General features: G+C 39.6%; 5 protein-coding genes and 4 non-coding genes across 10 annotated transcripts; 5 read left to right on the top strand and 4 right to left on the bottom strand.

Moving 5' to 3' along the window:
* The first annotated feature begins 27,176 nt into the window (after positions 1-27,176).
* Positions 27,177-32,978, top strand: si:dkey-72l14.3 (Glyco_hydro_56 domain-containing protein). The gene is made up of 6 exons (XM_053317923.1): positions 27,177-27,871; positions 29,060-29,308; positions 29,866-30,012; positions 31,022-31,108; positions 31,234-31,428; positions 32,568-32,978. The coding sequence occupies exons 1-6, from the start codon at positions 27,254-27,256 to the stop codon at positions 32,976-32,978; spliced, it is 1,707 nt and encodes a 568-aa protein (XP_053173898.1). The 5' UTR covers positions 27,177-27,253.
* Positions 32,979-34,285: 1,307 nt separating this feature from the next.
* On the bottom strand, positions 34,286-43,665 carry borcs6 (BLOC-1 related complex subunit 6). 2 transcript variants are annotated; one of them, XM_053318231.1, is made up of 7 exons: positions 43,616-43,665; positions 41,654-42,276; positions 41,188-41,371; positions 40,792-40,974; positions 38,205-38,368; positions 37,935-38,018; positions 34,286-36,943 (listed from the first exon to the last, which is right to left on the bottom strand). In XM_053318231.1, exons 2-7 carry the CDS (start codon positions 42,263-42,265, stop codon positions 36,818-36,820), a joined length of 1,353 nt encoding a protein of 450 aa, XP_053174206.1. In that variant the 5' UTR covers positions 42,266-42,276; positions 43,616-43,665; the 3' UTR covers positions 34,286-36,817. The 2 variants fall into 2 exon arrangements, with proteins under 2 accessions (XP_053174206.1, XP_053174207.1); XM_053318232.1 differs by having other exon boundaries at positions 41,654-42,279; positions 43,616-43,639.
* An 11,777-nt stretch (positions 43,666-55,442) lies between these two features.
* Positions 55,443-106,264, bottom strand: sema3h (sema domain, immunoglobulin domain (Ig), short basic domain, secreted, (semaphorin) 3H). Its single transcript, XM_053317922.1, has 18 exons — positions 106,165-106,264; positions 85,755-85,909; positions 81,263-81,325; positions 80,469-80,588; positions 78,847-78,940; positions 78,142-78,261; positions 77,294-77,439; positions 76,517-76,631; positions 62,292-62,361; positions 59,458-59,602; positions 59,209-59,298; positions 58,580-58,709; positions 58,382-58,470; positions 58,105-58,146; positions 57,202-57,359; positions 56,507-56,568; positions 56,086-56,228; positions 55,443-55,901 (listed from the first exon to the last, which is right to left on the bottom strand). The coding sequence occupies exons 1-18, from the start codon at positions 106,262-106,264 to the stop codon at positions 55,443-55,445; spliced, it is 2,301 nt and encodes a 766-aa protein (XP_053173897.1).
* trnar-ccu (transfer RNA arginine (anticodon CCU)) lies at positions 73,524-73,596 on the top strand. The gene has a single exon. It is a non-coding gene; the product is annotated as a tRNA-Arg (tRNA).
* trnar-ccu (transfer RNA arginine (anticodon CCU)) lies at positions 74,655-74,727 on the top strand. The gene has a single exon. It is a non-coding gene; the product is annotated as a tRNA-Arg (tRNA).
* On the top strand, positions 75,039-75,111 carry trnar-ccu (transfer RNA arginine (anticodon CCU)). Its single transcript has one exon. It is a non-coding gene; the product is annotated as a tRNA-Arg (tRNA).
* On the top strand, positions 75,411-75,483 carry trnar-ccu (transfer RNA arginine (anticodon CCU)). The gene has a single exon. It is a non-coding gene; the product is annotated as a tRNA-Arg (tRNA).
* Positions 106,265-117,688: 11,424 nt separating the features above from the next.
* Positions 117,689-129,708, bottom strand: rhoab (ras homolog gene family, member Ab). The gene is made up of 5 exons (XM_053318234.1): positions 129,590-129,708; positions 123,866-124,023; positions 122,078-122,198; positions 121,108-121,238; positions 117,689-120,671 (listed from the first exon to the last, which is right to left on the bottom strand). Exons 2-5 carry the CDS (start codon positions 124,019-124,021, stop codon positions 120,498-120,500), a joined length of 582 nt encoding a protein of 193 aa, XP_053174209.1. The 5' UTR covers positions 124,022-124,023; positions 129,590-129,708; the 3' UTR covers positions 117,689-120,497.
* A 5,937-nt stretch (positions 129,709-135,645) lies between these two features.
* On the bottom strand, positions 135,646-140,774 carry tmem115 (transmembrane protein 115). The gene is made up of 3 exons (XM_053318233.1): positions 139,946-140,774; positions 138,622-138,986; positions 135,646-136,801 (listed from the first exon to the last, which is right to left on the bottom strand). Exons 1-3 carry the CDS (start codon positions 140,435-140,437, stop codon positions 136,501-136,503), a joined length of 1,158 nt encoding a protein of 385 aa, XP_053174208.1. The 5' UTR covers positions 140,438-140,774; the 3' UTR covers positions 135,646-136,500.
* Between the last annotated feature and the right edge of the window lie 3,405 nt (positions 140,775-144,179).

Genomic DNA, 144,179 nt, shown 5'->3' with positions numbered 1-144,179 from the left:
TAAATTCTATATATTGGACTTTAAGATAATATTGCCAGCCCATAAAAGCTTGCTAGCTAAGATAGCCGCAGATAAACTAATCCAGCATTAGATGTGCAACAACTGTCATAAAAATGGCATCATGTCATTTGTTGTCAGCATGGGACATTTTAATTTTAATTTCATCAATTGAAATGTATTTATATATTATAAATTCATACAACAGTGTCAGATAATAGATGTTTTCAACATGACCATGGGGCATTTGGGTGCAATCTGAGGTTAGAGTGTTTATCTGCTATTAAGGAATGTTTGGGCATAATGTATACAATTATGGAAGACATTTATTCAATTCAGTCTGACCACAAACAGTGATGAAATGGCAGTCACCTAATTGTAGTTATTTGTTGTGTAATTCAATTCCTTCCTTCAGGATGGCACAGGAGGCAGGGAGAGTGCAGTTGAAGTGAGTGAAGCAATTAACAGAATTGTCTCTGTCTCTCTTATTTAATGTGTGCATGGGTTACATTAAACTACTCAGGGATAAAATTAATAATGTCAGTTCAAATCTTGCTAAAATGTGAACTTTGTGCAGGAAGTACCAGTTATTAGAGAGAAGGAGAGAGAGAAAGGTTGAGGCAGACAAACAATACATATACATATACATATACACATACTGTACTGAGGATTCCCATGGTCATGGGAGCAGCTTGATGTTTTAAAATGTTTTCCAGGTTAGGGTATGAATGGAAAAGGGCATATATGCCCATAATGGATCAATAAATAAAAAATTGATTTTCTTTGAATTATCTGCATGGATTATATTTGTAGTTTAGATACTATAAAGTTTTAAGACATTTTTTGTGTTTCTGATATTTTGTCCACCCTCTTTAGGTACATTTTATAGATATTTTCCATATTTGTCTTGTTGGTTTGAGAAGACTGAGTGCACTGACAAGGAAAGAACCTTGAGTGAAGGTCCAACAGAGCCTTACCAGCCAAATCCAAGGGTGATAGACACAAGTCTTAAAATTTCAGGAGAAATGGTTTAAGGACTTTGGTTACATTATGCTCCAGTGTTTAGAGTGTTTTTGTGTTTCCAATATATGAAGACCTTTGTAAAAAAACCCCCCAAAAAACAGCCTTTAATGTAAAGGTAGACTACACATTTGTTAGTGTAGGATTTCCTAAATAGAAGAAGGTGATAGAAAAGTTCAAATCTCATGTGTGCCTATTGCCACTCTGTCTCAGTGAGTGTCCATAAAGGGAAGTCCATAGAGATGAAGTTGTCAAATGTATTGCAAAAGCAAAAGGAGGAAGATGGCCTTTGGTACAGCAGATACATCAACCAAGACTAATGGGTTGTTGGACAGGTTTCAGGCAGGAGCAACTGCTTGGTCCTCTACTAGGGTCAGAGGTAACAGGAAAGCTGGAATGCCTTAACAGGTCTCTCCAGATGAGGACACAAAGAGCTAGGGAATCAGAGCAGCAGTATATATATACTCCAAATAAAAACAGGATGAGAGACCTTTCCAAAAGCTATTTGCAAAGGCAGAGGAAATGGTAACTTCCCTTGATATTAGGGCAATTCGGAGGCCTTGTTCCCAGAAACCACCAAGTGATTCTGTGGTGGAGCAGACATTCATGTCCCAGACATAGCAATTGAGTTTTACAGAGCAGAGAGCTTCAGCATGTTGGACACTGTTGATTTACAGTTGAAGGATTGGCTTGATTAATAAAGTATGGAAGCAATTCAGAAGCTTAAGGAGGGTCTCCTTGCAGGTCAAATTGATGCCTCTACCCTGAGCTGATAGGCATGCCTTTAAAGTTGAGTTGCCAATGTTTTAGGCCAAACACACATACAGCTCCTCTGAGGACAGTGCCAACATTCTATGGCTAGTCCCTGTTAAGATTCGTAGTTTGTTTCGAGAAGTGGAAGCTCTTGTCAGGTTCCTTCAAGTAATGCATGTGTCATCTGCAGAAGCTGAAGGAAGCTTCAGTACCCTGAGGAGGCTCAAGACATGCCTTCAGTCCACAATGGGACAGGGTTGACTGAACCATGTGGCTTTATGTCAAAATGCCAAGCTCAACCTTGTGGGTTGCAAAAAATCACTTCTTTGAACACACCTGTAATATGTTTTGAATGAGCAGAAAGTATTGAACATGAGCCAAAATCTTCCTGAAACACATATGAGCTATTAAAATCCAAGGGCCTGATTTATTAAGATCCCAAATAGTGGGTACTAAATTGCATGCACAGTTTAATAGATTTGCAGGTGATCTACTAAGAATAACTGTGTAAATGAAAACAGGTGCAACAGGGTGGAGACAGCAGTATTTACATGAGGGTTTTGCGTGTCTTTATGGAGAGTTTGGATGAGCAGAAAGCTGCAAGCGCAAAATGAAATGTGATCAGGTTCTAGTGGAAGAGGTTAAAAAATATATTGAGTTATAACAAAAACAAATATTACCAGAAAAAACGAAATATGGGAGAGTATTTGTGACAGTCAATTCTGTTAGTAAAACCAAAAATATTCCACTCCAAAATTATTAATACAGGTGGAAAAACTCCGTCCTGTAAGTATTCTTTCATTGTGCCTCCTTCTCCTCCTCTCCACAGTAACAGAAGTCATCTGTACGCAGTGTGCAGTTGGTTAATACCTGCCCTGCAAAGGTTTTATTTATAGACGCAGTTTCTGTCAGTAAAATTACCTTCAAGTTTGGTAAATCCCAATGCGTGTGCTAAATAAAATAAGGCCCCATATTACATATTCATTATGGCAAACGTGCTAAATGGACAGCGTGTATTATCTCACACAGTTGAAAGACGCAAACCTCAGTGCGCTGCGTTATAGTAAATCAGCTTGCACATTTTTTGCTGGTGATGTCAAGTTTGCACACATTTATACACACACAGACCTTTAGTAAATCAGGCCCCAAGTGTTTATAAATGAATTAAAATGAATTATTAATTGACTGAATAGGTGCCACATGCACATTAAAAGAGGTTCTTTCCCCAAACAAAACACACAAAAGAGGAGAGAATAGTAAAATTACTGAGGGACTAGAGTAAATTGATGCAGAAAAATTTACCAGAATGCAGGAAATGGCGATCATTCTACCAATGTGTCAACCCATATCTATTGCCCCCCTCCTTAATGCCCCCCCACCCCCACCCCCAAGTGTTTTACACAAAACCAAGGCCAGTGGTTGTTAACATACAGTGCCTTCAGGTAAAAAGCTACATTTTGAGTACCACATAAACAGCTGAAGTGAAGCAAACGATGAACCTGACTATGAAGGATAGTCTCTCCGTGGACAGATTGTAAAGGGAGAGAGGAGAATGTCCTTGTTAATAAATGATCGTGCTATGTTATTTCTGTACCATGAAAAATCAGTTCATCTACTCTAACAGGTTTCATGACCTGGGGGTGTTGCAGACCTATTGAAAAGGCTTTGGGAAAGATCATAAATTCATGGACCTCAAGAGGGGGAGCTAAGCAGGTTCCCCCATTCCTGGATAGGGTTATGTAGGTCTGAGGTGTATTGAAGGTCACTGACAATACACAGCATGCCTGGCTAAACCAGCCAGAGTACCAATATTCTACCTGCTGCCCTTTACAGCTCTGACAGAACATTCAGGTGGGATTTCTACTCCAGTAAGTTATTACACTTCACTTTATTTTCACACATCAGACTCAGGGAGTTATTTGTGGAGATAAATATTTTCTGTCCCAATTCCTAAATGAAAAAATATTTTTAGGGTAGAAATCATTATAGCTTCGAATTGCCTTTATCTTACAGCCACACTGTTCAATGGAATAAGAGAGATATAATGTTTTTTGCAATTTGTATTGAAGACTTAATTGTTTTAAGTTGTCATCTAACTTTGTTGGATTTACTGTACATTATTCAGAGCAACAGTCATTTTGCAGGTAATAAGGGTTTTGTGCATCAGCTGTTTCTCATCTGTAGATAGTTAGGACTAACTAACTAAACTGACTAAACGTTCACAATAAAAACTGCATGGATTGTCTCTCTCTTTTTCTTTTTCTGTTTGTGATTCTCATATGTGTGCTTGTGATCTTATAAATGAGTAACTTATCATGTAACGTGTATTTGAACACAGAGTTGACTGTTTTACTGATGCTTACAACACCTGCACTGAAACCTCTGGAGTCCACAGCTCTAACTTTAATGTGTTGTACAATTTAATGATATCTGGATTTTTCTGGGTTTTGATGACAATACATAAAGAACATTAACTTAACTTGGTCTTGTTACTGCAACAGTGTTTGCATGGCGGACTTGGTTAGTAGATATAATGAAAGAAAATAGTTGGCATCTTTTCGTATTACTCTGCTACAGCTGTGAGCTGACAGTGATGTAAGAAACACAAATATCCATGATCTGATCACTAAACTGTACAAGTTTATGATTTAAACTCTCTTTTTGTACTATATAAACCTTTGACAACAAAGTCAAATTTAAACTTGATCTCTTGATCTTGACCCCGCTCTGACACGTGTCTCTGTGGCCCTACAAATGACCTTTGACCTTGTGGCACCATTCATCATCAAACTCAAACCCTTGTGCGTGTTGTGAAAGGCCTTTGAAAGGACATGAATGGACCTCCCACTTCACCTTTATTGTCATTCCATTCAGTCTTGATCTGAACTCTCAATGGTACGTCGGGCCCCATCTGTGAATACGTTGGGCAACACTGCATGATAGACATTGAAAGGCATTAAATACATCAACACAGACATCAACAGTCTTTCTGAAAATTCCACTTGAGGCTCCTTCAATTAAATTTTGGACAAGGAACTCAAATCTAATGTGTCTTGTGGCGCCTTGATGGCCCCTCTGCCAGCTTCTTTGTTTTTGTGGGGTTACACTGCTTGTCTTCAGCGACAGATATTGTGAAGAATTAAACACGTCAAGAAAGATGTCCACATTCTTTGAAACAAAAAAGACAATTCAGGAATTTAGTCAAATGTCACTCGTGGCGCCAAGATGACCCTCGCCTATATTTACAGAAAGATATAAAAATGAAAAAGTACATCAATGTTCCAAAAGAGAACAAAATCACATCAATCAAAATTCAATTTTCATGCTACTTGGGGCCCTAGACACACTCTGTTTGTGGTGAGTGGGTCACATTTTTAGCAGCACACACGATACTAAAAAGGAGCAAATGTATACCAATGTAGATAATTTTATGTTCCCATTCAAATTTTGTGGTGCCAAACCCACTCTACTGTTGGCTGTGTTTATTTAATGGGACTGATCTTTTCATTCTCATAGTATTTGGCCAAGGTGCCGATGACAACACCAACACTATGTGCCCAGAATTAGATCTGAATCCATTCTGAAGCTGTCACACTTCGTTTACTTTTGTGTTGTCTGTAAGAAATTGGTATAAAATCAAATAAATGATTTTTCATCTGAACGTACCAATGAGATTATTTTACCTCAGTGTGCCTCACCCTTCAAGAAAATTACCTGAATCTCAGACTAGGGTTTCTGTATTTTGATCTGTTTTTCTCAGCGGCGGCCTGCTGTGTTTGAGGTAAACAACATTCCAGTCCATTTTCAGCCCTGGGAGGAGGGCATGAACCATTAGCTTCCAGAAGCAAGCCCATTCCTCCACTGTCTGTTGGTCTGAGAGGGGAGAGCTGGCAGGCAGGCAGTCAGGCAGGATAGCTGGCTTCCTGGTTCATTGGCTGGATGGTTGGCTGTTACACTCTGCTGGACAGAGATGCAAAAAAGTGGGCATGGAAAAGCCTCGGAGGGCTAGAAAATAACAAATGATACAAAAAGCATCCTTGTCATTTAAATGAAATTGTGAGTTTTTGTTCTGTTTGGAATATACTACTGTGCACAATATCAACACACCGTGAGCTTGGTCCTCAGAAGGTACTGCCTAGTGTGCTGTGCATTTGAGCTTCACAAATCACTCAAAGATGCAAACATAGTCTGAAATCTGTGCTTTACTTTAAAACTCATTATCACTTGTATGAAAATAAAGATTGCATTATACAGCAAGGACATTCTGTGTGTTTAATTTTTGTCACATACAACTTGTCCTCAGCTGCATTAATACAGAACCAGATCAACTGGGTTTTTTTAATCATCTGATAAGCAGAGAGAAGCAGAATTTAAACAAGCAAATGAGTATCATTTTTAACCTTGCGTACCTCACTTGTGGACACTAATGGCTTTCTATTCAAGGAAAGATCGGACTCTGTGTGGCTGTGACTGTGTGTCTGATTTTGAGCCAGAATTACTTCAAAAAGATTGACTGGTGCAAACTCTTGATCTTAACTCTGGTGGAATTCTTGACATTTATGCATATTTGTGTCTAGCCTCTACATATTCATGGAGAATCACTCAAAAACACCTAACACTGTTAGAAAAAAGAGGTATTCCTGAACGTAGCTCTTTGCAGTAAATCTCACATTCATGGTTACATTTTACGAGTTGGATTTTCTTACCCCTTGCATGTACCACACACAACAACCGCACATTGCTGAACTCAGCCAGGTCTGGTGCAGCCTCATCTATGGACCCAACAAGTTTTGGCTGCAGACACCCAGCATTTTCAGCCATAATATCTCCATGGTGAGATGTGTGGTGCAACCAGTCAGCCAGCTGGCACACAAACACAAGTTACTGAGCAACATCTACAGAGACTTTGGAACTAAGATGGCTGCTGTGTAACACTACAAAGGTCAAAGAGTGGGTGCTTACACCGTTTGGCACGATGAGTGCCAGAGAACATTCTGGCACCAACCAGAGAATTGTGGCTCAGAGTGGACACCAGGCACTCTCGGCTAAACAGTAAAGAGCAACAAAGCATTTGAATGTTGCCAAAAGTCCCATGTGACATTTGCTGCCTCTACACTAGGCTGGAAAGGACTCTCCTTCATGTCTTCAGCTTTTCTGTTCACTCGCCAACAAGCGGGTTCAAACAATGTGACACATTTCATCTTCAGATCTTCATATCTGTCCAAACTCTTCATCAAGAGCTCCATCACTCCGTCACTTACTTTTCTTTCTGTACTTTTTAAAATAGAGATAGGACAGGTTGTCTTCAGCCTATAATTACTCACTGATATACACAGCAGGGAATAGAGAATACCTTCTTGACACTGATAACTGGGAAGAGTAAGCTCTCAATTACAGCTACAACCAAAAAGGCATAGCTTGTACATACTGTATATATATATATATATATATATATATATATATATATATATATATATATATATATATATATATGTGTGTGTGTGTGTGTGTGTGTGTGTGTGTGTGTGTGTGTGTGTGTGTGTGTGGTCATTGCAACACTTTTATAAACATAGAGCTCAAACTCCAAGTGCATAAGAGGTCTGGATTATATGTGAAACTGGAGGAGTTTATTTACTAAAATTGCTATAACACACATATTCTATAATATTTCCTGCATGTCTCCTGGTTCCTATAAAGATGAGTGTTTGTATTCTGCAGTGTCTCCTGGCTCCATGGGGAGAGGAGTGTTGCTGAGCAATGAATTGGATGACTTACTGTAGACTTGACACGACAAAATAAGGAAAAAAGTATTTACTGCTTGACATCAATAGCTAATGATTTCACCTGGAGACTGAGCTGTATGGGTTGAAAGACAAGCCCAAAATAAAATGTGTTACAGCAGTCCTGCCGCAGATGCCTCAGGTGTTAAGACTGATTTGTAGACCAGCTTTGGATCTCAGCTGCTGACTGTCATAGCATCACTGCAACAGCAGAAGGATTTGTCCTACATTGTCAGGCATTCCTTAAACTACTCATCATGCTTTCATTTCTAGATCTCAAAATGTAGCTGACTGCTAACTGAAAAGACATCTGAACCTTGCTTTAACTTGGTCTCACTCTTCATAACCCAGTTTCCACTAAGGAAGTTCCTGGTAAAATTCAGGAGGTGGGACCTTTACAGGAATGTCCTCCCACTTGGTCCTCTAGATAGGAACCACCAGACTCTGACCGTGACGTCACCGAGGCGACTCGCCGAAATCAGAACAAAGAAAACGACAATGAGGAGGTAAACATGGAGGAACTGAGGTGGTTGCCACCTTTCTGGTCTGTGTGTTTGTGTACATGGTGGTGTAGATGCTTTCTACTACTGTTCTTCTTCTACTGGGTTTTAAAAATGCTGCTTATTTTAGAGCTTTCTGTTGATGCCACATCCCGCATACCCAATCAGCACCGAGTAAACCTCATGTGCCACCCAGGAGTTTTTCGGGGCCGCTTGGAGTACCTACCCCTCGGCAGGGACTTGTTTAGCCTTATAAAGGTTCCAGGAGATTGTCCTTTGGGGGAGGTTCCTGCTGTGGAGACACGCACCAAGGGCCTCGGCCCCGTAAAATTACACCTACGTTCCTGCAGTGGAAACGGGGCTCATGTGGTATCTCCATAGCTCCAGTAGCCCTGTTATACACTTTCATTATTGAGGAGGTGCATGTCAGCTCTGGTGGAGCTACAGAGCATGTAGCTGCCATGGTGAGCTGATGCAGATGTAGATAAAGCCAGCTTTAAAGCTCCTGTGACTTAGTCCCACTTCTGTACTGTTGTCCAGGCAAAGTGTAGACTTGGATATGAATGGAAGCTTAGAAGTGAAACAGACATGATTTCAGGAAGTCATACAGTAGGTGCACAGAGCTTAGTAGATCAACAGACTGAACACAGTTCAATATTTGTTTGTTGCATGTATCACAGTATGTAAGGAATGAGTGTAGTCTCAATCAATTCTGCACAAGTGCTGCAGGAAAAAACATATGCTCAGTTAAGTCTCTTGAAATGACTTCATTTCTATGCCTGCTGGCAGCATAACAAATAGAAAACCAACCAGGTGAACCTCAGTCAAGGTTCCCTTGTGACCATTTGGGGGCTTTAAACCAAATAAAAATCTGTTTTATTGTTCACAGATAAGTGGCTTCTGTCTGACAACAAAGATGGGCAAAGAGACCAAAACTGCAAATAGCAACAGAAGCTGGGGAAACTGTCCAAACAGGCAATTTGGGGCTGAGCGCTACTCAGGCTTCATGCTATGATTTTTTTATGTCACTGTGGCTGAAATCACATTGTGTTAAATGCTACAACCTGCTAAAATGAAGCAGCATGGTGGATATCCTTAATGAAAATGCTTAAAACAGATTTTTGTATTTTTCATTGTAAATTAGTTCAAAAGTAAAAAACAGTCACCTTCTTAAATTTGTCATCCACTCAGCATACATCAATATAAGAACCCTTGAACACATTACATTAAAGAACCGATAGCAAGCAGCATCTGTCAGAAAGTTGTGCCCTGTCTGGTTACAATCTGCTTTTGTTGAGCCTCTCCATGAATCACACAGATGGAGCATCGTGTACCACCGTTGTCAAAAGTGCTTGTTTCTTAAAAGCCGAGCCACAGCTTGAAAATCTGCTGCTGTTGCAACTGATGTTCTTCTTTTCAGCCTGTCTCTTCTCTTCCTCTTTGTGTTTGGTGTGAGTAAATTTAAATAGATTCCAGACACCTCATCTCATCCCAAAGTGTCTCAAATCTTACCAACAGAAAGGCAAAGTAGCAGACAATAAACAATTGTTCAGGAGAATCAAGATTTTCAAAATGATGCCGTATAATGCCTTACTGGTGTCATCTGGAGGGTCAATCATGTCTACAGACAACTTGTTTTCTTTGGTGAGAACTACAGCGGATCAGTTCACTTGGTATGTTTAGACCTAAGTACACAGTTACAAGCCAATGGTTGTTTTTGAAAGTTTTTCAAGTAGATTTTCTTCTCCAAGGGACACTTTGAAATTTTGAAACAGTCTGTTTGCTTCAATTCTGTTGGAGTATTGGGAGTAAAAAACCAATACATCCATGGTGAAAACCCAACAGAGCAGCGATGTGTGGAAACACTACAGTGTTCCCAACAGCAACTGATGCACCATGGAGCATTTTACACCATTAGGGCAAATACTTGAACCTTCACTTTTAAAGTTCTCTGAGAAGTTCTTGGAGATGCTGCACACACAATTTCCTTCATCAGTTCTACTTCTGATTTATATCATGCCAAGCTTTCATATATCAGATGATGTAAAACATACATTTCCTGATGACTGATAACTACTATATATTCTGGTGTTTTGGATTTTGTTCTCATTCCTAATAAACAACATCACACTTATCTTTGCTCCAGAAACAAGTTACTTAATCTTTACAGTTAATCTTAGCATTTAACATGTTTACATAGTTGATGGCTGTAGCACTCCACTATGTTGATAAAAGTGTTTCACTTCCATTGTAATGTAGACCACACGCAAGAACATCACACTCTGACAATGTTCTGTTGATATGTACTCGCCAACAAAGGGCTTTATTGGTATTAGAGTGTTAATGGTCACATTTAAATAATTTTTGTGTGCTTGTACTGTGAATGACAGAATCTGCTACTTTTACTGAAACATTCTCCAAAGGTTCACACATTTTTTGGGGGTAAATATCTGGAATATCTGACATTTAAATTCAATGGCATTGAATAAGCTATTTTTATTGAATACACTGTTGAATTGTTTTCAGCAACAGTTAGCGGCATGAATGGCAATGTTGGTCTACCAAGTTGGTCAACAGACTGAAATAGACAGTTTTGGTAATATCATGACTATAAGATGGATTGCCATGAAATTTAGTAGATGTTCATGTCCCACTAAGGATGCGTCAAGCTAAACTAAGATGGTGAACATGGTAAACATCTGCTAAATTAGCACAGTATTAGCACAATTTTTATTAGCATGTTAGCACTGTCATTGTGAGCATGTTAGCATGCAGGTGTTTTAGTTCTTACGCTTAATTAAATTATATTTCTCTATATATTGATGGTGGTGACGTAGCTTCAGTATCAATGACCAGAGTGGAATCATGTTTGAGCTGAAATAGTTGAAGTTAAAACCACTTCACTTTCACTCCACACATGCTCGGTTAATCCTTTTGCATTTTTTCTCTCTGGGCTTGTCTGCTCTCTGTCTGTCACTTTCTCAATCTAATTTCTCAGCTTGAATTGCTGCACTGGCACGACTGTTAACTAGACGAAACAGTGCCAAAGTGGTTTACGAAATGTAAAATTTCTGCCAGCCGTTCTTTCTCTCCTCTCTCGCCGTTTTTTCCTCTCCCTCCTGTTTACCCCCTGCCAGCGCTCCCTCCCCTCCTCCTCACCCCCTGCCGTCCCATCTTGAAGACAGCGTTGCGTTGCGGCTCTGTGCTCCTAAAGAGCTGAAACTGTCGGCCGGGGAAGCGGTGAAATGGAAAAATTTAATCGCATTAAGAGAAAAACCTTCTCTTTTCATTTGTAAATTCCTGGGACACGCTTTTTTTTCTCCACCGTCTTTTTTTCCTTGTACACCTACCTCTCTCTCTCTGTCCTTACCCCGACACGGCTGCTGAGCTCAGAAAACATCCGCCTAGGCCTCAATACACACACACACACACACACACACACGCACACATACACACACAGTGCATGCAAGAACACACAGGCACTCAAGTCTTCACTTTACTTTCAGCCGAGGATTTGACAAACCAGGATGGAGGCCTATTGGATGGGTGCGCACACTCACCCACACCCGCACACACACACACACACACACACACACACACACACACATTTTAATTCCTTTCCTTTTTCTTCTTAAACGAGAGAGAGATCAAAGACCGTTTCACTGACTCCTCCTCTGTTCCCTCCCTCCATCTTGCTTTCCCTCCTCCAATTCTGTAAACGTACCTTAACGGTTTATGCTCCCTCCTCTTCCTCCTTCCACCCTTCCTCTTTTTCTTTTACTTCTACCTCTTTTTTTCATTTCTTTTTTTTTCTCTAATCCTACATCTTTTTTTCCTCTATTGCTTTCTCGCTCTCGTTTTCTTTTTTCCTTTTTTTCTTTTCCTCCTTTCCCTCATTTGCTTCCTTTCTTTCTTTTTGAAGAGCTGTGTTCCGGTTTCCCATCGTGTCCACATCCGCCTCCATTGTCATTCAGCTCAACAGCAGCCCTACCTCTGTGACAGGGACACACACACAAACACACACACACACTCACAGAAATACACACACACAAGTTTGCACAGCTATCCTTGTTAGGACATTGCATTCATTTCCATTCATAGTTGACAACACAACCCAAACCCTAGTCTTAACCTTAACCAGGACATCAGGAATCATGTTCTGCCTTCTTAGGATCTGGTTTTGGTCCCCGTGAGGACTACTGGTTCTAATAAGATCGGTGGTTATACAGGAAACAGTCCCCAAGAGGTAACACATACACACACACACACACACACACACACACACACACACACACACACACACACACACACACAATCATCATTCCAACACTTGCCCACCGTCCCCACCTCTCTCTGGTTATTGACCTCTTTCCTCTTTCCACTAAACACACACACTCACACACACATTCATACACGCACACACACACAAGTGCACACACTGCTTCCATGGGGACAAGCCACCTGAAGAGTGCTGAGGATTAACGGACCAGTTCAAACAGTGTCAAGAGCTTTTTCTCCTTAACTCCTCTGAAGAAAACCCCCCACCACACACAATACACAGATTGCACCCTTGGAGTTTAGTTCCAAGACGAAATGTGACAAAAGACAGATTTACTATTACAGCATATATCTCCAACGGTAAAATTCAACTCATCAAGGATTAAGAGTTTAAAAATATTTTCCTTCGAATTATCACATTTAAGGCTGCAATCACTTCTTTTCCCTCCGCAATTGTGGTTTTCAGCTTTAATTCAAGTTGAATTAAAAGGATTTTTTTTGTACTCCTCCAAACCAACCTTGAATTACTGATGATTAACTTAATTGTTGCAGAAACCTTCAAGCAAAAATATATTCAGCGAGTGTCTCATTTGAAGTAAAACCTGCTGCTGTGGAACTGTTGTCGGTACAGTTGTGATTTTCTCGCATCCTGATTCTTGTTAGTTTGAGATAAAAACCCAATCTGCAATTTTCCCTCCTCCAGTTTCTCTCTTTGCTCGTTTTTTTTTCCTGTTCTTTTTTTTTTTTTTTTTGTACATCGGCTCTAAACTGTGCAGCTGGTGTCCCCGCTGAACTCGCTGGTATCTATTGTGTGTAAAAAGACCAGTTAGCTTCACATTCCTACTGGATACTGTCACACTAAAAAGCACAATAGAGGTGCTTTCACACTGCAAATCTTTAGTTCAGAGCCGCAACGTCAGCCAAACTGTAATACCACTCACTCTGGTGTGTGTGTGTGTGTGTGTGTGTGAGTGTGTTTGTGTGTGTGTATGTGTATGTGTGTCCCTGCTCCACCATTTGCTCTCCCTGTCCCTCTTTCTCTCTGGCCATCAGAGGGAGCTCTCATGCTACCAGACCACTCCATGTGATCAATGTGATACACCTAAATGAAGTCATGTGTCTTTGCATAATGTATGCATGTAGTGGCCTAAAGGCTCAAGTGAGTGAGCTGACTTAAAAAATTGTTGCTTTTCAGACATTCAATCTCTAACATTTTTGGCTGATTTTGTTTAAATGGTTTAATTGGCATTCAAACACAGATTTTCTTGCAATACATGTCTCTAATGGCTCAATGTAAACATGACAGGACCGTTATGGACAGAGCTATGTGTTATTTGGCAGCTGATGCCCACAAGGGAGTGGCAGCACTGCTGGAGGACAGCAGCGAGATGAAAAATAATGATACAAAAGGAAGAAGAGTGTTCTCTGCTTACTGACAGCTCGCATCAGTGATGACTTCAAAGATGCTGCAGCTCGATGACTGTTTATGGCTTAATTAATGATCAGTGTCAGTATGAGGGACTGCCGCTACTCAGAAGTCTCATCAGCACTGCACATCAGTGATACATTTTCACACTGCCATCATTTATTAAATGATAGAGAATTTTCTGCTTCCTAATACCCACCAATCTGACAGGTCCTAAGCATAGTTAAGAATAATAAGATAGGTTGTGACTCTTATTTAATGCATCTATGCTCACAAGCTCTATGTAAAGTATATATGTTTGCTGGGTATTCATACTTTAAGCAGTTGGCATGACTAAAAAGCTGAAAGGGAGACTGACAGGGTTTTTTCCCATTCTTTTGGGCCACACTGCAAACAGGAAATAAATTAATGAAAAATGTTATAAACAGATCTGACATGAGAAGAATCTCCTTTTCAACTTTAAATGTTCCAGTATTTCACAGTTTATTAAAGTGATTGACCAGCTAACTTTTATAAGATGGTAATACAAGATCAATGCATTTGTTATTCTTGGCGACATTTGATGCATATTGAATCCTCTATTAATTTCACTCTGTGCTGCTAAGGATGTATTTCTGGGCTAAAGAATAAAATCAATGCATACGTTCTGTTTTTAATAAAGTCAGTGAAAAGTTCTGTTTGTGACACATTTTTCACTCTGTAAGCAGCAAATTGTTGAACTAACATCCAATGATGGCTGAACTACAGACCGAGGATTAAAAACTGCATTTTAGCGTTGCAATCACCTCCCAAAACCACTATGCTTGAAGTGCCTGCTAATCATTGAACACACTAACACTGCGGTTACACTACAAAATGAAGTGACTGAAATGAAAGAGAGCACACTGAGCTCAAAATTACAGCATAGCATACTATTACTTTGTTTTTACTTTGTTGTTGCCTCAAACCTTCCGGTCCTTTTTTACAGTGAGTGATCCAACCTTTGAAAGTTGATGTGTCTCCACACTGTACTATTTCTGTAAATCCTGTGCTATTTAAATGCTGTACTGTTTTGAGCTTTCAGAAACCCCCATTGGGATTTCACCAATTTCCTGGGGGGCCACACTTTGAAGAAAACGGTGTTTTCCCTGAGTGCTGCACAAGGCTGAATTAGGTACACACACTGCATTCTGTTTGAGTTTATATTTTCAACATTCTTCACATATTTTATGAACGATACGTACAGCATGTATCTGTTATTTAGTACAGTGTCCCTCAATGAAGGTCAGGTATGTGCAGGTTAGAACAGCTTTTATCAATGATTTTTAAGAGACTATTGGTACCAGAGACAATCATGTGACAGTCTTTCATGCAATCTATAGTGTTAATGGTGCACAGGAGACTTTTGTTCTCTGCTTTTAGCCTGTACAGCAGTGTTTCCACCTAGACAAGTACCCACATACTACGGCACCCAGCCAGAGGAGAAGTGCTGTCTTAAGGACAAACTCAAGGAACCAACGTCTTTTCACTTGTGTAACCTTCGCTTCAACAACCTGGGGGGGGGGGGGGTTGGATGAGAGTGTTTAACACACAGCTAGCTAATCATGCACATGCACAAAGGCAAAAAATATGATGCAAATGCACACACAGGCACATTATACACACATTATATTCGCTTAACAAGAAAAAGGGGATGACACTGACTAGAGTTATAAGCATCTACAGCAGGATATGATGAGATGGATGCGAGTAAAGTTAACGTTATCAACGTTATAATGTTTCACCTCTGGCCACAGCACTACAGGTGTGTGTGGATGAGATTGTTTACTTAAGTAAATGTAATGTATCATTCACACACAGACTGCTTTGGAAGGTGCTGGGCTGGGTGCTGTTCAGTATCGAGGACACCTCGTCATGTGCACAAGAGAGCAGGAATCACTGATCTACAGCCGTCCTGACAGTACTTACTTAAGTAGAAATAGTGTTATATGTTCTGTTACAAGTAAAACCATTTAAAATAAGTAGTTTAAAAAGTAAATTGTAAGCATTAAGTAAAAGGTATTTTGAATGGGTTATCAGATGTAGTGTGAGAGTGCTCATAATGTCCCCTTTGACTAATCTATTATGTATTGTATGTGGATTATTACTAATGAATTAATGTGAAGAGGTATTAACAACAAAATGTGTTTAATTATCAAAAGTATAACTGCTTCAGATTGTATTATTACAGTAAAGGAGGCCTCTACATTATAATATTCCTTTATTATTACTGATGCATTAATATGTAAGTAGCATTCATCATCATTCATGGAGTTAATCTTGACTATTTAATATACTGTAGAGCAATTTAATCTATAACAATAAAATGATCATCTGTTTTGTGCATAAAATCTTTTTGTAAAGTTCCAGCTGTCAAACAATTAATTCAAAAGTAAAAAGTACAATATTTACTTCTGAACTGCAGCTGAGTAGGAAAGTAAAACATGTAACAAAATGTACATACTGTATAATAAAGTAGTTTGTGGGGATTGAAGGGGGCTATGGGACATGTTGCTTTGAGACAACCTCACACTGACATGTCGGAGCCAAACAGATTCCTGAAATTGCTGTGGAACTTAAACGGGTGAGTCTGTATGTTACTATTACACAGTAACAGGCAGATCTGAAATGTCATCATTTAGCAACATATATAAATTTATTTAATTGTCCGAAAACCTTTTTCAAATCATTCCTCTTGGCTTTTCCCTGTCTCCTTATCAGCTTCCTGCCCGCTTATCAGCTCCCACTGTCCTATTTCCATCCGAATATACCGGCTTTTGATATCACCATCATCATCATCCCCTGCTGATCTGTTTCTAGGGAAACATGGCCTCAGAGTAAAGCGGATGACCTGAGGGTATTGAACACATATAATCTGACTGGTGTGCTGATGCCTATGATTGTGCATGTGTGTTTAACCTGAAGGTATTGTTGGCGACCTTTGTATAATCCGTGTACTCCGTGTGTTCCGTCTGCTCCACCTTGAAGAGGGCAGAAGACCTCCTCACGCCATCATAACGCAGGTGAGCTCAAAATGCAGTACAAGGAAAAACACCTCGAGCAGCAGCACACACACGCAACCGGACCGTTCGTTCATACACAATTTATACACAAGCACACACACGGATACTTGAATTGAAGTTTGCATTCAGTAAAACAATGATAATTCAAGTGCGGCATGAGTCTCAAATGTTCTTAATGTTTAAGGTCACCACTGGTTTAATCCCCATTTGGACAAAAGCATTTGTGAAACACATTTCAGATATTTCTCACATGTGGAACACAATTTCACATGATACAAATCCAATGAGGCTGCACTGAGTGGCTTTTAGGTGTGAATGACTGAAGCTGTTTGTTTGTGTAGCATCTGTTTTTGGTCATTTTACATGGAAACAGAAAGAACTGCAAATACACCAGATGTACAAATGTGAGCAAAGACATACATGAAATATATCTGGGCTGCAATGCGAAACTTACTGTACAAAAACAATGGTGCATGTAGAGGACACTCACTGGAAAACACAAGCACAACGCAAGCACACGGACACAAGACAGACACAGACATAAAGATATGTAGTATTCATGCAATGTACAGTCACTTGGCATGTGGCGGATGCTTTTTATCATGAACTCCCTGCGGTGCTGTGATGCATGTAATTTTAGTGCAGCAGGCCTCAGTGGGAATAAAATAAGAGGTCATAAAATGATCCACGAGGAATGTACCGAACTCCACAGAAGTATACACAGATATTAATATTCAAAAGTCGACATACACGGGGAACATAGAAAGGATGCTCAAATATAAAAGACTGCATGTGCAGCTTTTTAAGTGTAGTAAACCTCACCACATTTATGTTGTTACAGAAACGGAGAGAGTCATGATAAACACAAAATACCAAATGCAGCACAAAGAGAAGCGAGGCTGTGACGGCTACAAAGTAGAAATCTAAAGAAAACAGAAGGTAAAAATAGGGGGATTTCATAGAAAAAACAAAAAACCACAAGAGCACAGGTGTGATTCTTTGACCAGGTTATTAGCTATTGTGTGCAGTGACAGCTCTAATGGAAAAAATGACAAGTAACTTAGAGGAGACAGATGGAATGTGAACAGTATGGAGCCAAAATAAAGCACTGGGGTGGAAATATAAGAGGCAAAATGAAAAAAGACAAAAACAATGAAGGAAAAGATGATGTAGTGAGGAACAGAATATGGGCAGAAATGAGTGCGGTAGATGGAGAATATAAATATGTGATTTATTTTATGGAGGCCAGACATGATGGAGCTGCATATTTGTCTTTGTCTATATCTTGTGTAATTTTTACCAGCCTCCAAGACAAATATAATATATAATATTTAAGCTTTACCTGTCTCCAATATACATTTAGTATGTAAGATTGGAAAAGAAACGTCTAAATTCATTAACTCTGTAGAGTTGAGCTGAGTGACAGTCGCCCATGAACATAAAAGTAAAAATGTAAGAATTTTGATAGAAGTATTTTTGTCAATATATAAATAGCAGGCACTTCTCTACTGGTAATGGAAGAGTGTGTCACTAATGAATGCATCGCTGCCCACCAGAGGCAGGTTTAGGGTTAGCTTTAAATTAAAGACATGTAACACATGAAATACTCTTACCTTTCCAAAAAAAGTATTACCACTTTAAATTCCTGCTTCTCCCTCATTAAAAATCCAGTAGCTATGAATATGCAAATAGTTTTTAGCTCTGAAGTTTAACTGCTGAACACAAGATGTCTCTTACGTCACTGTAAAGTCCACTCACAGTGTTTGTGGAGGCTTCAAGTTTCTACATCACACTTGTGTAAAATGAATATTGGTTCCAAAACAGCTGTGATGTCACAAATCATGCCCCCTCTCTCTTCCCTCCAAAAACATCAGATTTTCAATGAGTACAGTGAAAGTTTCCACCTTCAGCAGATGAATGTGAAAACAGTCTTCTAGAGTCAAACTCTATACTTACATCATTGTGCACAGTGAAGCTCAAACATTCAACTGAAGGACAGAAAAGGACTTTAAAACTAATATTTCAGTTTTAGACTGTTGTGTACTACAGGTCACACAACGCTCAAACTGAACTTAGAAACAACAAACATACTGGGCAAACAGAACAGGATTAAAGACAGGGGAAATACAGTTATAATCCTGCGTCTAATCTTCCAATTATTTTAATACTTAGGCGATGTGGATGGTGACTAAAGGGCTTGATTAATTGGTATTTTAAACAAGATAATGCATGTTAGAAAAGTATTAAATAAAGTAATATAGCAGGGACAGAAAGCTATGGAGAAAAACATGTTGGTGATTCAACAGAGACGGTATATGAAAAATGAAGGAAAAGTGAGCAAAGAAGAAGACAGCAGAAAGAGAAAAAGCATGATGAGAAAGAGGAAACAGTCAAACCAGTCAACACTAATGTTTTTTTTTGTGTGGCTGAATCCTTGACAGAAAGGTCAAAAAGAAAACAACAGAGAGTCAGGTGTGGAAGAAAAGAGATTAAGGAGAGAAGGATTTGGGAGGGAGGAAAGGAGCAGAAGGGGGAGGAGGGCAAAGACAAGGAGAAGGGAAGACATAAGAATTTTTAAAAAATTACAGGTAATTTAAAAAATGTTTGAGCTAAGTGATGAGGAGAAAGGTGACTGAGAGGTGGAGGAAGTTGAGAGGAAACCAAAAAAGGAGGAAGAGGAGGGAAGAGAGAGAGGTAAGACGAGGAGGAGGATGAGGAGGACAGGTGTGATCCTCCACAGCTCGGGTGTTTGTTTAGACAAGAGCAGCAGTGGTAGAGCAGAGGATTATGGGATTATGGTCACTGTCTTTGGTCATGTGAGCTGGCGTGGTCGACACTGACCCCGTTTACCTTCTCACAGTAAGGAAGCTTAGCCTGGCTGTAAAGGTAAGGTCAACCCCCACACCCCACTCCCCACCCACACACACACACCTGCCCACCCATCTTTCTATCTCCCGGACAGACTTTTCAACACCTCCTCTGTCTCACTTTGGCTTCCTTTTCTTATTTTTACTATCTTATTTTCTTTTCAACTTTCCTACTCTTTCTCTCTTTTTGTAAACTGTTACATCTCTTTTTAATTCTCTCATCTATTTCTGTCTCTTCATCTCCCTCCCTCCCTCTCTGTCTCTATCTCTCTCTTCCGGATGTTAGGCTCCTTCCCGCTGCATGTTATACATGCACAGCTTATCCATGTCCTCACAAATCCAAGAGGATTCCTATATTTTTCTGTCTGGACGTGTAAAGAATAAAACAGAAGACACAGGAATAAAATATCTTAATACCAGGAGCAGAAACTCTGACAATGTCCAGACTGTGAGGAGTAGGTGCAGGAACAACATCAGCCTAGGTGAGTTTGATTGTCCTGATTGGAATTGTGGTAGTCAGTATATTAATTTAATTTAATACATTGTTTTGTTTGGTTGAATTTATTTAGCACAGTGAAAACAGTGTGTATGTAAGTATAAATCTTAAACCAATTTAGTAGTTATTGTCGGTATCAGTGAATACAACAAGTGATAAAAAAGGCAAATACTGTATATTCAGCATTAGTATAAAGTACAAAGTACAGTGTCAATAGATTGTGAATAGATTCAGAATTGAATTAGATGTTGGAATATAAATGACTAAACAACAGGATGTGTATCTCCATCTTAATCAAATGCAACAGTATTGTTCTGTTTTATACATGTCATCTGGTCAGGCATAAGGTTAATAATTCAACTGAATTATCATTTTATTTCATACCATTATTCACTGATTCTAATTGAATCATTGATACAGAGTCAGCTGTTCAGAGGTCTGCAACCAGGCCAGGTCAGTGTAATTAATAAAAAGGGAAAAATGGAAAGAAATCAGTGGTCCTTATTAATTATTGTTTTCAAGATGGAAAAAGGAGAATTCTCATGTCCCGAGACAACTATTCCACATAACTGAATGAGTATCTTAAAAGACCCATTCTAAAGTATAACTGGTAACTGGATGAGTTGTTATGTCTTGTGAAAAAGTAAAATTGTATATATTTAGCTGCTAAAGTTCCTAATAAAAACAGCTGACAGCAAGGTGACTGTTCACTGCTTTGAGAATCCCACATGAAATTCAATTTACCGCCATTTATTTTTACTTTTTAACAATCTCCCTCAGATGCCCACATTGTTTATTTAAATAGATACTGTAGATTACAACTTACTGAGATGTTAAAGATACGTGTGTTGTTTGTCAAGTGTAATACTTGGGAATAGCTACAAAAAATCATAAACAGTTAAAGTAAATCTGTGGTCCCAAAAGGAGAACACATTCATTTCTTGAAAATAAATCATAAAAAATATTGTCTGACATTTAAAGTAACTATTTACTGACACTGAAGTACTAAGCACTGAAAATGAAGGCCTTTTCAATTTTCCATTGATTTGCAAAATGTGCAAACCCGACCATCACATCTGATTTATCAAAGGTGTCACTGAAAACTCCTTTTGTGAATTTTATGTTACATTTTTTCGAAGAACAGGTCAAACGAGTTTTGATTTAACTCAAAACAGGCAATACTTTGTGATGTACTTTGAGCAGGGACTATACAGTTGGGAAATCAATTTTTAAATAATTAATGGACAACAATAATCATAAATCTGAATGACTAATGATTATTTCCCAATTCATTTTATTCATTCGTCAATTAATTGTGTTGTCTACAACATGTCCAAAGAGGAAAAATGTGTTGTTCAAAAAGCTCAAGGCGACATCTTCAAATGTTTGGTTTTGAAGAACCATCATTGACACAGAAAAGGTTCAAAGTTTCACATTTGAGAAGCTGCAACCACTGAATATTTGGTGATTTGGTGATCCTTGTGGTGACAGGAGAGGTCAGGGGTCTATGGAAACTAGGACAATCATGGCACCTTGTTAAGGCCCAAAGTGCTGGACAAAGACCAATTATGAGATGATGGTGATATGATGAGTGCTAAACTGACAGATCATCTGACATCATCGTTAGTAGGCTCCTCTGTGTAAAAATGTAGTTTCAGTGTGCAAAACAGGCTACAACAGTGACTCCTAATATTTGGAAATATTGCAGATGTTTTAATATCAGTCACTGGAGCCAAACTTGATTTCTTCCAAGCAAACAGAAGCAATTATCACCTGCCTAAATACATCCAAACTGTTTGATCAGGCAGTTAACATATAATACATACAGATGGGTGACAAATTAACGTGTCGGTCCAGAATCCCACATAGGTGTTCAGTTGGGTTAAGATCTGATCAGTGTAAAGGCCACCTCATCATTTTCATACTCATCAAACCATTCAGTGACTCCTCAAGCACTATGGATGGGAGCATTATAATTCTGGAGGAGACCACTGCCATCAGGATAGAAATCTTTTATCATGAGATAAACTCAGAACAACTTTGTATTGATTTGTACTGACACTTCCCTCTATGGAAGCCACCAGATCCTCTCACTGTAGGAGTCAATCATTCAGACTTGTTTACCGGTTTTTCTTTTAATTTGTCACCCGTCTGTATACTGTACACACTGCTCAGGAAGACCGCTGCTTTATGTCAGAGCTGCTGAAAACATGATGGGCAAAAAAACCCTCCAGCAACAACAGCTCTGTCAGATGACATGTAAAAAGATGCAGACAAGTCCCCAACAAAACCTCCCACTAGCACATTTTTGGCTTGTCTATGATCAAATGCGCTATAACTCCTAAATACTTAAGCCACCTGCAGTATGTTATGTTGAACAGTTACTTGCTGCGCTGCTTCTTTTCTGGGCATCAGATGGGAGTGACGCATGTGTCGTCCTAATCTCAGCTGATTTCTCTTCCTGATTGGATCCTACCAGTGGTTCCCCTAGGTTCCTTGAGCAGCAAGGCTCCACCATATGAACAAAGAGCACTGCCAGAGAGAACGGGAAGGTACAATAACAGGCAACAGTCTCAAGAAGTTGAAGAAATACAAAACAGAAGAAGAAAGTCTTTAATGTTGTCAGCATTTGCTAGTCAGTGTCAATGATCAAATGTAGCAGCCATAAGCTCACAGCTTCTAGCAGCCAGGTTTTTAAACATCATCCTCAGGTCTAAATTTAACATAATAAACAGGCTTTTCTTACTATAATGGATGTTTCTCCTGAATGCAAAAATCTGATATTTTAACTCCTTTTGATGATGACGAGATCAAATCAGAGCCCCAGCAGGTTAAAATAACAGATTTCCTCTCCTTGTGTAATTGGCACAGCGTGGTGGCTTTCATGGGAGAGGAGCAGACAAATGAACTGTGAGATAAAAATGAAAAGAAAGAAATCCATCAGACAAAAAAAAAAAAAAATTGAAATGCTGGATTCAGTAATCCCTTCTTGGCTGAAGGGCATAGCAATTAAATTAATTATGGATACATTTAATTAACAATTTCCTAATTGTGTTATTATCAACTGAATTTAATCAAGATCTTTTTTTCTTTTACCTTTTTTTTCATAAACTTTTATTCAATTAATAGATTTTTAACCTCTGAATTAATGTGTAGTATAGAGGCCCTCCATTATAACCATGTCTTTATTTGCCTAATAACAGCGTAGGTGGTGGGCTCAGGATCAGCCTCTGCCCAGACAGACGAGTAAACACAGACCAGAGGCTTAGTCTGAACAGATTAGTCACCTATCACGTTTACCATTCACTACTACCACTGTAGTGGGGATTACTGGAATAAAAAAGGTAACTGTTAATTAAAGACCTGAAATTGTATTACAGACCCTTTTAAGAAATGTAAATAGCTAACTTGCCATCTAAAATAATATTAACGATTTAGACTTCCCATGTTCTTTACTTTTTTTCCCATCTGGAATCCAAGTTTTCAAAGCATCATGATATTTTGACTTACCTTTTTTCTTGTATATAAAAACGTGCTTCAAGGCCAATTTCCATTTGTAACTGAATGGACGATTAAGTTCTTGAGTCTCTGCTTAAACATGATGGCAAATATAGAAGTAGTTTATAAGCTATAAATATTACTGTAAAATAAGATCTGGGTTATATGAAATACATTATAGCATTAACCCCCCCCCCCCCTTTCTTTTGTGCACATATGCTTTGCGAGCTGCTTAGAAACACAGTGATATTTGCAGTACACTGTGCATTCTGTGACCTTTGACCTCCTTAGTATTAGTAGCTTATAATGTTGGTGATCTGGGAGCTTATTCAGCTACTTCTGGAAACACACTGTGCATAAGAACATCAGTTCAATGCTTAAAATGAACTGAGGTGGCAGTCTGATAGATTACTGTAAATATACAGAGCGGAGAAAGTTATTTTCCTCTTTAAAAACCTATAACAGTCTGGTTTAGGTTGTGGAAACTCAATGTGGCAGGTACGTTTAATGTTGTCTGACTGATTTAAGAGGGAATGGGAAAAGTAATTAATTTTACTGAAGCAGTGTTATTATCACTCAATGAGGTGTTCACGTGTAAAGACATAATTAGAGTTAAATAGCTGTTATTTTTAACATCAGACTCATGTTACTTTGACATGTTCATGACTCTGTCTCTCTGTTTTATCACATGGGAAATTAACTGAATTAAACAAACATGTAAATCAAATGATTGTGTAAAATAGTAGTCACTGACAGTTCATGCGTATAACTTCACCAGCATAGTATATGTCAGACGTGAATACCTCGGCACATCGGTGTTCCACCCACACTGGTGTCTTCACTTACGTCGCCTGATTAGACATCTTCTCAGGACTGCGTAGGCGTGTACAGAGGACATTTAATTGACACCTCTCCCTCTCCCTCTCTGTTATGTAGGCCTTATTTATGGTGGTTGAATTTCTTTTAACAGTTATGTATTTTAGTCTATTCAGTGTTACAAGAATACCTCTACATTTTGAATGGTACTTTGTCTCCGCCAGACACTCCTCGCTTGGCTTAACATTTCCCTTTTTAATGGCTTGTTAGAGTGTGTGCAGCTATCAGTGCTGTTTTTGATGAGTTGCCTGCTAACAATCCAGCAATTGCTGTACTTTTTTTTTCCTCACCAAAATGTGACATGCTCCCGGTGAAAAACAAAAAGCTGGAAAACATGAATACTACTACAGCCCCTTGTTAACACCAGAGGCTTATGAATCAGTATGATACAGTAGTACATATGACCGTAATCTATCTAAAAAAAATAATGATGTGATCTGTAAATAAGATGAGACACACAGAAAAAGAAAAACTGCAAGTGGAGAAACATAACAAACTCAGATGCTTCCAAACAGGGCACATGGGATCATTGAAGAAGTTGATATGCTGTGACCTTCATAGTCACCAGATTTAAATCTTATTGAATGGCTACAGGAGATTTGGAGCCTTGTGATGGAAGGCGCTCCTTACTGCCATCATAAAAATACCAAATGAGGAATATCTTTTGGAAAAATGGTGTTTATCCATCCAGCTGGGTTCAAAGGATCGGAAGATCTATGCCTCACGGTATTGATGTTGTTCTGGAGGCTCACCTACTACTACGAGTAGACATTTTTCCATTTAGTTGTCACCCATTTGTAGATATCACTAGATCTATGTGTCTGTCTGAGTGAGATGAGGACAGAAGAGTTTGTGTTTACGTTTTCCTATGTTACACTATATTTCAAAATCTTACACCATGAATTCTGACAGGTCTATGAGACTAGTCTGTCAGTCTCTCTGTTAGGAAAACGTCTTATTTAGCCTGAAAAAACAAAACAAAACAGACAATCTCCTATTCTGAAAAGAGAAGCCAATGTGTCTTTTGTGATTTATTCAAATTTAACAAAAAGGGACTATATTTTCATCTTATTTTTCTCTAGTCTTGCGATACTGTACAATCAGAGACCCCTGACTTACTGAAGTCTTGGAACTTCTAGATCCATGTTAGTTACTTGAATGACAGCGAGAACGGCCACAAACAAATCTATTACCCTTATCCCTATAAACTTTCCAAAAATGACTCCATACTCCATAGAGAACTGCATGTCTCCACCCCAATATGAAGGGGCACCCTACAGAAACGATTGGTTCTGCAATGCAGTTTTAACAACAAAACCTAGGAGATTGTCTTCAATTCTGTGAGCGAAGTGTTTAGAGACTGACTTGTGAGTGTAACCTTTCTTTTACAGTGTTAGGAAACTGTCTGTCACATCAAAAATATACCCTGACATTCTCAACTTTTAGTTTATTATTCCTCACTAAAAGCTAAACCCCATGCTGCAGTGCCTCAGTACTCTAATCCCTGAATTTGTATTTTTTCCATCATCTCTAAACTAAAGTTGTATGGTGTGCAGTGGAATAAACAATCAAATCTTCACGAATCATCTTCAAAGTCCCCGTCTGTCTGTTTCCTGCCTCTGCTGATGTTACGGGGTGTTAAATTATTGATGCATTAACCAGTAGGCAGTATTTTGAAGTTGCAGGTGGTCTAACGAATTGTTGTTTTGTTTAAACTCCTAAAATCCATTGCGAGTCATTTCTTCATTTAATCTCTATGGTTTAGTGCAACATAGAAAGCTGCCAAGAAATAACTGCTACTAAGAAAATTGTTGATCGAGAATACTAATGAGTTTTTTTCTTTGATAAAAAAAAAAAATGCAATTATAGTGCAGCATTGTACAGTCTGACTGCAGTGGGAATGAAGGACCTGCAGAAGCGCTCCTTCTTACACTTGGGATGTATGAGTCTGTCGCTGAAGGAGCTGCTTAAGGCCCTCACAGTCTGATGCAGAGGGTGGGATGTGTTGTCCGTGATGGTGGACAGTTTGGCCAAACCCCCCCCCCCCCCCCCTCTCTCCCACCACCTCTATGGAGAGGTTACTATTGTGTGTAGACATGCACACAATCCATAACCATTTAAAAACCTGGTCCCCAACTGCACCTACTGTATTATTTCTCACAGTGTATCAAATATTAACTAGACCAGCTTTCTTCATGAAATGTGTGACTGAGGGAGAGACATCTGTGATCTACTCCCACTGAAGGCTGGTAGAGAAGATAAGCTTTTAAAAGAAGACACTTTAATGACAAAACAGAGTTGGGCTAAATTGTCAGGGGAATCTAATTAACTCTTGCAGGCATACAGCAAAAAAAAAAAAAAGGAAAATTAAATCATGAGGCTTTTGTTTGAATTTTGTTTGTCTGTGGTGGTTTTTCAAGATATAATATCCCAGTAACTCAGGATAATCCACACACTTCACATTAAACAGTTTACACAAGGACAGTTCATTAGAAAGTGGTTAAAGTTAGGGTTAGGTTTTTTGTAATTATATGTACTGACCCCCTTGATCTTAGTTTGTTAAATTAAATCAGCAACAAATGATATACTTTTGATAATGACTTCATTTGATGACCATATCACATAACAGACTGATGAGGTTTTGATTCCCCCTGTGTTTTTCAGAAACATGATTGGCTGTGAAAGCCTGAAGGGGTGAGAGCCTGAGAGGTGGCCGCTCCAATGGCGTGGACCGAGCCACGGCCGCATCCACACCCAAAGCCAGAACCTAAACTGACACTTTACAATCTCAGGACTCACACATCAGCCACATCTTTCTCATCAGCCAGTATTAAAGCCCATCCTCCAGTTTTACTACCCTTCCTCTTCCTTTTATTTGCTGCCTTTGCTGACCTTGGTACAGCTGGTCCACCCCAGAAAGCTCGCCCCCCTCTCCTATATGGACAGCCTTTTATCATCTTCTGGGGCATCCCTGACTCTTCCTGTTCTGGTCGGCCTGACCCTGGATCTTTTGGGATGGAACGGGAGGGCCGCGTGTTGGTCTTTTACGAGGACACATTGGGGAACTACCCGTATTTTGTAGAGCGAGACACACCGGTCAATGGGGGACTACCACAGCACACACGGCTGGACAGCCACCTTCAGAAGATTCAGCAGGACTTGGAGACAGCTTTACCTGCCCCAAGATACCTTGGGCTAGGGGTCGTACGCTGGTCAGAGTGGGTCCCCCAGTGGTCGCGAAACCGAGAGAGGCAGGCAATGTATCCTGAGGCATCGAGGAACCTGATGAAAGCTTTCTTTCCTGCCTGGACCCCGGAAGAGGTGGAGAAGTGGTCAAAGGTAAGAAAAGTGTGGGTATAGATGGGATAAAAAAAAAGTAGATGGTAGCAGGAAAAAAACAGCTATGGAAGAAGGAAAGATAAGGAAGGAAGATAAGGAAGGAAGATAAATGACTAAATATGAAAAGGAAAGAGGGATAAGGGAAAGGTTGGGGGAGCACAGATGAGATGGGAAGAAAACTTTCAATGTTGCTGACAGATGGTGGAGTGCTCAAGATGCTCATGGGGGAAAAAACACTTCAAAAATGTTTTTCTTCTTCAGTCAAGAGAAAATCTTTGATGGAAATGCAAATATCCGCTTTTTTTTACCAGGACTTAAATGCAGTCGCTAATAGCACCTCTATGATCCCACTTACTCAAGAGCATTACACCAAAAAATAGTACTTACAGTATATTGCCAATAATTTTTGAAAGTTATAATAGGAGCACATTTAGAGAGATACTAAAGGAAGAAATGAGAGGCGGAAAAATAAGGTAGCAGTATGGCAGGCATGGGGGAACATGAGATGAGGGTGAGGAACAAGAAAAGTTATATAGAGTATATATAATGTGATGACAGACACTCACTGACTGAATGACAAAAACGGGTGTCTGCATGATTTTCTCAGCAGAAAAACACTGGGGTCAAAGTTACAACAAAGATTAACCATATACTTGCATTTCATCCAAAACCTTCAACATAAATCTGTACAGGGTATATACCTGATCTCTTATGTATATGTATATGAATAGTATGCAAACACAAAACTCTTGATAAATGTGAATTCACTTGATTTGGAAGAGATGTGATAAGAGGGCCAAGATAAACAGAGGTTGTTGATTTGCGACTTGACTGGACCATGTTATGATAAATTACAGGAGTGGGATATGCATAAAACCCTCTGTTTCAGGACATGGATATCTATTGTATATAATTTGCAGGACAAGTCAGTTGAGAGACCATTTATAGATGAAATAACTAGACGGTAATGTCTGGTTTCAACTAACCGATTCATTTTCCTTCACAACAAGCAGTCAATTGGTCTATAATCTCACTTACACATCACACTCTCTCACTATCATAATATTCTCAAAGTGTGATTATTTGGCTAATAAACAAACAAGTCACTGGAAATTTCAAGTTTTTAAGATAAGAAAAATAGAAAAACTTTGGGGGAAACTGAAAGCTGATCTATTGATCTCATCACAGGTGGACTTTGAGGCAGCAGCCCAGTCAGTAATGACGGAGACTCTACGGGAGGTCAAAAGGTCAAGGCCAAAAGCATTATGGGGAGTCTCCCCTTACCCCAGCTGCTACACTGGCGACCCTGCCCAAACCATGTTAGCCAATTACACCGGCCAGTGCCCTGCTGCAGAGATGGCCCTTAACGATGAGCTCCTGTGGCTATGGAAACGATGCTCTGCCCTCTACCCTCTCCTCACCCTGGAGAAGCTGCAGGTGAGTTACGCTACTTTGTTATTCTTTTGTGTATCTTTTCACAGTTGTATCAACTGTTCATACCCTACGCCTTCTGCTGGAAATAAAATAAAGCTAAGCCTACTATACTAATACAGATAATAATCTACATTGGCAGAATAGAAAATCAGTCATGAGGCAAAGAAAATGTTATCTTTTGTGTCTTTTAAAGTTCTGAGCTTGATATAAACAGGAACTAAAACTATAGGGAGGAAAGCAAGATCAAATCACAAAAAGTTGTGAAGTATTGTCAAACTCAAGCTTGGCCCTCAAGGTGTTCACAACATTTATAAAACTGCAGGAAGACAACTCTCAGTTTAATGCCAAAAATCCAGTGAAATGAAAAATGCCATGTCTGGTTTATCAGTAAGGTTTGAAAAAAAGTTTAAAAAATGTCCTTGTCAAAGCAAGTTCTTACCATGTTCTCAGATAATTGAAATCCAGATTCAATTCTGTTTCAAGGTGCCTTACATTACAAAAAGATGTAGTTGATTGTAGCAATTCAGTGTAAACCAAACAAAGTATTGGTATTTTTTTAGGGTGAAACCTCTGGAGCCAGGCTTTATTTGTCCAGTCAAATCAAAGAAGCACAACGAGTATCATCCCTGGCTGGAACGGCGTTCGATCTTCCTGTATTCCCACTTGTCAAAAGCGTCTACGCTTCAACTAATACATTCCTATCACAGGTGAGACATGAACATCTAGTATGTCTGGTATTCTATTTAGGTGTATTACAAACATGTTGGGGGAAATATGAGTGTGACTATAATATTGTATGTATGACAATATTGGAAGATTTATGATTAATAGGCATCTCTGTCCTTGTGTCATTTTCTGTTTTTCTAATCTTAACAATGATTTCCTGATTTACTAACCTGGATTGCCATGTGAATGTTTTGGGTTAGCTTATAGTATGTAGTTGATGAAGGCCAGACAGGCTAAAACACTGTGAACTAATAAATGTCTTGTTTTTATTATTATGTATTAATTACTACTAGTAATAATTATATCCCTACAAAGACCCATCCCACCCGGGTCACACTCTGTTTGAACTGCTGTGCTCAGGTATACATTACAGGACAGTTAAAACACATTATTCTAAAGCAATAACTGCTCTAAATGCTCCAAAAACCTGATCCTGTAATAACTGCCACAGCAATTTTGAGTGTAATATTAAGGGCAATATTGATGGCAGCTAGTGGAATGTCTGTGTGTGTGTGTGTGTGTGTGTGTGTGTGTGTGTGTGTGTGTGTGTGTGTGTGTGTGTTTAGTTAGTTTAATACTTGGTTAGTTTTCGTACTTCATCCTCATTTATTTTATTCTTTCACAAGCACCTTCTTTCTTTATTTTACTTGCGATACCATAGGGATTGCTTTAATGTACAATGACAATAAAGACTATTCTATTCTATTCTATTCCAAAGTCTTATGTTAAGGTTTCATTTGAAAAAGAAAATAATTAATCTGCTGACATGTTTTTCTTGCTACTGCTGTCCACGTTTGCAGATGTATGACTTGTGGTGAAACATACAGAAGCTTGATACAAAAATTGTAATGGTGTATACTTCTCCATCATACCATGACAGACATCAAGAGACAACTTGAAAAACAGCATGCTGGGCTCCCCTAGAAAACAAAATAAAAATAACACACTGATCACTGTTTTATAGTTTCTTTGTACATTATCTTTTTACAGGCAGACCTGGTCAGCACCATAGGAGAGAGTGCTGCCATGGGAACAGCCGGAGTAGTCATCTGGGAGAGAAAAGAGACTAAGACAGAGGTACACAACTATAAAGTTGCTTAAATTGTGTACTTTTGTAACATGAGAAGAAAAGGCATTGTCTTAACCACACAAAGGAAATGTTCACTGTCTATTTTATATTATACTGTCTGTTCATTTCCCAGCGAGAGTGTCAGGACCTGGCAGAGTTTGTCCGTAAAGTTCTGGGACCTTACTCCATCAACGTAACCACAGCAACTCGACTGTGCTCAGCCTCCCTGTGCCAGGGAAAAGGCCGATGTGTCCGTCAAAATCCAGACAGCTCTGCCTACCTCCACCTCCCGCCCCCCTCCGAAGTGCTGGAGAAGGTGACAGAAAAGGTGATTGAGTGCCACTTCAAGTAGATAAAGAATTACATGTGCTGGATTTATAAAGTGTGTTTTTCTTAATGTAACACAGTTATTGTCAAACAGCGCAACCACAATGCCCACTTCTACTATTAGCCATAAAAAACAGTTTCAGATATAGATGATATAGATTGGTTCTGTCCTTGGTCTTGCATTCACTACTACTATCATCAAAGCAGATTTGAGTCATAATGCAAAGCCATGACAGACTCCAATCCAGTGTGGTGACCCACAAGAACGTACTGACACATGAGACAGGTCTTACTTATCTTTTTATTAGGTAAAACTAATACAGTTCAACACAACTGCCCTGCAGTGCACCCTATTACAATGTTTAACTTTTGTTCTGCTTTGATAGCTGTTGATTCAACTGAATGCTCATTTAGAAAGCTGCTGTTTCTGATGCTTTTAATATTACTCAACTAAACTGATGTTTTAGCTATGTGTATGTAATGAACAATTGAGGGTGTATTACTTCATTATCTGAGGAAAGAGCTGTGCAGTAACCACAGTGAAATCATGCTTGAACAAAGGTTAACAAACAAATTAGATTGCTGAGATATAAAAGTCTCCTACGATGTGATGATGAGTCACAAAAGGCTGCGTACATAGTGAAGGGCAATGTAAAGAGACACATGTTCTAAATGTATGTTTTCTCTGTGTGGAAAGTTGGAAAGAGAAAAACTCAGTTTGAGTCACGACTGATAGACAACCAGGTGTGACTTTATAAAAAAGGGAAGAAAAATAAACAGCAGGTTGCCTGAGGATCTTCTGTGTTTAGACAGTGAGGAAGCAGAGAGATGGAGAGAATACTTGAAACACAACAGAGAGGGCTCTGGTGGAGTTTGATGCTCCTCCATTGAACACAGGAACACTGTGCTTCTCTGGAAACACTCATTAGTTTTTTCAAATCTCTGGATGGGGCTTTGGTAATATCCGTTCTACAAAAATACAAAACAATACCCTGTTTGATGCTGTCACAGTATTCACATTCTTCCAGTTTGAATTTTAGCAATATTCCTTTTTAGACTGATATTATAAAATGCTTTAATATATTCTATGGAAAAAAGACATGTTTTTGCCAATACCAGCATTATGTTCTTCCCTCTCAGGCAGAGGCAGCAAAGACCACAGACCAGCCGGACACAGATGCCAAACCAGCTGAACCTGACCCAGCTGAGATCTGGAAGAAAGACTTCCAGTGCCAGTGGTACAAGACTGCAGACAGGGACGTCTCAGACCAGCAGTCCCCCAAAGATGGGGCTTCTGTTGGGGGAACGGTAGAAGAAAATGCTGGAGATGTAGTGGGGACGACGACAGCCTCTACTACAATAGCTTCATCAACAAAAGGTGCCTCTGGGACTGAGTTAAGGGAAAGCGGTTCACCTGTTACTGTTACTGGTACTGGAAGTCCAACGCCTTCACTGGCAGAACCTACAGACTGCGGTACGAGTCTGCTGACTTCCTCAAACCTAACTGTCCTGCTGCTGCTGGTGGCTCTAAGTCTCTGCCTGGAACCTTAAAATGTGAACTAAACGAGCCTTCACCTGGAAGGTCGAACCTCTAACTGCAGTTATGCACCCTACTAAAGTGCCCTTGAGCAAGACACTGAATCCCTGCTAGCTTACAAGAGTGCTGCATGACCATTGACCTCATTATGAACATACTGTCATGTGGAGATCAATGGAGTATCAAAGAAAAAGACAGGACAATTAACTATTTTCAGCGCTGGAAGTCCAAAGCTTTTTCACTGGATGTGCCAAGAGACAGCGGTACAAACACTCGTCACTTTTTCAGTTTCTACTGGCTGTGTTTAAACCTTACGACAATAGAACAGAAAAGACAGCACAAACCATACGATGGAGGATCAGGAAACTCAGTTTGTAAAACCTGCAATGAGGTTTTATTTCCTTTGCACATTTTGTTTTGTCATTTACTCAGTGTCAGTGCTTTGCTTTGTGGAAATTACTTCTTCATTTCAAGGCCTAATGAACCCAATCCCCTTCCACTGAGTGTATGTATTGGGTTAACATGTTGGTTTACTCAAATTACAAAAAAACAGAAGTCACGGTTACCATTTCAGTAAAAAACTAGTTCCAATGAAAACTGCTGACAGTGAAATTCATTACCAAGAGTAACCAAGACACTTTGTGGAAAGAGATGTCATTTTTCACTGCTGTGAGCACCACATATGAAATAAAATTCAACAAATACCTCTGTATGGTTAGATACTAGTAGTGGTATGTGAGAAAATAATTTTTTAAAATGTTTTTGTAATGTGGGCGGAACAACTCTATGATCTGCCTTAAAGGGCTGTTAATTGTAAAATTATTTCATTTTAAAGTTTGAAAATTACATCATTTAAATGTTATTTCGGACAAGCAGAGAATACAGTTTTGGGGCAAACTGAATACTTTTGATCATTGTGTTTAGCATACACATCGCTTACTGACAAATAAATGCAGGCTTTACATTGATATCTTCTATCCAAAATGATAATACATTCCTTCAAAAGGCATATCCACTGGACAAGAGCAGTTTTTCTGAGCTCTCTAGCACCCTCTACCTATGTCCTGGGTAAACTGCACTGTTGAACATTGGTCATTAAGTCTCCTGCAAAGATTATTGTGATCACAAATTCCATTTTTAATGCAGTATCTGCTCAATCAAAGAAACACTCTCAGAAAATACAGTATTCATTCCACGATTGTCAATTTATGTAGCCACATACATGTACATATTTTTTATAAGTCTGTGTGGTTTATATTTGTTTCTTCCCTGTCCTTGAGGCAATATACTGTAAATAAAGACTGAAACATTTGTATTTGCAGCTGATGTAAATTTATTTATTATTTTTCATTAAAATATACACTCAAGACGAAGGGTATCTAAATCATTTTTTAGTTACAGAAAGAGATCATATGTACACTGGTGCATCTGATTGTACAACAGAAAATGAATCATACAATTATATATATTATGAACAACAAAGTGACATTTCCTCTAATATCTCACATGGATCACACAGGATCCTTCTTTACCTTGGCAATTTACCAAGACTCCCAAATGTTGTTTTTTTAAACTGTTTTTATTTGGAAAGGTGAAGCCAAATTTATCTGGAAAGAGCATTTAACCTTTTTCAGTCATGAAAAAAATACGAATCAATTTCAGTGATCACCAAGAGGACCAGGGTCATAACAATTACACACCGCTGCGAGATGATACTTTGAAAACACCTTTTAAAACCATGGATTTTATATCCAATTTAAGTATCAATATTGCAGCCACGATAAATATGTGTACTTAATTGCTTGCAGTATTGCTCTTTTTAAATATCCCAAAATCCACTTCAGTAGTTTGTTTGAATAAATCATAAAATAAAGAGTGCGGGACACATCTGAAGTGTTAGAATCAAGAAACAGATCACAACACTATTCAACACTACTCAAGCCTACTAACATATTGCCTGCCGTCAGTAATAGGTACATGTACGAGTAATAGTACAAAATTCTAGTACACGTACTATGATCTACTACAAGGGTACCAACAGTGCAATGACAGTAGTACCACAGTCTCCTCATTAAATTAAATAAAATGCTCCAGTAGAGCAAATGGCTGTAGGTTGGTAAAGTATCAAGTAAAACTGCAGTAATTCAGTGTCTGGGGATTTTATTATTCAGTAATTTAATAAATACTCACTTCATCATCAGTTAAATGTTGAGTCCACCTTAGCTCACATCCAAAGGCAGAGTGCATCCAGCGCTGTTTCCCAGATTTAGTTCTCCTCGGTTTAAATGAAGTGTCCAATCTTTGTCATGATGCAGACAGAAAAACGAGGACATGCTGCACAGCAATTTAACTGTTCACTGTGTCATTTCTCTGAGAAGCCTTAACTTATTTGAATTGAATTTACAGACCACCCCCCCCCCCACACCCTCCAGGAGCAAATGTAGTCAATGCAGGGTAAATGTAGAGTTTTGTTCCAAATTACGGCATTCACCATTTCCTAAGAGGAATATTTACATTTATAACCAGGACCTCAAATATATATGCGTGTGGTTAAAGATCAGCAGCTCTTTAAGTCCTCGGCTGGCAAAATGCCCATAATTTCTCTTCTAGTAGAGTTTAATGGATTCATAATGTGTTTTGAAACGGAGTCCTTTTAATACAGATATCATTTCTTTGAATAGGCTGAATAGACACAAAACCAACACAACCCATTTAATGACACTCTGAGCAGTTTGTCTGCTACTTATACGCCTGTAAATTAAACCACTTTAAATGGTTTCAGATATTTTTCCAGCTATGTTCTCAACAACATCTTGGACTGCATTGACACAGAGGAAGCAAATGAGATTTTAGCCTGATTAAGACTGATGGTAAAGAAATAAAAGCAGAGAAGTAGACCTGTGAGTCGGAGTTTGCTTGTTTTAAATTGATAGGCAGTCTGAAAGAGTAGAAAAAGTGAAACACCCCAATTTCCTTCAACAAGTACCTTTAAGCAGCATTTGAGCAACATGTTTAAATTCTTAAAACACTGTGCTTAAACTATTCAGTGACCAAACAGCAGAGAAATCTGGTTGTACAGGTCAGTTCCCAGTGTGGCAAAATGTATGCATGCTGTGAGAACGGAATAAATAAACATAAAAAAAGACAGACAGACTGACACACGATACTTCTGTCCCCACGTTTAGCCTGCAGTAAAATAATCTGATCTTTGTTGCATAAGATTAAAAAATAGACTTTCTGTTCCCTGTCCAAAAGTCACCGCCTTCTGAGCGGTTCATACAGACATCTCCATAAGCGAAGACAGAGACAGAGAGAGAGAGACATCGCCCACATGTGGTAAGGACAGGTTAGTGCAATCTGAACCAAGCGGGCCGGACGGAATATACCACATATTACCTGCTTAGTCTGCAAAGTGGGAGAAGAGGTGCATCAATTCACACTTTCAGAGATCTGTGTGTGTCTGTGTGTTCAGGGCACTTCACAGTGTCTCCAAAAAAAGGTTAATCTGTGAGATTTTTGTAACACGACAACTTCATTAGAGGAAGTGAGATTGTTTAAAAAAGAAAAAAGAAAAAAGCTCAGTCCCGAGAGCGAATCAAGCGCAATTAATCGGAGATCTCACTACACAAACACGGTCATCTCCAGATGATGAACAAGCAGAGGGACTATGAGCGCCAATCATCCAGCATGCCTAGTCGCAATATTTCCAGGAATCCAGAGGTGCACTTAATCTTCACTGCAGTGTGTGTGTGCTACCTGCTGAGGGGTGGGGTTACTTGCAGACAGCATCATGGGATGTGCTTTATGTTGGGTCTTTGCAGCTGGGATGTGTGTTTGTACTGCAAGGCTGGGGTTACTTGCAGATCGCCTCCAGAGCATCCAGGGTTCGCTTGATGTCACGGATCTGTGAGGCCAGGGTGTGTATGGGCTGCATGGAACGATCCAACTCCTCGCAACGAGCCATCAGTGTGTACATGCCCTGTGAGAGAAAAATACAAAGGCAGGCAATTAAAAAGATGATACTATGGCCCTTGCCCACTGTGGCCTTGATGCATGACTTCTTCTCATAAACTAGCTGAAATGCTTTGGTCACCTAATAAATGCTTTTTTTCCTTTCAGATTTGCCCTTTTTTTCTCCAGGTGTAAATCATATTCTGGTAATAATATTCAGAATAGCTCATATCCAACTGAAATCACATTTAATCAAAAAGTGAAAAATAATGTAACCATGTTTTTAATGTATTGTTAATAGTATTGAATTGTTAGAATGAAGAAAAACGGTCTTTGGAAGAACATCAGAATACTCTAAAGAAACTGCTGTAGCAACAAGTTGTGGACAGACAGTATCACTAACAGAGGTTTTAAAGAGCAATGACCTAACCAGCATCTAACTGGACTGAAGTCACATTTTTAGGTATGTTTACATGCAGTTTAATGTGCTGCAGCTGAGCAGCTAATTAGCTATCTAGCCTGCTAACTGACATAAAGTGGTACAATATTCCCCTGTGAATGTTTGTTTTGCGTCTTGTTAGACAAGCTACGGTACAGACATGGTGTGTGTTCACGTATCTAAGTTAGATAAGAAAGAGATTGAAGTAGGAAAGCTAATGTGGGTTGTTGTATGCGGCTCTTGTGTTGTGCAGCAGGATGCTATCAGGCACAATGTGACCATCTCCTCTGCCTATGACTGAACACCACATTATTGCTTTATTCAAGATTTGATTTGCCGTATTGAATGGACTTCATCTATGCAGGCGGATGACGTCATGGTATGTCATCGAAATAATTAACCAATAATCATAATGAAAGCTGTTCTAGTGGGCCCAATTAATGTGTTTTTTTAATTTTATATGATGCCCTATATTTCCTAGAATAACCACCAACAATACCCAGAGAATGAGAATGAACGTGTTACTGTCTGTCAAAGGAACACAAACAAACACACAAACAAACCCCCACACACACTTCACCTTTATACTCATGTCCACAGACTCTCCCAGGCTGTCAACTGAGTCTCTGTAGGTCTGGATATAGCCCACACTCAGAGCTGTCATCTGGTTGAATGGACAGATGAACAGAGAATAATAAAATATGGGTGAGGAAAACAGTGGGTGTATGTGAGAGGACAGAAGAGAGCAAGGAGAGCTCGCTAGTGTCTTGTTAGAGGGTAAGAGGCGGTGTGTGCATACATGCATTTACATCATCAGAACAGTAAAATGATTGACTGATTCAAAACTCACATTCTGGATGGTCCCATTGAGGCTCCGCATCATCATCTCCACACTTTGCGCCACTTCCTGGGTGTGTCTCTCAAGGTCCAATAGGACGGCAGGATCAATGGGTGGGATATCCGCTGGTCTCCGTGACAAACCCCGGCCTCCGTAAATGGGACCTGAACAGTCCGCTGGGAAAAAATACTTCAGAGATTAGACAGATAATATACAATAGTAGGGTTGCAACTAATAGTTATTTTCCTATTAATTATACTTCTGGTTAATCTATTAAGAGTATAATGGTTTACACATAATGTATAGATCATATTTAAATAATTCAAAATGGATAAAAGTGTTTATCACATTTGAGAAACTGGAACCAGCTAATGTTTGCATTTTTTCTTGATTAATGAGAAATGATTTATCAGTTGTCAAAAATGTTGATGTTTTCTGTCCAATGACTAATACACAAATGATTTCAGCCCAAACAAACACACACATGTTCAGACAGACCACATAAACAACAGCTTTTTATGCACAAGCTAAGAAATTGTGAGAAGAGGAAAGCAGACAAATTCACACATGATATATATAACTGAAGAATTATTCTCATTTAAAGAAACTCTTGCTCAGAAAAAGACAGACGGACTGCACACATTTAAACAAACTATGGCACTTCACCAAAAGAACGCTTGTGCCTGAAGTCATTAAATCTTGGCATGTACAAATCACAGCTGGTCGGTGGACCAAAAAGACAAGTTTCTATCTGTGGAAACGATTCCTGTTAAGCTGCAGCAGGACCTCAGTTATAAATCCGTCCAGTCTAAACAAAGTCTGTGAGTCATCCATCCAAATTGAATCAGCAGGTAGAGGGAATGAGCTGCCACAAAAGGCGTATTGACTCTGGTCCTGTGTTTAAATTGAGTGGCCAGTTTAGCTGACACTGTAATCCAGAGGGGTTTATCTCTTGAGTGAACGGCAGCAGTTTGGGAAAATTTGGCAAGACAGATGGCTGCTAATGCACACACTGGATGTTGGTTTTTTTGTGTTGATGAGGTCACCCTGCTGAACTTAAAGAGATTATTTAATTTCTTTAATAGCTGTATTCAAGAAAGCATCTCTATATCAGTTTCAGTGAGGTCTTTCAGCTGAGTTTCTGCTGTGTCATTAACACTGTCTGAATGTCAGACTAATTCAATCAGCCATGAACGAGTCGGACGACGGAAAGAGCCAAAGTGTGAGTCTTCATCACATTTTAAGCATTCAGCTAAACATATCTGTAACTTTTTTGTTTGAGTGAAGGTTTTTTTGAACCACTTTCCGAAAACCAGCTACTTTTAAAAAATGATGTAGGGAAACAGAAATATAATCTAGATTATAATGTAGCATTACTGAAACAGCAGCTCTGTACAACATCTTGGCAAAAAAGGCTGGGTTGAGAACAAAAATGGCACCAGATCACCTGTCAGATAGCTTTCGACAAGGTTTCTGATCAGGATTTTTGTTTTTTGTTATTTTTCTGGCCAACTGCTTCATTGGTTTGTTTGACAGATTCCTGAACAGATAAAAAAAAACTGTTCAGGAACTTGGATATATCATATACATATCATGTACAGTATGTTCTGCTATTGAAACAATTGGTTGTACTATGTTAGCACTGTCATATGCATTATTCCTATTTTATATCTCTTTGCAGTATGCTATTATTAGCAAATAATGATGATGAAACAATGACAAAATATAATAAACATGATTTGCACCACACAGTACTTCATGTATACTACTCATTTCAATTCAACTGTGCAATATACATATAATAAACATAAATATATTTTCTTTCACTTTAATCTGTGCAATAACAATATCATCTCTGGTATATTATTTCTCCATTGTGGGACTAATGAAGGAATATCTTATCTTACATCTTTATGTTAACTGTAATCATTTTTTCAGCGCTTCCAAATGCTACAATAAAGAAATGAAAGAATCTGACTTGTCTTCACTACAAACATCCATTGTAGTCAAGTTAAAATACAATGTGTTAATATGGCCAACTATATAATCAACATAAGCTTTCAAACTGTTCAAACATAAATGAAACCGCAAACAGTGAAGATGGCTTCTTATGAAATAAGAAAAATCAGATGAAAAACTATTATAAACTTTCTGCAGTATTATGAACACTGTAGGCTGTTAGATGATGCTTGCAAGCCTCCATCAGTCCCTCATAAGATAACAGGCAAATCAATTATGCTAAAATGTTTTGCTAAAGATAGTGCAATCCATTTCTTCTTGTTTAGAAATGATCAAAACTCTGCATAAATGATGAGTAGCGGCTGCCTGGGCCTGTTAGCCACTGCAGGGGTAAACTGGCTGTTAATCTGACTGAGAGTCTGACAGCCTGCACTGTAGTTTCATCACCACTGCCCACAAAAAGGCTACTACAACCTGCTCTTCATGCAGAGGAAAAAATATCACAAATTCAAAGAATGAGGTAAATGTTCACTCTGTTCACTATGTTCACTTTAAATATTACGTGAACCTTCTACTCATTGTCAGTAGTTGCGGTATTTATAAAAGAAAATTCACTTGATTCACTTGAACTCATACTCACAGTCACTGCAGTCCAGACTGGGCTTAGAACTCATCTTGATCTTCTGCTCCAGGTTCTTGGTGATGAAGTTAGTCAGGTCTCCCTCGTGGCTGACCGTCCCCTCTAGCTCCAGAGCAGAGGAGATTGTGGCGCGCCGACCCTCTGACTGGCCTCCTCTGCCCCCTCCCCGGGCCCCTGAACCACCTGTAGAGAACATGTCAACATCAGCTGAATAAGGTTATAAAATACTGCCAGTGATTACTGACAATTTAAAAACGGAAGTCCTCCTTTATGTAGCTACATTTCGTTTTTCTATTACGTTTATATATTATATCTATTTATCGAGTCAGGATAGAAAGGAGAGGAAGAACGAGGCAGACTAACTGAAAACACTAAATCTGTTTGACAGATGTCTACCTCCAAACGCTTGGCTGATTTCATCCAGGCTCTTGCTGTCCTGCATCCCTCGCACATTGCGGACCCAAACCTGGGCCATGACATGGGGAGGGCAGGGGGCGTCATCTGATGGAAGAAGAGGAGGTGGAGGAGTGGAAGAGGAGGTGCTGGAACCTGGTGCTGAGGAGGAGTAATGTCGTAAAGACTAAAAGGTGGGTTGTTGGGGAAGGGGGTGAATGAAGAATGGAGAAGAAGATGAAAGGAAGAAGAGGGGTTAAATTACTACTCATTCAATTCTATCAACAAATCATTATGAAGCCAGCTGATCAGCTTGGCTCAAACATGATCCAACATGTCTGATTGAGTCTCTCTGTTGACTGAGCGTGCAATCGTGCCGCCTCTTCTGTCTGAACACACAATTATTCCCATTGTGCCTTCTACTCTACACACAGCCTAATGAAGCTAATAATGCCTACAGTCCACCCACCTCCACCTCTTTTCTCCCCTCTGCATGCTGATGCCTCCACTTTTTTTCATTCTTTTCATCCTCCTCCTCATCCTGTTTCTCCTTCTCTCCATCTTCCTCCTCTTCTCGGCTGTCTTCGCCTCCATCTAGAGTCTCCGCTTCTGTCAGCTGCCTGCATGTGGTCGCAGGGCCCCCTCGCTGAGATAGGTCTTTGGAGTGTGCATGCTGTTCTGAGTCCCACAGCAGAGATGCATCAGGTGGCTCGACAGTGTTAGAGGCCTCAGGAAAGTCTGTGTCTTTGGAGCCTGATTCAGAGTCTGCTGTGCACGTGGCTGCAGGGAGGGACGCGTCTGTCACATGAGGGGTGTGTGATGATAAACTAGTTGTTTTCTCATTATTGTCCATATCTGTGTCCAAGCAGCCTTCACCATCATAAACTCTGTTTTCCCCACCTACATGGTTCTCTGTGTGTCTGAAGGACTCATCCTCTGAAGCCTCCCCAGGACAGGGCACTCTGCCCCCTGCACATTTCACTGAGACTGGAACATGAGGGCCGTTTTCCGAGGAGACGGGTGTCACAACCCCATTAGCTGTTTCTGGCACTTCTGTGCCAATCACAGGGGAGAGACTCATCCCTCCACCTGCTGCTGAAGAAAGAGAGGATGTTACAGGAAACCTATTAGAGGAAGTGACTGTTTCTAATACTGTTTACTAGAGAGGGTGGAAAAAGATGATGTCACAAATGTATGTGCATCATGTATGTATGTATGTGTACAACGTTTCTATCCTCCTTGGATCTCAGATCAAATGTTTCAAACTAACATTTTGACCGAATGAAGATCTGTGATGTGCGTATAATTGCTGTCCTTCAAACCACAATTATCTGTGTGTCAATATGACACTTTTTTCCTGACTTGACCTTGGTTTAGAAAATTTTGGGATGGATAACAATTATATATATAAAAATATATATATTTTGTTTGGATTCATTGCCAACATTCATACTTAATAGTTTAATAATAATGGCACAGACAGACCAGTTTGATACTAGTAGTGAGGCTTAATACCAAGCTCTAATTGAGGTACATCTTTACAAAATCCTGTAAATCCAATCCTATAATAAAGCAGACCCGCAACAACAGTCAAATATTGCAATCACTACCATATTACAACAGCTTTAAAAAGGGAGAACAACTGTGGTATATGGCAAAATGTTTGATAGTTTTTTTATTACCATCAAACATTTCATTATTTTATTATTATGATAATAATCTAACCCCATAACTAATTTCTCATCAAGCCATCAACAGATAAGAACACTGTGCATGTTTCTTGGAGGTGGTGACTGAGATAAAAACTGATAACAGATGTAAAACTCAGTTTCTCTGCCACATATTAAGATTTGAATGTTTCCTCTTCAGTCTCCACATCTGAAGCTGAGGTCTTCCCATTGAGGGTGTTAATGTAAATATTGTATCTCAAGATAAATATGTACTCACAGCTAGACTTTGTTATCTTAAGATGATATTATCTCTTTACTATTAAGCTCCTAACATCTGCAGCTGTGTTGTTATTTTCCCTGAAGAGTGAAATGACGTAATACTGGGTTAACACTAGCTTCAACACTTGGCTAACTTTGAGTGCGCTAGCTTGCAGTCACAAGACTTTCTGCAGAAGTCCGTGAACAAAGACTACGCTGGCTCAAACACACAAACAGGAACAAAGGAAACCAAGAAGAGATAAATAACTGCTTGACAGCGTTGAGGAAGTTGATGTGGTCTTGTTATTAGCCGCCTTGTTGACTGATGTTAGCACAGCAGGCTAACGCTAGCTGTCCAGGCCTCCAACTAATAACGCGTTTTATCCCGTGACACGGTTATTTCATGAAGGATATTAGATGTAAAACATGTATATATGTCTACTGATAGATTCATACTAATTCATACTCCTTACCGAGCTCAACCCAATGAAAGAAACACTCACCAGTGCAGTTTCTGTCCTGAAAACTGTAAGCAACAACCGAGTCCGACCTGATAATCCTTCCCTGCGAACCCCAACACAAACGTTCCGTCTTGCAAAAACAAAGTCGTGTCAAAACAAATTACTAAGAAGTTTTTTTAAAACAACATTAATGATGCCATATGTTTTTTCTGATGACATAAAAAAAATATGTAATAGACTATTCAAATAATTTTTAAAAAGTCCTTGTTGTACTTTTATTTATTTTTTAATTAGTGCCTGTTGTGGTATTATGTCTATAACCAACTATTAGCCTGAATATTGCATAAGCTTTTTCGTCGTACTTGTTTGTATAGTCCATGTGTGACTAATGCGTCACACATGGAAAACAATAAGTCATCATACTGAAATTAAGAGCATAAAGGAAATGACTTCACTTTCAGTTTGTTGATACAATCAACATGGTAACAAATTAAAGGCTCAAAGTAACGCAAATAAATAAATACATGAAATAATTTAACAGAAAAGGTAGGAAATAAAGGTAGGCAATAACATTCTTCTTTAAAGAATATATTGGATTATATTAACTGTATATACATATCTATCAACTGAAAATACTTTCTAAATTAAATCATGAAAACATTAAAGTAGAATTGGGATTTATGAGTGTGAAATTGTCCTAGTAAAATTAATGAATTGACAGTTATGGGGACTTTTTTGTCTCCACTTACATCATCACTGCCCGTGCTGCATGTATCTCTGTCCTCCCACAGATGGAGACAAACACCATAGGCCCTTAGGCTTTAAAATGTAATATATGCATCCTGGTGGGCAAAGACACAGGATGATCAGGTTTCAGGATGCTGTGGTGGCAGATGGACCTGAAGGGTTCCTTGAGCTAGACACTGAACCCTCCCGGTGTAGGCAGGCAGCTGAGTCTGAACTCTGACCTCTTGGTGAGGAGAGTAAAAAGCAACAGAAGAATTTCCTCCAACAAATAATAAAATATTACAGATGTGTGTTAAACTTTGAGATATTCTCTGCCTTTCAGGTTAAATTAAAAACCCCGTTTGACTAAATGCTCTGTCTTATGTACAGCCCTTACAGCATCCTCATAAGACCCAAGATTGAGCATATGGTGGTGGTTTGACTTTGTGTATAATCATGACATCATACAGCCACTTTGCACTTTGTTGTACTATGGTGGTATTTCATCTGAACATCAGAAAACAATTGACTCTCTGCACAGAAAATGATTTGTTTTCATTTTTTAGTCACTGTTTTAGGATGACCATGCAAAATAAAATAAGCACATGTTCAAAACTATATTCACACACTTTATCACAATATATTGAATTTACGAGTAAACCACACTGCAATCCTTCAAACTGCATTAGTGGCCTTATAATCACTATAATAAGAATTATTTGTTCATTTTTATGGACATTCAAATACAATTATAGCATGGTTCAAGTCATGAAATACTCCATAAACAGACTAGTAAATCACCTGATGGCAACATGATTTCAAACAATTTCCCTCAATGTTTGGTTTTAGGGAGGATAACGATATGAATGATATTGATATAAACATAAGATCCTTTCTTTTGACATTATAATTGTTGGTCTGGTGACTCATAATTGCCATCATTTCCTCAAATGGCTCCATGTGAGTGCAAAACTGAAATCAAAGCAAGATTAACACATTTGCATCTGTTTTACTTAGCTGTTTAGACTGCTCTTTTTTTGTATCATGACGTAAATTGTGAAAAGTGTTTTGAAAATTATTTAAACTAATGGTGAAAGGACCGGAGAGGAAACTTGAATAATGCAAAGCCTTGGTTTAACATGTTTGCCTCTGCAGCGGAAGCCGAGCCAGCGTCTGTGGCTTTTTAAACCCTTGAATGTGGTCAGAAATGACAAACACTGCTGCAAAGAAGGAGAGAGGATTCAAAACCACACTGTCACCACATCTAAAGATTGTGTAAAATTTCTAATCTACCCCAGCCCTCTAGGCCAGCTGCTCCCTCTCACTCGTTTGGGGAATCGGCTGTTTTATCCGATGTGTTTCCTCTTCAGTTCCCTGCCAAACATCAAAGCCTGAGAAATATACCTAAAGACAATTAAACTTCTGAAATAAGCCAATAGTTTCCACAGTTTGCCAAAAAAAGACTCAATAACCACCATGACCCTTACCAGATTTTCTTTTTCTATCAAGGGAGATTAGTGTTAGAGAGAAGCCATTTTAAATGACAAGCAACTACAAAGATAAAGGCAACGTTTAGGAAAATTAGGGATAAAAAGCAAATTGAAAGCACGTGTCTCCATACGAATGTGGTTTTATGATCGTAAAAGCTGGAGACTGCATGATGCACACTGGCAATCAAAATGACAATAAGCACCCTGATTCTATAAATCATATTGTATCCCAGTTCAGGAGCAGGTCGGCCTTATGCTTTTTAGGACTAGAGCTGAACCAATCTCCTGTTTCTCCCCAAATGAGACCTTTTATCCTCACAGAAACCAGAAGTGATGCTCTATTTCAGTGCTTGTGCATTTTCAAAAACCAAGACAATCTTCATCATTTATATTTTAAGATCTTTACAATCTTGTGCTTACGTCAAGGAGAAAATGATGGGCTTTGAACATTTTTGAAAGATTGTTGTGGCAGGTTTAGAGCGAAATGAATTCATGCAGAATGCTAAACCGGAAGATTTAGTGGTTAGAAGTCAGAAGCAAGGACATCATCAAAGAAAACATCTGTGGGAATATGTGTATGTACAACAGTCATGATGTCCTAAAGTGTCCACTGGAATTAGATTCAGATTTACAAAAAAGAATCTGAGGCAGTTAGCTGTAAAATTCAATCTTAAGCATGAGCAGGCAGTTTCATCCAGCATGAGAACTTCACTGAAAGGGACACTGTGGTGAAATGCTCGAACCTCTTATTACACCTAAAAGGCACTTTTATGACCAAATTGGTGAAAATAAGACTTTCTGGTCTACTGAGTACTGGGGGGGGAGGGGGGCAAATGGGTAAATGAGTCATTCTGTGGCAAATGTCAAAAGCGTCTCCTCCTGAGTGCTTTTTTCCTACGCTGAAGTGTTCTGTAGCTCTATGATGGTGTTTGGGGCATTTTACTAACATGCTGCATGTTTTTCTTTTCATTTGAGTCTTTTGGAGAAAAATGCCAATAAGTATAACATCATTTTGAGTCAAGTAATTCTTTCCCTCTTTGAGTGTAATTATCCAGAATGACAAGACCATCAACCCCAGAGCACAGCTAAATGAAGATCAGTTTGATGATTTAAAAAATACAAAACAGGCCACAAAAAAAAGGCCATCCCAATCATCAAATCTTCACCTTGCTGAGACCTCATGAGAGACCAGAGATCCTGAAGTAAGACCAGAGTTGATGTTTACTCCACAACAATAAATGATGAACCGTCTTTTAAAGGATGGAAGACAATATTTGTATTTACTTCATTTTGATGAATCGACTGGAGGTTATAACTCAGGTTTGGTGAAGTGAATCTCACATATCTGAAGACAGCGGTTGAAATTACAGCCACAGGTTGCTGCAAAATCACCACTGACAACTCCAGGCTCTTCAGGGTTTCATTCAAATTCCATTGCAATTTGCGGTTTGAATCACCCCCTCATCATCTTTATGAGGTGAAAGACTAGTGTTGAAATTTCAATCTAGCTTTCAATTTCATTTTTCGCACCCACATTTATGCCCAAACTCGCCACAGCATTCCTCAGACTGTTACCCACAATGTAAATGACTGACCCCTCATATCAGTCAATAAGGTTGATAGAATTTATTTAGCTTGGAGAATATTTAACATCAGCTCCTGCCCGTTTGACCTTGATCATCTGTTGTGAAACTGTCAGAGATGAAAAAAAAGTTTACCCAAACCTAAATTCTGCATGTCTCCCCAACTAGTAGTTTACTGTGGTGCTCCATGATAACATTGCATTTGTCAAGCAATTTTGTACTGTACATGGACACAGTTGCTGCGCATTGAGCGAAATACTAAGTAAATATGCTGATGTTTAGCATGTATAATGTTTACCATGTTCACCATATTAGCTTAGCATGTTTGCAGGATGTGCAACATATCAAAACCTCTTGACTTTGTGCTAGATTCAAAATCTCTCAAAGAACATCAGCACAAATCAAGAATTTGCAATATGTACAAGCTTGCATAGCTCTGTAAGGGCCGTCTGCCTTACATAGAACTACTGCCTAGAGACTGAAAATCACTGTTGTACTCTTTGGACCCATTTGTGAACAAACTATTGTAACAACTGTAACCTTTGTGGTGAAAGAACATCAGCTAGGGCAAAAGTGTGGCTAATTGATGTGATTTTAATAGTTTTTGGACAACAACAGAGCTCTACAGCACAGAGGAATAAGATATATCAGGCTTTGGTTACACACACAATACTTGCAACTGTTCATTGTTGGTTTGGCTCTGAACATGAAATTTGCTGACAGTGCGAACAGTCAGATTTAAAATCTCCAGCCAAATCCTTTGAGGCGAGCAACTGAACTCTACTTAATTACTGTACTTACATTATTTTGATATCTGTGTTATCATTACTTATCGCTAAGCACAGACATTTTGAAAACCCAAACTTAAATTGCAATGTCTATCTATCTATCTATCTATCTATCTATCTATCTATCTATCTATCTATCTATCTATGAACAGGAGGATTTTCTTCATTTTTGTCTGTAGATACAAGAACATGTTTGTCTGTGGTATGTGAATGTTAATGTTCAGAACAAGTTTCCACTATCCTAAAACATCTATGGTATTTCATATACTTGGCCTCCATAGGTAAATTCTGACCAGTCAATCAAAAAAGATTATATTTATTGGAATGAGGTCTAGTTTGTAGAGCTGGGTTGTATTTATGGACCATACAACAGTGTAATAGGAAATTCTATACATCATAATTATAATGAAGGAATCCCATCTTTACTTTTTTGGGGGCAGTAGAGCCTTGTAGGAAAACCTAGGAAGGAATGTTTAATTCCTAACAAAATACACCACTGCAAAGCACTAATTTACTTTTCATGTATGGTTTTCTGCTTTGCTGTGATATCCTGTCCAATCATTCCCTCAGATTCTTGTCCACAATTATGCTTACAAAGTGCATCTCAGAGGTAGAAAAAAAACTATTGCTAGTTTGACCAGAGCCTGTCACTGAAATATTGCAGCATACATTCATTCATAACAATATAAACAAAGAGCAGAATTATAAATGCAGACCCTCTCATTACCTCAAGGATTTGGAAACAGTGACGCATGTCAAGGGAAGGTTGTTGGGTATCTGGCACGATTGGAACGTATCTTTCAACCATCAGATTGCTCAGCAGAACATACCATTTGTTTAGCATTTAATGAGAAAGTACTGTATGTGGTCACTTTGGCAGAGACACATGGTGGTTTGTATGGTATGTAATTGTTTTGCAGTGAAAACGGTGATGGACAGTGTGCACGAAGAATAATGTAGCTGGAATGGAAAGAATCCCTGTAATACAACTGTGCACTGATGTATGTCCAAACCTAGTTGTGTGCATTTGTGTGTGTAGAAATATAAACGTTGAATATGTAAGATGGTATATTTGGGTGAAAACCATGTATCTCCAATCTCCATGTTGATTTAGTCAATAAATGACAAACAAACAAAACAAAACAAAAAAATATTCACTCAATTATAATAGCCTCTTAATCCCTATAGGCCTCTGCTTTTTGCTATTCGCTCAGTCAGGAGCTTGGTGTTTGACTTGAGTTTAGTTTAGCTAGAAATGGTTATGCTAGCTTACTGGTTGAGCTGGTTGAGCACACATACACACATACACACACACACACACACATACGCACACCAGACCAGCTGCCAATTCATGGCATTGTACATTTTTGCAAACCATGGAAACGTCTCTACGTTTCAATGCATTTAATATGTATCATAAAAGTGACGTAGTTCAGATGACATCTATATGGGCTCTTTCATGTTAGGAGGAGGCGGGTTGGGTTGTTGGCTAGAAAGTTTAAAAAAAATTAAAAAGTTACAACATTGCAGAAAGTTGCAAAAGCCTAAAAGCTGCAGAGACCATGCTCGCTTCTCCTTTCAATGGACAAAACCAGGTATTTGATTCCAAACCATGATCTTTTCCTGACCCCTATAACTATGTCTTAAAAGGCTTAAAATGCAACAATTGAAATGTAGAGATTCAACATATCTGTGGTTTGAAGAAAAACATACAATGCCAGCATTTTATTCTGCCAACGGTTTTACACACACGCACACATGCAAACAAACAAACACATTGCATTTCCTGTTTTCTGCAATTTTCTTGTTCTATTTATTTATTTATTTCACAAATTGTATTTTTATCATCATTATTGAATTGCATTACATTTAAGTCAATAATGTTCATCTGATATTCATGCCAATAAAGTAAACTGTCATCTTGTATCCAGCAGTAGAACGTTTGAAATTAGCAGAACTTTTTTTTATGAAGGAGGAAGGAGGAGTAGATATCATTTTAAGGATTTTTAGCAAGGTAATTGAGATTTTTTTTCTTATTAGACACAAATTATAATTGAAAACAAACTATCTTTTAAAAACATGTCTGGAGGGGATATTTAAGTGAATCCACTAGAGTGTTGAAAGGTTAATATGAGCTCAAAAGTAGATGAATATGATAAACCAATAAAGGAGAATAGTACTTCAACTTAACAAAAGAGTAAAAATACAGTATGGCTTTCATTAGACACTAGCTTTATTTTAGTCAATGTGTCTCTATAGATGTGTGTTTATATGCAGTGCAGTTCAGTATCTGCATATATTCCTTACTGGCAAAATAAACCACAAAATACAAACATACTCATTTGAAAGCAGACCTTTATACATATTTACAAAAAGAAAAATGTCTCCATACACGAGAGGAGATCACTTGAAGACAGTTTCATTCCGTCTGCAAAGAAGTCGTTTTGGAAAAATCACAAGAGCATTGGCACTGAGATGTAAATATAGCATACCAGAGTGAAACACACGAGGTCGTTGTAATGAATAAGGAGCAGCTCTGCACCATGTCTTTGAGGGAAACACTAAATGTTTAAAATGGTCCACCATAAAAATGTCTTGTAGGAGTTCTGCCTCCTACTTGTGTGGTGTTTGGATCTGACACAAATATACACACATTACACACTTGCACACAAGCTGGACTACAAACAAATTGAATATTTTTTATAGACTATTTTTTAGGTTGTTGGATCATACTTCTGTGAGAGCAGGCACAAAATAAAGACTCTTAAACTGGCACTATACTCCAAAAGTCCCCAAAGTTGGCGTCCTTTCACAGGCAAAATGGAGTTTAGAGACTTACAAGAGGCGTCACCTTCAACTTTGTTTGCCTTAAGATTTGCAGCCTGCATTTTAAACCCTGAAAACTGCTGAACAATGTCCCACTGGTTTGGTTTGATTGGTGTCGGGCCATATAGAGAAACCAAGTCTTGCTACCTTTCTTTGCTAGCCTCTCTGCTTCGCAACAGCTTGATGCCAAGGCTAGAAGATTTCTTTCATCTACTTTTCTGAAAGCTTAAATATCCCTGTTGTATGTCCATTTTTAAAGGAATAGTTCCACATACTAGCTGCACTTCCTGTTTCCATTGGATGCTAGGAGTAGCTCCAGACTCCAGACATGAGAGTCTCTTAATCTATGAATGTCCAACTGTTTTAGGCTAGTTTTGTATCTACCACAGTGGTTCCTATTGAGAAGAATATAACAGCAATAACAATAACATTACATAGCTCTCATGAGACCATGCCATGAGCTATTTGAATGCTAGCAAAGTAGCTGTCATTTTAGCTTATTTAATGTGACATGTTCATGTTGTATTACACTAATGGGTAGATATTTATAGAAAATGATGGACAGAAAACACTAGTATCATGCTATGTAGATTTTCTACATGTTTTTAAGTGTGTCCTTTCATGAGACTTTAACAGTATGTCACTTTCTATATCATAAGTAGCTGGATGCTAATAAAAGGAAACTCATGTTTGCTTTACTTTGATTAAAATGTTGGTGTTCAAATTTTAAATTCAATGTCAAACATAAAGCTCCAGACTCCAGGGACATGTTTCAGCTTTTGAGAACACCATTAACACACCTGTAGTCACACTGTTTAGATGTATTTACCCTGAGTGTCGTATTTGACAGCAGTTTGAGAACACGCCAAATCTGATTTAATTTGGACTATACTGCCAGCTTCACACTCACCCACACACCATTTCATTTTTGGGATGTGGCCGTATCTGACACTTTGTACATTCACACACCAGCAGACACAAAACAGCTCAGCCTAGAGTCACACACAACCTCTCTTTCTTCCTTTTTACTCAAACACACACATTCAGAAGTAGATCAGCGCTGGTTGGTTCTGTCATGTGGCCAAAGCCAAGAAGCCATGAGAGGCCAACCGCATGTTAATTTTCTCCAGGCTCTGCCTGCTCTGCGTTGGGTGGTTTGTTTTTTTTACAGCATCAAAAGTGTCTCCGATCCGTTGCTGAGTTTCCCATTTAGTAGATTTACTGGTTTGGCCTCTGAACTTTTTTTCGGCTCTCACTCTGATCTGACTGACAAACACATGCAGATGCATACTGTACAAGCACGCACACACACACACACACACACATACAGAAATACATTCAGCCAGAGAGGTTGTGATTCTGCAAGACCAAGCATGGGATATACAGTATCTGTTCCATTATCGACAGGATTGCGTGCTAAGACTCACTGTGGGATGAAATTAGACATGAAAATATGAGAGGCTGTTATTATTGGACCTAACAACACGTGTCTTCTTCAAGCAACCCATACAAAGTGATGCTAAGTTTTAATTCAGTTGGTCTGTTTGGCTCTCTCCTTCACTCACGCCATCATCTTGCATGAGTTTAGTATAAATGGAAGAAGATATTTTCATCCCAAATACAATCTAATCGGTATACAACAGCACTATCACCACTGAGCTGAGGTCTGGTGATGCAGCATTTGGTTTATGTCTGTTGATCAGGAGAAACAGGAAACAAAACATTGTACTTTTAATATAGTACCTTTAGTTCTCGCTACCTTGAGCTGAAGTAGTTAGTTGAAATAGGAGTGATTTGAATTTCTATGGGTCAGAGTAGGGATGTGCCACAACAGTTTTGGATGATAAGAAATTGAAACAAAGACAAGAAAAAAGACTGTTCTGTGTGGACCTCTATGTGTGAGCACACAAACGTACAGTACATGCATACATAGACAGACAGAGTAGACTCACATATCAAATAAGTGTCCAGTTTGAGAGACCAGTGAAGGGAAACTGAGGAAGAGCATGAAACCTTTCCCAAAAATATGACACAGCTTACGAAACAAGCAGTTTCACTCCAGATTAAACAAATAAATACCACTAAGAAGAAAGTTAAATAGAGATGGAACAAGTTGTGTTGGTTTAACATCTTAACATTAACAAATCACAATTTATTTCCTTTCAAAGTCACTCAACTCCTGCAGGCCAGAGTCCACTTGACGACAGTCCTGTTTAGCACTTTCTCAAATTCCAACATTGTATAATAAAGGCTTCTTTATTTTACGTTGGGCCTGCTTCAGATTTCAGCTGGAGCTGCAGGACCAGCAATATATTACTTCTTTTGTCAGGCTGGAACCCACTGAAAATCACCAAATGGCCCACATTGGATCCAGAGCCATAGTTTGACAAACATGCATTTTCTGTACATGGCATTGTTCTTGGCATTTCAGTTCATCGTTAGGTCCTCTTCGATACTTGCTTTCTTCTCTGTGTTTCAACATCTCTTTAGATGCACCTTTACATTTTACACAGTTCAGTGTGCTGAGTTCACTGTCATGACAAGATTTACCGTAAAAGCAAATTTTTAGTCCAATAGATACACAACGTCAAAAATTTACCAAACACTTAAAGTTTTATCTTGCTAGAAATATGATTTTAAATACTATCAATTAAAGTCCCTCTGTCTTTTGCCAAAAATCCTGTTAGTACAAACCCAGGTCATAACCCTTGGGCTCATTAAACCCATTTAAAACACATTGAATCATGAACATCACGAGGGAAATGTAGTTGTTTTTTGTTTTAGTTACAGGGAAGGCTAGACTGAAGCCTCATCTCATAGCAGCAAAACAATTTTATCCCAGAAACATATGTAACAAAAATGAAAATTTATACATTTGTCTGCAAACCGGAGCTGATGTGGAGATGTTAACTTTTATCCTACGTGAAAACATATTTCGTAAATCTATACACTACACTCATGTGAGCCAAACACTCCAAACTACACAGAATTTTTTCCTGTGTCTTTGTTGCTGTTTTTCCCACACCTATTCTGAACAGCTTTCCCTGCCGCTCTATTGTTGTGGCGTAACATTAGTGCCAGATATGCCCGTGAATCTTACCAACTATCATTACTGAACCAAACTTTGAGGGGAACATAATGGAAAAGTCTCCTGCAGTGTGTCTGTACAGCTGCACCACAGAGCGCTTACGTCCTGAAAAAGTAGATCTGAAACCTCATCAAAGTGATTCCTTGTGCTTTTCTCGGCCTTTCATCTTTGTGGTCGCGGTCAGTCATCATCTCGCGGTTAGACCCCACCTTTCTGAAGAAAGCAACAAAACTCTCACTGCAGGTGAACTGTTTGAAGGATTTCATCCCAAAATGTTATACATCCATTTGGGGGACAGATGCCTAAAAGCCTTCAGTACTACTTTCTGCCTGTCATTACTTCTCAAAGCTGCTGCTGCAGTAGGTTACTGTAAGAGATTTACTGCTTTTAAATTGGCTCTGAATGTTTTAGTCCTTTAAGTCACTAACATCACTGATTATATTCCAAAGCATATCACAGGTTTTTAGATTGATCTCCATCACAGAGACTATGTGTTTCTTTTCTGCCTACGTTTAGCTGTGAACAACACAGACTGTCTCTGTGGATGTGTTCAAGGGTGCTCTAACATCTGAGATTTGACAACAGGCTGCCAAATAGCAACAAAATCACCACATTTATGATTTGACTTACTTTTGGACAACATAGCTTTTTTTTTACAGTACAACCCCAATTCTCAGATGGCCAAGGATGGCCTTGAAATGTGAGCACATCATGTTTGGAAGTTGCTGCTTACAACTGCAATAGCCTAACTTTGGTTTCTACAAGATGATTTTCACAGCAGACTGAAATTAATGGAAACCAGTGTCTGCCTGGGAGGTAGGAAATCAATCTAAGAACATCCGTTCTGCTTTGGAGGATGATTGTAAGTGATGTAAAGCATTGTATGCAGGATTTGTGGAGAATGGGCAAACACATGCAAAGCCACAAAAATGATCCTTCAGGCAGCAATCATTTCAGAGGGGTTGATTTTTCATAAAATCTACTTTTTTGAATGAGACTCACATTTTTTCTCTGGACGTGTCCTTCATTCAACATGCTTTGCAACCTAAGGTCTTCTGCTTTTGCTTTTTTATTCACAAAGTCTTTTGTCCAGGTGAAACAGTCCTTGCTGTCCACATCCTCCTGTATTGTACATACTTCAGTTGTTTGTGTGTAGCTTAGTTTGAAAGTTTGTCACTATAATGTAATGAGAGGATGCTTTTTTTGTTTGTATATAAGTGCATGCACATGTCTAAGTCTCTGTACATACAGTATGTGTGTATGTCAGTGTATAAGTTAAGTGTGTGTGTGTGTGTATGTCTTAATGTGTAACATAAACGTGTGTGTTTAAGTCACTGAAAATTCTCCTTCTCCTCCTCTGTGACACATTCAAGCGCTCCTCGGTGCTCTCTGCTGCGGCTTGCTCCTGCTCTTCCTGCCCGCTGCTCTTGCTCCTCCTCCTCCTCTTCCACCCCCATGCTTGTGCCTCTCCCCCTTTTCTTTCTCCTTGTTGGGCTCCACCATGACATCACCATGGCGACGGTGGTTGCGTGGGGGCCTATATCCCAGGGCGCGGCAGTGCTGACCGAGGTTTCTTGGATGAATCAGCGCCATCACATCCTCGTACCAGGGCTGTGTTTCCTGTGTTACACTCTGATAGGATGAGCTGGACCAGGAAGCGAGGAGGCGGTTGGCTGAAGGACTCCAGACAGCAAGGCGGATGGTGACGGCCGTCCAGTGATAGCCATGCTCTTCCACCTGACAGTGGTAGACACCGCCGTGAGACAGCTCGGCCCGACGAATCAGGACACCCCGCTCAATCACAACCATTTGGTCACCTGTTACCACCTGGAGAGAGAAAGAGAGATCAGATGTTGGCAACTTGTGTTCATATTTAACATTCTGGGTAACTGAAGTTGAGGATAGTACTGGAAACATGACACAATATTTAAGATTTATATCTTCCAGTGTTTATATTCTGTTGTAATATTTAAAAAGCTGAGAACATAAATAAAATGGTACTTGCATGTACCTGGTTTAGTTCAGGACTATTCTCTCCAGCCTGTTTGTACCAGGTGACAGCAGCATGCCTGGATCGGGGCAGACACTCCAGGTAGGTACTGTTACCCTCGGCAACCATCATCACCCTCTGCTCCGCCTCTACCTGCAGCCCAGCTAAAAGAGATTGACGAAAAATGTAAAAGTCTGTTTTTTCTAAGTTTGAGACTTCATCTGTATAATACTTTATTAAAACATAAAATACTGTATATTTATAATAAATTTACGAAATATAAAGCATACATATGACATGAAATAACACTTTGAATAAACCTACTATAGCTGAAGCATTATTAAAACTGCATTAACTGTAGGCCAAATGTCTGTCTTCAGATAAACAAATCATATGTAAAGAACCGGTAAATGAACATGTGAAGAGTGAATAAGCTTCTTACCTCCCTGTCTGACACACTGGGTTAACGGATCCTCATCCTCCCCTAAATGACGTGCATTCCTCCTGTGGAAAAAGTCATGAAATTACTATAAGCAAAGAATAACATTCGCCTAGTCACTTTAAGAGGGTGCAATGTTCATTTCAGCCTGTAATGTTAAGGTGTTAGATGTAACAAATAATATACTGGAGATTTTGTATGAATATAAGTGGGGCTAACCATTTTTGTCCTATGAATGGTGCTAGAGGAAAGATCATGGGGACATAGGAATAAATGGGGTTAATCCACTTGTGAGCATCAGTTTGCTCAGAGAATTTTACGGTAATGGCTTGTTTCATGTTCATGTTTAGATTTTGTATGATGATGTTGTCAGTGGAGGAAAGGTCAGTTGGTCACCAAAAATATTAATAGTTGAAAATTTCATGGAAATCTGTCCATTTGTAATGGAACCAAGCATTGGTCAAGTGTGGGGGAAAAAAGCCTTAAATTTAATGAAAAAAGAAAGCTCTGAGTCGAGATGTAATTTGAGCCACATGTCAAACTATCAACAAATGTGGTTGAAATCTGATTTAAGAAGATTGGCTCCATGTGTTTCTCCTTTGGTATTCAGACTTTAAGAAAAACTATCCTACGTGAATGCAATAATCAGATTAGTGTTGTCTGGATAAACATATATAGATGTAATTCATCATCCATACCTGCGCACAGTGGGCATGAAGGGGCTGCAGGCGTGTCCGTCCCAGGTACAGTAGGGATCTCTGGCCAGGCAGCACTCAGCGCAGGCCTGACCGTACAGCTCGCACTGGAAGAGGGCCAGCTGGGACACGCCCTCGCTGGAGCCCACAAACAACCACTGCTGGAGGAGGAGAGGGAGGAGGGGGAGGCATGGAAGAAAGATAGAAATAGAAAGAGAGAGAAAACAAGGTGGAGGAGAAAACAATGTTGACAGCATAGCAAGGGAGGAAGAAGGGAGGAAATGAAGGAGAAGAGAGTAATAAATCAGACTGAGCCAAGAGAGAGAGGGCATTCAGCTTGCTCTCATAAAACAGAGAGACATATTGACAATCAACAGTTAAACCAGATTCATCTTCGCTCAGTCACACATCCAACTCACAGTGTAATGATGTCACTGTGTGGCCCCAAAGGAGTGTGTGCGTGTGTGTGTGTGTGTGTGTGTGTGTGTGTGTGTGTGTGTGTGTGTGTGTGAGAGAGAGACAGAGAGAGAGTGACAAACGTGGTGATGCTTGTTTTTCAAAATCTGTGTGAATGTGTGTCTGGTTGTGTAAGCAAGCTTCAGATTTCTTTTCATGACACTCCAACTATTTTAATAATAATGCAAGGTGTATTTGTGTGTGTGTGTGTGTGTGTGTGTGTGTGTGTGTGTGTGTGTGTGTGCGTGTGTATGTGCGGTATCTCTTCATTATAGCTGTGACTGAGGTCGGGTAACCATAGCAACTGGTGATGAAGCTGTCCTTGGAGATATAAGGTGGAAAGATGAGTGATAAGTGTGTGTGTGTGTGTGTGTGTGTGTGTGTGTGTGTGCGTAGATGAAGGTGAGTTTGGAAGTTTGAATGTGAGTTCCTGCATCTCTTATCTGTTACCTTTTTCTTTGACAGTGCCAGAGCTGTCACAGGTGATTTGTGCTGTTAGGAAGAGAGAAACGAAAACAGAGTTTAAATTGAGACAAACAGAAAAAAACAAAAAGAATCTGTCGCACTAGATAGATAGATAGATAGATAGATGGATAGCTGGATAGATAGATAGATAGATAGATAGATAGATAGATAGATAGATAGATAGATAGATAGATAGATAGATAGATAGATAGATAGATAGATAGATGTATTTGTATTTGTACAGTAACAGTTTGCTCTGTACCTGGAAGACCTGCAGCTGTTCAAGAGTAACCTCCTGACTCTGACCATGTTCTCTGGGCAGATGGATGGCCTTCAGCACCAGACCAGAATCTGCAGCAAAAACAGCACATATAAAAATTTTATTGAGAAAAAAACTAGAGCATAGCAAGTGAAGGACAAAGTTCTAAACTTTATGAATGGTTTTGAGCAGACACTCTACCTGTGCCGATGAAGAGGACGTCATAGGTGCCGTCAATGGCCTCCACTCTGTCCACCAGCAGTTTGCTGAACTTGTAGTGAACACCCACTCTAACAAGGAGGGGACGCTCCCCGAGTGGCAGCACATTCTCCTAAAACAGAGTGAATTTTTAGGATCTGGGATTTTATCATCAGACAAAAGCCCTAGTGTTAATCGTGTTGCTCATCTGTGATAATGACATTCTCAGTGTGAGGGGTGTCCTTTTGGTTAGGGCATTTGGGTCATACAAAAAGAAAGAAAGAAAGGAACTACTTTATACGTACTGTCCAGTGTAAAATAGGGCACTATAGGAAATCTAACTGAACTAGATTGATGTAATTTAACCCGGCTTTTTGTGGATACCTGGGCATTCAGGAGCTGAGGGAAATTAAATCTTTGACAAATTGACTAAGAAATCTCTTTTATGAGAAGCCCAATGTTCAGCTGAACAATTGTGACTGCTTTGGCATTTGTAAAGAAAAAAGAGTGGACATAAGAAAATAATTTCCAACCTAGGATATATAGCTAAACTCTGTCTGTTGAGGACAGAAATACACTTTTCAGTGTATAGTTTGCCAGAAATTCATTAGAAGAAGATGAAGAAGCTGAACCTGCAACAGTGGGTGAGTCCTGCTGAAGAAGATGACATCGTCAGGATACTCTCTGGTTGAACTGTAGCTTCCATATGTACTGCTGGGACACTGAGAGAGAGAAAGAATAAAGTGAGAACTATTTTCATGAACCATTCTTTTACTTCTGCTTAACTACATACAGTCACCTCACTAGATTGTGGTCATGATTACTAATTCCAGAAAGCTATAACCGTTGCCTGAATGAAATGGTTTTGAGTATTAACTTACAGTTCCTGGTCGCGGGTAGGGCACCTTGCCTGTAAACTCTGCCCACTTATACAGAGGACCTTCTTTGTGAAGGAAGTTTCCCTTAAAAGCCCGGACCACATCCTCCATTCGGTAAACGCACACTGCTGAACCATTCAGGATATCACTGAGGATAGGAGAGAGAGAAACAACGAAAACCATCATCCATCACAAATAGTCTTCCTCTATCAGCCTTCATGAATAAAAAACATAAGCCGAGCGTGTCTTTGATGATTTTACTTGATGAGTTCCAATGAGCAGTAGATTAAATAAGAAAGTGATGTACTGTATGTGGAGTTGTGAGTCATTGTGGGTTTTCAGCTTAAATGCATCAATTCACTGAATGTGCTCCGACCACAAAGTCCAGTTTGGATGAATGCTCTGCTTTCAGCACACCAGTCGCCACCACAACACGTCCCTTCCACTGTACTTAAGATCATGGTTGAGATTTTTGGCAAAGTGTGTCTGAGCTTTAGATTCCAGCAGTATTTGATGGGCAGAGCTGCTAGAACCAAAACAGACAGAAAGGCCATAATGTGGTGTATCAGGGTGGTTTCCCTCAGTTAAAATGGCTGACACATACAGTATGTTTAGTCATGCGTGATACCCTAGACTTCCTCTGGAGAAGTCTCTCTCCTTCATGTAGGGGTCAGAGTTCCTACAGCTGCAATGGGGTTTAGTGTCTTGCTCAAGGGCACTTCAGCAGGGCAAAAGTTGTTCATTACAAGCTTAAAATCCCTGGTGCTCCGACTAAAGCAGCTTACTTACTATGAAATGAACACGAGAAACCCACATGACAATTTTCCAATATAATGTAGTATCCTGATACAGTGTTGTTTTGAAAATGCCAAACAATGCTGAAATGTGTTTTTCTCCCAAGCTTTCTGACTAAGCTGTGTTTGCGGTAACCCAGCAGCAAGATGCTTCTTTTTTTGTATAAATATCATCACTGCTGGTTAGATATGGGCAGGAATCAACATGGGGACAAAAGGAGGTCAAGAATTTAGCCGCTGCTCCAAAGAAACCCATAAAACTAAAAGATCTACCGTAATAAATGAAAGAAGGGAATGAGCATGTAAATAAACAAATCAAGATAAATATGAATTAATGCACAAGCAAACAAACAAAGAAGTTAATAGTTAGAAGGGGACCAACCCCTAACCCGCTGTACTGTAGGAGAAGAAATGTAATCAGATCCATCTGATATACTGCATGTGATAGGTGGGCAATTGAATTAAGAAATGGAAAAACTGAAAAACCAAATATAAAAAAGCAGAAGACTGATCCACAGACTTCATCACAAAAACCTCTGTGTGTGTGAGCATGAGCACTCCAGAGAGAGAGAGAGACATTTTCCATTCAGCAGGAATGACCTTTTCTGCACTCAGCAGTCCTGTGGTTGGGACCCCACCCTGCGTGATGCTTTGGATTTCTGTCTGTTCCCCGCTGAGATTCCAGACACTTTTTCCTAAACCCAGAAACAGACCAACTCCCTGCTCGGCCATGCCAAATGTTGTCATACTTCTGGTGCTACTGTAGATCTCAGGCGTCCACCTCAGAAACCGACTTATTCTCAGAACATGTGGTGCCGTCAGAAACTGTAGATGTTTTTAGTCTCTTAGTCACTCACTAATTTGTTCTGGATTTCCTTCACTCTATTTTTTTCCATACTTTTGTCAGCCAGTGCCTTTTTTGTACATGTACTGTAGCTTAACACACCTGTTATCTATCTTTCAGAGTGTTTTTCTTAATGAGAGCCTGTTTCTCTATCAGCCTTCTCTCTCATCCATCTGTGTGTTTTTAAGTGTCAGCTTTCTGACACTTAAAAACTTGTGTCATTGCTCAGAAGTCTCAGGAGGAGCAGAAAGATGTTTTGTTCTTCATCTCTGAGCTATGACTGTGTTTTACTCACATGCGAGCAAATTACCATTTTGTAGACACAAACAGAAAGCATGTTGTCTATGAGCTCTAATCAAACACATTTCAGTACTGATTCATATTTTCCATTGTGTTTTGTCATCGTTTTTAGTAATGTGTTTAGCTTTGTTCTGGATTGACCTTTGGAACATGAGTAAATTGTTTATTACGTTTTCTCTTTAAAATGTAATTTCTTTCAGGTTTTTGAGGTTTAGAAGTTGCTTGAAGTCTCTTTAACAAGATATTTCTCAATTAGAAACTGATACACACACATAACACTTGCTGTGTCACAGCTAGATCACTGATGGTGATGTTACGATGATGAAGGCTCATATGAGCCTCTAAGGCTCCCTTTTCTTACCATGAATGACTGTGTTTCAGTCATGACTCACAATGGCACAAGACCCTGTGGCCTGCGTGAATCCCACAGTACATCACATCATCTTGCAATACAGTGTGATGGTGTGACAGACAGCATCCACAGATATGTTGGACTCCCATTACAGTTAAACATGATGCTTAACAAATTAGTGTTCAGTGTTTAAAGATAAAATCAAATGAGGAGTTAATTTTTCTAACTTCCTAACTCTTCTCTTCTATTTTTTCCTTTACTTGGCTCTCCAAATATTGAAGGTTTTTGCTGCTGTGTACTGTAACACGAAACAGCTCATCCCAAATATATCTGCTGCTGACCTTGATCAATATCAATGACTCACTGCTTTTTTTCACCATGAGCAATCTCTGTATATCTCAAATCAAAATCTCTCCACCTTGTGTAATTTTCCACTGCATCCCATCCACCACCATGCTGGTATTCTCAACAGCTTAACCAGGCTTCACAGATTACAAAATACCATTTACAGTTACTCCCACGTTTTGGGTTTCTCAGTGGTACATACCTTGAAGTGGTAAAAAGGCCATAGATGAGAGGGTTCTTCTTGTCTTTCCCCTGGAGGATAAAGATGTCCTCTGGATTAAGAGAAATAAAGAGATCAGGAGAGAAGGGAGTGGGAAAAGAAAGAGACAAAAAGGTCAAACATTTGTTAAACTGGAACGAAACTCTTAACAGTATTTGAAACTGTTTATGTGTATGTGTGTGTGTGTGTGTGTGTGTGTATGTGTTTAGGGGGTGGTATTTGGTATTCATTACATGTACGCCTGTGTGTGTATCTGTGTGTGCATCTATCAGTTTGACTGTGTGACTAATAGCGTCGGGCGTGCTGGCAGCATGGCTGACTGGCTGCTTGTAATGAATCTGTAGCCATTAATAACCAGCCACAGTGGGAGAGTGAAGCGCTGGGTCCGCCACAGGAGAACAACACCTGCTGTCACACACAACTAACACCACACCTTAGTGTCCGATCTTCATTTCAAACACAGCGGATCACAACATTTGATAGGTTTTTCTCACTTTGGTGTTGCGCCGACTGTTGTACCTCATGCAGTGCAATCAGGTGGAGTGTGGATTTTTCCTCATTCCATCTGTCTGTCTTTAAAACCTGATGCCTCAGACACCACTGGTCCAATTTAGACAAAGTTTAACAAATACAGATTTATAATCCTGTTGTATAATAAATTCATTAGAAGCAATGTGTAGCAATGTGTACAGATTCGGCTCTGTGGGGAAGTGTTTAATTTGAACAAGATAAATTGGACATATAATGGTGTAGCAGTTCACTGAATTTATAGTTTGGTACCTCAGTTTTGGGCTCACGGTTCAGTATGATTTTGGTATAGCAGTAAAAAACAAAAAAGGTATAAAATAATATTTGAAATCATAATATCATTTAAATAGAGGGTAAACAACACATACTTTAATATCAATGATGGCAGAGACACTACGTGACCAGGGTAAACCATTTGCATTCTGTGAAGACCCGCCCTACTCTGCCTCTGATTGGCTACTGTTTGTTACCATCATTGGTGTGGTTGGTTAGGTTTAGGTATGAGTAGTGAGATGGTTAGAGTTTGAAAGAAATCTCACAGTCAGAGCCAATCAGAGGGAGAATAAGGGTGGGTCTTTGTGGAAACTATTTTGACAGTAAAATATGTCATGGGAGTACACTGAACTGGGAAGTTGCGTACTGAACCTAATATCCTATATTAAAATGTTTTGGAACAAATACACAAAAAGGTTACACCCCACACCATTTTTCTGATCTTCAAACAGAGAGAGATGATGCTGCATCTTTTCATTTTAGCTTTTTCTGATGGCCAGCATCAACTACATGTGGTAGTTGTGAGTGGTATTTGAGATATTGTGCGTAATAGACGAAACAGACAACAAACAAAGCTGCTGTTTCATATAAACAGCAAATTATGTTTCTAATCACTCGTAATCCCTAAATTACAATGGAAATGGTGCATGCCAAGCAGATTTACAGAAAAACTGACAAACAAAGAAACAGATGGCAGGAGTCAGGAGACCAAAAAGTGTACTCTTCTAAAGGAGAGATGTTAGGCCTTAGGCCAGTCAATGTAATACTGAAAATGTCAAATAATAATTGTCAATTTAACTGGCAAAAAACCTCAAAATGAAACAAGTTACCGAACAGAATTCAACATATGTTACTGCTTGTTTACAAGAAAACTCCACAGGGTACCTTTTAAGTGCAGTGTGATTTTGAAGAAGAATCATTTCTTTCTTTCAAGTTCACAAATTCCACTGATTGTTTAAAAGAGGCTCTTTAATTGTATCCTTTACTGGTCCAAATGTTACTTGTGTTTAAAAAGATTACACTGATGCATAATATTCCACAGTTCATTAGAGTAAACCACATTTTCAACATTTTTGCACCCATACTTCATAAGTTGCTCATCGTTTTATAATTCAGTTGTCGCAGCACAGACAAGGTCTTGGTTTTCTCAGTTTATTTAAATCACAATAAATCAAAGCCTTTCTGTTTTGAACTTCAGTCTGAGATAAGAGTTGGGAATGTTTTTTATCATCCTATCAACTGTAGAGAAAAGAGCCTTTTGTTTTCTGGGTGGCGTGCTGTGATAATCTATAAATACATGACTTGACTTGGCTCCCAGGGTATGGTGAGCAAATGCCTTTAAAACTCTTAGAAACTCTATAAAAAGTTTTACCCTGAAAGAACTCAGGCTGACGTTGTGATGTTGAGATTCAAAGAGGTTAGAAACCTTTGCAGCAATAAAGGCTGGGAAACTCTGAAACAAGGTTTGGTTTCCTGTTCTCTCATTTTTCTTGCTGTCCCTGTTTTTTTCTTTTCTCATTTTTCATCCATTATTTCTCTCTCTCCTCTCTCTCTCTGTGTCCTCTCCTGTCCTTTCATTTCTCTCTCTCTCTCTCTTCTCTCTGTGTCCTCTCCTCTCCTTTTACTTTTCTCTCCTCTCTCTGTTTCTTCTCTTCTCCCCTTATTCCTCCCTGTCTTCTCTGTTCCCTCTCCTCTCATTTCCTCTCGTCTCACTTGTCTCTCGTCTCTGTTTCCTCTAATTTCTCTCTCTCCTCTGTTTCCTCTCTTCTCATCTCTTCTCTACTCCCTCTGTTTCCTCTCCTCTGTTTCCTTTCCTCTCTCGTCTCTCTCCCTCTGTTTCCTCTCATTTCTCTCTCTCCTCTCCTCTCATTTCTCTTTCCTCTTCTCTCCCACAGTGAGGCAGAGATGTTGATGTGGTGATGGAGAAAGCGAAGCGTATCACTGTTCCCACATTCCTGTCGTTCCTGCTGCTTCAGGTGGCCTCCATGGAACCACAACCCTGCATGATGTCTAATCTCATCTCATCTCATCACACACACACACACACACACACACACACACACACACACACACACACACACACACACACACGCACTTGCCACACACAGTGACGGACTCTGAAACACATGTACATCAAAGAGAAAGATATGTGGCCACACGCGTGCACCCACCCACACACGCGCACACACACACACACACACACACACACACACACACACACACACACACACACACACACACACACACACACACACACACACACACACACACACTCAAATGTAAAACTGCAGGGACACAGAGTTGATCACTCACACATATTGTATATATAGACATACACACAATCAGCATGCCCCTCAGGAGAGAGCAGGGAGGACTGTGGGTAGTCTGCTGCCTGCAGTGTATACATTGATCACTCCCTCCATCCCCTTTTTCAAAATGATCCTTCATTATTAAGTTTTCTTTGGCAATTTAAGCCTCTTTCAGCTACAATCACAATGAAGATGTCTTGTTTGAGCAGATGTCCATTTTCTTTTTACTTCTGACCTCCATTCCTCCTCACATCATCTTACTCATACTGAATATCATCCCTGCTCACTCCAGCTCTTCACTTTTCTCATTATCTCTAACTTTAAAGTATGCCCTTTGCATCTTTCATTAATCAAATCCTTTATCATCTCTCCAGTTTCTTTTCTTTCTCTCCTCTTGTCTTGAAAATTTTCCTCAAGGCTGTTTTGCTTTAAAGAAAAATATGCTTTTGGTGGATGCTTTCATCCAAAGCACCTCAACATCTTTTCAAAGAGTGGATGAGTCAAAAGCAGGGCATTGGAAGATTTATATCTAAACCTGCCAAGCTGAGTTTCATAGCCACGCAGCCAGCCTGGTGGAAACCATTTCACTTCAGATAAGAGACAGACTTCCTTTAAACCTGGTGGGAAAATGTTTAACCAGGCGATCAGTTTGTGATCAGATAGAGCAAAGAACAGATGAAATCCACTTACAAGTTCAGTCAAAACTCTGATCAGCCAAGTTGAGTCTGCCGAGGTGTTCAGAGCCATATTTGGCCATGTTAAAAACAGTCTTCATGTTTGTGTTCTACATGTTTGAGCTGAGGTAAATAAATCTTCATACGCAGAGATGAAAAACATGTAAACAGGTCAACAAGGGGCAGTCTGTTTAGAGAGATACTTACTGCAGTAAACTGTGACATAATCACCAATAAGATGATAAACAGAACAAAGCGGTTTCACAGAAGCGCTTTATAGCCAAGTTAGCAATTATTTTGTGATTTAAAGGTCAAACTACGTCTAAATATTTGAGTTGAAACTGGGCTACGTATGTTTGAGTATTGGACATTTTTTAGATGTCTAGGATCAAACATAACCAAATCAAACCATTCTAGTGATTATCTGAAGTGACTTACTGTAAAATTAGAAGCTTTCACTGATACTGCACAACCGACCTCCACTGAAAAGTATACAAAACGTTTCACAGTTTACTCAATAGACCAGAGCCTTTTTTTAAAAAAATCTTGGACCACCATGCCACAGTGACACCCTTTTAGCAGTTTTTTGTATTTCTTTAAACCTTTCCACCATGACCTGGCCTAATCCACAGTACAAGATAGGAACCCTACCTTTAGTCCTGTAATCTATCACGTACAACCCTACAGCTCTCTCAGTTCATTCTTTATCCTGTATAAGCCACATACACATAATAATTAGTTTTTCCATCACTGCAACATTAAAATCAGATTCTTTATCACTCTAAAACATTTCTCATGTGTTTCAGTTATGGGACTTTCAGTTATGGGACTTTGTTTGTTTGTGTTTTGGAGAAAAATATCTGGTTCAGCAAAGCCTTACACTTTGACCTAATTTGAAGTACTGAGCACTGTTGTGTTTACTAAACTACAAGGCTTCATCTCACTCCACAGTATGAATGTACGCAAGTGAAACTACATAAGGCAATCATATTTTAATTTTTTTATATTCTGGTTTCTCAAAAGCTTGAATGTAAGGAATTTACAGATGTTTGTGATCAGAAAAAGATGATAATATGCAAAAACAACATGGTTCCAAAGCAGGAGTTTGGAAGCCCAAACTGAGGTAACGACATCACTGTGACATTAAGAGGTTGTTGTCAGACTTAAGCACCTTCAGAGGCCATTAAGACACTATACACATGGTGCTCCCTGTGACTGGTTTCAATGTGTAAAATCAGTGGATTGTCTGTTTAAAAAAAAGAGTAACTGAAAGGTACACCACCTACTGGTGAGGGAATAAGAAATGTAATTTTATTGTGTATAACAAAGACATATATTTTAAAGCCTGGTGGAAGGAGGCCGTGTAAAAGTAAACACAGACAGTTTAATATTGAAAAAGTACTGTGTAAACTTAATACAAACTTTGGTAATCCCAGACAGGAAAAGCTCTGAATCCCTTCCGCCTGCATTCAGCTTCACATGAAAACATTAAGTTAAACTTGGGAGGACAAAGCCAGAACATTTCTCTTGTTCAGACTTTGAAGAAGACATCTGTTATTTACAGCTTAGCTTAGCAAAAATTCCCCGTTATCTCTCTATGACAAGTTTAAATCAGGGCTGATTTACTAGCTTTTTACCTTGCTTCTGCATCTCTCATCTCTTTGATTTATTTAACTGTAGTGGATTTAATGTAATTAATCTTTAACGGGGGGAGAGTAAAACATTTACACATTCATCACAGACACAGAAAAAGTGCAGTGCAGAAAATATAATTATGTTGTCCATGCTGTTACACGTACTTATATGTATATATAATTGTCTGGCCTGGTGAGGGAAGGTGACTGTCTGATCCTTTTTCAAGATGAAGCAGGAAGGAGAGCCAATTTGAAGTTTTAAAATATGTCAAAGACTGCATTTTAATCATGTTGCTGTCATTTTAACGTTTTCTTTTCTCCCTTTTTATCTTCTTTCTCTTTTACTGTCAGACAGTCAGCCACCATCTTATACTAACAGTAATCCCTCGTTCTGAGCTGCTTTTCTTTCTTCTTCATGAATCCTCTCTCCTTTTCTTTGTCTCTTTATCTTTTCATCAGGTGCGCATCCTCCCCTCCCTTTCTGCTCAAATCCACCTGGACTTCCCAGGATCCCTCTGGGCTGCTCTCAATCCCTTTGTTTCTCACTTTCGCTGTCCCTCTTAGTCTCCATCCATCCCTTCTGCTATCTCTCCATCCCTCCATCTCCTCGTCCATCTGTCTGTCTGGCCTATTTTCCCCAGATGATTGTTCTTGTGTCTTCTTCTCTAAACAAAAAGAGGCTGTTTCCCCCTGAGGGAAGATAGTCTTGTCTAGCCCGCAGACGTTCAGCTTCAACCCCTATCTTCCTCCTCCCTCTCCTAATTGTCTAGCCATAGCCCCCCTGACGAACACCCCTATCCTCCTCATTTCTCCACTGTTCTCTCTTTCCCTCCCTCCCTGCCCAGCGATCCGGAATGCCAACATCCACCACCTCCTCCTCCTCCTGACCTTTCTGATCGCACTCTCTGTCTTTATTTCCTCCTCGCCATCTTAATTTGCCAATAATAGCCCTGTTTCCATCTTGTCCAGTGCTTTAACCCCCTCGGCTGTCTGCCATATTCCTTCTGTCATTTTTCTCACACTGACACATTTTTTCCCCCCAGGCCACTGCTGTTATCCTCATCTTGGATGTCTCTTTCAATTATAACAAAAAAGTCCTGACAAAAAATATGTCCTTGTTTCAAGGATGGAATCGATTGAAAGTCTTACATCTGCTTTATTTCTGCTGTCAACTGCTGTCAGCATTGCGTGAGTACCTCTTTTCCCTTCCCTTCCCTCAATCTCGCACCTTGCTGTCTGCTCCATCCTTCCCTTCCTTCCCTATTAACCTAGTTCCCCTCCTTCTCTTCCTCTCTCTCCCCCTCCCATCAACCTTTACACCCTTTTAGCTTCACTTCACCTCATTCATCCCCTCCATGTCCTTTGAGAAAAAACGCCCTTTATCTGGGCTGTAGTATATCCTGGTACATTAATATCTCCCCCGTCTCTTACCCCTCCCTCTGGTTTTGTCCTTCTTCCCCTCTTCTGTCCATCCATTGCATCCTTTTAAAAACAAAATGACTGCTGATGATCAGTGAGGATCTTTCTTACTTTTTTTCACACCTTCTGTCCTGGATTAATAAATGTGACTTTTCTTGTATTACTTACAGGCCACATACACATAGATACATAAAGTAGCAGGGAAATTCTGATCTTTTAAATAACTTTCAAATACCAGGCACATCTGAAACACTCTCTTAAATTGTCCTGTTTTTTTTCTTTTATTTCTGAGGGAAAACATAATTTATTTGGCTATTCTTTCTTCATCACCCACTTTTTCATCCTCCATCACTCCCCTTTTCATTCTCAGGCCAAATTGTATTTCCAATCCTTTTCCTAATCAGCTACTCCTTCCCTTAAACAACACTTTGATAACAGCTTCAATTCTCCTTCTCTTTTTCTCTAACTCCCCATCTCATCTCCCTCCCTCTAACCACTTGTCTGGCCAACACCTCATGCTATAACCTCTGTCCTCTCCCTACTTGTCCTACTTCATCTTCTCTCCCCCCCCCCCTTTTTCCTCCTCCACCTCTGGCCAGCAGCTCCTTTGCTTCTGATAAACTGGGCTTCTATTCAAGTATTTATCACACAAACTGTGAAGGATTAGAAAAGCTGAATGTAAGGCCTAAGGAAATGATTGATTTGCCTTAGTATAACAAAACATGTTTTCTTGGCCAGTTTAAACAAAAGGTTTTTTGTTGGTGAAGTAATGAAGCAGTAAATAGTGATGAAAATGCATTTGTCAGATTAATCTGGCAGCATTTGGCGTCCTGGTGGCTCAGTCAGATATGTAACTGTTCTACCCAAAGTGCATATATAGACATTTTTCTTCCCCTCAACTCCCACTCTTGACATTTTTGTCGCTCTCTATGATCCAATAAAGATAACTGATCCCATAGAAGATACAATCGACCCAAAGAAAGTTTCAATCTCAGCTAACATAGTTCAGAAATGGTTTTGTGACAACACAAATTCCACACCTAATGAGTTTCTCTTTCTTTTTGTCTCTCCTTCACCTGTTTCCCATCCAGTTTTTTTCAATCGTTTTACTAGAATCTTTCTTTCTGGCCTTTGTAAACTTCTCCTCTTACTGAGAAGTTGTCAATATGACAGCCCCACCCCCTTCCCTCTATCCATCCATTATATTTGCCCTTTGAGCTATGAAACATATAATAATTTGTCTTCCCTTACTTTTCTCCTGACCCCGGTTTTATTCAGCTCTAATTCTCAGTCCCAGCCATATCCTCAGACTGCTCAAGGAACGACTTTCCAAACTTACTTTCCAGCATAGTGGGTGATGTAGTGACAGGAATATGGGTGCTGTGTTATGTCTGAAACATTGAATCGCTCACACACGGAAAAAAAAAGATGACGGAAAACGTCTGAAATACCTTATTGTCATGACACTGAGTCCGGCCACAGAGGGCTTTCTGTCTCCAATTCCAAAACCTCATAGCATGACTCTGTGCCACAACAACGACAACCACAACAAGGACATCAGCAGTAAACAGTGAGCTGACCAGAAGGAACTCTGAGTTGTTTCAGCTTGAAAACACAGCAGATCTACTTCGAGAGAGAGAACAATAAACATGAACCACTACCACCCAACTGTTTGTCTTTTGAATAATCATGAATAAATGAGGCTTGACTTACAATTTCACACAAGTGGCATCAACAAAAAAGCCAGACACATTAATAGTGAGCCTTATGACAGTGAACACAGCCTCTACAACCCCAGACACAAAACAACTGAACAATAAACTCACAGCAATCCTGTCTCATGAGTCAGTCATTGTGGTGAACTCAGACCAGATGCTCTATTCAAAACAATGCCTACAGGGAGGGCATTTAAAAAAACAACTATTAAAATACACTAACGGAAACAAAGCTGACTAAAGTATTTATTGAAATGCTTGGAATTGTGTGAACATCCATTCATGTGTTATCTATACTCATTTATTGTAGGGAGACCCTGGATATGTTACCAGTCTATCAGACGGTTGACACTATTCTACATCCAGGTTCATCATACTCTGCATCGCTATATCTTGATTCTTGATTTTAAAGTTTTACATTACAGAAGAGATCTTTCTTACTGGGAGTACCTGGCTAACAAAGATTTAGTTCACATTATATGCTTTGAAGATTTTCTACCTGGTGAGTTAATATTTTTAACTTTCTTTCTGTTTATGTTTATTTTATGAGCAACTCCTACACTGAAATATTCAGGATCCATTATACATATTATGACAGTCTTGGATCAGGGATAAGTTGACAGCATCCAGCAGAGCTGCAACAAATAGTTGAAGATGAATTAGAAACTATTTTGATTAGTCATTTTTTAAACAAAATAATGTTTTTAATCACACATGATAGTAAACTTTTTTATATTGTTTGGTTTTGGTTAGAACATCATTTTGGGAGCTGGATAGGGGATGGTGCATTTTTCACATTTTTTTGACCTTTCATTGAACAATTAATAGTTTAATTATGAAAATAATCTACAGAATAATTGATAATGAAAATAAATAAGTTAGATCCCTAAAATCCAGACAAACATTAATTTCCAAATTCACATCAATGAACATTTTAAAGTCATCAGGTACGTGATCTATATACCCTCAGACTGTGGGAATAAATTGGAGAACCCTTTGGCAACATGTCAACTCGACACAGAAAGGTTGTTGCCAACCACAGATATTCAAACTCATGACCCGCTTGCTATGAAATGGCTGTTCTACCTTTTGTGTAAACAGAAGAAAGAAAACAGAAAAAAGTGTGCATAGCTGTCTGGAACAATGCACTTCTTCATACAAACACAGGATGGCAGCAAAGTAAGAATTGTATCAAATCCTATAATTGGTAGCTTTAAGTTTTTAGGTTACTATATCAAATTGCTTTAACATATACATCATCAACATCCTGGCATAGGCAATGACAATTAAGTAAGTCATTCAAAGTTATTATTTTAAGTAAGTATTTTAATCGCATTTTATTTAAGGATTGATGTTTATTATTATGTACTGTCGAGCTGTAGCATCCACTGTATTATTTCTTAAGTTTAAGATGGATTGGTCCCACATGCTATTGAATCTTTTTCACCTGGAAAAACATCAACAGTGTCACAGCAGACAGGAGCTGAACCCACATATTAATGCTTCTGTACTTCTAAAAAAGAGAAGACTCACCCAGTTGATTGATTTTTCTTTGTGTTTTCTGTACCACAGTAACCACAAAATGTGATTAAAACACACACACACTCATACACACATATGACCAGGTGGTATCCACTGCCATGCTGCCATGAGGGACCCGTAGACCCTCAAGGCTTTATGGCATTTGTAGTGTTTCTGTGTGATGAAGCATGGCATAAACACAACACTGACAGCATTCTTAACCTGATGGCTTAATCTCCTGTATATGGGTTTGTGGTTTTCTGTGTGTCTGTGTGTGTGTGTGTTGCTGAAGTGTATTCACAAACAAATCTGTAGGCACCCTTATCAGATGTGTAGAACTTGGCCACAGGCATGCTGGGTAGAAATATTTATGCTCTTGACAAGTCACAACTGTCTTGTGTACGGAGACAGGCTGAGGCTAGAGTACGTGTGTAACAGCTCAAAAGCTGTGCATGTGTATGTTCACACAAATGATAATTGTGTGTGTGTGTGTTCAGCAAACAGAGCAATCATGTCGTTTACACTGAGAGTCTTCAGTTTACAAAAACAGCAGATAAGAAACCAGTCCTGTCTTGACAACGCTCTGCTTGTTCCTATGTTCTCTATCTGCATGGTTCCAGTGCATTTCTTAGTGCAAAATCTGATTCCTCAATGGCCTTATAAATGTGGCACTGCCCTCCTAAACATAAAGAGATCAATACCCATCTCTTACAACAGAGCGATAAATCATTGGATCAAACACAATCTAAATAGATAGACAGAATAGATATTAAATAGATTGAACAAAACGAAGTCCTGCTTTTTGTCTTAGTATAAGAAACTGATAATTATTCAAGAACAGACAGAAATCTTTTTTAGAAACTAGAACTATATCTGTAATATTGGCAAACACTGGGCAAATTATGGTAATGCACAATTTAAGACTTTTAGAGGGGGGAAAGTTTTTGTACTGCAGTGAAGTTACATGTCAAGAAAACAGAAAAAGCAAATACTGTACCAGTAGACCACGTGCACAGACTATAGCAGTGCTGCTTCACTTCTTTTGTCTTGTGTTCCTCATGTTTTCACTGCTTTGTGGTGACATGTTTGCTCCCTATTATGTCCCTCTACATATTGTCGCTCTATTTGTCATCTCACACAAGCCCCAGTGGCCTAATGGATAAGGCACTGGCCTCCTAAGCCAGGGATTGTGGGTTCGAGTCCCATCTGGGGTGACAGACAGCAGAGTGGCGCAGCGGAAGCGTGCTGGGCCCATAACCCAGAGGTCGATGGATCGAAACCATCCTCTGCTAAGAGCTTTTGTCCTGGGTGCTGGTTGGCCTTAAAGACACAAGTTACTAACGAGACAGCAAAGGTCAGCACAAATTGTACCAGTACATCACGTGCACTAACTACAGCATTGTTGCTTCACTCCTTTATTCTTGTGTTCTCCATGGCTTCACTGCTTTGTTGTGACATGACAGGAAGAGAATGGACAAACTCTAGCCAGCTCTGTCCTGGGATGCCCCCTCGCCCCGTTGGAGGTGGTGGGAGAGAGGAGAATGATGATCAAGCTGTCTTCTCTGATGAACAATGACTCCTACCCCATGAAAGACCCCCTGACGGCACTGGAGAGCTCCTTCAGCGACAGACTCCTTCATCCAAAGTGTGTGAAGAAGCAATATCACAGATCATTCTTCCCTGCATCTGTCAGACTATACAATCAGCACTGCTCCCAGTAAACCTCAACCCCCAACCTGGACAATTGGACACACTGCACTTTTAAAGTCCAATACTCTGCAGTATTAGTATTTCATGTATACTACTAATTATAAATGATACTACTAATTTCAATTGTGTGCAATATACATATAATATACATATATATTTATTTAACTTTAATCTGTGCAATAAGAATATCACCTCCGGTATATTACCACTCAATACCAATATTACTCTTGCAAATGATGTAAATAATGTAGAGTGGTGCAACGGAAGCGTGCTGGGCCCATAATCCAGAGGTTGATGGATTGAAACCATCCTCTGCTAAGAGATTTTGTCCTGGGTGCTGGTTGGCCTTAAAGACAAGTTATTGAAGAGACAGAAAAGGTCAACACAAACTGTACCTGTGACTATGTGAACTAACCACAGCCTTGCTGCTTCACTCCTTTTGTTTTGTGTTTCCCGTGGATTCACTGTTTTGTTGTAACATGTTTGCTCCCTATTGATGTCCTGCTACACATTGTCTACATCGTCGCTCTACTAGCCATACCCCAGAAAACCCACCCAAGAAGCCCCAGTGGCCTAATGGATAAGGCACTGGCCTCCTAAGCCAGGGATTGTGGGTTCAAGTCCCATCTGGGGTGACTGGCAGCAGAGTGGCGCAGCAGAAGCGTGCTGGGCCCATAACCCAGAGGTCGATGGATCGAAACCATCCTCTGCTAAATCATTTTGTCCGTGGTGCTAGTCGCCCTTAAAGACAGCAGTTATTGAAAAGACAGAAAAGGTCAACACAAACAGTACTTGTAGACCATGTGCACAAACTACAGTATTGCTGCTTCACTCCTTTTGTTTTGTGTTCCCCCTGGATTCACTGTTTTGTTATGACATGTTTGCTACCTAATGATGTCCCTCTACACATCGTCTAGATTGTCGCTCTACTGGCCATATCATGGAAGCCCCAGTGGCCTAATGGATAAGGCACTGGCCTCCTAAGCCAGGGATTGTGGGTTCAAGTTCCATCTGGGGTGATTAACAGCAGAGTGGCGCAGAGGAAGCGTGCTGGGCCCATAACCCAGAGGTCGATGGATCGAAACCATCCTCTGCTAAGAGATTTTGTCCTGGTAACGCCTTAAAGATGCAAGTTATTGAAGAGACAGAAAAGGTCAACACAAACTGTATCTGTAGACCATGTGCACCAACCACAGCCTTGTTGCTTCACTCCTTTTTGATTCATTGCTTTGTTGTGACATGTTGTGACATGTTTGCTCCCTATTGATGTCCCCCTACACATTGTCTAGATTGTCGCTCTACGGGTAGAGGATAGGAAGCCCCAGTGGCCTAATGGATAAGGCACTGGCCTCCTAAGCCAGGGATTGTGGGTTCGAGTCCCATCTGGGGTGACTGACAGCAGAGTGGCGCAGCGGAAGCGTGCTGGGCCCATAACCCAGAGGTAGATGGATCGAAACCATCCTCTGCTAAGAGATTTTGTCCTGGTGATGCAAGTTATTGAAGAGACAGAAAAGGTCAACACAAACTGTACCTGTAGACCACGTGCACCAACCACAGCATTGCTTGTAATGTTTCCCTGATTAATTGTTGGCCTTTAAGTCATGCCAGTTATTAAAATGTCATATATATTCTCACTGGACATTTTTTGACCTTACATAATTCCCAGCATACAGTAACTGAAGTAATCTGTGTGCATGTAGAGGGCCTTTCCAATGCTAAGCAACACTATACTGTCCTTTATATATTAATCATGCAATCATCTGCGATCATCACCCCTGCTGTGTGTAAGGATACTAATTGCCAAGAGTACCACACAAGGTCACAGTTCAAAGCAGACAAATCTTGAGACTTCTACATCTGCAAAATGGAGTACAGACAGACAAACAAAACAGAGGTCAACAGCCTTCCCTTACTCAAAATATAGAAACACGCTTACATCGACCTGCTCTTGAACACATAAACACAGTGAGCTAACCGGAGTACATCCTTAATAATGAATAAACCAACAGCAACTGAATGTTGAGGGCAGTTGCCATAGTTACCAAGGCTGAGGCATGAAGAGGAACCCAAGGTGACCGACAGCACTGTTGATCACCGTGGTAACAGTGGAACCATTCAGACACAGACACACACCAAGGTTGTGGTTGAGTGCTTGCAAGTTTCCTCCGTCTGTGGACTCCCTTTCGTCACCTCAAAATGTCTGAACAAGAAGTTCCAACTTATGTTTCGCACTTTTGAAGACAAACACACACATACTGGCTGGATATCTGAATTCAATGTCTCTTTTATAAAGTATTCAGTGACAGTGATCCAGCTGTTGATGTGACCGGTGGTTGAGGCCTGTCTAATGTGATTAGTCTTACTGCACATGTGCTAGTCTGGTTGTCATGTTCATGATGTTGTGATATTTGTATGTGTACTCACGCAGTTGGTCAAAGTGCGTCTGTAGGCCATCTGGTCCTGGAACTGAACACACCATACGAGCCTTTTGGAAGGTGCTCCACTTGTTAACTAAACTCCTCTGGCCTCCAATGTCATTCTACACACACACACACGCACAACATATAGACAAAACATAAATAAAACTATTTCTAATTTTAGGTAATTGTACTTAATTATATTGTAACTTGACTGAATTAATTATGGTGGCTATAACTTTTATTGATCATGACACCTCAAGTTCGTTAAATTTACCCACAACTGAATTGTTGTGAAATTCAAAACAACGTTTAATACACAAGTCCTCTGATGACTTTCTCCAGTAAAATCTGATTACTGACGTTTTTTTTAACACATTCTCCAACTTTTGTCTAAGACATGACCATGCAGACTGGCAAAAACATTTACACAAACACAGTCATGCAGGACTATAACTGTCTACAAAAATATACAAACACAAACATTCACAGTCTATCACAGTGGAGCAGAAGATGCAGCGAGGACAGTGATAGTGACAAACATAAACAGTCCCCTATACACAGACTTCAAAATGCTTATCTATAAAAGGGAACAGGAACATCCAATCACAATTTTACATAAACACACACCTCCACAGGCTCAGACACACTGACCAGCACGTACATAGTCTACCTGTGCAGGCAGACATGCTAACATAAGCTACATCCAGACAGTTACGAGGTGAAGCCTGATATAAGCACACAAACCAGGTCTCTATCTGTCTCAAACAAATACACTCCATACCTTGCACACACGTGCCACTCTGGAGTAGAGCACCTTCCCAGCAGCCCCCTCGGCCTCCTGAGCGCGCTCAGTGAAGAACACGTAGACCTTATCGTCTTCTGGATTATCAGTTTCAGACAGCGGCGCAACCCGCACAAACTGGGCATCTGGAGAGAGAGCGAAGGACAGAGTGAAAGAGAAAGACAGGTAAATCTTAAATCAACTGTAACGCAATTCACCTCTGCTGATCTGCACGTAACGTGCATGTAAGCGTGTACAAGGGACAGAGATAGAGCAAAGCAAAGGGACGATGTGGGTACAATTGAGTTTACAAACAGCACAGAGAGTCAGCATGTATCTCATTGTTATCAGCAGCAGACGTCGACACACTGCGCTGATAAAACACCAACCGGGCGTTCTGGAGATGGTTTCAGAGATATTGATATAGAGCAAAAGATACTCAGTTCAACTCTGGCTATTCAGTTTACAAAGTAATGACAATGGCTCTTAAATATTCATAGTAGTCTAATGATTTGACACCAAAGAGACAAAATATAAATAGAAAGTAGAAAAAGAGATTTCTTGTGAATGCATTATATCAGTGATTTGATACCATTTACACCAGAAAAGGAGGCAAATCTCTATGTGGGGTTGTTCCACTGAAGGTGAGACTGAGTAGCTGGGTAGCATACTCACTGTATTATTTGAAAAGAATATATCAAATGTGTCTTGGATATCATTCCAGATTTTGCAGATTTCTAAAACGACTTTGCACCAGTCATCTCATAAATCCTGCAGCACTATCCGTTTTCAAAAGTTAAGGGTTTTGTAGTTTGTTCTAGATTTCTTTGACATTTCTTTGCACTTACCCTGCAGCCAGGTGGAGTCGTACTGTTCGGTGCGGATGACATGACGATTACCAAGACTACGGAAGAAGGCAGAGTCCCTGCTCATGAAGTCTGAAGTGATGCCAGCATAAAGCTCTCCATCTACACAGAGTAACAAAAAGTTTAGATATTTTGTAAGACAGAATGGATTGTTTCTGACAATCTGAATTTTAGATTTACTTCAACATATTCTCCCAGTGGTTCATCCAAAGATTTTTCATATTATTTCCAAGGAAAGTCTTTCATTGCAGAAACTGTAAATAATTCGCACATTTCCTCTGACAACAGTTATTTTGGTTATTGTGGTTACAATTAGTTAAAAGTCATAATACTGCTTGTTTGAGTACATTTGATTGATAACCAAGAAAATAATGTGCATTACTTCTACTGGGACTATAACTGTGACTATAACTGATTCACGGTGATAACTGAACTCTTATTCACATATATTTGTTACGAAAGTTTGTTCAGTGGTGTTGTAATATTTTCTTGATGATTGTGACATATAGATTATTCTTTCCTTCCCACAGGTTCTTTTTTTCTCATGTGAAACTGGAGCGCACAATCAGTCATGCCTGGTCAAAATCTCACAGACATCTTGTCATTGTTCCTGAGATAATATCTAATTCAAACTTACTTTGAGCTGTTGTCAACCGTTGTCATTTGACGAAACAATGGTCAACTTACCAACAACAGCTGACGCTGTTTTCTGGAACGGATCATAGGGACATTTCCCCTTCCCACACTCTGTCCGGCTATAGGAGAGAGTCTGGTACTCTGACTGGTGAAGAAAACAGAGATGGCGGTCACTTGACAGATGGAAAAACCAGCTGGACAGATGAGAAAACATAAGTTGCCTGGGTAGGCAGACAGACTGTGACTCTATTTTGTCTTGAATTCACCGATTCCTTTATTCATTCACTGATTCAGTCAAATGAACAGAAAGACCTTTTTAGACTGTTGAACAAGTCTGCCACACACACACGCACACACACACACACACACACACACACACACACACACGGTGAGTGGCTAATTTAGGGTTATCGGGGCTAAGTGGAAGGATTTTAAAATGTGTGAAGTCCAGTCTTAAACCAGTCAGCACCACCGGCTCCTCTAAGTACCACGTCTGAACCTCTGCTCAGATCTTGCTTAGCCTTTCATGGGATTAGCTGCTTCCTGACACACACACACACACACACACACACACACACAGCTGAAAGGCATGCATGTAACCTTAAAAAATCCCACAAATGTAGGAATGCACAAATTCACACTAACACAGTTGACATAGGTTTAAACCTCACATCGATTGCAAACAAAAACACACACACACACAGAAGCACCCATAACTGAGGGAATTCTGATAATGACCCACATGTATCTAAATAGTGAAATGTTCCTAACTAGCCTGTGAAGACATGACAAGACAAGAATAAAGGAGATATGCCTAGGCAATAAAAAATAAAAATGTAAAAAAAAAAAAATCACCAGTGTCCAGTAGCCCCCATAATGCAGCCAAGTGACAAAAGGTACATTGTATATATTATAGATGGATGAGACAGGAGAAAGCTCATAGATATATGGGTCATAGAGGCAGACACCACACTTAAGGTATTTCAGTTGCTGATAGACCCGTATATGAGGGCTGGGACTGGGAGTCAGAACACACACAGTATGGTGGGTGGTAGTAACAGCATATCACTCCCCTATTAAAAAATGTTCTGTGGTCAACTTGAAAGCATAAAGTTTTCTCTATACTGTGTATCATATGTCTGAGAAAGTCTGAAATCAGCTAGCTTGTCATGGTGCTATAGCTTACTCATGGTAGTATAGTTTGAGATGTATAGGGTTCAAAATTGGATTCTCATTAAAAAAGTAAATCCAATGGGAAATCACAGCACAAATCTTATATTGGGAGATGTACTTGGGGAGATAAAAACCATTATGCCTGAGAAAATCTGCAGTCTTCAATTACAAGATGAGTCTAAAGCAGAAATATTAATGATTTTGAAACTACACATATTAGTTTATAATAAAAGCATTACAATAACTGTATTTAAAAGTTTTGTTGGTCTGGTTCACTTTACCATCTATCATTGCATTGCTTGTGGTGATACCTATTCTTATTCTTCACTGATAGTGAACAGAAATTTTTCACACATTCAATACAATACAGAAGATAGAACAGAAATACTCTGATTTGGGTACAATAATTTCCCTGCCAGTCACTGTGACAGAAGAACCACTTTCTAGCTAGTTATCTGGCCACACAAAAGGTAAATGTGTGCAAGTGTTTGCAGCAATACCTGTTGAAAGATGCTGGTAGGAATGAAAGCACATCGAGGGTTGAAAGCCCCGGTGCCACACACGTACAGATGAGTCTGGTTAAAAGGCTGCAGAACTCGCAGGAAGTTAGCACACTCAAGCTAGACAGAGAGAGGGAGAGAGAGAGAGAGAGAGACAGAGGTTATGCAATGTGAGAAATAGTGAGTCTTTTCTATTTTATCATGGATATAAGGCAGTGGTTATATTATATGAATTGATTGAATATAGGAAAATGCAACGAATAAGTTAAATTTTATTGAAATGACATCAGGACAATGACCTGCTACCATCATGCTTCCATCTACACTGACAGTAGTTCATACTTCACATGTTGCTTTTTTATCTGAATAAATCGTTACCCTGAATCTTGATATCCTCGCCAGCATCACAGCTCTTGTTTGTTTACTGTTCCCAAATGAATCAGATTAATTCAACTTTAGTTCCACTTGAGATTATCATCTATCATGCATCTGCCTTGCTTTATTTTTGCAGACGTCCTCAGACAGTTTCAAGTGTGGCAGTATAAAATTGAAAAGAAAGGATAAAAAGAGCTGAAATGACCCTAATCTGTGGGTCACTGATCCATATCTGTGTAGAATTTAATGTGTAAATGCACTTTATGTCCTGTGTGACTTTAAAACCGATTACCTCTATTCATGGTAACACACAGTCATTACTTTGATGCATGTTGCTTTGCTTATGCAATCTAGTGTGCGTGTTTATGTGTGAGTTTGTGCGTGTGTGTGTGTTTGTGCGTGTGTGTGTGTTGAGTCACCTCTGGATCCTTCCCAGCCATGAGGCATTCTTGGACACGGTCTGGACTGGCTGGCCAATACAACTAGAGATAAAGAAAACAAAATACGACAGAAAGAGATTTTTTTAAGTTTTTATTGTTTGCTCTACATTTCAGATAAAAGGCTTTCACCATTAGCAGTTGCTTTACAAGGCAGCAAGGAAGGAAGAATCAACATTACAAGACTAGAAAAAGAGGGCAGGAGAAGAGACAGATTTTAATATCTCACATGAGGTGGCTTCAGGGAGGAGAAAATAAAAACCAACTGGCAGCACCGCTGAGTCCTGAAGATGAGCCAAGCTGTCAGGGCAGCAGTGATGGTGACTACATGACTAATTAATCTACCATTTGGGACTACAGAGTCACTGGTTACAGTTACATGTGTGCAATAATGCAACTATTGTTGTTACTTTGTTGTTGTTACTCATAAGATTGGATTTTTATTGATAATTGTGTAATTGCATCAGTTACATCAATTTGATTTCCAGTTGTGCCAAACTTAACATTACATAAGTGAATGTGGTGGTATTAAAAAGTCTCGGTGGTGTGGTTAGGACCCAACCCGACCCAAACAAGACTCCAGCTCCAGAGTTTCTCATCTAACTCCCTTCTAGGTCATGTCAGTTTTTTGTCTCTATTTGCCACAAGTTTCAAGTCCATCTAATATAGATGAAGTTTTTATTGGACCCGACAGCAGCAAAGAATTTTTGTCCCTATTATCATAAAAGAATCCTGGCTAGGAAGCAAAAATGTTGGCTAATTTGTTTTGGTTGGAGAGTTTGCCCACACAGAAGTCTGATGTCTTTTTCTAATGTGAGCCAACTCACAGATCACTTCACTTCGTATTCTGTTCGTCACTTTGTATGATTAAAAAAACAAATTTGTCATAAATTAGAAGCAAAGTCAAAGTTTTCTGACTATGCTGCAGGGGTAAATATGGACAACTTAACATGCAGTTATTCTGTGGAAGCCTGAAACAAATTCAAACCAAGTGTTTATCGCATTTTAAAACTAGAGTTCGAATAACAATATCTGCATAAAATCACAGGTTGCTTCGGAGTGGGCCCGATTTGCCTCAGGCCTGTTCAAGTTAGGTTATGTTGGTTTTTTAAAAGAATGAGTTCATCTTAGGTGCAGGAAAAGACTTACTTCTAACTAGAAAATGGATGACTTCACCAGTGGACTAATGTCCCAAGAACTGACTAAAAGACCAATGGAGTTAATATAATCCAAACAAGTTTACATGAGTCTTGCTATTGTAGTCTTAATCAATTTATAGCTGCATCGTTTATGTGCATGTAAACATAATCAGTGTGTAATAAAAAACACTGTGTTGGATTATTTCACGGCCTATATGAGAGGAAAAAATAGTAATGAGAGTCAAGAGAACCAGAGGTGAGGCATGGTGTCAGATAGCAGCTACATGACTAATCTAAATATTTCCTTGAGTCAGTCATTTCCTCAGAGACCAGCGCAGTGAAGCTGAGATTGAATTGATACGATAAGTGATTGTCTTCTTATCTCCACATACCGCATAACTGCAAAGTTTACTGGAGAAAATGTGGGATCTTTACTTTTGTTTCAAAGTTCACATCAATTCAGGATGAAAGTGGGAAAATATTTTTGATTCTCTCTACCATTACAAAGATAATTAATAATGAAAGACATACTGTAAAACACATGATTTGCATGGTTGTTGTTCTTCAACTTTGGCAAGAATAGGTCAAACACATTTCAGTTTTCTTTGTAGAGTTGAAAGACTGCAGAAATATGAAATGTTGAGACCATGCCGCAGGAATTGGCTTGAAACCAGCATTAATGTTTTGTCGACATTTCAGAGATGAATACTTGCTCTAGTCCGTGGCCTTAATAGAAAACTACAGAGCTGCTGTTTATTGCCCTGTAAGTCTGAATTTGCTTCAATCTAGAAAATGTGACACCAACTCTTTTTAAGTGATTAATAGCAAATGATGATGCTTAGAGGAAACAATTTCGGGATGTTCAGTAATAGTTCCCTGATGTAGTCACTCCCACAGAGCCCGGTGGGGAGCTGAGACGATCAGATTAGATTAGAGACCACGGTCCCCCTTATCTCCAAATACCACACACTCACAGGAACATGGACCACCACTAAAGGATTCTCATCAGGTAAAAATTGAATTTAATGGGAATTCACTTCTTTATGAAAAGCATGCGGGTTGTCAGCTTATATAATACACAAGGAGAATGTGGGTTTATGCAAAAGGAGAATTACACAAATCAAACACGGGGAAAAAAAGTGCTACATTTCTGTACTTTTATAGTGATAGTGAATGCCAGAGCTGAAAAGTAAAGAAAGAAGAAGAAAACAATGGAGGTAGTGAGAATGAATAAAGAGCACGATGTAAGAAAAGGCAACAAACACACACTCAAACCCTTGGTGACCCTTTGTGTAATATGGGTTACCAGCTGTAGACTCACACAGAAGGAATGCCTTGAGGCTTTTAGCCTGAGAAAGAAAAAATGTGACTGAAGACAAGAGCGTTACATTCGACACTTTGCCCTGAACAGAGATGGGCTTGAGGAACTGGTTACGTGTCCACCTCTTTGTGTCAGAATCAGTTTTTTATGAACTAGTTAGATTGCACAATTTGTAAAACTAAAGAATTAATACCAGTAGGAGCTGATAAGAAGCCCTGAATGTCAGTAGCAGTAGAGAATATTGCATATGAGTGGTTTTAACACCATGGGAAAAAAATGCACACAAGCTGGAACAGTATAAACAGACTATAAATACTGTATGTACAAACATATAACTTTACAGCCAGTATGGAGCTGAGTTATGAGTTGACTATGACTATCTATCCTTTTGTTGGCTGGCTGCCTGGCTGAGTGGGTGGCTGGCCAGCTTGACTGCTGTCTGTCTTTTTTACTGGCTGGTTGTCTGCTTGCCTACCTGTTTGGCTCTTAGATAGCTTGTTTGTACATCTGACTGATGAAAGTATTGATTTGATCCGGCAGGGCAGAGTTATGAAAAGGCAGCTCTGTCTGTATCCTTCCTGTGAACCTGAACTTTACCTGACTTGCTGGCAAACCATAAGCATGTCTGTCTGGATGCTGCAGATACTGTAACAAACCGGTAACTTGTGTCTAACAGTCATCATTTATTGTTTGTGAGAGGATCAGTTTAAACTGATTTCCACACAGATTGTATGCATCCAAAAGGTATTGTGTTTCTAACCACAAATCTTGGTTCGGTTTGAGTATGAATACTGTTTTTTACAGTTTACTTTATTCCCATGTTGGATAGATTCTATTGTTTGCCCCACACATTTTAGTTCAGCCTCACTAAGGTAAGATGAGTGAAATGTGTCAGGGTGGGAACTTGACCAGCTGAATCAGGAAAGGACTGGGCTGATACATTTCCTGCCTCAGGGTGCCAAGCTTCATATCACTTCATATTACTGGCTGATTATGTTAAAATCTTGGTCATTAAAATGTTAAAATAAACGCAAAAATACATATACTATTAAAAAGCAGAAGCACTCACTGATACAAGCAATCAATAACTAGGCTATAGAACATCTGCATTTACAGGCCACACGCAGGTATCCATGTTTCCTGATGATTTTAAAAGGAGTGGAGGTGAAGGGAAAGTCCACGTATCAGCACAGATCTATCTCTGCAGATGTTCTACAGCACCAATAGAGAGGCTATTGGTGCAGATTAGCAATGAACATGAACAGTGAAGAAAGAAGGAATGTAAAAAAATTTAGAGAAATAATTTGAGTCCTTTATGTTGCTATCTGCTTGTCTGTTTTGGAAAAAGTTACAAAACTTAGGTAACAAGAGAGCTTTAAAAAAAACAAACACTTTCAGGTTGTCCAAATAGTACTTTTTTACAGTACATATCAGTCTTAAGCTCTAACTAATATAGACAGTGAAGCTTTGAAACTTTTCCAAACATCATTGGATACACAAAAGAATGCATTGTCACCGGGCCAAAAATCCCTCTTTCCTGAAAAGGTGACATTTTATCAAACAGCAACAATACTGCAGCTCAAACGGGGTGGCTGGCAGCCAAGTTGGAACATGGTGGAAAGATGAAACTGTGAAGGAAATTGTAATTCTACCGTTCAGACACTGTGGTTCTGACTATGTGGAAAACTGGAGAATAAAAAAGGACTTCATGGAGGTAGAAAGCAGAGTGCAACTAAAGTACTTACTGAGGAGGACGTATATTCCTATAATGAGAATAAGAAATTAGAGTAAGATAGGCTATCCCAGTGGATATTAGTCATAGGGGTGTGACTTTCCTCTTCCACATATCATTACTAATTGGTGCCATCAAAGCTCTGACACATTTCTTATCCCAATCTGCTGTCATTTGACTGTGTGTCTCCATGCATGCATCATCTTACATGTATTTGTTTCCTGTACCGTACCTCGGGTGTGTGGTATATGAATGTGTTTGTGTGTCTCCTTCAGTTCTGACCTTGCGTGGATTCTGTGTTATGTCGTCCAGACTGGTAGACAGCATGTTATCTTTCATAGCCACGTATAGACGTCTCCCATCTTCATCAGGCAGCAGGGAGTGCAGGTCTCCCGCCACTAGGGGCAGTGTCAGCAGCCGGCCATTCTGGATCAGTTCTGATGAAGAGGAGGAGAAGGAAAACAGAAAACGAAATGAGGGATTTAAGTCATTGGAAATATCCCTAATGGCTGGTGTGGTTTTGAAAATGTATGTGGGAGAGTAGAAGAAGAGAAACTGTGCTAGAGATCACAGGTGAGGCCAGGTGAACATATTAGTTTGGCTTCAGTGATCTCAAATAGAAAAAAAATCACTTCTGTATCTTTACATTTTGTCTGTTGTCTGCTTTCTAAAACTGATTTTCACAAAATTCACATCCGTAACACACTTCCTCTTTAACCAATGAGAAATAAGGGGAAATAATGTGTAAATGGTAAATGGACTGAATTTGTAAAGCTTTTATCCAGCATGCTTCACAGTGGGCCTCCTTTTCACCCATTCACAAGCACACTCACACATCAGTGAAAGCAAGCTGCAATACTGCTGGCCTAACCATCGGGACTAATTGGGGTCTTGCTAAAGAACAATTCAACATGTGGGCAGGTGCTTGTGGTATTTTAATAACATATGCCCAGAAGCTTTTACTTATAGTTCATTTTATACCACATATTTAATATATCACACATATCAAACAGTGCAAATATCTGTAAAAATAAGAGACAGTCAGAGGGTTTTGAGACCAGATATGAAGCAAATTATTTTCTTAAGAGGAACAGTCAGATAAACACACATAAAGGACAACAGCGCAACATTTCCCACACTCGCATTATCTATCATATGCCACTGTCTGTTGTTGGTCTTATCACACCGGTCACTCGGGTCAAACAAAGAAACTACTGTGTATCATTTGTGAATAAACAAACACAGACACACACACTTACTCATACATATTTTACCTGAACCACATCTCCAGACAGATTGTGAGATAACGAGCAAATATGAAACTGCCGATAATGAGTACACAGATTCAGTGTTTTTTATCATTACATTCTTGTACCATGTAAACTATGAGAACTATGGTGCGGCTGATGAGCCGATAGCTGAACGAGGACAGGAACCGCACATCCGTCTGTCTTGTGTTAACTTTCATATTTTAGCTGCCAAGTGTTCCTGAGTGGATTGGACATGGCACACAAAGCTAAAACCATAAACATATAGGCTTTAAAGCAACACCGGGCATGTCTTCACACATTGGCAGCTCCATATAGCAGTGAAAGGCAGAAACATCTTTCGAAAAAACAGTTTGAGCTTCAAAACCCAGAAAATGGAGCTCATACTGTTAGTAAACTGCACATTGTATATTCTTCTTAGCAGCCTGACTGATCTGTGATGCTTCGTAGCAGATGATACCAAAAGGACAAGAGGCAGAAGAGCAAACTTTCCCACATAACTATATAAATCAGGCCCTAAGGAGAAATGAGGACACATAAACTAGTAATACAGCTTCTAATTAACATAAATTGTTTCCCACTGTAGCTTTAGCGCACAATATTGGTTCACCCAGGGGAGGATTTAAAGAAGAAATGAATAATTTATCGTCTTTCATGGCAGCAGCAAACTCAGCAAACTCTTATTAAAGGGAAGCACTTGTATAGTTTTGGATTGTATGAGTGGCGAGTATTAATGTAGTTCTTATTCCTCTGCAGTGATGGATCACACCTCTCAACACGTTGTGTGTTTCTTCGAGCAGCTCAATCAGAGCTGACGCAGAGATCTGAAGTGTATCATGCAGAATATAATCTTCTTAATATTCCTTACAGGATCACGAGGGTGTTAACTCTCAGCAAGGGCAGCTTCTGTGAGAATCAATCATTTAAACCTGGCAGTTTTAGTATGCACCACCTAACTGAATTACTCAGGACACACTGTTTTTCTACTAATGCCAACCAATTTTGCTAAGGATCAGCAACAAATGTTTTTTTGTTTGTACAGACAGGATGGTTGATGTATCTGTCTACATCAGATTTCAATCAAATCTGATTGAGTTAAAACCTGTTTTTCTTCCTCTGGATATGTCGTCATCTGTTTTACCAATTTAAGGTGTTCTCAAGTGTGTTTTGGATAGATGTGATAAAGAAGGGGTCATGTGTGCAGTGCATCTTGTCGTAGGACAAGAAAAGATAAAACAGTAAAAACCCTAGCACAAAGTTGATGATTTACACTGTAGTATTTCTTTTTCCTCCTCCTCCTCCTCACAGTACATCTGCTTTGCCCATTACATTCACACTCCAAAAAAAAACCCAACAAATGCAAATATATCCATCAAAAAATCAATCCATTTGCTGACACACACACTGTGCCTGCCCCTTAATCTTTAAAATTGCTGTAGCTCTCGAAACACACGGCAATTATCGGGACTACAGCAGACTGGAGCAGATGTGGGATCAAAGATAGACGTGATGAATGACTCTGAATATCGTCAACACTGCTGTATCTGTTCTTTATATACTATACATCATGTTAGTTGGCTTTTGGATTTGGAAAGAGGGAAAAAAAGTGGTTTGAGAAGTAAGAAAAGATGAAAAGACTTCATTATAGATGAATGAAATGTGTTGAAGAGTGCATAGAGGAAGTGAATGAAAAAAGACATATGGAGAGACTGACAGAGACGGAGAGAAATGGGATACTGCAGTAAATGGGGGAGATCGATCTGAGCGACTGAGAAATAAAATGAGACAAAACCGCAGAGAAAGGCCACGGAATGATGACAGACCGGATAATAAATGCAAGGATATATGAAGAGATGGCAAGCGGCAGACTGGGGTGAGGGGAAGGTCGTATTCGGCTTGAAAATAATTGTAGCAGCTTGCTCAAATTATGATTTGTTTGTTTAAGTGAAAACAAGACCATTCATACTCTGGTGGTACCAAATAACAAGCTTTTGTCCTCCTTTGAGATACTTGTGTCTTTGTCTGGACTGAAAAAGTAATCTGAGCAAACGATGATGACGTCTGAAAGCCAACAGTTCCTTATGATGCTAAACTAGCTGAAGATTTTTTAGTGAACTTAATGAACAGTCTGCATCAAGCAGCAAAACATCAAAATACAGTGGAGGCGATGAAATTCTACTGGCCATAAGACGCTGGCCCCAATAAAGTTATCAGTCGTCCTTCTCAGTGGCATTTGAAGAGGTTGACTCCTGGGAAAAAGTCACTGCAAAGACATTCTGGGCACATCTAACTAGGAGGAGACCCTGTGGCAGACCCATAGAAAACAGGAGGGATTACATATTGATCTGGAAATGCCTCAGGGTCTCCCAGGGAGAGCTCTTAGATGTAGCTGGGTAAAAGGACGCCAGGGCTACTTGGTTCATCCTGCACCTGCCTATTTTATTTATTTTGTTTTTTATTTTTGAAAACACCTCAATGACAAGAAACATGAGAATCTGTGAAAGTTCCACAAAGTGCTGGCGTCTTGCAGGCTGAACAGTGAGGGGGGGTTCTGGATTAAAAACTCACTCCATCCATTAAACTCGGGCATGGCAGGTGCTGCTCGTTCACTCTATTTTAGCTCCACACAGTTGAACAAATTAGGATTTTCTCGCTCTAGTAACTAAAGATGGCAATGAACAGGAAACCCCGCCTTTCAGACATCTCACAGGTGCCACATCTGCCTAGTTTTATATTGAGCTATTTTTTATGTACACCAGACAAAGAAAAAATCCATCATGCTTAACTAAATGTACAGGAACTTTAATCGGATTTGTCTGGACCTTGTCCAAATTCATCAAAATGTCTAACATGGCGGGATGACAGATTTCCACAACTCTTGCCCAATTAACAAGCCACTTGCTGTGAGCTCATGTGACTTTTGTTTACAGTTTCTGGCTGGCATGTCATTATGTCAACGCAACAGAGACAACTACTAAAAAATGCATGAGTCTCTTTTGGGTCTTTTGTGATTGCACAAAAATAAGGAATTTATTGACTTGATCATTGCATTTCATTGCTACATTTTGAAAACACTTTACATTTGTATTTTTCATGCTCATAAATCACAATGTAATTGTGAGAGGGTAAAATAGCACATGAAGTCAAAAAAGTAGAGGAGGAGAATGGCGGAGGAAGAGCACCAGGGAGAGAAGATGAGAAAAATGACATGGCAAAGTGACAACAAGATGAAAACGGCCTGATGGGTGAAGACAGCTACGAGATGAGAATGGGAAAAATGTCAAAACATGACACAATGATAGACAGACGAGGAGGATATGGAGGAGGAGGAGGGGAGCAGTGTGAAAGAAATCCTGATGGAAGAAATTAATAAATATTGATGGATGAGGATGAGGCGAAAGGAGAAGTATGGAAGAAGACAGGTAGTGATTGGGCAGGAAAGGTTGATGAGGGTAGGAGAGAGAGCATCAGGAAAAATCATATAGTGATGACAGGGCAGGAGAATGATGGACAGATGGGTGGATTGAGGAGGAAGTTGAGCCAAGTGAGAAAGGAGCATGAAGGGGAAGAGTAGGCAAGAGCGTGAGGGAATATTATAGAGTAATAACTGAGTAAAAATGATGGATAGATAGATGGGATTGAGTAGGAGGAAGAGAAGAAGGAGGGGTGAGAAAGGCAAATGAAAAAAAAGGCAAAAAGCGAGATGAGAGTGAGGAAAAATCATATGATGACAGGCTGAAAAATGATGATTGGATGGATGATGGGTGGGGGGGAAGAGCAGCAAAGACAGAGTGACTGTGGGAGAACAGAGGAGTAAAATAATGACAGAGAGAGAAATGGAGAAAAAATGAAAGGTAAAGACTTATGAAAGCAGAGAAAAAAGGGCTAAGAAAGCAGAGTGGAGGTGGAAAAGGTGGAGACGGAGGAGGAGAGAGAAATACTGATGCTAAGGACAGAAATGAGAGGAACCACAACATGCTGACACTCAGGCGAAAAAGACAAGAGATGGATGAGCAGAGAGGAAATAAGCAGAAAAAAACAAAGAGGAAGACATGAGTCAATGGAAATGGAGAGATAATCTGAAACAGAGAAACAGAGAAACAGTCACAGCAGGAGAGGAAAGGCAAAGAGAAACTTATACTTTAGCTCAGTGGGAAATCTCACCCAGTACTTTGTTAGTATTCAGCAAATGGTCAGAGAAGTAAATTGTTTTGCTTCACACTGCTCTTGGCTTCATTAATCTCAGTGGGTGCATCAGCAGTACAACAAATTCAACTGAATTGTGATTTTTCTCTTTGTCTTGTTCAAGGTTTGGATTTAGTGAGTCTCAAGGCCAAATGAATCATGTGGAATATTCTTCTAGGCAATAACTGTGCTGCAGCAGTGCATCAAACATAAAAGAAGGTTTAGGTAAAAACCTCACCTCCTTTTTTTACCCGTGTGAGGCAACAGAGTCACCATATTCCTGTATCTTATCAATTGTTTTTTTCATAACAATGACGAAACTACTTTTAAGTCATACAAGTTTCCAGAAAATGCTACGATGCAAAGACCTATTTCGTTGAAGTTTTCCACAGTGCTCCACTAAGTCAGATCTTGCATCAAATTTGCTGTTAACAGGGAAACTTGCCAGAGAAACCCAAGGGAAGGAGATGTTCATTAACTCAAGCCAAAGAACTAATGCAATCAAGAACATTGATTGAAGATTGTGTCTGCTCAAACTGGTTAATATGCTTTTCTTTAAGGTGTCAGATAAGCTAAAGTTTGCAAGCTAGCACTAGCTAACATTTTTGTTGAAACTAGGAAATAGGCTACAACATGTTGGCATGTTGCAGCTGTTGCAGCTGCTTTTTAATGTTCCTTTTCAGGCAGTAGAGGGTTACCCCTGGTTTCTGAAGGGCTTAGGTGCTGTGGTTGTGGTTGTGGTGGGGGGGTTTGAGTAATTTTAATATATGTTACAAACGAAACTAAACAGACAGACTACATACACACAACTTTCATTTTAACTTGTTCATCACACTCACAATTAACCTAACAGACATGCTGTGTTTGTGTAAAACAATGGCTCTATTCCATTGAGGTGTCCCTGAAAGCTTTGACAGTGAGCCAGCATGCACAATACCAGGCTCTGAAACAGCGCACATAATCTGAATGCAGAGATGATCACTGTTATTAAAAACACCTGTTTCTTTTGCAATAAAATATCTGTCATGACATTCAATGGTGCTTTCAAGCAGCGTTGTGTTTACGGTTTTCCATTTGAATGACCAGCTGATGTGATACTTCAGCACCCATTATTTTTTCTCTTCTTCTTCTTCTTTTGCTGTCTACCATTTACTCAATTATAAACATTGTGGTGAATTCTAAACACTAAATCACTTGCTCCATGAAAAAAGGAGCACAGCAGTTTTTGTTGTCTGCCACATAAAAATGTTGTGTGTTGATCATATAACCTCATTGAGATCCTCCCTCCTAACAGGGAATCTAACTCTGGTTGAATTCATGACTTGCCACTTCTGAGTTACAGTGTGTGTGCCACAAGAGCAGCATGACCTCATTTAATTCAATATGAAGGGAAAAGCTCAGCTTAATTGAATGTGAAACCACCTGTGCAGTGGAAACACGGGTGACATTCAGCATCTGTTACCGTCACATGATCTTATTGTGTCAGACAGGCTGAAATCCAGCTCACATCCTCACTTTGGAGTGCATTAAATCAGCATTGTTGCAAAGAGGATGACACTCATATCTGTTAGAGGGAACTGAGAGTGGCTTTGTCAACACACACACACACACATACACATACAGTCACAAGCGCGCATGCATATATATATTTATATATATTCAGACGTATACATGTGCAAAGATAGAAAGTGGGCGCAATCGGTGAGTCAGCGGCACATGTCCAATATTGAAACAAATTTAGATTTAACAACCCCACAAAGACACACATGGACACACACAGTCACACAAACACTAACCCTTTCTCTCTGTTTGGTTAAAAAATATGTGGCTTTCTTTATACTAAACACACCATCACACACATGCATGCACAGAATTTGTTTTTTAAATTTTCATCAAATCTCCCATTTTAAGCTCATCACAATGAATGGCTCTTATTCAGGATGAAAAAAAACACATTCTTTTCTTCACCACACACACATTCACAGACCCTTGACTCAGTCGTGAAACACCAGCTGCACCCACCCCGCCCTTACACTTGGGACAGTTGCCTTGGCAACAGCAACCATGCCGACATAATTTGTGAGGGTGTGTGTGTGGTGGGTCGAGGGGTGTCTCTTGGCCTTGCCCCCACAACGTCAAACACACAGACACACACGCAGCTCAGATGAATGATTTGGCCCACACCTCTCATCAACAGTTTGGCTAAAACACAGAGGGCAGTTTGGAATAATAGAGTGTTTTTCCAAGACATCAAAGCCATTTAGTTAATGGGAGGGCACACACACATGCATACCATCAACCACACACATTTACAGATTTGTGTCTCATTGAAGGAGACAAAAAGTGTCAAATGTGCCACACAGCCTGGCTATCAGTCACTGCCAACATTCAACAGGATGTTAACACACACACACCTGCCAACACTAAATTAAATCCTCTGCCATTATCAACCAAACATGGTCACAGTAGGTCAACCAATCAACCTCACAGTCTATGATCACTTCTGCATGGATGCTTTGAGAAGTCATGGTGAAAGCACTGGTGAAAGTTTTCATCTGTGGTTTGTGATGACTATCGACCCGCAGGCAATCTGTTCTTCAAGTCTGCGGTCTTTTCAGAAACTCTGAATTAAAATTGATTTTTTTTAAATGACCCTCAGCTCCCAGATGCCTTCAAATTACATTGAAAGCTGGAAGAACAATCTGATGCCAAAATAGCGAGTTGTTTTGCAGGATTGTGCAGCGGCCCAGAGACGGGGACACAAAGCAAAGAATTTCAGAACAATAACAGACACTACTTTATAAAGTGGTTAAAGCTGGTTTAAGATTATAGATCGACTATAATCACGTTTCACAAAGATGACGAGCAAAAATGTGGCTACTTCACTTTACAATATTTCTTCACAAATTACCATTTTATCCTCAAACTTTAGCCTGAAGTTTGATTTATTTCAGCACAGGCAATAAAACAAAACCCCTCTGTATCATTCTCTAATTTTCATGGTTACTGTGAAAAAATAGAAAATGAGTATATTTAACAGAAAAAAGAAGTTCTTGTTCTATGAAAGCGGTGCAATCTGCTCCCTCTCCACACACTCACACACACACACGCCTGCTGAATGCAGCCACTCTTATCAGCATCAAGTTGACAGCGGGGTGAACGAGGGTCACGACCTCTGATCCAAGCCAATTGGCCTCTGACTCCTGTCATTGGGAATCAAAGGCGGAAAAAGTTAAGATGTAAAAGAACAGAAACGCTGAGACATAATCCTACTGGTGCACGCAAGCACACACACACACACACACAGACACACAAGGTGAAAATGCCTGAGCATGAATGGTCCCTTTATATTGATGCCAGCGTCTGCCTGTCCATATTTGCCTCTTAGAGTGTCTGTTTTTGTTTACATAGCACTTGTGCATTTATATGTGTGTATGTGTGTGTGTGTGTGTGTGTGTGTGTGTGTCAGTGGTAGGTATTTTTATCCATGGTGAACATTAGATTAAAGGCTGCTGGTCATGGGAGCTCTGATGGACCTCGATGTGATTAGAGCAAATGTGTGGCGTGTGATACAGCTAAGAACATTCCTGCATTGCACCACATTCACTCGGACATACACACACACACACATACACACATGCACGCAAACCCATACACATGCATGCACAGCAATGCATCTGTGTGTCGTGGTTCTCATGAACAAACACACTTGCACACGAGCAGAAAGATCAACTTTACATAAACATGTAGGTAAATACTCCTGGACGCCAATTCAAGATGAAGCTTCTGGTTTGTGCCATCTTTGTCTCTTGTCTTTTAGTCACAAGGCAGTTCCTCCTAATCTGAAGCTACAGCCTCGCAGTAAAAACATTTTCACATCGACACTTTCTATTAAAGGGAAAACATACAGCAGACTTGCCATTATCTTAGATTATGCCCTGATATTGAAAACCAAGACTGATTTTAAATTAACCATCAGCACTGTACGCATTATCTCAATTACAACGTAGGGTGCAGTTCAGACATTAATCATATGATACTAAACAATGATGTTTCAAATGAATTAATTACATGTTCATTTCATTTACATTCATTGGTTTAACAGTTATAGATTCGTGGCAACACTGTTAGGATCGATTCAGACACCATGAAGTTGAATCTCAGATTGTAGGAAACACACTGACAGACAAAGACCGTGTTCTTCTTGATAAGTGTTTCAAATATTTCCTCATTTAAATTAAAGGTAACTACTGGTCTAATAAACAAGATTACGCTTTTAAAATACATTTTCAGTTGTTGGCTAGCAAGAGGCTGCTAAAATTGTTTGTCAATATGCCTAAAACATACAGTGAACAGTTTCATCAAAGTTTTAAATCAGTGCTCAGCCTATATTAGGCTGCAGGTAACCATAGCAACAGCACTAAAGAGATTAAAGCAGAGATTCTCACATAAACGGTTATTGGCTGTGGAATGTCACAAATATTGGATACTCATAGAACAAATGTGCACTCTTTTCTACAATGAGGTTTGTGTGCTACTTCCATTAGTTACGGCAAGCAATTTTAGTGCTTGTCATTGTCTTTAAATAGTGTTTGCCGTTGTGTATGCAAAGTGTTTTACAAAATTTGAATTCTTGTCACGTAAAGCAGCAGGTTTGTTGCTCAGAAATATCAACTTCTGAATTAAATATGCACCAAATGTTGTGTGTCTCAGTTGCTCTCAGTTGTTCTCAAGGTCTTTTTTTCAGTGATGTTTGACATGTCTTCTTGTGGATTAGAGTTCAGCTGTGACTGTCAAGGTGAGGCTGGTGGCCACGGTGCAGGCAGGGACGTCACAACAACAACGTGGGAAAGCAATGAGACAGAACAACTCAGCTAAGAATCCATTAAACATACGGTGAATGTCAGCACTGCTTTTCCATGCGGGCATCACACAGGAACACATAAGGGCGGAGACGACGACCTGACCTACACACTGCTGGACTAGAGGGATGTTTCCTAATTTGGTTAACATGCAGGCAGCGCTGGCTTAATTCCACCATTTATGAACAGTGACAAATTTCAGGGAGGAAACTTTCCAACTGAGTGAAGGACTTGCAGCACATTTCCTTTCCTCAAAGGTAGAAATGACAGCTTTAAAAAGTGATATATAAGAAGAGTTGTGTAAGCCTTGAAGGAGTTGGTGCAGTGAAATTTGAGTGACATATAAGATTCAAATAAAAGACAGGGTGATGAAAGAAGTCTCTCTTTCTTTTGTTATTTCACTCACAGGAGTCAAACTGTTATTTTCCTGGTGTTTTAAAGTGAGTTCTCCTTTATTCTAGACACACACACACACACACTCACACACACACACACGCACTAAAGCTGCAGTAATCATTAATATATCGAATTACTCTCTTACAGCCTACAGCATTGTCCATGTGAGTGTTTTTGTAAGCTACACATGTGTAGGTTTGTTTCTGTGTCTGTGATTGTCTTTGTCCGTCTGTTCGTCTACTCGCTGAGCCCCAGGGAACTTTAGTTGTCTGGTGTAATGCTCCCAGGGGGAGGACTTTGTTGGCTGCGCCACCACAGGGGAGTGGTGGCGGCGGGGGCGAGGAAACCGGGGCACATTTCCTGTGGAAATGGGGTTATCACTTCACCAATTACTGGTGCAATTACAATGGGAGCCTGCAGAAGCCTGGGAACAAAGCCTACAGGCACACAGATGGGCACTCATGTGAAGACATGCACACGTACAAAATCATTTCTAACACATGCAATAAGCAGTTATAAAATCTCACTGTCTCCTTGTCCTAATCCCAGACATTTATGTATTTCGAGATGATTACCATGTCAGATCAAGTGTCCTGGTGCCTTAAATTCCTGGCGTGCTTGGCAGCGGGACACATCAGAATACACACTGAACCCTGACTAATCATAGCTTGTGGTCTTTCACAACTTTCATAATATGTAACAGTGATCAGGCAGGAGGGGAACGAGACAGATGGACATGCTTGTTTTCCCATCAGGGCCTTGTGAGGTAGACTAGATGCAGAATTAGTTGTCTACCACTACGTCACACAGGATGAAACGAAAATTTGTCACGCCCACTGCTAATTTTCATTCCAGACGCGCCACATCTGTAGATCAGACCATTACTGAGATGATATTGTGGAGACTGATGAAGTATCTGTTGCTATAAAAATAAACACAGACATGCATTAATTCATTCATCACTCATGTCACACAAAATAATTCTCCACTCACTGTTTCTCACTTTTGCACATGGGCTAACATTCAAACATATACGCCCACACACACACACAGACACACACACACATACCACAGTAAAATTATAGCCAAACGCACAGACACACTATGTCTGGACTGTGTCACAGACAGACCAGACCCACGTGGACGGCTTGACCTTCGACCTCAGCTCGTATGATTATTCATCATCATCAGACTGTTCAGCTGGGTCGCTGTGCTGCTACGTACACACATTATAGCCCATTTGCTGTTTACTTTTTAAAATAATTTATTTTTTCATCTTTGTTTATCTAAGGGAAGGTTCACTGAGAACACTCATTGTTTTCTCTGTGTCACATTCACACAGTTACAGAGTCTCACGTGGGAGCTGCGTAGTGTAGAGCAATGTTGGTTGAATCTTAACCAGTGACAGCTACAGTGAGCAACAATTTCTCATCCCGATCCTCCAAAATGATTTTCAAGATAAAATATTTAGTCACAATCCTAATGAAAAAGACAATTCTGGTTTCCTTACACTATAGAGGTAATTTTTCATATGCTATTTTCTCATTTAGGTATGAGGACTTGTTGCACTGAGAGCAAAAACCTCCCCAAACAAAAACACCTTTATGACAAAAAAAGTATTATTTGTATTTATTTTCAGTTTTAAAATCATGTCTTTATTTCTTAATAGGGTTTTGGTTAGGGTGTCCACCACCATGCAATCCATCCATAATGAAAAAATGCAAAACATTAATCCCCTCAATGTTCCTTAACACAGACACAGACTTGTGACTACTCTATGCAGGAAAATAATCAGCATGAATTAATCTAAGAGAGTTAAAGACATCACTTTGCTACAGATTATGTATGTCCACGCCCAACAGAGTGAAAAATCACTGCAGTCCTTAAATATGTCTGTGGTTTCTACTTCTTGGCTCAGCCTCAAAGCGTGCTGCACAGACAGAATGTTTCATGGATATTTGCTTTGCGCAAATGGGCCATATCTCTACATCTTTAAAATGAGCAGCCGTCAAAAAAAAAAAAAAAAAAAAAAGGTAGCTTCCTCATGAAGCTTATATATAGTCATGACATGTACACTGACTGAGCTTTAAATTTACAGTCAGCTTTGAAGGTCAAATTTATGACCAATCCTAGAAGATAAAAACACACTATCTGCCCTCTCTATTTTCTGATAAGTCCTGGCTCCGTTTAAACAGGAAAAGGAAGTCCGACTTCCAACCTTTTGTGGCACTTGTCTCATCTTCCCATCACTGACAAAACAGGGGGAATCAAATTCTTGTGGTTTCATCTTGTTTACGCGGCCATGGGAACATCAGATCGGTAACACTAAGGCTTAAACATCAAATGTTTTGTGTCCATTCATTTGAGGCATGACTGGATTTTACTACCTGACATTTTATTTAAGGTCATCTTATAATCAATTTGTCCACTTTCTTCACAGTCAAATCAGGAATTTATTTTGCTATAATGTGGGAGGGCATCTGGTGGCTTTTAGTTAAAAATAAACTACCATTCAACACTCAGTGAAAGCAGGAATAAACTCAGCTGAAGTGCCTTTAAGCAAGAAAACTGAATCCACAAACAGACAAACTCAAGACTTCAAATGTCACCTCTCCTTTTTCATCTGTCTCTTTTGTGTTATACACTAGGGCAGATATGTCATGAGAGTAATTACTGAATGTACTTGTTAGTTGAAAAGGCAAGCTGTCTTGATTTACTTGCTTATTGTGGCACCTTGCTGCTTGTTTTTTAGACTTTAAATAACAGTATATTTTAAGATAAGCTTTGTTTAATATGAAATCCAGTAATCGACCCCAAAAATGACTGTAACCTCAGAAATACATACAATTTGAATACAAATGTCTACGAGTAGAAATATGCTGTAATCCACTATTGTACACGCAGTGACAGCTTAATATCGACCACGACTCTACGCGCCCTCATATCCTGCGTTTTCCAGTCTGCGTCTCCAGTTGTCCTAATCTACAGCTAATGAGGTAAACTTGTTGTACGAGTTGCTCTTAGCGCTGCTGATCCTGTCTACTTCTGGCTCCCTGCTGGCCAGCAAGTCAAATGTGACTTTGTGGATTAAAGTAAAAGGAATGCTGTCAGAATACATGTTCACACAGGGCTGAAAAAAGCTGAAAAACAACACACGATGTCCGGATAAGGATTACTAAAACTTTTTCCAGCCAATATATAAAAAATGATGAATGTATTCACCTGAGATCTTTAAAAGAACTGTTGACTTCTTTTTCTGGTTTCAGTTTTGTATTTATACTTAATTTTTTATAGAGTTCGACTTACAGCGAACAGCAGACTAAAGTTAAATCCCCTGGTTGCTTTTGCACAGCACCTGAGTTCTAAGAGTAAAACTTTTATTGCGTCTCTTGAATGATATATAGGAAAGAAATGCTGACAGTGAGAACCAGGGAGGAGAGGTAAGAGACTCCGCTCTAACTTATTGACAGAAGGGCAGATTGAAGTAAATTAATACTTAAGGGAAATGGAGGAAATATGAAGCTTGTAAGTTTTTTAGCTTAATTACAGGCTTCAGGCTAAAGATAACCTCTGATATTAATGCCAGAAACCTCTCGAGGGTGAATTTACAGCATGTCCACTGTTGTCAGGGGCTGTTGTTGCCAAAGCAAGGGTGTAATTAGACTCCTTTTGGTGCCTCTGTCCAAAGGGAGCAGAAAACCCTCAAGCACCAAGACCCTTAATCAGGGCTTTTAATGTCCTAGGAAGGATGTAAAGTTTGGTCACAGAGAAAATTTAATGGAGTCCTTCATATAATCTGGAGTATTTTCAAGAACCTGGGTTAAAGCAATACCTTACATTTAGTCATATTAGCCTCCAAACAACCTGCAAAATCAGGTCTTCTTTACGTGGAGAGTTTCCAGAGGAAACAGCTGCCTGACAGGAGTCTTTTCTGTAGTGTGCGATGAGCAAACAGCTGCGTTTGACTTGATTAGTGACAAGCGACGGTAGCGCCACCGTTGGGGACTGCTTCCATTAAAATTAATAATGGAGAATAGCCTGATTCTGTGCCAGATAACCGTCCCAGTGAAATCCACATATCAGCAACATCCCCAGCCCAGAGCCTGGAAAGCTCTGGCCTAGATAGAAACAGATCTGAAAGAATAAATGAATAATGAAATATCTCTTGATTTTTAATATTGCTGTGAAGGCTTTTGTGCTTTGTTAAAACACAGGGGGAAGAGAAAGGTGAGGCTGGATATAGGAGGAGGAAGATGTGCAATATACAATACCAGTCAAAGGTTTGGACACACCTTCCTACCCACTTGAATAAGACTCAAACTCAGACTCATTTCATTGTCATTTCTTTCACCAGGGAACATGGGGGGGAAAAAACGAAACACAGTGCTCAGGTTCAGGTGCTAAATTAAAATATATAAATAAATATGTTTACTAAAAAAAAACATATATGTGTATGTAAATATGTATATAAATATGAAAGAATCACTAAAAAATAAACAGCAACTAAAGTGCAACAGCATCAAGTGCAACCTCTAATAATAATAAGTGTGTCCAAACTTTTGACTGTACACCAAGGACCAGGTTTCTTCCCTGAAAACCACTATGAAACTGATCAAATAAAACTTGGGCTTTATATAGACATCATGAATCTTTAATCTGTTTCACCAAAGATTTAAGTTTCATCTGAGTGCAAGAAATGTAGGTGAGTCACACCGAACGTCTCAGACTGATTCCCAGACTAGTTGGGGAAAAAAAGATCCTTAAGGTATTCAATCCTAAATACTGTATAATTATAACTGCCAAAGTGAGGAGATATAATGCTACATTCCTGTATTGCTGGAAAGATGACAGTTTCTAATTTTCTACTGTAATGAGAATGCATGGCCTGTCAAGTTGATATTGATTTTAGTGTTGGTTTATTATCCACAAAATACATCCTTAATTTCAGAAAAAACAAAATGCATAAAAGCTTCTAAATTGCTATCTTAAGTTGTTAAATTAGATAACGCTAACACATATTACTCAGAGCAAGATTATTATTATCAGTAAAATACCTGTTTCTCTGAGCTTGAGCTCAGTTAAGTGTTATTTATTCAACATTTTTCACAGTTTAAGAGACTTTTGTCGGTGACCAAGATGCTATAACAAGCCAGGACAGCAAAAATGTTGTGTTGACATAGCCTACGTTTTTTTTTTAAATTATTGTAATGAATCCCCTTTTGTGGAAGGGGTTTAGGTCTAGTGACAGCTGCTGGTTTATGTGTCTTTAGGCTTGTCAGCTACTTAACGTCCTTCTACTTTACTGAATACAGCCAGCTCATCTGGGTTTTGTATGGACGCAGCTGTTTAGGATTCCATACATTTCTTCAGCATTTTTTGTCACTGGGGATTATTGGGCAACACATACCTGGCGTTTTAGGAATACTTACTTCGTCCTTATAATAAATAATATAAATAAAGAGCATAAACAACATAAAGATAAATACTGGAGTTTTCAAGGACATATCGTAACTACAGCTTTTATTTGTGCTACACACGTTTCTCAGAGGAAACCTGAATGAAAAATTTTACAAACATGCATCTGGACACTTATGAACTAATCTTCTTTGTATTATAACCAAGCAATTTGCATGTTAATAGCATAGAATTACTGCAAGGACTAATTTACATTTACATTACAATTTGGGCATTTGTCCAGGAACTAACAGCAGGATCAGTTTGAATGCCTGAATAACAACCGTCACAAGCAATCAGGAGTACAGGGGTCAAAGGTCAGAGCCAATGTCCTCATTCATACCAAACAAACTCTTATGATTCAGTTTAGTATTCTCCAGTGACTGTTTAACATTAAATGTCTACAGCAAAGCAATCCACTAAGTGAATGCTGTATGAATAAAACATGATTCTGAATCTCCTATTCTCCATGTGAGGAAATAGATTCACACTGACTTAATAAATCCTCCAACCCTCCTCTGAATCGTTGATGGAGTTTTGTTCTGTGATTGTAACGATGAATTCTCATGTGACACGTATTAGTTTGAAAGAAGGTGCAGATGGTACTATGACAGCAGCTATGATTGTTGTGTGAATTTGTGTGTACAGTGAGCACATATAAGACCTTCTCAAAAATGTGTTGTTGTATGTAACTGTACATACTTGCATGTCTGTGTATGTGTTTGTGTGTGACTTGAGTCTTTTGAATGTTGTGTGTGGGGGGCACAGAAATGGTATCTCTATCTCTAACTGCCATCTATCATTAAGAAAATCACACTACCATTCACTGAATGGCTGGGATAATGCACTCATTACACTCAAGTGTGTGTGCTTGTGTGTGTGTGTGTGTGCTTGTGTGTGTGGGTGTGTGTGTGTAGCTCACTCCTGCATATGGGCAACATGAAGTTTGAGTGAATTACTGGAATAATTTAGTCATTAAGAGTGAGATTGGGGGGCGGGGGGGGGGGGGTTAGGAGGTAATCAGGCATATGTTTAAGTATTTAAAGCTGGGGTTTTTTCAGACACATGAAGCTGTCTGGTCAGTCAGTCTGATTACACTTCACCAATCAGAACAAAGCTCACAAGCGGTGAAAGGACTAACAGTGAGGAAATTGGAGTATTTTGGATATTTAGATGGGCAGTCTGGCTGTGATTTTACCATCATAACCATCACCCAAACTACAGCTCACATTATCTAAAAAGCCAGCAGGTGGATATAATCCATACTTTATCCAAATTACATACGATCGTACATACTAAAACTATGGATATAGAAGAAAATCGAATCGTTTCCCTCAAGATTTAGTACTTCATCTTTTGTTTTCCAAGTTCTTTCTGTTTTGCAATGGGGTTTTTTCTCACCATCATGCACAACTTCTTAAAAAGAAAAAAAAACACTGTTCCCCAATGTGCATTGCAATGTGGAATAAAAGCATCCATCTAAAGCACAGATATACTACGTATTCAAAGCCTAGTCGGAAACAGTAGTTCAGACTGGGGATGCAGATTCAGCTTACCATTCCAGCTGGTAGGCTGAATAAAACAGTGTACTGCTGCTGCCAGGTGAAATCTGTCTATGTCTCATTTTCAGCTTGATGGATTTCAGAGTTGCTCAATTGTGGTTTTGAATGTGTTTCAAAAACAGTGGCTGGAGTAGTTTCTCACCAACAGGGGAAATTAAAATGTAAAAATCATCTCAATTATAAGGTGTTTAGTCTGCTGAGGAGTACAGTTCACAGCTGGTTTGCTTCCAATATCATGCATAAACAAGTGTTGCTAGTATGAGAATGAATGAGCACTATTATGGTTTTGAGTCAAATTTTCACCTTTGCTTGCTAAATTGCTCTGTTTATAAAGCAGGTAATTCAGGCTTCACGCTTTGTTGCTCTATATATTATATTATTTACTTACACTTGTATATGAACAGGTTTATTGAATGCCTGAATAAACTGCATATGTTGCATACATTTTGGTTGGTAGATTCAATATTATTTTGGTTTCAATTTTTTTCTTGCTTTCCTCTATCATTATTTTGCTGCTGCAACACTCCCATTAAATCTCCAGGATGTGTTGGGTTTCTGTTTCATAGTTCCTTATAAAAGCCAATTTTCTTCAATCAGGGGGTGAAATACTTCACTTAAATGTCAGCCTCTACTGGTTTTTCAATTAGTTTTTAGCTAGGAGTTACACAGACGAGGGAAAATCAAAGTGTACAGTGTCTCTGAACTACCAAACAACCTCAGTGTCAAAGTGTTTAAGTGGAGCTGGAATCTTTTTCTAATTACAGCGATTCCGCAACGAAAATCTTCTCCTTCTGTCTATGAAAAAAACCTCAGTGGTGATGAGAAGGGAACCACAGCATAAAGCTCCCACAGAGAGGGACAAACAGTGCACTCACAATCCCCACACACATCACACCACACATTTTTTCTTGTTTTCTTTCCAAAAACAAGCATACTGGCCACTGTAGATATAAGACATACACACTTGCACACACACACACACACACACACACACACACACAGACCTCATGAGAGAAATACACAACAAAGAATAAGGTGGGCAGAGCTCCTGGAATTGAAACAGCTCTATTTAAGTGCATGCACACAAGCTCATATCTTCAAAGTGACTTAAAACAGAAACACAGATGTGCACCAATACTCGCACATACTTCCACACACTGCATGCACACATCCAAGTACACGCACATACTGAAGCACAGAGATGCACATACTCACAGGGATACTTCAGCACCTCTTTACATTTTCACATTCAGATTTCATTAGAGTTAAATTCCCACCTGGGAGAATCCAATAAGGTTTTCCTTCTCCCTCTCACTGTACTTTCTAGGTCACGATTGGTCGACTCCTGCCTTATCACATCCACTTCACAAACCCTTTGTGTTTTTGGCTTATGTAAGAACATGTAATCACTCAGTTTCTTAGTCTACTGTGTCTCTGGTAAACATGATTAAAGAGAGATGAGTTTATCTTGCAGTAACTAAAGGCCAGGACGCCTCAAGAAGGCTTCTCATTTTAAGGTGATTCACTGTAAACAGATCTGTGAGGGCAAAAGATCAAAATCCTAATCTAGTTTTAATTAGAAGATGCAGATCTTTACTCTCTCATTACTTTCACAATTGTGATCCCCAAACAACACAAGTTAAAGTGTTAAATCCTCTCTATTGGTAGGCGCAGACGGGTGGGGCTTATGGCTTCAGGACAATTCTGAGAGTGTCAAATACAATGTTTGTAAAACAAACGCCATCAAATCTTCCTTCTTTTCCCCAATGAGCCAAACCCCACCCCTCTGATGCGCCCACAAGGTTAAAACAAGCGCCAAAAACAATTAGAGGCTTGTGCAGCACCATCTTACACTTCAAGAGGAGCCGTCAGCTCTAATTCGACCACTCATCATCCGACTGAGAGCAGAGTCTGCGCTCCTGCTTGACACTGACATGTTGATTCAACAACATGTCTTTATGCAACGTGCGCATAGCGGCACAAGTGCTTGGAGAAAAAGACACTAGCAGAGCAACGCAATATTCCGTTTTTCAAATCAGCATTATTAATAAATAGGTGAAATTTACTATTTTAGTTGTGTGTCATTTCCTCCCCACTTTTAAGGGGATTCTGTTCTGGGTCTTAAGCTTTTTAAAGCAACCTCTGCATGGATTTCACAGTGCTGGACAGATTGGCCTGGGGCCAAGAAACAATTAATATGGCGGTAATCTGGATCCGGGGGTTTCTGCCATCAGATAATTATTTCTTTGTCAAAGATGTTGAAACCAATAGGCATCGACACTGGATTCTAAATCTTCAGGGGGGCGTTTGTGTTGTCATGAAGTCAGTTTATTACAGGGAGGATGTCTTTGGGTGTGAAGCTTAATTGCTAAATTGTTTCAAAGATGATGGCAAGAGATTTCTACAGAAAGTAAATGTGAAATCTGAAGGCAATAAAATATACATTTGACAGCTTTATTGTTGCTATAAGGCTATAAGGTGACACACTTTAAAACTATGAAAATAAGCCCCAAGTTGTAATAAACTAGTCTTTCTTTGAGGTGTCTTAATAAAACAATCTTTAACTATATAATTTAAGTAAAACTTTTTCTGACATTACAACTGTGTTTGTGAGAGCAAATTAGCACTTATTAAGAGACCTTAGTTAGATATGCAGGAGTTTAAGACAAGGCTTTCACACCCAAACGAGACTTCTGGAGGAAGATACATTTCCATACAGGTGATTACAAACACAGATTAAGTGACACAGCGTGGGAAAGACAAAACGGCAGACGGAGGCAGGTGGAGAGGCAAAAAGGTGGAGGAGGAAAGAATGTAAAGGGAAAAATGAGAAGCGGTGCGTCATTCAGTCACCTGCTTGTGAGTGAAGAACAAGTGAAAGGGACAGAAGAATTAGACAGTAAGAGAGAAGAAAAACTTGAAATACTGAAAAGAAACAGGGAAGAATTGAAATGTCTCCTCTTACCAGAGTATGTGAACTGCAGTCTTGGTTGAGATGCTCTCCATGCCCCCGTTAAGGTGGCCCCGAGGTGGGCTAGCAGGACCGCTGTCACCGGCCAATACATCTTCCTCCTTACACACACAAACACGCACTGAGCTTGAGTGTGAGTCCAATTCAGACCAATTCAAGCAAGTGTCAAAACAGTTTTAGTCAAAAGCTCAGTGTTGTATTCGGGTGAAGTTCTGCACACACAGACACACACACAGATACACACACACTCTTAGTCCAGAGTGCTGCACTGTTAAAAAACACAATTTGAATCCAATTAGAGAGTAAGTCCAAGTCACAAAGATGCTGAATCCAAACACTCTTACTGTCCAAGTGTTTAGGGCTTGAGTAAGTCCAGATCCTGAAGATAATTCACCACTCCTTACAAGACAGCACTCACATGCACTTCACCATCTGTGTATTTTGTGTGTTTATGTGGCTTTTTTCAGTGTGTGTGGGCTTCAGAGATGGTAGGGAAAATGTAAAAAAAAAAAACTAAGTAGTCTCTCCGCTGCCTCCTCGCAGCTTGACAGCTCTCTTCTGTTCTGTCTCTCGTCCCAGCTCCTCTCTGCATGTGACTGCGCTCTCTCTCTCTCTCTCTCTCTCTCTCTCTCACTCTCTCTCTCTCTCTCTGTCTGAGAGGCGGAGGGAACACAATCCCAAATCATTGTAGCCACCCTGCACACACACAAATGCAGGCACGCACAGCTATTCACTGCTCTGGGAAAACTAAGTTAAAATGGAAATTGTCATCTTTATTCAACTCTCTCACTCTCATTTTCTTTTTCTATCACTTCTCTTCTCCTACCTGCTTTTTTCATTTTGCACCCACTCTCATTTCTTTTGTAAAAAAAAAAGATAAAGTTCTTTTATGTAGTACTTTTTATACCTAGAGACTACAGAGCTTCACACAATAATACAATAAGACAAACTAAATAAAAAGTGAAAATGTAGATAAGGTAGGAATGCCAAAAATGACAGAAAAAATGACAAGAAAAGATTTTTTTTTTTTAAATTAGAATTACCTCAAAACTATGACAAAGTGGGTCAGAGCACACTTTTTGTACCATTTACACCTCATATATTTCAAACCATGCTCTCTGTTTGTTTGATTGGTTCTTTATTTGTAGCATTGTAAACACTTGCTATCCTGGGTTTGTGTCTGTTTCTTTGTTCTAACTTCATCCACAATCACCTTGACTTAGGTAAAGTGGGTGTGGTATGGGGTTGAGTATGTTAATGTTGTATGTTAATCAGTATGTCTATAGCAGGTCTCTTGACAATATAGTGAGGACAAATATTTTTTTTACTTCAAGTTGATATGAGTTGAGTTTTCCAACAGTTTTAAAATTAGCTGTTTATTTGTTTGTTGTTTTCTTTTCATTTTATGTTACATGTGATCTATTGCACATTATAAATGATATAGTCTTGTGAGTCTGTCACTTTCCATCTTCCTTCACTTTCAGGAGAAGTTTAAAATTAGATACTGATGTTGCAAATCTCTGTTTGTCACTGAGGTCATTGACTTATGGTGCCCTCAGTGAAACTTTGCCCCCCTTTATTCTAAGATCTCCATTTGACTCAAGAGATATAATGTGAGGCCAAGCCATGAAATGCATTCAAACTAATGATTAAGATCTAAAAATCAATTCTGCAACCAACATTCTCTTTCTGTCTGTATACCAAAGTCTCTCTCCTCTGTCTCATTATTTTCTCTGTTTCCACTCATAACCCAAATGCAATCATTAAAGCCTGCGCCTTCTTTCTTGCTCTGTTATTTTCATTAGATGGCTGCTCACTGGGGTACAGCAGTGCAGGCTGAATTTTTCACCAGCTCAAGTTCAATCAGCGGCTAGCGGGGACAATTTATTCATTCTCGGGGATAAATAATGAATTTAGGTTGCGTGCAAATGAACAAGTATATACTCCCTCTAAGGATTTCTGATTCGTAAAAGATTTATTCCCCACACTTGTTTGTTATAGTGTAATTAGTGCAGTTTTTATTTCTAAATATGACCCAGCAATTAGTTAAATTATATGATTAAAAGTCCTCTGACCCAGTGTTTACTCAACCTCACAACCACTTTTAATTGGTTGAGAGAAAAGCCGGTAAAACAAGCTTGTTAATTGAGTTATCAATAGACTCAATAAACCTTTTGTGATGGCACGACTCCCGGCTGGGGTGACCTTGAGCAAGATGCTACTGAAGCCTCATGTTTTTATAATTAACATTAAATGTTTCAGTTGTTGATATCACTCTGATGAAAACTCCATCATTGCCTCAATTTTTACACATATAATGAGCTATTTGTCCTTCTTTATGTTTACTACTCACCTCTCATTGCTGTGCTGTCTCTGTTCAGATCAGCCAGGGCTCGCCTGTCAATGAAAAACGGAGCAGGTAATATTGCGAATTTGAATTTCCTGTTCCTATAGGTGGTGCTCTTTTCTTTGTCACTGTTATAATAGAAAATACCTTCCACCCTGGCCAGTTCCTGTACATATTTAATGACGAAAAATGCATCAATGTTGTGCGACTGACAACCTTTCAGAAGCTATACAATCTTGGAGCTACAACAGTTCTTTAATGCTGCTTATGTTTACTTTTCTGCTGCGGCCAAGCAGCTGTAGAGATTGTGCAGATTAGGAAAAACTGATTGCACAGGTTAAAAGTGTAAAAGTTAGGTTTTGCAATTACATTTCAGTGATTGCAAAGCAGGAAACAGCAGACACTGAAGTCATCATTTAAACATGTGTGTCGATGAGTCACCATTCACTTCCTCTTGAATCGAAACTTAATCAACTGAATAAGAACTTAAAAAAATGTAACATTGCGTAATATTTTTATAAAGCTGTCATTTGACCTGTCAGCAAATGGGGGGGGGGGGGGGGGTTTGAATCCATATGCACCATATCCCTAATGAAAAAGACAAGAGGTGACAGAGAGACACAGAACTTGATGAAGCATAGTGTCGTCAGTTTGAAAATGTCACCTCCACCTTCGTCACTTGAAGCTCTCACCATGAAACTGACTTATCAAGATCTTCTAAACTCTCCGGGGCATCGAGATAATTTGACGAGATAATTTGAGGCTCGTCTTCACCTGATCAGTGGGCCTGTTAATTACAACTAATGACCTCCTAGCTAGCTTGAACACAAGGCCTCTGATTTTTCTTTGACAAGGGATGTCAATTAGATAATTAGAGTGTGAGCTGTGGCTGCTGAGATCATTACTGCTCTCAGATCGTACCGCTGCCAGTCTGTATAAACCACATAGTCGCTCAATACTCGTTAACTCCTGCACATTCCCTCTGTTTCATGAGTTGAGTGAGGACCCCATAGATAATGAGCATTCATCATAATGTTCTGTTTGTTGTGTTTCACGAGGTTTATGCCCCCATTTTAGGCTGATATGAAGCCTAATGTCACTAATAGCTACATAGCTACAGATGACAGAAAGTGGTATTAAGACTAATGTAAGTGATATAAATAAAGGGTTAGGGTTTTTTTTTTAATGATTGTTTGCCTCCATATATTCTTCCATTGGAGGTCAAAAATGACACCTTTGACAGGGGAGTTGGAAACAGTGAGGTAATTATTTATTTAATTAATCACAAATTCTTCATTCTTCTATGTAAAATGCAACAGTGAGATTCATATGATGATCTTGAGCCCACCCAACCTGGGTCACTTAACATTATATCATTTAAGGAGGGAAAAGTAAAGATTTCCAACAAATAACCAGCTTCAAAATCCACTAAAAGTTTGATTTGAGCAGGGAGTGATAGCAACGCCCTCTCCTTTACATACAGCAATGAATCTAGAGCTGTGTATTTGTGCTGTAACATTTTTTATCCTGCTTAATAAAAAAGCTTACTGACGCCATAGCCATTTACAGTACATAAATAACATAGTCATAAAAACCAAATATGAAATAGTCATTATTTGGGCCGGTGGAGGGCATTTGTGAGACTATTAATGTAACAGTTATGGAGGACGGGGTGACTGTTATTTCCTATTTTCTAGTGCCACACTGAGCTTGTGAGAGAGTTTAGGTTAACCAAAAAACACCCTTAACGTAACATAAAATCTTAAAATTATTGTAATGGTCCGTGGCTCGTTGTATATGTTACCAAAGAACGGTGTAGGAAGCTCTCAGATGGGTTTTACCTCACAGGTGGGACACTGCTGCCATCTTACGTTTTTTTCCCGCCGCTTACTTAATTGGAATCTCGTGCTGCCGAAGTCCCGCGAGGGGAGAACAATCTTCTAAACGAGACTGGTTCATTAATAAGGTGATCAGATTAAATTCACTCTTTTTGAACAAGTTAAAAGCTATTTCCCACATACAAAAATCAAGCTTTTTCCTGACGACAAACGGCGTCAAAGAAAAAAGATAGACAGCCGTTTTAAACTCTGACTGGCTGAATTTATTGAAGTCAATTCACCAATGATGTAATGATATTTTTCCACCGCTAGAGGTCAGTGTGAGATTGTGTAAAAAATGTAGTTCACTGTCCCTGATAGAGAGAAAATATACATTACATCAAGTTGTAATATGATTAAAGAAATTTCAAGAAATATATAATAACTGCAGTTAAATATGAAAAATGATATCCCAAGTATTTAAGCACTGAACAAATGTATGAGGTTGTATTTCAGCCTTGAAAAGAAACTGGTTCATCACAAGTGTTAATGTGTTGATTCCAGCATCTTCTGAGTTAATCCTAGGTCTTAATTTATTCCTCACATGACCCACTTTTGGCTCCACACAGGCTAAAACTAAGATTTCATGACAGGTAACACACATACATTTAGAGTTCTGCATTATATATTTATACAACATTATTATTATTATTATTATTATTAACAAATACAATTACAAACATATTGCAGTTCATATTAAAGTCGTTCTTGTGTTTAGTTTTATTCATCTATCTTTCTGCATTGATCATATAATTTGCACATTACACTATATAGACCTGTTTTCTGTTTCTTTGTCTGTGTAACACTTTGTAAACTTGTTAAATGTACATGAATAAAGATGATTATTGATATTGTTGTTGTTTTTCAGATTATAATTCAATTCCTGCAACATTTTCCCTCCAAATATGTTGAAGAAATTAAATTAAAATCACCCTAATGGCATCGTAATCCACCCAATCGAAAATATTTGCATGCCTTTATAGATCCAAGAAGTGTATTTAATTAGCCTTATATGTTTTTAATCTCCTAAAGTAGCTTAATTAAAATCGTTAGGATAATGGAATTGTCCAATCAGGTTCAAACCCAGAAAATCGTTTAAATTTAAACTCTTCAACAGATGTGCTGGAGTTTAAAGACAGGGTGGAGTGGGTATTTTGGAGGGAGTGGGTCTTGATGCGGGTGCGCGCATCCGTCCTGATGTGTTGGAACCTTTTGTGTGGGGGCGCGGCTGACGGGAGCGCGCGGGGTGCTAAAGATCCAGAGGTGGATCCCCATCTGGTTAGCACTGTGGCGAAGCAGTGAGGCTGATGTGTAAATATTTTAAAACTGTTGATTCATGTGTCCAACTAGGGGAACCCAAATCTTTTTTGGATAGTGCTTCTTCTGAATTAAATGTGTCATGGAAATAAACACTTGTCCCACCGCACAAACGGAGACAGGCGGTGACTGGGCGTTGTGTCTCTGTGCTAAAAATAAAACTTTGGGAAACAACAGAATAGGTGGGTGTATGAATGACTCACAGTCATGGGGCAATCCTCGTCAGAGCCTTCACACAAAATCACAACAAACCAGACTAGGTGAAATATTATATGTCTGGACGGTGTATGGTCCATGTGCGTAATTGCGGTCAGATGGTATAAGAATAGTCAGTGGTGTCTTTAATGTGAACATCTGTATGTAATATTGGAGTGAAAAAAAGGCCATTTATATGTGTTTTGTCACAATGATGGTTATTTAGGGTGCTTTAACTGTGCGCTCTCATGCTTCTCGGCGCATGGAGAACTGTTTTCTGCTCTCCTGCTCTGCCAGTGTTAACATTAGAGGTGTGTCATGTGCATGGGTGAGCTTGTGGGATGATCTCCATACCATCACCGACACCCCCACACGCTTCTCCGACAGTCTTGGTGTGTGTGATTCCAGGTGCAGGTTGAGGTAGGGCATCTGCAGCTTGCTTTAAGCGTGCCATGCAGTCAGTGAAGCGCTCTAAAACGCCACCTGGGGACGTAATAGAAAACACTTCGCGCTGATTCATTTTGAAGGAGAAACAACCAATGGGGAAACTCCAACACTGATGTAATTTCATCACTCAGTCAATGACTCAGTCTGTCACGGACTGTTGCGTTTGTACGGCTGGTTCCAGTGTTGCAGTCCTGAGAAGAAAAAAAGAAAAAAAAACATCAGACAGACAGTGAGAGCGGGCCAGTCCCACCAGTCACTAAAGATCGTCTATTTAAAAGATGACTTGCAAAAGGCGAGAGGACTCACTCTCACTGTCTTCTCTTTGCAGCAGCAGCAGCAGCAGCACCACACAGGCACAGTACTAGACCTGTGGATTTCAATTCTATTCCAATTCAAATTCAATTCAAAGTACTTCATTTTCCGTAAGGAGCTTAATTTGTGCAGTGGAAGAACAATAAAAATAGTACAAGGCTTGTAGACAAACAATCAATCAGTATCAAAGTCATATTCTTAGAATACAAAGCTAAAAAAAAGAGTGAAAGCCAATGGTTCTAGTGCAGTATATGAACACTGAATCTTAATCTGATAATCTGATTGAAGAGATGGATGAATGAACGCTTGATTTGAGCCTTGACTAATATTTTGAGTGGCAACAATAAATGTATTATTTAAAAATCATTTACGGTTAAGCTGTATTCAGTTATATTTTTGAGATGATAAAAGCAGGAATGATGGCATAGCCCACTTGAGCCCTAAAGTTTACTTGTGAGACAACATTTACAGATTAAGAAATAGTGGTCCAAGCATTGATCCCTGTGGTAAAGATTGCAAAACTGTATTAAGCTAAAGTACCAAAACCAAAGGTTCATTGTCATCTAAATTTAAAGTGTCACCTTTTTTCTTACATTGTGCTAAGGTAAAAAAAAAGAAGAGTTTACAGAGTCATATAAGATAGGTGTCTGAAGACTTTTCTGGTAAGTTTTTATTGACAGTAAAGTAACAAACTGCAGTGTTGATTACTGGACAGTTGTGGAAGGAGGGATGAAAGGATGAGAAGGGGGTGGAAGGGGAATCTGGATTGGGTGAAGATAGATAGATAGATAGATAGATAGATAGATAGATAGATAGATAGATAGATAGATAGATAGATAGATAGATTGGTAGGTATGGAGTAAAGGGATGGGGAAGGAAGAGACTTCTTGTTGGCTTTTGAAATCTCATCATTGTCCTTCTTCCAGAATGCAGTCGTTTGGTCATACTCGGCCTTCCAGTGACCTTCTTGAGCTCTTGTTTTTGGAGATGCAGAGTTTTCTTTCATTTTCAAGTCTGTCTCCCTGCACTGATCATCAAACTGCTTTTGGTTGTTGTTTGTAGCCTTCATATTGTCATTGAGCATTTCACATTATTCGACAAAATAGCGTTTTATGAAATGTGGTAGTGTTTCCTGAGATGTTGTGTTTTGACACAACATATAGGGCCACTATACAAAACATTTTCTTTTTTACTGAAAAAAATGATCAGACTTCATCAGAGCCCTTCAACCTATACAGTGCAACAGATTGTATACTTTTAATTGAAATAAATAAAAGTGCAAAATACACAACTATATTACTATACTTATAGCCTACTATGGCGTTTCGTATGATGATGGAGAGGGGAGACAAATCTTTTGATAATAGTTTTGAGGACAAAATATTTTAAAAAGAAAAAAAAGAAGAAAAAGTAATTAGATTATGAGAATAAACTTCTATTAATGTGAGAGAAAAAAAATCACATTTGGGGGGGAAATAGGCCTATGAGAGGAGCAGCCTATGTTCTTAAAGTTGGTAATGTATCTTTCAAAAATGTTATCCTTAATCAAATTAAATTAAATTTGAACTATAAGTTTATTGTCCCCCAAGTGGAACCATCTTTAAGAAACTGCAGCATCTGGGTATTCAACAGTTTGTGGTATACTGGAAAAGTAATGGAGCGAGAGGTCTTTCTTCTTACTGCTGGCTGTTTCACTGCAGATAATAGGCTCTTGTGTAACCCGCCCCCTCTCCCTTTTCCCTCCCTCCTATTGGACAACTCCCTTTTTCCCCCTCTCATCCCATTGGCTAAATCGGGTGGGCGATGAGCTCATATTGGTTAAAAATAGTTGGGCCCGTAAGGAGCTAAAAATAGAGCGGTATATAAACCAGGCGGTGGAACTGCGATGTGCTCCACTCCTCTCAGGCCGGCAGCCGGAGGAGCCGAGAGAGCGAGAGAGAGAGAGAATGAGAGAGAGAGAGAGAGAGAGAGAGAGAGAGAGAGCGAGCGCAGCAGTAGCGGCAGCAGCCTCCCTCCAGCTCATTCCTCTGAAAGTGTTGCACCAGAGGCAGAGAGTGTTTCATGGTGACCGGGCTTGGGTGGAGTAGGCAGTGACGAACTTCCTTCCTCCTTCCTCTCTAAGTCTTTGGTTTCGGTCTGAATAGCCTATCTCTCGAGAGGCCTCAGTCATTTCCCCTAGCAGAGCATTAAAAGCTGCTGTGAGCACTTGAGAAGCTGCATATTAAATAACGAATAATCATAATGTGTACATAAAATTTAATTGTAATGATACCTCAATGTAAATGCTGCCCTTACCCCACTGTATTTCCAACAAGGATGGCAAAGTTTGAGCTACTTGTAACCAGTATGCTATGCTGCTTCATTTCAGGTATCAGCTGTGCTTGCTGTAGATTTCAAACTTCTCTCATAATCCACTGTACAGAAGAGATGCAGTTTAATGGCAGTATTTGGCACGGTAAGAGTAGAAAGTACGCTCTTGCTCAGAGGGAGCCCTTTTCAAGTCGGAAACATAAGCTGACTTCTTGTTACCGCTCACATCCACCCACCCTGCCTCTTGTAAATCTAACATTAGAGGCTTCCTCCTACTATCCATCCATCCATTTTGTATATCTGTTTATCCCCCCTCTTCCTCCTCCCCCTCCTAACATACCACACAACTCTCCTATATAAGCTGCCAAAGGTCAATGCATGCACCTCTCTGATGTAATAAGGTGGAAACTAGATTTTGACCTGTGATACTCAGTGGAGGGTATGCCAGCAAGAGAGGTAGAAAAGTGGAAACATAAGCTGTAAGTGTTCCAAAAGGCACATTAAATAAAAGCTGTTAAACCTCATGCTTGCATATTTTATTTAGATTCATTCTTAGCAGTTCACCACAACCACATCTGATAGTAATAGTAACTATGCCTGCACAACGGAGATAAAAGAGGTGTGTGTCTGTCTCTATATGCTTTGAAATACTCCCTTGCAGTTTGGCATTAATAGATTTGGGTGTTTTACATAATTCCCATTCCTGTTTTGTTGTCCTCCATGCTTACAGGGCATCAAAAATAATCGGATTCGTTTAGTTTCAGTGTTCAAAAAAACTGAAAAGCTGTTTTTCCCTCCTGTCTGCTTCACATCACAACTGTGCAAGTGTAGTTTCTGTATGAGAAAGTTAGTACAGATGGATGCATTTTATTCTTGGGTTTCCGCTCCTCTACTCCTCTACTCCTCTGCGCTGCCTTACACAACAAAGATCTTTCATTGCTGGTAGCAGAGTAGCTCCACACTCCACACACATTTGCAGTTTCTCAATCTTACTCCATAACATCCAGCATCATCCCACACAGGCTGATATTGCCTCACCTCTGCATCCCACACACTCAGCTTCTCTCCCTCTGCAGCATAGGCCTCATGCACCGTGTGAGGTGGCTGGTGCATCTCTCAGAGTGGTGTGATGTTGCTTTCTGCTCTTCAACCGGCAATCATCCTAATGATCAGTATTCTACATGGGTTTTTATAAAGCATCTACTGTGGTGTTTGGAGGAAAGTGAATGAGAAATTGTCTCTCTTCCTTTAAAGCAAGATTACACAAGCTGCAATTACAGGATGACACGTTGAAATTTCATCTGTGTGTGTGTGTGTGTGCGTGTGTGTGTATGTACTTCTCACTTCAGTTAAATGTTTATTTGTGACATACTAAACAATGTTGACCAGCAGGAACACATTTTGACATGATTCATGAAGTTAGCAAACTGAGTCATACCAGACCAAGCAATGCTGCAGCAGCTAAACGTTGTGAAGTGTTTCTTACTCTTAATGAATTGAACTGTTCCTCTTCAAGGATATGACTGTGTCACTTCTTCTTTCAAACATGACATCATCTTGTTTTTAATAGAACTACTGATGTAGCTACTTTTGAGAATGGCACTTTTCAGTGTTTTGACCTCTGTACCAGTTTCCAAGACAAGAAAAATGTAGTTAATTCTAACAACATGATTTACTTTTTGTCTTGTTTAAGTTAAAGAAGAGATTCTAATTAAAACACACAACTCCTTAAGAAACACAGAGAGCTGACAGCTCCCAGCTCTCACGTGTGACATAGTTGTGGTAAAATAGGCCTGTTGATGTGGTGCTTTGATGTTTTTAGCTCAAATCTAAAAAAAAAACACAAAAACAAAACAGCAATTCATATCAGGAGGTTTGGATGACAGTAAATAGTGTCGCTGTGCTTGCTGACCCTGGTTTTTTATGATCAGAACAGACTGTGCGGGATTCTCATCCAATCAATATGTTCTGCAGTGGGATTTTATTGCTCCAATGATCTGTGGCTCAGCACCACAAAGATTTAAAACCCACTGCTACATGCATCACCGGTTAACTATTATAGACTGTTGTTGCCATACTGTTCAACAGAACCCATAAATCCTGAATATGTTAATGATTTGAACAGTTGACAGTGAAATGGGCTGAAAATCTGGGATTCAAGGGTGTAGCTTCTTAAAGGACAGGTTCACAGTTTTTCAAGCCAGTCTTAATCTTAAAACACTGAAAGGTTTTCCTCATGGTATTCATTCCTTCTGTTCATACTGGCTATTATAATGTGCTTTCAGTTTAAGTGACAAGGCCTCAGTGTTTCCACACAGTCATTTTGTGCAAAAATGCATTTAAAAGTTGATCTGTAGCTTACATGAGGCTCTTGCTCTAGGCCTCAGCTCAACTGACACCAAAATCTCACACCATGAGATTTTTTATTCAAATTATATTGAAGGTCGAGGACAAATCCTGTTTGAAGCATCGTTTCACTTCTCTTCCACTCAACTTTTCTACATACAGTAGTTCTTCACATTTTCTTTCATTTCTCAATTCATGTGCTATATGTGTCATGTTCCGCCTGTCTACAGAGAGGATTATGATACACACACACACACACACACTTCTTAAACCTTCTAATGCCCCACTCCATTCATACTTAATGTGTATTGATTGAACTCAAGCTCTTCACCCGTCCCATCTGAGACCACAATGAATAGGAGCTGGGTGTTATAGAAAGTAATTTATTACACAAACCAAAGCTAGTTTACAAATACAATTTCCAGTCCTGTGCGTGTGTATAGTCTAGTATGAACAAACCCACATTTTATATTTACAGACTTTTGCATACAGCTTGGTTTTCCTGTTCCTTTGTTTACATCACTGCTTCAGCATCCAAAATTAGGATTTTAAAAATACATAAAACGAGAAATAAAACTGATTTGTACATAATAAAAGGAGGTTAAGTTTTTTTTTTTTCCTTTAGTCTTTTCAGCCAAGTTTGTGTTCAAAACAAACAAACAGAAAAAGAGCCAGCGCACGTGGTCCTAGCGACGCTCTAGACAGGCAGCCGAGAGGCCAGCCTTTCTCCTGACTGCCTAACAACAGCATTTGGCAGGGATGATTGAGGGGTCGTAAACCACCAACTGTAAATCATCAGAAAAATTCAGGTAAAGCACGAAAGAAAGGATAAACTAAAGCAACGACACATTAGCAGTCCCCTAGTCTTCCACCTCCTATTTTTAAATACTGATAGACAACATATGACATTTTTTGTTTTAAAAAGCAGGAAATTAAATGTAAAAACAACAACACAAGACTAGGTTTCTGGAACAGGGTCCACCCTGTAAGCCAGGAAGAATAACATGGGGGTCAAACACTGTTGAGAGAGCCTGAATCTGGCAGTAAAACACAGAAAAGTCAGGAAAGGCTGGTGGCTGATAAATGACCGCCCACTCTTACCACTTTTAGACTCAAAAATCCTGTAAGGGCAGACAAAAATACCCCAAATTAAAACATTTCCAACATAAAGCAGGTGTCAAATTCTCACTCTCATAGTTAGTGATGCAGATTACCTGCATGCAGTACTCCAAAATCTATCAGGCTGCCCAACCTTGACAATTCTGGTATTTACATGCACAGTATTCTGGATACAAAGGTCATGTCACGTGTCATGTTTGTCTTTTGAAGTCTGACTGTTTATGCAGATGTCAGGTACCAACAGTTAACCAGTTAAAGGCAGACATGTCTAAATATGGTGGATAACATCCCAGGCACCTTTTTTTTTTGTTTTCCTCAAACATGAACTAGTTCTGGTTATTTTACACTTGACCTTTACACATGCCTACACACACACAAAAATAAGGAGATCAGTGGTGTGCATGTAAACACAGTACTCTCCTTTGTCTTTGTCCTGGTCTCAAAACCAGGGGAAGATGAGCACCAGCAGTCGGCTATGTGGAACAGGAAGGGATGGGAGCTGAGCTGAGGGAAGGTTGTACTACTCAGGACAGGAAGCTAACCCTGATCACAATTCACCTGCCACTGAATCTTTGATGAATACATAAAAAAATTTAAAAAAAAAAGAACCTTCAGGTGATAGTTGATCACCTCCTCTCCTAAAGTAGACAAACCAACTGCAGTAAAGATTCACCAGCATATGGATCATTTGAATGTCTTGCCCTGACACTGAGGTCATCACAATGTTGCTTCTTTGGAAGTAAGTTCACACTGCCCTCTGCAACACTGCTACCATGAGATCACTAATAGAGGAAGCAGCAGCTGGAATACAGGTGAAGATCAGAGCCAGATCAGATGTTTGTACACAGTAAGTAAGTAGGTTTACTTTTAAAAACTAGCACAGAGGGCAAGTGCCTTTCAAGTCAAACAGTAAACTAGTTGCTGCAGTTTTTCTACAAAATATAAGAGCATTAACTAATCATTGATTGGAACAGATCATCTCAGTAAGTGTATGGCTCAATGAGTTTGTCACTGTGAGTCTGTACGCATAGGATTAGCCACAGTGAGAGACTAAATGGCACTGAGCAGGACATGTGAGCACGTAGCTCTCTGATAATACAGCACATAAGACCCGAGCACCTGACCACTTGTTTAACACTGGATACAACTTTTCTAAATGCCTTATTTTTTCACTACAGAAATACAAATTTATGCTCTTCAATTAAACTGCAAGCTGATCAACTTCTAACCCGTCTAAAGCACCGTTTTAAGGAGCACCTGATTAATAAAATTTACTGGTGATTTGTCTACTTTTGGAGCTGTGATAACCTGCCAAAGTAACTACAGCATACAACACGTAAGCTGAACGTGCAGAACTATGAAAACTGCAAGCTGTGCCCTGGTTTGGTGTATACAGTACTATTCAGTACAGCACCCACGTACTGCACTTCACTCTTCCCATCCCTTTACCTGTCCCACTACAACACACCCTGAGCCCTAATTCCAGGGACAAGCCATTAATAGTGGTACTCGTTTACTGTGCTGTCTGTTTGCCTCTGTCCATCTGTCAAGTCATTCAGGCAGGATGCTAAACTTTTGTTGCCCAAACTGAACACAATCACTGGAACATCCCATAATTTACCAGCTACTTTATTGGTTTTACCAGTCTTGGATTATTTTTTTTAGAAAAAGACCAGGATCTCCTAATGATCTTCATCAGTGTAAGTTGCTTGTTGAAAAGACAAAATGTACCAGCGTGTGGCTGGTGTCAATTTTACCACCTTGATGGTAAGTCCACAACTAAAGAGCCCAATGGTTTACAGCGGTAGTCATTTACTGTGCTCCCTCCTCCCCCATCCATGCTTCCACCCACCCGTCCCTCTCCGTCAATGTCTCCCAAACCCAAGTCCCAGGGTAAAATTCAGTCCAACAAACAGCCATTTTACAGCGGTAGTCATTTACTGCACTCTTTGCTTCCCCTCCCTCCCTCTCCCATCTAGTAATCCCTCTGTCCCTCCCGAGCCCTAGCCCCAGGCACAGTAGCCCGGGGTAAAAACAGTCCAAATATGTCTGCCGTATTACAGCAGTACACATTTATTGCTCTTCTTTCCGCGGCGGGCCTGCAGTGCCGCCCTGGTGGCCATCTCAAACACCTCTCGCACACCGTCCTTGGTCTTAGCGGAGCACTCCATGTAGCCGAATGCTGCAATCCGGCCTGCCATGTCCCTGCCCTCCTCTGACTTCACCGGCTCCTATTGGATGGAGAGAAGACCCAGATTTTGGTTTAGGAACACATTCACTGTACTTTTGAATATGATGTAAGTTAACTACTAATATAAAGTACAAGTGAAAGCTGCTTTGCTCTCAGTCGTTAATGGTAGGTATTGTTAAGCAAGCAGAAAGGTATTTTAAAGTCTAGATGTATGGATGAAAGGCTAGAGGGTGGAATTGTTGCCCATCTGTGTGCATGAGAAACAGTCATACATTTGCCTAAACACAGAAACTGTGTAAGTATTGAAATTGTGTAATATACACCTACTTCTACTTCTTTTTTAGCCGGTCATGTGTTCATGCACAGTCACAACTGGCCATCATCAGCAGAACACACAAAACAACAGTAGATCTCTACTTAATATAAAAAAGACCTGGCTAACTGTCTAAACACAAGCAAAAGCAGAATTCAGGTACCTGCTTCATCTTGGCCAGCTCTCGGCGTGTGTGGTCATCATTGCGCAGATCTTTCTTGTTTCCTACCAGGATGATGGGAACGTTGGGACAGAAGTGTTTCACCTCTGGGGTCCACTTCTCTGGAATGTTTTCTGTGAAAGAAAGGGAAAGAACAGATGAATAATCATTGATAAGACACCTATGTCACATCTTGTGTGAATGTAGTGTAACGTGTGTAATGTCAGATTAAAAATTCACTTCAAGGCCAAAAACAATAAGTGATGAATATTTGGGATAAATGTTCTAACAACAGGAGACCACCAAAGCTAAATGAAAGAAAACAATGAAATTGAAATGAGTTAACAGAGTTAAATGGGGGGGAAGCCAGGGCTTTGATTGGACCAACACGCAAGTCACTGCAAAGATAATCTCACTTCTAAACACAAAAGAAAAAACACAAAGAACAGCTTCAGTATCTCCACTGCGCATCAAGGTTGAAAACCCCCCCCAAAAAAACCTGTTTTACTTGGTCAGCAGAAATGTCGTTTTAAACAGGAATGTAGTTTGTGAAGAATGGCCGTGTATGACAGTTATAAATGAGAGCTTTAGTACAGTAAGCCTTCATTCTATTACAATAGTAGCTGACATTTTCCTCTCCTCTCATTTAATCTTGTTTCATTAATGTCTGGCACTTTAATTATCTGAAGCTTTTATCACTGTATTTTATGGAAAGCCATTTCCATATGACCAGAAGAGTGCTGTTCATAATCATAATGAGAGGAAATGCATGACTTGTAGTTTCGCAGCGTGCCACATGCTCTATCTCAGTGTGTTGGTGCAGTTCCGCTACATGAACTCACAATCTGCACACCCCAAACATAACTTCTTATGAAAAGAGAAAGATGGAGGAGTACATATGGGGAAGCGGAGCGCTGGCGTTATTTTGTCCAGTGTGAGTGTGTAGGTGTGTGTTTATGGTTTGAACACTCACCCAAGCTGTCAGGGCTGTCTATGGAGAAGCACATGAGTATGACGTCAGTGTCTGGATAGGAGAGAGGTCTCAGCCTGTCGTAGTCCTCCTGACCTGCTGTGTCCCAGAGAGCCAGCTCCACCTGACAGACAAAAGAATACAGAGAAAAGAGGAAGAAAAAAAGAGAAAGAGAGGGAGAAGTTAATACAGAGCTTTCATGTTGAAGCCGGCTCACTCAACAAATAATAGAGACAATAAACGAGGACTGTGTCTTGACAAGGGATTAAAAGAAGGACAGAATTATTTCATTACCCTACATCATAATACAGAATGAGAGTATACGGTGAAAAGCAAAGAATTAAACATGGTGGAGGGTCTCTCTGTGATGGTGGTAAAATGTTCGATAACCTTTAAGTGGTCCTATATCATGATCAAGTATAGAGTTTCCTTTTACTGATTCAGTTTTAAATAGAATTTGAAAGAAGGCAGATGTAACACACTGAGAACAGAACAGCTGAATAAAATATCTAACTGATTTGAGTGAGCAAAATACTTTGTAGGGATAAAATCTTTAGACTTTTATTTGTATTTTGGCAGTTTTTGACTTGGTAAATCTTCACATAACAGGTTCCCTTCATTCGCAAATAGAAGAGCAGGTGTCAGACAGGTTTTCATCATCATAAATACAGACACACCCAGTTATATTACCGGCCAACAATTCAGTGCGAAAAGCATTTATGTGCCTGTTACTCATTTATTTCTAATATTTGGCTGATGGTCTGGCCTTGCTACAAAAAAGTAGCAAGTCATTCAATACTCCCACTTTAAATGATATCAAATAAACAATTTAAAGTCTCAGATTAAATTAACAACACTTCCACAGTATTTGTTCATGACTATGGGTGTAATAATTCTCCATATCCCAAATTTGGCTCATATCAACCCTCCTCATGAATGAATAATAAATAAATATAAATAAATTAAATACGGGGGAAATCTGGGTTTCATCTTCCCAACTATAATAAAATTAATTAATTAATACATTTAGCTGAGGACCAATCTACACAATAAATAAGTAAACAACACTTCTCTTAAGAGCAATCTAAATATCTGGATAGAATTACCATATTAGCCATACGCTAACGTGAAGAGGGATAAAGTAATTTAATCGTGCAGCTCTTCTAGACTTTCCAAATGTTATCAGACTGAATTGATCAAAGTCAGTGAAAGTAGTCATTTTACAGGAGTTGTGTGACATCAGTAACATAATGAGAGCTGAGAGCAGTTAGTGGTGGTTGATGGAAGACGCAAAACACATCTAGAGTCCCAGATGTTAGTGGGGCGGTTTTGGTCTCAGTTTCAGAACTGTTTATACACCCTTAACCATTACTACTAGTTTTAACTAAGTCAGTTTTATCTGTACAAAAGACACTCAAGCTATGTGACCATGCAAAATGTGATAGTGACATATAAAAACCTCTGTGAGTTGGTTACAAAGCTAAATAAAGAAAAGAAACCAGATCAAGACATTGGAAAAAATAAACAAGCCAATAAAAACTCAATGGCCCAGAATCCCATTAACCCAGAATGAGGTCAGGACATACGGAATTGTGAAAGATGAGTTGGGAGCAGCACACATACAGGACATTATGAACCCCAGAGTCACAGAGAGTTTGATTGATCACTCTAATTTGTGAATTACACTGGATTTGACCGATTTAACACAATAATTAACCTATAATGACATTGTGACCGAATTGGATAACTGGAGCGTTGCTCAGTGTGAGAGAATTACTGCACATCTCTTACCTGTTTGCCATCCACTTCTATGTCAGCCACATAGTTCTCAAACACAGTGGGGACGTAGACCTCAGGGAACTGGTCTTTGCTGAAGACAATCAGAAGGCAAGTCTTTCCACAAGCTCCATCCCCCACTATCACCAGCTTCTTACGGATGGCTGCCATCCCTGGAGGAGGAGGAGAAGGAGGAGGAGAAGGAGGAGGAAAAGGTTACGATCGAGGAATCACAGGAAAGGCATTAAATAGAATCACCTATTTAACTATCCAAAGCAGTCTATAAAAACGAAACAAACTCTACCCTGTGGAGAAATAACTGTAGTGTTTGCCAGGACTTGTCAATTTTAAGCCAAAGGTAAAAGAAAATATGAGAGTAATGTGTGACATTTGAGGCATGAAAGCCAGAGTATGTGTGAGCTGTGTGCATAGTGCAGGCAACACGCTCGACACATTTAACCACGTAGGTGGAAAGCACAGAATCTCAGCCTGGGGTTCAGAGTCTCTCTGGGTTTAGAGATGATTAATGCAATCTGGAAACATTTCAACTCAGAGATATAATGGCCTTCATACATGTGAATACAGTGGAATATAATGCAGTTTAGCATGTGTGAGCAGAACTGTTGTCTCTTGTCATCCAAAAATAAAATTAGATTGTCTGATTATGATTTAGGATAATTTGGCATGACATGTGTTTATTGTATAGTGTCCTGATTACGTCAATGCCCCCAAAAAGCCTGTTCACGCCCCTGCATTGTAGGTTCCCATCCACATGTACATTAACATAAACACTCCATTACAGCACAATGCTACAAGATGTGAGACACCAGGAAGTCAAATTTACCAGCAGTACATTTCTGACAGTAAAGGCCTCACGGATGTGTCAGCGTGGGTGTGAGAGCTTGCCCAACTGCGTAAAGGGAAGTTTGGGCGAATTAGTGACATGCAGTATTGTGCCATTGGCTCACAGCTGCCTGGATCACTCGATTGAGAAATGACGTTCTTTATAAAGTTTAACAGGAACTAAAAACGTAAATGTTGGATTTCCTACTAAATTGGACATTAACAATGATTAAGTTGTCAAAGTGAAAAACTGTCAGCGACCGGTGCAAAAACTACTGAAAATAACCAGAATGTGAGTGTGATCAAAACACAGGAAAACAGCGATTTCCCCTCAGACATGAACAGGAACTGTGTCCCAACACAATCACTTTATTCAGTCAGTACACATCAAACGCACCTCATTTGTCATGGTGACACTGCTGTGGAGACAACTTTCAAAATAACACAGTACATGTGCTGTGTGCTTACTAACTGCACAAGGACAACAGCACCTCACATAGAGAGGGTAATAAATTGTGTCCCTGAGAGGTTACTTCCTCCTTGATCTGAGAAGTCACGGCAGCGTCCAGTGTCAGTCACATTTCTCCACCCTGCTATCTCCATCTCTGTGAGTCAGCTAGAGGCCTGATGGAGAGCAGATTGGCCGACACCTCTCATGTTTGTAGTGAACCCATCAGCTGAGCTCTGGTTTTTATCTGCAGTGTTTCTGGAGCAGGAACATGCTCCAGAGGTTCAGTACCATGTGTCACCTCTGAGGTCTGGGCTTATTTTGGAGGGGCTTTATCATTGAAAGCATTATCATTTACCTATGACTAAAATTGATTTCAAAACTTTCTACGGCTGAACCGGCATGCCTTGCATAAGATGATCGTCTCAGGCCCCAACCAGTCCGTCTTCCTTCCTCTTGAGTGTTTTTCCTATTTTTTTTGTCCATGCAGCAGTTTGTATGTGACTGACAGATTCAGCTACTGCTGCCTGTGTCCTCTTCTCATTAAAACGAGTTGATTCAGGAGTCTAATGTTGAAGTAATTTAATTCTCACTGATGAAGCTGACTTTCAATTTCAGAGCATTTTTGCTCCCAGTCCCTTCTGTTTCTGACCCTGAAATGCTCCAAAGCGCTGAGAGGTGATACGAGCAGCCTATTAATGGTAGATGAATGCTTTAAGTAGGACAGCAGTGTCAAAAAATATTAGAGCATCTCCTCCATGACTTGAGGAAAAAGACAAAAATGGGGACAGCTGTAGCCTGGAGGCAGGTGTGTGGTCAATGTTTGAATTACTTGACCATTGGAGAAAAAATTAGTACATAATGTGTCCTCCTTTAAGCTAATGCTGCCTAGGTGCCTATAAGCAAGGCATTGAAGCCAATAACGGATAACAGCCAACAGGACTCTGGCAATCATTTAAGGCAGCTAATAATGCAGAAATGTTAGTAACAGATGACATGTGGTAGGATAGAAACTTTCCTTTCTAGCCAAAAAAAAGCCAACATGCAGGAATCCACATATCATAGGAATAATCTAGTCAAAACACACTAAGAGTCACAATGACACAACAGGAAAACCTCCATTAGCAGCAGTGACTGTTGTGTCTGAACTCCTGTTTCTAAAGAACAGGGCAATAAACAACAGCGGAAACACAGCACGTGCTCTGATGCCAGTGTAATATTGCAATGGTGGTATAATAATAATAATAATAATAATAATAATAATAATAATACAACAACAACAACAATGATAATAACACTTATAATAATATTGAGGTGGTTAACATGCACAAGTCCATCATTTTGGACAAATCAGAGTGATGAAGTCAGACGTCGTACTCTGTCTGCCACAGACAATGGATGGTGTGACTAACAGTGGACGTGGTCCACATAGAGATGAACCATCAACTCCAGCATGTGGACGACCAAATCCATGGATTATAATCCTAGTAGATAAGGAGCGGGCAGCATGTGCAACTTTACCAGACAATGCATATCAGCCAACAGGAGAGCATGACAGAGGATAACCCCAACAGAGAGGGACAGATAGAGGTAACCCTCCTGTGATAAACACAGTCAGAAGAGGTTTCTTGTCTTTATCAACAGTGATTGTGCTTTTTTTTGGACAAAGGAGCTCTTCCACTCCTCTTCAGCCAGCTAACTGAATAAACCACACAATTTCAAACAAAGACAATGAATGGTCAGCCTGGTCTCTACCTCGGGGATGATCATGTAAACTGTCACTGAATCAATCTCAAACAGACAATATTTGACAGCGGGCCTGACAGCCAAACCCACTCATGTGTCCTCAAAAACCAGTTTTCAGCCAACATAAAACTCCTGTGGTGTTTTCACTAATCCAAGTCAAACACGATTCATTCATTGTGCGTCGTTTCCTTGTGTGACACAGCTTTAGATATATTATTAAAATAAGTTAGTGCGCGCTTGATGATTCATCAGCTCGTCCTTTAGAAAACCACACAGCTGCAAAAGTTGCATCAAAAACACGCCTGTGTGTTTAAGGCAGGAAATCACCCAAGTGGTCTTGAGATGGAAAATAAGCCCCATGCTTAACGATGGCTAACCAACTGCCACCTAATGACTATTTCAGCCTGTGACATAAACTTGGCAGGTGTTTTTCCTCCGTCACATGATGAACATTTATGTGGGAGGCAGTGAAATTATGAATTAATCCATTACTGTGTGGGAAAATGATTATTTTAATCACTGTTTGTGGTACATGCATTCATGAATAATAGAATATGCTAAATATCTCCACTGTGGAGACTGGTGGGCTGTGCTCTCTGTTACGGTCGTTGGCTAGATTCAATAATCTGTTTAACCTCCATGTTGTATATGGCAACAACAACAAACATGTGGTCAGGAACATGTCAGGGATCCTAACCAGACTGAGCATATTGCTACATGAATCACTGAATCTTCTTGTCGAAAGATAAACTGCTGCCAAGATGTGTTTAAAGTCACCTCTATCATAATTAATGTCAACTTTGAAGCCTCAATAAACAGATCCTTGTTAATAACTTTGCTACTGTTTTGAGACAAATTCGCTCAAATGAGTGGATCATTGAGACTATGAAAACGCTGCTAACACATCCTGCTGATAATATTGTAATTATATTTCCTTTGGAGAAGAGAGACAAAAAGCTGCTGTAATACAATGAAACTGGGGTGGATTATTAAAATCAGATAATTAAAAAAAATCCATCTTTATTAGTGCAAATCTCTAGAGCACAAAACAGAACAACACTGATATCCCACGTATAAATGGGTCTAAACCTTGAGCTTGTATTTGCTGTCATACATATGCATGTATAGCAAAGTAACCTACACCATGTGAAGATTTTCAAATTCAAATTTATTAACAAGCTCTTTGATGAAATTAGATATTGATCAGTTGACGTCATCTTTTTCCGTTAAGGTTGAGAAAAGGATGTGATTTTGGTTAGCAGCTCTAAGGGTGACAGTATGTGAAACCTGCCTCACCCCCTCCCTCTCCTCTCCTCTCCTGCCTCGGGTGCTGCAAAAGGAGCTACAGTGTCTTCTAAATGCTGCTCTAAATGCTTTCCTACAGGAGGCAAGAAAATTAAAACAGGAAAAAACGATAATTACGACTAGATTTCACTGAGCGCCTGTCTAAACGTTGCAATAATATGTTTGTGGGCATGAGTCAGCTTGCAGAATGTCCTTATTCAGGATCAAGCATGGATGTCAAACATCTTCACGTTGTGTTTCAAGATTGTAATGATGCCCAATGCTTTAATTAGTAGTGAAATAAACAAGAAATGCTTCTGCCAGCCTAACATATGCATGATTCTTTTACTCCAAGACCACATTACGCCCCTAGCTTAGGATTTACCACTGTACAAAAGCAACTACTCACACCCAGAATACTGACACATCATCAATAACCTCATTATTTCGTCTGTATCACCCAGCTGTAGGAGGGAAATTATTTTATCATAATTAAACCATTTTCAACGTTCAGAAAAAAAGTTACTGTGTCTTGCCTGAGTGAACTCCAGTCCAGTGTTTAGCCCAACACTGTTTTTAAACCAGCTAGCCACTGGGTGGGTCACCAGAAAGATGGCGTCATCACAGAGGCAACAGATGGCTAGTGTGTCCGCAGTGGAAGAATGGGAGGGTGGCCCCAATCCAAACTAAACACCAGGCGACACCCACATACAATACACCTATGACTTCTCGGGGGAAAAGATTAGCTATGACAAAAACTAGAATTATAAATGCCTAAAACTTATAATCTCCCATCAAGTAGAGATTGTGTGTTTAATAGCTGTATATTGTCACTAACATATACAAAATCGCACAAAACCAATGGTTGTAGTAGTTTAGTGTTCAATTAAAATGGACTGGAGGCTCACTTGACCTTATAGTGTTTAGCATGTTACCGGTAAATTAACATCCACCTCTCGTAGCCTTTGGTGAAGTGACGCTGAACCGTAGAGGAGCCGCCTGGTCAGCCGTGGCAAGTCAGAAAAACAGCCTCATTGTTTGGCTACGGCTTTTCCCCAACCCAGGCCAGTCTCCACGGTTTAGTTTACAAGCCTTAACTTAAGTTTTCCCACTTGAGTAAACAGCCCTCGGTACAATCTGGCTATGGTATTTCGGTAACGAGACTTCCAAAATTCAGAATAAAGCAGCTTTGTCCGCCGCACAACTGAGTGTGGCAAGTGCGGAAGCGGTATCGATATTCAGGTCGGTTAGGGGGAAAAGCTAACTTAGCTACCGTTAGCTAGCCTCGATAGCTTTGTTAGCACGGCCTCTCAAAGCTCCGGGCAACTTTAAAAAAGCAATACCGCTCGCTTTAAAATTGTATAACACAAAGCTAAGTAGCACTTCATAATCGCGTGGTATTCAAGAAAGTAGTTTACCTGTAGTTTATGTGGCTAGCAGTCGGAGTTTTGTGCGTTTCAACGGGCAGAGTCGCTTCGCCGACCAGTCGAGTCGCTCTCGCTGCTTCCTCCTGTCTCAATCTGATACAATGAATTACTTCACGGGAACGCGCAGCCAGGGTTTGTAGTATGTAGCTGGGAGGCGGGCACGAGCGTGAGAGCCACACCTGCGCGGGCACGAGGTGCCATGGTGTGAGTCTCATCAGCTGCAGGCTGCAAAATCTGTTCAGTTTAAGGAAGGTTTATTTTCCTCATGAAAACAGAAAAAAGGACAATTTCGCGGCTTATTTCCCACCCAGACCACATTAGACGAGGTCTAGATCAAAAACAACTATATTTAGACTTGTAAAATCGGGAATAGATTAACAAGGAGACTTCAAAGAGTCATTAAAACAGCTTCAGATTTGTGAAACATTTATTCTATTTGTGAAAAGTGAAAATATAATTTCCCTTAACTTTACACTTAACCACGAATCGGAAGGATTTTTCGGGAGATTAACGTGTGTTTGAATTTAACAGCATATGATTATGTGTTTAAAATACCAAATCAGATGTGATATGCGTTTGTAATTACCTGTAATCTAAATCAGTGTTTCTAAAATCACTAACTGGCACCCAAAATGAGTCACTGGTCTGTTTAGGTAGTGTTTCACGGTCCTCACCATATAAACAACTAATGTACTAATAATAGCTTCTGGCTGAAAAGAAGGAATGGTAACCAGTATTCATAGTAATGGGTACGATATAAAGTAAATGCAGAGGGATTATACCCCTATGGATCATGCAAATAGCTTTGAGCGTGTTGTATTATACCCTTAATCTGTGTTAAATGAGCCCATTAAAGTTTTACCAACGCTGATGGCTGTAACTTTATTTCATTTGGAGTCTCCTGTGACGAGTCAGTGAAGGAAACTATGTAAGCAGTAGTTTGTAGTCACTGCCCCACCTGGCGGTCAGTTTGGGTAACTAACCAAATTCAGAGAATTGGAGGCCTCTTAAATATAAATGTAATCTAATCTTAACCGTAAATCTAATGTAATCAAATGTAACAATGTAATTCATGTTAAATAGATAGGGGGGTTGAGAATAAAGAGAATAGACAGGGTGGACAGTCACTCAAGGAGCACAGATGACATTAAAGGTGTATTCTGGAGCCTTTGATCATATCACATAATGTCCCTCAGCAGATGGGCTTTGCCCAGTCGTCATGGTGCTGGGAAATTTGTCTTTGTGAGCACTTTGAGAACCACTCGTCCATGTTGGCTTAAAAATCGAGTTTAAATTTTATTCTTGACCTGGGAAACAGGTGTTGACAAACCATCCCACTTAAAGGTGCATGTAGTTTAGTCACTTGTTATAGTATAATCAGTAGTATTGCACTTTACCTTTGGAAATGCAAAAAAGAGTAATAGTACAATGGTTAGAGAAGCCCAGTTTACTCAATTAAAACCTAATAGGGATGATATTTCATTTAATCGACTTTAATCACGACTGCATCAGTGAATTGCAGCAGGATTGGTTGGTAGCAAGTATGCATTTATATATTGTCGATAGCATTTTGTGTCATAGCACAAGATTATGTCAGTGCCTGGTGCAACATGAACATATCAGAAGGTTTAAGAGTACAGCTTAAAAGTGCATTGAATCTGTGACTGTTATTCTACAGGACTATCTACTGATTCACTATGTGATAATCCCACCTGTAAATATTGAGAAATGAGGGTAAAATGTATTTACCTGTTATTTTAGGATAACCAAATTTGTAGAAACTGCTGAACTGACAGAAAGTGTAACAGTATATGTAACTAGTATACTTAAATCTAGTTTCACAAATACACAGGATCTGGTAAAATACTGTTTCCTCTTACAGAAAATTCAATAGGTTACATGATTGGTGAGGTATGACACGACAGTTTTTAACCATCTCACCATCTCTTGCCTCCTTATAAAATCATGTTCATCCACAGCAGGAAAGTGATGACAATAGTGATACAGCAATGAATGAAACACTAACTTCATACAATCGTCTTTTATTTCATACCGAGATAAAGAAATATATCTGAAAACTAAAAGTGAAATGCCTGTGCAACAGTCACAGTACACAGAGAGAAAGAAACTGTCATTAGTGTGAACAAGATCTGTTGGTGCAAAAATAGAGACAGATGAGGAAAAAAGAAAGTACTGAAAACTATTTAAAAAAAAAAAAAAGAAAAACATTGTTGTGAATGACCACCTTTGCCAACAGAATTCAAAACTATCTGTAGTCTCATTCATCACAGGGCAGGGAAACGGCTTTCATCCGCAAGTCATGGAAGCCAGCGGAACCCCAAAGTCACATTTTGAAGGTAATATGTTGTCTGCCAAAGTGGCTGAAAGAACAGTATCCACATCCAGAGCTACCAGTATTCCTGAATACAATAAACTCACAATCCAACCATATCAAGTGATTACTGAATGTACCTCATGCTGATGTAGTCATGTTGTTCAATTCTTGACTTGTGCACCAGCATCTGTACAAAATAGTCCTGGTTAAAAGATAGAAAATGAGGCTTCTTAATAGAGGCATGGGTTCTGAAAACCAGTACAGATGTTTCTCAAATAAAACGTCCAGATACACTGTTCCTGCTTCCTAGCAAAATATGAAGCACTCCAATAATCATTAGTAATCAGTTTTGTCATTTGTCACAAATACAAATGAACAACACTTAAATTGACTTATTTAGTGTTGTCTTTACATTAAAAGTTCCTGATAAATCTGTGTATTTTGCCCTCTCTATCAGCCACTTTGACAAGAAACCAGCCAAGGAAAGTCTACTTTTATGGGTAAAACAGAGCTTTGCTTGCTAAAGTTTAAAACAAGTCTACCTGTCTGTGTAATAACGAGATGATATCGGCACGCAGCAGGAGAGAACCAATATAAACTGTGTATATATTCGAATTACAGTGATAGCATTTATGTGCTTGCTCATTGACTCAAAACAGCTGGCCACAGTAAACTGAAGCCACTGCAATGTAGAAATCTCTGTGAACAGCACTGACATCATTAATTATCCTCGCCTGCTGCTTTTATAGTTGCATACACCAACTGAACATTGCCATCATTCATAAAGACAGTATGCGATTGCATTCCTTGCTTCTCTTTGAGGACGTTCAGTGCCAGAAAATGCAGAGATAAAACCGATGGGAACAGGAGAACAAGAATGGGGAGTGGTAGTCAGACTGGCCAAGCCCAATCTGAAACCTCAGACTGCTTACTACAATGTTCCTGTGCACCAATCAAATTACACAACTCCAGTTACAAGCCAGTGTCCATGCTAGCATATGTTTTGCTGTACGGCAGCTAAGCTCAAAAATAAACATTCGACTAGTTAAAATAATATGAACACCATAGGACTGTTAATGCACCATAAGTTGTGTACTAGTTTATTACGTGGCTCTACCACCTTTGCTACCTCTGGTGGCAGAATGCAGTTAGAGATTTCAGACGTTCTCCACTTTGAAGCTGGATTTGACTCAGCTTGTGGGCAAGGGACAGCGTCAAGCCTTTCCTCTCTTTCCTGTGTCCATTCATTCATGTAAATACTACCATTCATTCACATTTAATTAAATAATGGCCCCACTCACCCAACGTAAACATCTACTTGCCAAATAAGAGCACAGTGAAGAGGAAACACAGGATAGAACATACAGAATTTCATCACCCCACTCTAATATGGCTTATCACTTCCCATACATACACGTTTCCACCAGGTTAAAAAAAAACTAAACAAAAAAAGCTTTTAAATTACTTCAAAGTCCAAACTTCATCTGAATGTGCAGTAGTGGATGATGCTTTAATATAGAAGAGCAAGCTCCAATATTCAAGCATGAAGGGGAACCAGGATAAAATGAGAGCTGTGTTTTTGCATCAGACTTTTTAAAAAATAATAATATATCTTAGAGCAATCAACTCCTTCTAAGAGCATGTTGCTAAACTGGACTCATTATAGAAGCCTGGACATCATTTCAGGCCCCTACATATCTTTAGCTTATCCCACAATTATGCACATCACATCATGTAGCACGTTTTCTGCTTTTCATTTGTCAAAAAAGCAAAAAAAAAAAAAAAAAAAGGGCCAATCCTGCAATGCTCCTCTTCAAAAAAGACACTATAAAATGTGTCTGCCAAGTTCAGCTCAGGACACTGAGTCTGTGGGCTGAATGTTTACACCATAACCCTGCATTTTTTCCAACCTTTTTTTTCTCCTCTATTTGACAAATTCCACAAATTCCCCACACATATGAATAAAAACACATTTCTTTCATTGCATTTCTACGGGATAAAAAAAAAGGACACTAATGAACTTCTTTGGGTGCTCAGATTTGGAATTCCCCAAATTAAAAAGAAAAGCTCTAATTTTACAGTCTTCTTGATGAAGGATATTTCTGTTGGCTGTCTACTACGTGAACTGTGACTCTGCCTTTGCAATTCATAGATCACCACTGCTAGGAAGTGGAGGAGGATGTTTGTTGATATCTACTGTTTAATTATGGAGGGTGATAAAGGCCATACATGACTCACTGTGCCTTTAGTTACATGTGATTGGATGATTTTGGTCTCTTTTCAAAATGATATTTGCTTAGTCAGTGGCAAATACAATGATCACTAAGGCCACTGCAGGATTATCTGTCACAAAACAAACATGAGAATATTAAATAGGAACAAAAAGTAACTCTATATTTGGATTAAATATGTAACAACATATTTATATACTGCAATCATTTTGTTTTGTTGCCTAATTTCAAATTCTTCATTTGCAAATCTCCTCTATATCTTTCTGATTTGTGCGAGAGCCTGCTGAGGTAATTAATAAAGTGTCAATACCAAACAGCAGTGACCATCAATCAGATTTTTTCTCCGAGATGTTTTGTGAAATTAAGGCATTGGCTCCCTACGACAATACGACATCTGTAAGACCAGGAACAATCTGCATCTAATTTAAAGTGGGCTGGTATTCCCAGATCACACACTGAAGCGACTTTTAAGGGGTGAGGGATCATGTGAACTTCACGTGCTTTATCCTCCTTGTTAAATATGTGAAAATGCTCATTTCATTTGGAGACATTCTCTAACTTGTGATCACAGGTTTAAAAATAAATTAGCAGCTTTTTGTCACTGTGATCACAACATCTGAGTATAGTTTATTGGCTGCAGCTGACTTGAATCAGCGAGGACAGGTGGGAAATTGGGCATTCAGTAATGTGACTGTTACCGTAACGGACTGTGACGTCTGAATTGATGACCGTCTACAAAACGAATGACTCGCTGACCTTTTGGGGGCTGCCATGAATTCATGGAACGTTCGAGATGAAACTATCTATCTGCCTATCAACCTCACCATCAAATTATTCAGCAGTGGCCCCTGCTTGGCACCGTGACTCTAGGAATGAAAGATGCTCCATGTTGCATGTGATGAAACCTCGGCCAGGCTGACTACTGATCAGTGCAAGCGTCCTCCACCTATGGAGTCATTCATCCTCATGGGTCAGTCTCTGAGATTCAACTAATCAGAGCAGAGTTTGACACAAGAACATATACAACCTCTGAATCTGCAGCTCATCAATCTCAGTCATTTTATAACATAAAAACAAGGCCATTCACTGCCCTCATGCACTCCATCACTTCTCCAAATTTGTAATGGTGCCAAATGACTAACATAACCGTGACGGGCACTGACCACTTCTCTCTGTAGGAGCGCTTAGATAATTAAATAGCTATTGCTGATTCTCGTATCGTTCCGGATCCTAGAAGGTAGAAGTGAAATAGAACAGGATGATACTCCAAGATTAGGTCTGGGATTAACCTAAAAATATCACTTTAACCCATAAAACAAGAAAAAAGAAATCATCATAATCAACAGATCTGTGAACTAATGTAACATCATTAAAATGTCCTAATGTTAGTGCACAGGAAGTTGTTTTTGTTTTACCGATGAACAGACCTTGAAGGGAAAAAAACAAGTTATCCACAACCCAGGGATTAAAAAAAAAAAAAAAAAGGGTACAAAGTTGATTTTTCTGCCTGTTGTCCCAAGAGAGACAACAGGTGGCAAATGAACCTGGTCCAGAATATCCTTTTTTTCCCCCTAAATCTGGTACTGCTTCAAATCTTGAAGTCTTGTATTACAGTTCATCAGCAGGACTGACCTGCAGCAGCTTCTTTCCTTCGCTCCAGCAGTCGGCGCTGAGTGCAAGCTCTCATTCTTCCTCTGTTACACACCAGGTTACAGATGCACAATATGTGACCCCAAAAGCTAATCTCACGTGCGCACATATTTCTTGGCGCTTATCGAACCGGTGCGTGTAGAGTCAGCCTTTTTCATCGGGAATCAAGAATTTTCGGAGCGAGTCTCTGACATCTGCTCCGAAAAAAATAAAAGATTTACAAAAAATAAGATAAAAAAATTGTACACCTATTTTTTGTTATTTATTTAGAAAGCAAGAGAAAGAGACACACGAAGCAGTGGACAGAGCTCAGCAAGTTGGGATCGAGTTCGGATAAGACAGAATTTCTGGTTGACTTTCGGTCGTATGCGAGAAGGAAGAGAAGAATTAAGTGTCAGGTTTGCCCGACTACACTGAGCATTTACAACCAACATGTCTGAACTGAAAGCACTGTACAGTTACCACCTGTTTGGGCTTCACAATGACATTGACAGAGTGTTTGTGAGCGCACTCGTGTGTATGAACTGCTCAAAGATGTGTGTGTTTGTGTGTGCGCGATATCGAGTGTATGCCTAATCGCCGTCACTGAATATAGTCTTACACTAGTCAGGGACGCTGGATGCACTAGTAGACCTGCCAGTGACACCGGACAGAGTGTGCCGATCTGTACACGTGCGTTCTATTGGTTACGATCTAGAAGGTGCATCCTCGAAGCTAATGATGCTCGACTCTGGGTGTTGCGTGCCGCCTGTGGGCTGCGCACCGCCGCTCTGTGACATTGAGGATGAGGAGGTGGAGGAGAGGGAGATGCCGATAGGTCCCCCCGCTGGTCTCGTCACGGAGGAGGAAGGCCCACTTGGGAGGAGCGGCTGCGTGTCAGTTCTGACCTCGTCCTCGTCCTCGTCTTCCTCGTCGTCCATGCTGGGCCAGGCGGACTGGTCCTCCACACGCTTTAGACGCTCATTCAGAGCCTTAAGGGCCAGTTGTCTGGGAGAAGGAGGAAGGAGAGAAAGATGTTTTTCATTAATGCTGGAGGGAAGTACAGCTGTCCAAAACAACTAGTCTGCTTTTGAGTGTTTCGGTGCATTGTAAATTAAAACACGTACTCTTTTAGAGTCAAAACTAAGTCACATGTGAACAAACAGACATAACATCCACTTTTCGATTGAGTGTGACTTACACTTGCCCCAGGGATAAATCATAGAAAAAAAAGACATTCCATATAAACTTAAAATCATCACATAAGTTTCCTTAAGTATTCAGTGATAACTTTTGGTACATTTATGGGTACTTTGCAACCAGTAACTGATAATAGCTAATTTGGCATACTTCTAATCACACCAATTTGCCAAAATAGTTAACAAGTTAACTCACTGAATTTAATGAAACATTATACTTTCTGTTTACATTCCCCATGGCATTATTATGGGAACTGTAATTCCAAAAGTGAGAGGATGATTATGACCCAAATTGAACCAAGACCATCTATTAATCTGAACTTTTTTCAAGTTGTACTTTTATGACATTACTTATGCTTCAAATCTTCCCGGTAAACTGACACTCTTTGCAACACTTTGAAAATCATTCTGTGTAGGACACTTAATGCTGATTAAGTGTCCTATATAATTAATTAATAATTAATAATTATAACAGTTTAGTAAAGGTATGAATTCATAATTTAAGTATCTATAAATAATTATTTGATAGAAAAAAAATGCAGGTAAACAATACAGTCTAATTCAAACTCATTTGTTAATTCAATTTCTCCACTTCTACTGGGGAAGTACTACTAGCACCACTTTATAAATCATCTCCACAGGGTTGATCACGCTTCAGCAGAGGGAAAACCTCTAAATCACCAGCTGATCAAAACCAAACATCCAACAGAGGCCTTAGCCTCATTCACATGCCAGCTTTAGCTGATGTGTGTGTCATACTGGAAGAATTAAACACAACCAACGAGACGAGTAGTGATACAGACTGAAACATAATGAAGCACAACCTACTGCTGGATAAAAATATAAAAACAACCAGTTACACTTATAAAAGCATTTTTACACATTAAACACCGATGTTCAAAGGGATTTCTATATGTGTTTAAATATATAAAATGATCCTTGACAATTACATGATACAGTCTATATGTGTATATATAAGTTTCTGTGTGTGTATGTGTGTGTGTCCAATGACACCCAACTGTAACTGACACGTTGTGACAGCTTGGTGGTGTGTCTGCTAGACAATGGAACAGGAGGTAAAATAATTACCGACAGCTTGAAAGTGTGTTTTGTTTGTGAGCATGCGTACGGGTTTTGTGGGTTTTAGAGCGAAGGCATGAACATGTGTGAACTGTTTGAAGAGCAGAACTAAAAAAAGGGTACGTCGGCTCCACAAGCCTCCTCTGAGTAAATAAAACTAAGAACACAGGTTTTGTGTCTCCTCTCCGACTGCTGTTTTTCATGAACTATGCACGTGTATTTAATTTCTCTCTGCTGATTCTTGGATGCATTCTAAATTAAACAAGATGAGTTTCTGATGATAATGCTTTCATATTATTACACGAGGTAGAGGTTCACTCTGGTCTAATGGCAACTCTTGACTCTTCCAGTTGAATTATCACAGTAATTAAATACTCATAAGGACCTCCTCTTTGCACCATTTAAAGGCACTTTACCACTTGTGTTTAATGGTACAGAGAGATGCTTTTATGCAACAGGTCATTCATCTGAACACTAACTGCCCAGCATCAGACACTGAATGTCAAGGCACACTAATATATCGACTCCTCCTTCTTTGCTCTGACTCACCTCCTCCTCTCTGCATCCTGTGGGTCCGTCCCTGGCAGGCTGATTGTGATGGAGGAGGGCGCTCCCACGTCGTATCTCTTCACCATCTTCCTGCACACCTTCAACTTCACCAGCACCGCATGGACCAGCCCCGCCAGCAGCCCCACGGCAGGCTGCAGAGCTTCGGGGAAGAAACTTGCAAAGGCAAAGTGGTCCGACATGTCCCCACGGCCCCGGCTGTGCCTCTGGTAGAAACGCAGGTAAACCCAGCCAGACAAGGTGCCATAGCTGTACGCGGCAAGGGGTGCTGAGTTCTCAAGCAGTCCAGAGAGACGCAGTAAGGCCAGGAGGAGGAGGACCAAAGCTGGTGCTGCTTTGAGTCTTACCTAAGATAGAAGAGAGAGACAGATGTTAGTTGTTGTGTATGAAAAGGATCAGGCAGCTATAATTTTGTCTATAGACTACCATGGCCTCTAATTCCCATGATTCACTTAAATGAGCCAGATTCAGAAACTGGAACACCAAAATAGCTGGTTATGTTGCAACATACTCTAGATCTACCAGCTTTTTGATTGAGTACAGTTCCTAACACTCTCAGCTGAGCTGAGGGAGATTAGAGTGAAGTAACCCAATTTTACGCAAACTCATTACGAGCAAACATTATGCCAGCTAAGGTTGAGTGGCCTGTATTATGAATATGTTACTCATTTGTGCAGTGTGCTTCAGAAAAACTACAAAAAACTAAAAAACTTATTATTTGGACACTAAATATGTTGCTCTTGATTACATTTTAAAATGTAAATTAACAGATCTCACTGTAGACCAAATTTGGAAGAGAACCATATTCCTAAACAGCCGACGCAGGCCAAGTAGAGCAAATACTTCACAGCTCAAACAAGTCTGTGCTGTAAACTACTGGCTTATATGGCAGAATACAATAACATGATCAGAACTTCCTACATAACAGCCTTGCAGTAGATACCAGTTTGTTAAGATGAATAAGTTTGTTGTATTTCGGACTGTAAGAGGTGTTGAATCAATTCAGTTGTCAATTTGAAGGCTGTAGTTTGTTTATGAGACCATAGTCTTCTTCTTAGGTGTCAGCAATGCTGGTGAGGAATGAAACACACATAACAAGATTTTCCACAGCTACACCCCAATTTTAGCCTTAAAGGTAATCGCCCTCAACTGAAGGAAATACCTCTGAAAGTCACAAGAAAGAGGGCTATTTGTTAGAGTATGAGATCTGCAGGTCTGCTATTATTTAGAAGCTCAATAGAGGTGCATAACCCTGCCATTATGTAGCAATGCAGAACAGAAATTACTTTTGTTGTGTTTGCCTCACCTGTGGCACTCTGAGCACTGTAGTATCCCCCATGGTCTGCTTCAGAGCCACCAAGACGCCTCCCAGGAATCCGGCTGCCCCGTGGACACGCACAGCAAAGAGGAAATCCAGGTCAAAGGTGGCCACATAGGTGAGGAGGTAGGAGAGACCTGCCAGGAGTCCTGCAGATACATTAACCACTGCGAAAAAGATCAGGAGTTCCAGAGCACCCCACAAAGGCTCCAACAGGCGTCCACAGGCCATAACTGTCCCAACATTAGCTGCCACGCCCCATACATGTTGCTCCACCACCCCATGAGTCACCAGTGTCCACACCCAGAAGTTTGGAGGAAATAGGTACCCCGGGGTCACCCCGAGAGCGTATGGAGTGTCAACAGCCCATGCCAGCAGGTACAGGAGAACCACCACAGCACTTATTGACTTTACCACCACACTGGTGCTGGCAAGGGCAGCCAGGAAGTGCTGTCGTGCCACAGGCAGGTAGCGATTCATGGTGATCTGTTTTGGAGAGGATCCTTCTTGAGCAAATTAGCTCAAAAACCAGTTGCTTCTGTTGCAGGTTAAATGTTGGTGTGAAATTATTAATGCCAAACAAAACAGGCAACACCTGGGAGTCCTGACAGCATCACAATCCACACTTCTCTGTGAGCCTTCATCCGGGATACTGTCAACTGGTTTAAGACAGCTTTAGTAAGTAACTCAGCTAGGGCTTGCTGCCTCTGTGACTTCAACTTTTTACAAGATATTCACCTTTGTTTGACATTGAAAGAGCTAAAGAAACAAACAACTGGGCTGATTCTTACAGTCCGACAAGGTAACAAACTTTGGGCTGCAGTAGATAAGACTGAAGAAGTGATAACCTTAGCTAGGAGACCTTTTGATCTAACGTTAGCCTAGCTGGCGACCTTCAGTCGGTGTAGATACTATAATAATAATACTAGCCAACAGGCAGGTGGTAGTAGCACAATTTTCTAAACCTTGACTGAAACAAATACACCCAAGTGCCAACTTCTTCAGAGGATATCGGCTGAGTTTAGCTTGTAAACACAGGAGAGCTAACGTTAGCTAGTTGTCTAGCTCAAAGTGTCTTTGAGTTGACGCTGATTTATGTGCGCCACCGAGGAGCAGGAGAGGTTACGTCCTCGTTTGAGTACGAGATTGGTAAAAAAAAAACCCAAAAAACTCTGATCGATCAAACCAGCTCACGATCCAGTCCAGGTCCCCTGCGTTCTCTCGGCCCGGTGTCTACCGGACTAGCCCGAGGATTCCCCGTAACTAGCAACTGGCCTTCAAAACAATGACGGAGACGCTTCCGAACTAGCATTAATTCGCGTCTAGTTCACAGGTTTGTCAAACTACCTCAGCTTCATTCGTTTGTGTTACACTTCTTCTGTTTTTGGACAGCAGGTTGCCGGAGAAAATGATATTATCCTTGCAGGTACTCCTCCTCCCGTGAACACCACTCAGCTACTGACTTGCGTTGCCTGCCAACGTCATCAACAGTCGTTGAAAAAACGTCGTCACGTAACTTTTTTTTTTTTTTACACCAGTGCATGATGGGAGACCGAGTTCTTGTCAAGGATTTGACGGTATTTAAACCTCGAGCAATGTCAATCATAGAGGTGTGTTATGAAAGAACTTTGTATTCATGTGATGTCAAATGGGTCACGTCACGACCACTATACAAAGTTGTATATTTGCTTAAAATGCAAAATTCTGTCTTACCTTAGGAGGTTTGAAGCCCGTAGTCACTATATTTGGACGGGTGGAGGTAATTAAATTCTGAGTATAATTGATTGCAGCAAAACCTTAATGCTAGCTGCTAACTTGGATAACATAGTGAAGTTACGGTCTATGGTTAACTATGATAATGCTAACGCTAATTCTATTTTTTTTTTCAAGCAAACAGTTTAAACTCACATTGTGGAACTTTTGTGTGTCCCTCCTGGTAAGAGTCATTATTATGAAACACTGCTGACACGTGCTTTATGACTTTAGTTAACCGACTGGTCTCACGCACACCAGTGGCTCCTCACAGTTCTAAAAACTCCGAAAATTCAAATAGGCGTAAATGGTTACTGTATCCCCTGAGAAAATATTAGAACTTAATAAAGTGATATATTAACAGCTCAACAAGCTAAACAACAGTGAAAATTACAACAACTTGACTTACAACCTCAAACTGACCTGTGAAACCATAAACTCATACGGAAACAGACATCTCTTTTATAATGGTGGTCTGTGGACAAAAATGCTTGTTGGGCCCTTTCTTTTATACAGTCTATGGTTGGGCCACAGGGACATTTTTCACTGCAATACTGCAAGTGGCCACTGAGAAAAAATTGCTGATTAACATTGTATAAGAGATGTCTGTAAAACTGTTGACAGGACACCTCAAATTGCAAAGTCAGTAAAGTTTTGATCCATGGAGGTTTTATTGAAGTCAGGTTTTCCTTGAGCCGATTAAAGCAATTTAAAAATCTGTGACTTACACAGTTTGTCATGTAGTGTTGTGCATGGTTAGCATGACTCAGCAAGACTGAAGCTAGACCCTTCTCTATGCACCAGCTGAGCAAATCGAACAGGCACCATTTTTGGTTTGGTATCCAGCTCTTAAAATACATCCATAGTTTAAGGCAACAAAATTTAATGTAATGTAGTGGCAAAAGTTCACCACACGATGGTGACATTTAAAAAAAAAAACCAAACCATATGGTTGCCAGCCATAGAAGTGCATTTTCGAAAGATTCATACATTGGATCTTGGTAAAGGTTTCCATTTTTTCAAGTCTGTCCTAAAAACAACAGTCAGGTGCTCACATGAACACAGAAAGAGATTTTCCTTGCTGTAATCATTTGTCCTGTTCATACTGACTATTAAAAGATAGCCCCTAAATGTGCTTTCAATGTAATGTGGTTTCACTTCTAGGTGCATGTCTTCTCTCGACTTGTCTAGATGACTTAGCTGTTTGCTAATTTGAATGGGATAAAATAATCAAATTGATTAAGTGAAGAAGACACAAACATAACAGACTCATACATTTTATTCAGAAGTCGTATCACATTTACAAAAAGACAAACCACATAAAAATAGGCTGAAAAAAAGAAACACAGAACAAGGACATAGACTTAACAACAACCTTCACTCAAATTTTACAAGAAATACTTATAAAGAAGACCACATAGGAATTATTGAACGTAGATATAAAAGTGTAGATATATGTGATGATAGTCATTGTGCTTCATGGTACATGCCGTGCAGTTCCAAAAATTAAGCAGTTACATATACAACACCTTTACACATAACCTGGGGACTCATGCATTCTAAAAATTAAGTCACATAGGAAGCTCATGTTCAGGCTGGAAAATTACCATTAGCCAAAAACTGATTAATCTTTGGCTATGGTTGATACATTTAAGTACTCTGGGCAATATATGTGAATAGTAGGCACAATTTAGTTTATTTAAATCCTAGTTCTACGGGGACATTGTCAAGTTTGCATCAAATCTATGTATGAGCTATAGTAAAAGCATAGGCAGTCGAGTTCTGCAATCAAATAATTGTCACAGCTAGAGTGCTGGGTTAATTTTAATCACTTTCTTCTGCAAAGTTGTGGTTATTTATGTACATGTCATAAATTGAATGAAACAGGATTACTATCATTCAGACACCTTTTCAGTCCAGACCATGGAGGTCAATACAACCATATCCTCAGGTCATTGTCTTCTTATAGGTGGAATAAATCATATGGGACACTACCAACAGGCACTGACTTAAGACTTAACCCTGCATTAAGGTGGAATATTTATCAGTAAGATATGATAAATAAGCTCCTGTGTTTGTTATAATTATGTTGAATCACCTTCTTTGCTTGTCTGTTTATAAGCCAAGATTTTTATAAAGAGTGTGTCCATCTGACAAAAACAGAATGTTGTTTTGGTTTATTTAGTAGCCAAATTCATTTTGTATTCAAGGGAGCCTTGATAAAATGTAAAAACATCATTATAACTGCACAACATAAGATTTTAGAATAAGTTTTGTTTTAAACATCTGAAATATATTCTTAAACATGAATGATCAAAATTAAGTAATGGTTTAATTTCAGTCTGGGGCTGACTACAGTATCTTTATTGCAGTGTTGACACCAAAATCTTGTTTTTTTTTTTTTACATCATGATTGTGATGATTATGTATCTGAAGGGAAAAAGAAAATCAAAATGGACCCAGAACCCTA

The sequence above is a fragment of the Scomber japonicus genome, chromosome 4, assembly GCF_027409825.1.
Source record: "Scomber japonicus isolate fScoJap1 chromosome 4, fScoJap1.pri, whole genome shotgun sequence".
Classification (NCBI taxonomy): Eukaryota; Metazoa; Chordata; class Actinopteri; order Scombriformes; family Scombridae; genus Scomber; species Scomber japonicus.
Note: the sequence above shows the minus strand (reverse complement) of the source record. Positions and strands in the feature narration are given on the sequence as shown.

What these genes read in the sequence shown, in the direction of transcription:
- si:dkey-72l14.3 (XM_053317923.1), top strand. Translation starts at nt 27,254, where the DNA reads ATGGCGTGGACCGAGCCACGGCCGCATCCACACCCAAAGCCAGAACCT. An exon ending in CTAATACATTCCTATCACAG is followed by an intron (nt 30,013 to 31,021) that starts GTGAGACATGAA and finishes ATCTTTTTACAG; the next exon opens with GCAGACCTGGTCAGCACCAT. An exon ending in TGGAGAAGGTGACAGAAAAG is followed by an intron (nt 31,429 to 32,567) that starts GTGATTGAGTGC and finishes CTTCCCTCTCAG; the next exon opens with GCAGAGGCAGCAAAGACCAC.
- borcs6 (XM_053318231.1), bottom strand. Translation starts at nt 42,265, where the DNA reads ATGAGTCTCTCCCCTGTGATTGGCACAGAAGTGCCAGAAACAGCTAAT. An exon ending in AGGGGAGAAAAGAGGTGGAG is followed by an intron (nt 41,372 to 41,653) that starts GTGGGTGGACTG and finishes CCCACCTTTTAG; the next exon opens with TCTTTACGACATTACTCCTC. An exon ending in AATCAGCCAAGCGTTTGGAG is followed by an intron (nt 40,975 to 41,187) that starts GTAGACATCTGT and finishes TGTTCTCTACAG; the next exon opens with GTGGTTCAGGGGCCCGGGGA.
- sema3h (XM_053317922.1), bottom strand. Translation starts at nt 106,264, where the DNA reads ATGTATTGGCCGGTGACAGCGGTCCTGCTAGCCCACCTCGGGGCCACC. An exon ending in TGGCACTGTCAAAGAAAAAG is followed by an intron (nt 57,360 to 58,104) that starts GTAACAGATAAG and finishes CTCCTCCTCCAG; the next exon opens with CAGTGGTTGTTTGTGGGCTC. An exon ending in ATAGTCCTGAACTAAACCAG is followed by an intron (nt 55,902 to 56,085) that starts GTACATGCAAGT and finishes TTCTCTCTCCAG; the next exon opens with GTGGTAACAGGTGACCAAAT.
- rhoab (XM_053318234.1), bottom strand. Translation starts at nt 124,021, where the DNA reads ATGGCAGCCATCCGTAAGAAGCTGGTGATAGTGGGGGATGGAGCTTGT. An exon ending in TAGAAGTGGATGGCAAACAG is followed by an intron (nt 122,199 to 123,865) that starts GTAAGAGATGTG and finishes TTTGTCTGTCAG; the next exon opens with GTGGAGCTGGCTCTCTGGGA. An exon ending in AGACAGCCCTGACAGCTTGG is followed by an intron (nt 121,239 to 122,077) that starts GTGAGTGTTCAA and finishes TTTCTTTCACAG; the next exon opens with AAAACATTCCAGAGAAGTGG.
- tmem115 (XM_053318233.1), bottom strand. Translation starts at nt 140,437, where the DNA reads ATGAATCGCTACCTGCCTGTGGCACGACAGCACTTCCTGGCTGCCCTT. An exon ending in CAGTGCTCAGAGTGCCACAG is followed by an intron (nt 138,987 to 139,945) that starts GTGAGGCAAACA and finishes CTTCTATCTTAG; the next exon opens with GTAAGACTCAAAGCAGCACC. An exon ending in CAGGATGCAGAGAGGAGGAG is followed by an intron (nt 136,802 to 138,621) that starts GTGAGTCAGAGC and finishes TCCTTCTCCCAG; the next exon opens with ACAACTGGCCCTTAAGGCTC.